We start from the raw sequence: 144,179 nt of genomic DNA on the forward strand, positions 1-144,179 counted from the left end.
ATCGATCAATCTTCGAATTAATCAATTATTGTACTTTCCGACACGACGAAGTCCAACACTATCTGTCGACGCAATAAGTATTGTAGGCTGGTTAAATAAATAGATACAGATTATATAACTGTAGATTGCAGTTATATTAAAAACCAATCGCCCCTATTGTTACGCCACGAGGCTCAGTAGAGATCGTATTTCTAACCATCGCTCGCGGACCTACAGCGTCGCAGACATATCCTCTTATCTGCCTAACGAAAAACATACATTGTATCGACGAGCGTATACTTGTCACCAGGCAGCGAGTTCTGGAACCGTCGATTTCGGACCGTTATTTCCAACAAAGAAGTCGGCCTGCGTGATCATCGGCGCGAGCGGTGGCGTGATCCGAACATATGGAGGGTCGTCTTCCCGAAAGACAAAGAATCGGTTTAAGGAAGTCAGTCTCAATCGAACACTTTAACCGATCAGTCGCATTCAAAATCTGTAACCGATGAGTCTCATTCGACAACTCTAACCGAACAGTCGCATCTGAACAGTCTCATTAAAAAATTCACACCGCATACATCAAAAATCGAATCGAATCTCTGTAAATCATTAACCGTATCTATCACGAACCAATTTGTGACGCTTCTATTATTATTTAATTTATTGTTAAAAGTACATGCTATTTTAACCTGTTAACATAGTGTTAAATTCATCCAACCACCCCTGTTCTCTTAAGTGAAACAAGGGGAACGACTATTTCGCGGCGTCGATTACACGAATCGTAGCGAGAGTTTACGCCTCTCGCTGACGCGTTTTCCTCGCGATCGCGTCTCTCCGCGAACGGTAGTAACACCTATTATCCCAAAAGAAATAAGGGGATCGCCCTGCTAGTGGTGTCGATTCGTGCAATCGTAACGGGAATTTACGACTCCTGTTGACGCGCTACAACGCGACCGCGTCTACCCGCGACTGGACGAAAATACATAGTCCTTCGAGCCGGATTCACGTGCGAGTGAAAAGTGTACCTAACAGTGACCACACAGTGCCACGTGAAAACACCGCCATTCAATAACACGCGTGGACGTCGGAAAGCAGCAAAAGTAAGTAACTTCAGCATCGTCATTATAAAATAGATAGAACTCGTTGGTCGAGGAACGCAACCAGACAGCGTCCCGACATAACTAGAGAATCAATCAATTGAAAGTTTAAATAACTTGAATATCGACTACGTCGCTAATCATGCCGACTACGGCAAAGAGCGATCTCATAAGAAAAAAACGCGATTTTATTCGTCAGGGTTTAAGATGTATGCGATATGATTTCTGAAGAAAAACTAACTGCCCTAGCATAAATTTCTTGTCCTCTCGGGGAGACGACCCCCACCGCGCTCGGATCACGCCACCGCTCGCGCCGATGATCACGTATGCCGACTTCTTTGTGAAATTAAAGAACGGATCGAATCGACGTTTCTGAAACTCGCGGCCGGGCGGCAACCATGCGCTCGTCGATACATTGTATGCCCCGTCGGGAAGATGAGACGATTCGTGTATGACGCTGGAGGACCGCGAGAGACGGTTAGAAACACGATCCATATCAAGCTTCGCGACGTAACAATTGCTTTAATTCAAAAATCTGCCTGTCGCGAAGTGTCTTCTTGCACGTGAAATATCACACATTCTTGTACAGAAAAAATGAATTTTAACTCATATTTTAAATTCTAGCCAATTAACTTCCGCAGTTTATATTTTTATTTTACCTTCATAAGTTTTTTTTTTTTTTTTTGTCTGCGATTTATAAGTCTCGAGCTTAGATTTAAGTTTTAGCGGGTATTGCGTCCGAAGAAAGAAGAGACTTTAAGCCGAAGAGGCCCGGCAAACTGCCAGTCAAGAAGCTAACTACTAATGGCTCCCCATCCTCTGGGTCATCCAGAGCATGGGAAGTCATTATTGTTCCTACTTTGTCACTATGCTCGCTTTTAGTATTTTTAGTAGTAGTAGTAGTAGTTTTTGTTGTTTTAGCCGGCCGATTTTATCGGTCCATTGGGCAAATCGTGATTTTTCTTATTAGCATCACGGGAGAATGATTACGGTTTGAATTAGAGTTGCGATAAAATAATAATCGCGGTTGCTTTAGAGTTGCGAGTTACGATATCGCTATTGTCTTTTCCAATTTTTATTATGATTTTTTAGTATTTCTTATAGAACTATACGTATCAGAAGTTATCCTGTTTTCTATTGTTTAAAATTATATTATAAAAGTGTTAGTTTTCAATTAATTTTATAGTATTGCAAGTAGCAATACCAGAATATTTGAAATAGCTATTTCATATAGTAAATAGTAATTTTTATTAAATTCACTTCAAAAGTTAGCGTTGCGATATTGTACCATCGCGAGTTCTACTAATTTTCCCTTTAGCGTTGCGACAACGAATGATCGCGTTTTGTTAAGTAGAGTTGCGTTTACAGAATGCCCAAACCTTTCGACTGTATTTGTCGGCCACTGTTCCTGGATCACACGTACAGCTGCAAGAGCTGTGCAAGTGTGATCGTTCATCAGTAACCTCCTAAATGGTTGCACTACGATCTCTAGCTATTAGTGTTGCGTATTGCTTAAATACGAGTGCGTAGATTTATATTTATTAGCGTATCTGTTGAGGTTATTAGATGTGTGAATAAAGGAACGCGTGGATAAATTGTAAGGTAGAAAATATATTTTAATATAGAAGTGTAAATACAAGAAGGAATATAATTTGAGCTGGTCCAGATCCGCACGCTAGCAGTGTTACCCTATGACTGAAAGCCCTGAGGCCATCGTCGCCTGTCTACTATTTATGGTCTGTCTTGGTCCCAGTCTTTTGTCTATACGCTGTCGATGGCTTCAATGCTTGAGAAAACTAAAAAAAATCAGATGTAGAATTTTCTTAGAAGTGGTGACCACTTAAACAGTATCAAATTTCGGGAATTTTCAGACTTCTTTTTTTTTTACATTATTAAATATACATATAAATCACACAGGTGGTTCTATTTTAATTCTGTTTCTGATATAAGATTATTGTTCAGTTCTACTGCTGCTCGACGTTATTCGCCACAGTTTACTCCTCCAGCTGTGTTCGACTGTTCGCGGTGGGACGCGATCGTGAAAGAGTCGTAAATTCCCGTTACGATTTGTTAATCGACGGCACGAGTTGGTCGATTCCCTATTTCGGTTAGGATAATGGAGATGGTTGAACTGATGATAACGCATGCTTGATAAATTAAAAAAGAAAAAAAAATGCACTTTATTCCAACAACTTTGTAGATATAAATAGTTACGCGTAATGCGTATAGATGTATTATTAGCGATGTGTAAATGGTAAGTTAAACTGATGACCGATCAATGAACGGAAAACCAGTCAAGAGATGGTGACTAATCTAAGTATGAAAAATCAGTCAAGATATTGACTGATCTAAGGATGATAAACCAGTGAAATTCGGTGACGGTGTTGTCGGGGAGAGAAGCTATTGATGGGTGTGTCTAGCGCACGGGACCATCGGATTCGTAGGAAAGTGATAGCAACAGTCATTGCGTCTAATTGGATAAGGGAAAAAAAAAAGAAAAAAAAGTGGGTAAGGATAGGTGCTAGTTGCCCCAATCAAAGGTTGCTCGTGGGTGGCATTGTACATAGGAAAAATTTCCGCTTTCCCGTGTTTTCTTGGAATGAATAATGAATGTAAGGAATACTTCATCTAAAAAGAGGAAAGAAATAGTATTTGTTTGGTCTGAAGGACCTTAAATATGGAAATGCTAAGATCTATGGTGGATCCTTACGATTATTGAGGGTACGTAATAAGAGAGTGTTTAGACATCTGGCAGCCATCTTGGCCGCGATTTTGTAGGGCCTGGTTTGTGTACAGAGTCATCAGATGTAACAAGCTGCATCGTCCATCCATGCTCGCCAGCAATTTATACTAAGGGAAATAAACCGGTATAATCTATAACCAATATGACAATTAGAATTACCCTTTTACCTCAATGTGCAATCGACGTACTTTCGCGTTAACCTTCCAGGTAAAAGATATCTTACACAGTTTCAACCATCGGAAAAAAAAAAGGGAAAAGAGGGGGAAACTGTGTGATCATGGAACGTGTGTTTGTCAGATGGTCGCGTCACCGCGGACGAAATGTCGGTCATGCACTACGTAGCGTTTAGATCAACCATTCCGTCCTATAAACTATTCTAATGCTTTCGAATAAATTTAACCCGTATAAAAGATCCGATCAAAGTATTTATTATTATTTAAATTAATATTATATATATTATACATCGACATATGAAATAGGAGAAAGACACGCCATAAGCTGAGATATTTTTTAACCAACCAACAAAGCCAGAAGTCCACGCAACAACACGTTGTGTATTATATAATGTAGAGATACTATATAATTATATTTTTTATTGAAATACAACGAGGAATGCAAAAAGTAAGAACATATATATATATATATATATTGAAAATAATTCTTTATTGAAATATCTTTTTACAAACACCAAAATGTACGTTCGATCCAATCATAATAGAAGGAAAATTGTACGATGTGGATTATTTGATATTCGAGCGCAGGTTATTGCTGTCGATGATCGAACTGAATATAATAATTCCGATGTTCGCCGTAGCAATTCGAGGGAGGTGTAAAAAGCACTTTGATTTTTTCGTTATTGCTATTTCAAGCTATGAGACACGAACTCTACGTGGAAAACAGCCTGGACAAGAAGCTACTATACAAATTATACGCAAATTGTTGTGAAAAATAACAAGCGCAAGGCAGTGCAAAGTATGAACAAAGAAGTAATTGAACAACTGAATTGAACTTTGCTGAAGAGGTGGTCATGTATAAACATGAATAAATAATTACAAAACAATTCATGTATTTTGGTCATATTCCACTTTTACAATACACTTTTACGTTTTTTTTTTTATAATACATATCTATCATCATACCAGCAATGCTACATCAAATTCATATATTGATTGGAACTAAAATTTACTAATACTATGTATATTAAATGGTACGTACGGTAACTCGGTTCAGAATACAGGCGACCTCACCAATTTCCATGACCTTGAAATACATTGTCAAAGCGAACATTCCTATACACACATACATATATGTGTGTATAACCGCCGGTATGCTTTAGTTGCCAAGATATTTGCAAAAATCTTCGATTACGTTTACTTTACGATTATGCTTTATTCTGGATAGTCGCATTTTTATACAATCCAGCCTAAACTTAGCTCATTGATGAGATAATCATATTTTTTAACATTGGACAAATAAAAAAGAAAAACTGATGGATTAGAATAGATCGGCGTAGAATAGCATCAAGCAGCCTAATGGCGGCAAGATAAGCGTGAAATAATTTTCGATGCATCGATTGATATGTATGGAATGTCGCTCTTTGTTTTGATTTTCAACTAGTGAAAGATTATAATATACAAATATACCTATCGTCGTTGTAACATTGTTTACAGAATAAATATTTATGAAATGATTTATCGAATAACGCCATTTGGTATTAAATATAAATTGCTTTATAGCTTTTGAACCGGAGCCGAGCGGCGGTTTACATGCATAAGAAAAAATTGTTCGGAATATTGACCTTGATAACACATTTCAAGATCATCGGTGAAATTGTCCCTATTCCAAATAATTATCAACCGTGCACATACGCGTGGGCATTAAAAATAATGCTTGGTCGAATTGACATGTTTAAATATTAAATCATTGTGTGATCCTAGTTTCAATTGATCAGCTTTATTTGATTTTTCAATTCTGATAAAAATTCATTAAAACCTATTGAACTCTGAAATAATCCAAGTATGTATCAACTCATAAATACTTTTCTAAAATTTATAGCGTATTATATCGGTATAATAAGTTAAATAAGATATGCGAAGATATATACATAGTAATCTCCAACTCATGAACACAACTTTTTGTTATTAATAATGGGAATTAGATGATGATGTAGGTTGCATTTGATTCGAGGCTCTTACGTTGACATTTCCTTAAATTTTGTTGTTCACATTAATCGACAAGGAAACGATGATCTCCTTTGACTCACACACTACATCATAGTTTAACTTGGCAGCATACAGCATAGCTTACTTAACTAAGCATCTCGCTTATGGTTAACATACACAAGAAGCGAGCTTTCTGTAACGAGCGATATGCGCGAAGACAAAAGTACTGTGAGTCACAAGACGACGAACTACGACTAACTCGTACGAATACACTCTTTCGATATTGCTCTCTCCGATATTCTCTACTCGTTTACTCTTGATCCGCTCCGGATTAAAACCTGTACAGTCCACTTTGAATGTCTTCGTTCAGCCTAATAGGACTTACACGACGACGACTTGAATCCAGTACACCCAACTTCTCTTTTAGCAGTAAGTTGAGAACGAGGCCGTTCTTGAATCGTTCGTTGACTAGCAGTGTCTGTCTGTCTGTCTCTGTTTGTCTCTGTTTCTATTTCCCTCCCTCACCCCCCCCCTCTCTCTCTTTCTCTCTCCATCTCTATCTCTCTGTCTATCTCTGTTTCTCTCTCTCTCTCTCTCTCTCTCTCTCTCTCTCTCTCTCTCTCTCTCTCTATCTTTCTGTCTATCTCTGTTTTCTCTCTCTCTCTCTCTCTCTCTCTTTTTCTCTCTATCTCTCTGTCTATTTCTGTTTCTCTCTCTCTCTCTTTCTTGTTCCGATAGATATAGTAGTTGGAAGACACCATCTAGCATTCTGACACAGCTATGCCGACTGAACGCGGTAACGCGAATATCTCAACGTTTCATCAGCTCCCACTTCCTATCCCGTTTCTGGCATCTCCGCTCTAGCCACGGATCTATAAATGCTCCGAATTTTTAAACTAACTAGAGAAACAATGACAAATGTCAAGCGAGATTGTTTGTATGTGTTTGTTGTTCTTTATTCCTTTCCGACTGACAGCAATATTTTTCCTGATGCGAATATCACTTGTTACAAGAAATTCGCTAATCCTACAAGAGTAATCCTGACACAATCTTGTGTAGCTTAACCTCCGTTATATGTATATTAACTATAAGGAGCAAACCGCGAGACTTTATGAATCAATGGAGATTTACATTTTCTCTGCACCGTCGTATTTCATCCGGCCGATACGATTAAGAAAAGAGAACGAAACAAAATACGCGAAACATTCGGTAATTGCACAAAAATCGAGTGTTGCAATTCTGCAAAGGCAGAAACGATTCTCGATTCTCGAAACTGAGATTTCAGATGTGCCGGACGTAGAAAAAGGACAACGCGAGTGAAAGGGGAAGAGGGACGTTCGGCAAACGATAAAGGCTGAAGACAAGCTGATACGTTTAACTTAGAAATCAAGTTTTCTTATTTTTGATATGTGATAAATGAAACATGTTTACCAACAACATGTTTCTTACATTTTTATGATTAAAACGACACCAAATACAATATACCCAACCTCCCACCCCGTAACCAGGATGACGACTGTGTAATTACCACGAGGATATTCTTATGCAATTATCGAATGTTTCCTGTATATTTATTGATGACAAAAAATATATTTCTTACATTGTCAGAATTGACAATTCGCACACTGTTATTCGTATCATTTTGTGTAACACCATGAGTTTTTGTCATCATACGATGGTGAAAGGTAAATCAGCATTTTATGGATAAAAATCAGTCATAGAAATTTTCATATCACCCGAATGGATATCATTAACAGTTATACGAAATATTATAGTTTAATACGCTAAACACAATGCTAAGTATTTACATATCGTAAGTAATTCGAAAAATATGGAGGTTGGGTGAAGAAATGGTAATTAATATCTTAATGCGTGAAATGCGTAATGATGTAATGTATATTGAACATTAACGAAAAATTGAGAACCGATATAACCACTGATCATCCGTATTTCGATCAATTGGTACGAGTTATAACAGGAGTAACGGAAAGCTTATAGCTTTGTGAACTTGAAATGTCCATCTAGTATTAAAAACAGATCTTTAAATCATGCAACCGTGAATATTTTTGCATTTCAAGTAACGGGCGAAACAATTTAGTTGCTTACAATAAACGGGGCACCCTGTACATGAAAGATTACATAATATTTAAATCAGTCTTACTGACCAAATTTAAACTTAACTTATCAGTGTCTTTGAACAATTCGTAGATTAACATTAATATCACCCTTTATTTTTATTTTTATTTTTATTTTTAATATACCAAGAGGACACGTTGTTCCTTTGTATTCTTTCGCTACCGCACTAATATTTGACAATTAATGATTGATTAGTCCACCTGACGTTAATTCTGTTAACTACTTTACACACTTGTCGCATATCAAATATCATATATGTATGTATGTACGTTTCGTTATAGGACAAATGGTTGTAGAACCAGATTTGAGAAATAGACGCGCACAACAGATCAAACATAGTATTCGTTGATATTCAGCGCGTCAGAATCGCATCCCTATACACAACTTTCCTGGGTTGATATTAACGGTGTACGTACAGTAACAATTTCTCTTGTGGGGTGTTTGTTATTCATTGTTGAGACATTACAGTCCCGAAATGTATTTCTTGTCGACAGAGATGCCAATGTGAACGGTGAAGTAGATGATGGATCAATTTTTAATGGTCTTGCGTTGTGATCTATGCAAGCATAAATCGTAGCTTCTCTTGTACACGGTTTACCACCTACGATCACCCCACTACCGTAACCGTCGAGTGTACTTAAACTGCCAATTCCACTTGCACCAGTCAACGTTGTATCGCTTACTAACGTTGATAATGCCGATGGACGTGTCAAACATAATTCGGCGTACGTTACCTCGTCTGATAACTGAAAAGGATTAAAAAAAACATTACATTATTACTTGTAGAATAAGTCGCATTATGCAATAAAACTATACAGTAAATAAATTTACATATTTGCGCAATAAATGAAAATTTGCATATGTACATACATAAACGTGAGAATGGACATTACTTATATGATGGGCGTAACACGACGAGTTTATGTATTTTTTATTGTTATTGAGTCAGTCCTGATCTCTTAATATTTATACTTACTAAGAATTACATCTATATATTTATCGTAACGCTTATCTACGTACTATGCAGAGTTGGAAAGAAAACCAGCGAAACACAAAGTATCAGTACGCGAGGAGATACTATGCTCGCTCCGCTCATCAAGCGACTAATAAATGTAACTATTTCGGCCAATGCACCGTACATGAAAGCTGTAGCCGAAAATACGTATGAGATTGGACTGGGTTTGATTCCATTGCGATCAGTCGCGCTCGCATTCGTTCCGCTCGCGTTCTTTCCAACTTTGATTAGGCGCAATGCTCTGAAAATATGTACTATTTTCTCAAACTTGTTAACATCATTTCCAGTTTTTTACACTAAAAATCAGCAGAAATATGTGAATTTTTATTAAATCTTTTTATTGAATTAATTTTTTCCCGGAGTTGTTCACATAGCTGAATTCTGCTGTTTAAGAACAAACTGGCTGTTACTTTAAACTGTTTTTCTAAAAGTAATGGCTTCAAAAATATTCTGTAAAATATGTTTCCAAGCCCCGAGCTTTGGGGCTTTGTCTTCACCTCTTCGATATAAATTTCGGCCCGTAAAACAAATACATGTCAAATATTTTTTCGAGAACAACATCGTTCGTAAGTTTCATTAAAATCGGTGATTTACATTTGGAGATGATTCCTTGTTGGTCGACCTGGCGCTACAAGATGGAATAGTTTGTATGATTCTCTGAAACAAATTTCAAGTATCAGGACAATATGTCCTCGGTTATTCAAAGCTTTGAACATTAATAATATGCTCGACGAAAATGTTTATAAATAGTTAGAGTAGCAGAGCATTTGACTCGTGCAGAACCTATTTTAAAAGACAAAATTTACGCTTACTTCAAGAGAAAGGTATCTGTTATAAAATAATTAATAGAAAATATCAATTATGGTATTATTTTACAATGTCCTATCGTTTTACGATATGGTTTCGTGAAAAAAGATTTGATGATCTTTCTTTCATTCGACTACTATTGAAGCGAAAAAGCTATAGCTTTTGTGTATCATTATATTTTGTGTGTTAACGTTCCAGAAATTTCCGTTTACCTTTTGTAGGTACGTTTCATTACAAATAGCATTTCAATGCAATAAAAAATAATAATTTAGTCTGGACAATTACTTAATAAGCGACTGATATCCAACTTCTTCGATCGATTAAATCAATCGCAATTTTGAAAAATTAATTTCTTCTAATCATAAGCATTAATCAAATTAAAAACTTTAACCGACCAATATCTAACATTCGCTCGTTCTGTGCGAACGTCAGTTTTTTGTTTTTTATTTATGTATGTAAATATAAGTCAGACATTGTCTTGACATACAGCGATAGTAATTCCTTTCAATAAATAACTTTAAAACTGAAAAAAAAAACAACAATAAATAATTGTTAAATAACTTTTTACAGCAAAGAAACAGTTATAATTTAAAACTTTCACGTTCTTTTTAGTTTACGTGTCTCTTCCTCTCTCCACTTCACCGCATATCTAGGATTAGAATTAACCCAGTACTGGTCAGGCCATATTTAAAGCAAACATTATATCTCTTGAAATAAATGTTATCAATTATCATGATAATATGTACGTATAGTTATTATTATTAGATAATTATTAGAATATGTTAAATAATAATTATCATTATCTAATTTATTTCGCCACAAAGCAAATCTCTAAAATTCTAACAAAAATAATTAAAAGTTAGTTATGTCAAATATTACATAATAAGAGCTATTTTTTCTATGGTTTGAACAGCTTTATATTGACACTGTTGTTATTCGCAAATTTATTTTATTTTTACTTTCAGTTATACAAAATTAGTACTATGTACATATGTATTTCCTTCTCATATTATTCTTCTGATATAAATACAATAAGTATCTGTGTGCAAATATTGGTATTAGAAACAGAAGTTTTCATTTAAAACTGCTCTTTATGCAATAATGTTTGTATACGCCTTTTGATTTGTCTTTTCATAGAGAACAACGTTTTCTTCAGTTACTGTAAATACAATTATCTGTCAAAACAAAACAAAAAGAAAAAAAAAAAAAGAAAAATAAAAGAAAGACCGAAAGAAAGGACAATTTACTTTCTATTGAAGAAAGCAAACCAAATTGAAGTACTAGAACCAACGTAACTCACCGATAATGCCGGATAATTATTATACTCGTGTGGATACGGTGACAATCCTTGTAGGTGAGTCACTTGTTGTATAGAAAGCGAGGTCGCCGTAAGTCCATCCGGTGTACTTTGCGTGGCTAACGGAGTGCCAGATATTGATCCCGTCAATTGGTAATCAGAACCTTCAAATTTATTATTATTGTTGTTATTATTATTACTTGCTTGTCTATGAGAACTTTTAAAACTTGAGGGTCCCTATTGGCACTATTGATCAGTCGCCGGCAACCAAAAACCAAGCGACAAAACGCACAGATCAAGCTCGGAGACTCGAAAGTTCTGAATATCGTAGAGAACGTCAACGGAAAGGATGTTGAAGAAACTGTTCTAATTATAAAGTTACTTCCATTTGTTAAAAGGCACTAGTCTCTACTGATTACAGACCAGCGAGCCGCGTTTGCGTTGCTCGTGTTTCCGTGCTCGCTGGGGACTCACTGATTGCCGCGACCAAATGCGTGTGGTTATATATTGCATATGCTCATATACTCCAATGAATCCAGTGGAGTCGCTGGTGACTGACACTGGTCGACAGTGCGTATTGATCCTTCATAAGTAAAAAAAAAAAAAAGAAAAAAAAAAAAGAAACACTTGCAATAACAGAGATGTGCATACCACATTCTATCCCCCATAAGCTGATAAGTTTTACATAATATAATATAGATTCTAGTATACATACCTTTATTTATTGGTACAACATCTGGATTTCTATCTTCTGTATCATACAAATCTTCGGAACTGGGTGCGGTGCTTTTCTTTAGCGGTAGATCACTTGGTCTTTGAGTTCTTCGTTCATTTCTAATTTTCATAGCTATTAGAATAGTAATAGTAACAAAAAGCAATGCAGTTACTACTCCAATCAACCCTCCTAATAATGGGGAAATTTCGAATGGTACTGGTATTCCTGCGAACAAAATATATGCATGAATGTAATTGTGTCAAAACGACAATTTGTACGTCATTTGAAAATTGCAATATACCATACTTGCAATGCATAATAACAGGAAATTTAAAATAATGCGAAAACTGCAATTCAAGTATGATGATTTGCATACTAACAAGTTACGATATACAGGAAAAGATAAAAGAAAATATTGCTAGCTTTTATATATACATTCAGTATGGTAGATTGAAATAGATATAAAGATGAGAACTAATGAAAGGGAACGCACAAATGAAAATGTTATCTTTCATGTCGAACATGTTCAAACATTAACAATTTTCGATTTAATATCGACGAACCACGAAAGGTTTAAACTATTGTCACGCATACAAATAACAGTAACTTGTTATACATAATGCTAATCGAAGATCATTTACTTATCTGAAGCGAACAAATATCGAAATTGCACTTCAAACAGAAGCAGTAGAAGACTAGTTCGATGCAATATATTTTCGAAATAAATGTAACGCGATCTAAAAGTCAATTATGTATCTATCGGAGAAATCGAATAGTAAAGGATCAGGATAATACCAGTATAGACAATATGTAACATTACTTACCAGTTTGTTTCTCAGCAATCTTTAATGTAAATCCTTCCAACAAAGTGGGTTCGCTCCTTCCTTTCGCATTTACGGCATATAAAACCATGTTAAGGATTTTGCCAGATTGTAATCCGTGAACAGTAAAAACAGCGTTTTCTTCGGATGTAATATTTGCTTGCAGTACTCCTGTATGCTGATCAAAGACTTCAAGAAGAAAGTGCTGCGGTTGACCACCGTCGAAACCAACGCAACACTCCACCGAGAGTGAATCGGTTGTTTGATTAGACAGCGTGCAATTGTACAGAGATTCAGGTTTTCCTGTAGAAACATAAACATAAACAAAAACGATAGATTGTGTAATGATTTAAAAATGAGGAGGAATGCATCGATATAATATATCCGCAAGGGCTTGAACACACATAAACCTGGGCAGGGAGGAGGAGTATAGGACATGTTCATTACAGAGTTACCATATTGTTGATAGCTCCATCTTTAAATTTATTAAATATAGGAACAAGCTTTTTTATAGCTTATTTACTGTTGTTGTTCTCTGTTGATGTTCTCGAAAATTATCAATACGACATTATTATTGATTACTTAGAATGGTAAGAAAAGAGGTTCTCTTCAGATATTTTCATGATTGAGACGTTGAGGCGATTTAGACAGGAACGCAAAACATATCGACCACTCTTGAAGCTATTAAGTCGAGGCTATCGTCGTACTCGTCAACAAACTCAGGATTCCGACACTCGAGATGATACCGCATACCCTTAGTTTTAGACGTTTATTATGGGATGATTATTTGCTTGCGCGTTCTCGCACTTCGTATACCTTATCTGTGGAATATGTAGAAACTAATCTTTTTCCAGTTTCATGAGAGTTTAAAGACTATATTTGGCATTTATTAAAGCTTTAGCGAACCTTTGAAAACTTTCAAGAATCAACGCAAGAATCTTCGCGTATCAGTTCATTCAACTTTTAGTTGTTAACCGAATAATTTACAAGTATCCCGTAAGAAATTGTGCAAAGAGACGAAAGAGAAGAAGAAGAAGAAGAAAAAGACGAAGGAGAAGGAGAAGGAGAGGAAGAAATGACCTATAAAAAAGGAGAAGTATAGGAGGGACCATAAGTAGTACCTAACCAACATCAGCAACAGAAGTGATCGCGATTGTTGCGATGACAGTGATGAAAACGAAAAGGAAAATTAGAAGAACGGGAAAACAGTCAGCGATGTTGAGATCCTGCGTAAGATGTGCATTGTGCATACACAGGTATTATAGTGCAAGTTTGATATTGAAGAGTAGAAGAGATGGGATCAGTATGGGAACAAGATGGCGAAAAATGAACAAATAGTATAGCAATCGACGTGATTTAAAATACAATCATCGTCGAAAGGTTCATATCAGAACATTGTTCATCATATTAATCCTTGCTTAAATATCCGATGCTTACAAATATAATATCTGATCTGATACATTGCTCCTGGGCCGAAAAATATGGCTGTACTACCAGGGAAAAAGCAGCACGGATAAGCTATCATTAAATTTATAGTGATATATTTATAATTCTCTAGATTTAACGGATGGCGTATAAATATTACCTTGTAATAGTGTGGGGCCGAGGCCTCCATACCCGTCAAAAGGAGCAATAACAACGAGGAATTAGCGAGGGCGCTTTGGCAAAGTTTATTAAGGTGCGGCTGGCCAATCACAGGATACAAGTGTTGCGGATTTGATTCCCGTTGCCGGAGCCCTCATTTTTCCTCGGCTCCTACAATAGTACAATATAGTGTCGCAAAATCGGCTTTGACAGTATATCACTTCTAAATTATCAAATTAATTAGTGAAATGGGAACGATGAAATAACAACACAATGATAAAACAGAAATATTCCGAAAATAGACCACACACCAAAAACTAATCCAAAATAGATACAAAATTGTACTTTTTCATAATATGCATGTTTCATCCTATTTCCAATTATTTCAATTATTAAATCTCGGCAAGGAATTATGGTAGTCTTGGATATAATCTTGCGGTAGATTCTCTGTCTCTGCCTCTTTGTCTGTTTCTTTCTCTTTTTCTCTCTCTCTCTCTCTCTCTCTCTCTCTTCCTAAAGCTTTCTTGGTTTATTACATATTTGTCTTCGTAAACGGCTTGCACAACAAAAGTTCAAAATCATATACCACAATGTATATATATGTATATATTGATGATACTGATATCGGTATTATGGGAACATCAGGTGGTGTAAATACATAATTATTTTCTAAGTGTAGTAGTGGAGGAGATATTAAAGTCAATTTAATTCTTTTTAATTGCATCCTGTATTTTTTTTACCGATAATTTTTTTATCTTGTATCGCTGGTTGAAGCTAATACAACGATTTGCCACATGATATCGTTTCATATAGCAGAGTGTGTCAAACTAGATCCGAAGATTAACGTAAATCAATAGCTGAACCCTACTTGTCTGCATCGTGTAATACCATTGAATGACGTCACGTATGGTTTAGCTACCGATTTATGATACACCACACACACGCACACACACACAAAGGCAACTAACAGTTCCAGAGTTGATTGCATCCCAACTTTATGATCTATCACATTTTACAGAATTATAATACTTCATATGTAAGAATGTTGCAAACGTAGTAACATACAGCATACGCATGAAAATTTTCTATTTCGTCTGAGGATACTTCTTACGAGAGTATTCCAGGTTTATTACGCTTACATCTTATACAATGTATCTCGTAACTGACGATACAACCGAAGAGAAGATGATATTATATGAGAAGATAAATTGAAAACATGCAATAAGGTTTTTCCACGCAGAGGTATGTTTTTAAGAAAATTAATTTCAAATATTTGATTGATAGGTGTATATCAATGTGGACTTTATCTCGTATCTTTCCCTAACCTTCGCTCTCACTTCGAAATTGTATGTTTTATTCACAAAGGTGAAGGTATGGTTTAACATTTTACAAGAGTAAGAACTTCCGAAATTGCTTTAACCACGCAGAGAAACTAACTCTCTCTTGTGATAAATTCAAGACATAGCGATATGTAAGTATGTACATGTATCTGCATTTTACAGATATACTATCATTTCACCGTTCCCATTTCGCGCATTATTCTGATAAACGAAACGAATTTTTGCGCCTATATATTATACAATTACAAGAAATATTTATATGCCATTCGTTAAATTGGGACAATCAACACATAACTGAATGATACGCAATGATGAAAATATATATAGGATAGATGGATATCGGTCTTTAATGACGGCTCAGCTTAATCTGTATGCGGGTAATGTAATTAGATTTTAATACAACGTTAAATTACGTATAAGATTCAAATATAAACCTTAACCGATAATTTTATATCTAAACGTTTTTCACTTCTTTGATGTCTAAAAACAATTCTATAAATATCAGCATCCATTTCTTTTTTCCAGATATACAGCATACGATACGATTGGGTAAAAATAGGAGTAAGAACATGATTCTGTTTTGCATGCAATTGATTTGTCAAACGTCAATGAAGCTTTATTGAGTATAGAATCCATGAAAAAGAAAAATGTAGGTATCTCCACTTCTAATATATGCATGTATATGTTTTATATACATTTTAAGATCTCGTTCGGATAGAATATTCAAACTAGTAATATATTGTTCCGAAAAGTTACAATAGGGTATTCTATAGTTTCCATTTACTTGAGGAATGAAACAACAATTGCTCTCAATAATTATCTTACAATAATTTATATATATATATATATACACATATATAACATACCTGCAGGAATGATATGAAATATGCAAGCGTTCTTTTGTTGGCCAGCGGTATTACTTGCCCAACAGAACACTGTACCGTAATCCATTTCTGTAATTGGTCGATAAATAAGAATACTTTGACTATGACGTGTAGAATTCTTGTACCGTGCCTGTGGTACATCTACCATTTCTTCCGTATTGTTAAATGTCCAACGGAAACTATCTGGAGATGGGTATGCTTCTACGCTGCACGTTACTCGGGCATCTTCGTGACGAGCTACGCCATAAATTCGTTTCTGGTCAGGTAAACAAATAGGTTTGTCTAAAAAATATAAATAAAATGTTGAATTTTCTAGTATCAAGAATATATTTTACAATATTGATCATACAAATGACATTAATTGTTTTATATGTAACAAATACGTATATTTGATACAGGGATATATATATTTAATATAATTATATATTATATCTTGTGTAAATAACGTATTCTATATTCTAAAGTGATGAAAGATGTTTAGAAGCATCAGAAACTTACACATGATTTTAAGTTCGACAGTATTACTGTAACCATCTCCCTCGACGTTGCTAGCAATACAAGTATAATTGCCTGCTTGAGAACGATTAACTTCCCTCAAAGCCAAGCCATATTGTTGCACTATTACACCATTTTTTGCATTGTTCTGAATAATATTTCCCTGTAACGGTATGGACATTGATGGATTAAATGAAACATTAGCCCTATTTACAGCCTTATTATTAGATTTATTATTATTAGCCTATAACCGAAATAGTTTAGAATAGACCATATTGTTCTAATTTAAACATTGTTATATATATATATATAAACATGTTATATAACATAATATGTTTACATGTATATTCAACTAAAATTTACATTATGCCTCCATATAACTTTGTAAGCGCCAGGATTAGCATGTACTTTGCATTCAAAGTATACGTCATCACCTTCCTCGATATCGTCTGGATTCATATTCGATCCTAACTCTAGATGTAAAATTGGTACAACTGAAAAATAAAGAAAGAAGGAGAAGGAATATTATAAAAGTGAATATCCATAGAAGTATTGAAATTGCAATAGTTTGTATTCCTGAAAAATATTTTATATAAAAGAATTTTATACTTACAGAATACATTTAATTTCCATGTGTCTTCGACTATACCTCGTTGAATTTCGAAATTTTCTGCACGGCAAGTGATTACTTTATCGTGATCGAGCAACGTTGGTTTCAATATCAACGTCGAACTTGTCATGTTACCATCTTGAGATACCTTCAACATGAGAAAATAAATACAAATTCATGGAATTATCCCATGGACGCTATTATGCAGTACTATTCTAAGATATATATATATATATATATATATATATATATGTAGGGAGATCGCACGTGTGTGTACAGATGTATGTTTGCGACAGTTGGGACGGCAGGGCAGCGAGGCAAGAGCGAAAACCGTTGCCAAACCGTAGCCGAACCGTTACCGTTGCAGGGAAGCGAAGGAAGAAAGGATAAGAAGTCAGAGCCGGTTCATCGGCAACGACACGGACAGTTTAATTTCGACAAGAGATTTGAACGTATAAGCGCGCGTCTCGTCGTGCGGATCAGTACAACACATACAATTTTGACTCGAAATAAGCAACTCACAATTCCCTCTTTTTTTCTTTTTTTTTTTTTTTTTTTTTTTTTTGAAGTCGCCGACAGAGTAAGAGATCCGGGGACGAGTACGAAATCCGTGAAAGAAAGAAATTGTAATTTCTTCGTAAATTTGTATGGTCAAATGAACAGCGAACGCCGGTTGACAAAAGACGAATAGAATACTTATGGTGATTTCTCATAACAGTATTAGCGATGATCGCGTGTTATATGCCAATCGCTTTGTGATCGGCCGCTGTCTCGAGCCTCTTGCTCCTTCTCCGTGTGTCCTCTCGTGTTTCGTTCGAGAAAAAAGTCAAGCCGAATAACATACCTGACTTGTAATAAGCAATTGTCCGGTCCCGGTCGTGCTGCTTATTTCGAGGCGACACTGTCTACGTATAAAGTACAAACGGCGGCGGTGAACGGGCAGACCAACGGAATAGAGAATCGAGGTTCAAGAGAGTCGGATTGCTTTCGGAGAAAGCTGTACGTCGAGATTTGTATGCGGAAAATTTAACGGCCGTCCGGCGAGAGAAGAATAAGTGAGTCGCGATACTGATCGTAAGATCTGCAATTGATTGTGTTAATATATGTACTTTCAATTTTAATTTCGTTATAGTTTCGATTTCAAACGCAGTCCATGACTTATGTTTGTGCCGTGATTATTGCTCCTGACCCTACATGTGTATAATTACATGAGTTTAATTCTTCCGAATATATTCCGAGGATCAACCAAGATTTTATAAAGACTACACCGATACGTACAATATATGGAAATGTAGAAAAGCGAGCAGCTTTTATCCTCCAAACTTGCAATGTGAACATAATGTGATTACATACCTTAGAAGCATGTATTGTGTACAAAAAAGGTCTTTTTATAGAGGTGTTTAAGAGAATTCGTGTTATAGACATGTTTCGATGAAAACATATTTAAAGGTTATAACGTTAGAACAGATTACGAAGCTAGACTCTGTAATGCAAATTATTGTATTATTATAACCTGTTTGCTATTATCTATCACTATTTAACAAAGTATGAAATCATATATTAGTGAAAAATCTTTATAAATTTAACGATACAAAGCAAAATACCTTCTCCGTGTAATTAGTAAGTTTCTTTCCATCCATGTACCACGATAACTTTGCTGGTGGCCTGGATCCAACAGTCATACAGTTTATGTCATATTTTCGTCCAGCGCTAAGGGGTGCGTGCTCATTACTTAATATTGCTACAGACAATGGTTTCACTGAAAAGAATAAAAGATTTAATGAAATAGTATATATAGATTTAGTGTATTATATATAGGTCGATAATAATCTATTTGATATACAAGGAACATCACCTAAGTCGGAAACGCCAATTTTCATGAAACTTTGTAGATTCACAGCCTAGCCCATACGTATTCTTTTTAATTTTTTCTTTCTTTCTTTAATCGGCAATCGTCCACACTTAGTATCAGAAATATATTTTCTGCAATATCTCGGAAATGATTAGAGATAGAGAAATTATGAACGAATGAAAGAATTTTGTGCTTTTGAGTGACGAATATTACTGTGATGACTAAATAGGCTTTTAAACAGTTCATTTGTACAAATAATGTTATTATGCGATCGGTGTTTCTCTTGCATAGTTACATATTTACAACTATTCTTTACAGTAATTTTCTTCAAGTATGTACAGTTCACGATACACGGGTATAAGTAACTATGTAATCCATGTACCGGATATCGATGCCAAATATTTTCTTAATTTCCTGCAGCAATACCAGCTTCACACGCCGTAGCTGTTAAATACTCGCAACGTTATGTTACGAATTACAGTGTTTTTGTTAACTTTTCTTGACTTTCACTTAAATACATTTGAATACACCACACACATACACACACACGCTCGCGCGCGCCCAAATTTAAAGCACAAAGGAGTCAGAATTTCCTATTTCTTCTTCTTCGTTTTACATCCTTTTCGATGAAATTGGCAATTGAAGCAAATAAATCTTCTGTCGCGTGAGTTTCAACAAACTTGGTATTCTGTTTATACGTACGAAATAAATAAATAAATAATTTCAAAAAGGAATTCGAGATACATGAACTTGTAATGTATATTGTAATTGTTAAAGATATGGTAAATAAAGTCAATTCTATATACTATAAAACCGGTACGACTAAAAGGTACAAAACAAATTTAGTAATTGTTGTAATAAACTGAAATTCTTTCACGAAACAAAGGATATAAATATAAGAGTTTAATTGAATGGGATTTAAATGTGTGTGTGTGTGTGTGTGTGTGTGTGTGTACGCGCGCGCATATGGACTCTTTCATAGAATGAATGATATCGTGTCGACAATATCGTATGTAATTGAATCGCTATGTTAATTTCTTTTTTACCAATCATTTTCCATTCGAGAAAAATGTAACGCTGCTATAAGTTAGTTTGAGATTGTGTTATCGAAGATATAATAAGTCCATAGTGAATAAAATAGTACAAAAATAAACACTACAATTACGATATTAATTATGATGAATATGTACCACAATTAGAGAAAAAAAAAAATATATATATATATATATGTATAGCTAGTTAAAAATAAGAAATACGTGGCACTAAAACGGTTCGGTACTATAATTTTGACACAAAACCAAAAACAAATTCTATTACAGGACAATGTCCTACGAACTGTCCCGTCCCGCTTCTGGCGATTGAACAAACAAACTCGGATCGTACTTAAATGGTATTTAAATAAATCATATACTATAAAATATATCATATACTATAACGAAACTTACAATGCATTTCAATTGCAACCGATGCAGAGACAGGTTGACTGATATTGTTGTTGGATGCTTGACAAGTAAATACCGCATGAAGATCAGCTCTTGAAAGTTCCCTTACTATTAAAGCATTTCTACGAAGAGATGGAAACTCTCCTGGCTCATCTTTCGAATCAAGGAGCATTTCTCCCCGCCACCATCTCACTTTTGGCTCTGGTCGACCTAGTAAACAACATATAAATATAAGTAGGTCAAATATCTGTTGACTACTATTTATAATCCAATTATTCAATAGATCATTCGTCGAACTGATAAAATAAATATGTATTTACTTATTAGAAATAAAAAGAAAGAATAACTCTATTACACAGTTCTTCTTAAAGCGGGCCCTAAATGAAGAGATTTTCCTCGAGGTATGCCTCGAGACGAAAGCTCATGCGAAGCGAGCTGGGTCTCATGAAGTCTAGTGTGGCCCTCATGAAACCTACTCACAGTCAGTATCCGTTTTGACTTCGAAGCGAAATGATGTTAGAAAATGTGTCTCTGAAAAAAAGAGATTGCGATTGGTGTAGCGGTAGCTATGTGAATCGAAGGGGGAGAGGTACCATGTAAAAGAGAGAAAAAGAGGAAATGATGAAGATGTTGGCTGATTGCAGGAGATGCATTTTCGCGTATAGTATTATTAGAAGAATTGCGGCAAAATGAGCGAAAAGATTTTTTATACTGTACTGTACGAATGGATAAAGAAAAATTTAATATTATTTTAATTTTAATTCAACTGTACATTTGGGGGGAAAAGTACTGTAACGCGAGAGGCCGTATCTGCCGACGAACGCTTGATAGCTTTACTCGGATATCTAGCTGGCAAAAAAGTTACGGAGACAATTTTGAAATTTTGTTGCGCTGTATTGGCTATAATTTCCGAGTATAACGTTTCTTTCCTTGATTTTGTATTTTAGACGGCAATTTTCGTGCTTCGTTCTCAGTCACTTAATAACACGTTATAAACCAGAAATTCGAAGGGTCATGTCTCAACGTGATTCGAATGGTATTGGATATTACCGGTATGAGAAAGATGTAATATTTTTATACTGGGTATTGCAGGCTTTTTCGACAAACTGCGAGGATTTAATTGAAAACCTCTTTCAGTCACGGCGAACTTTGTATAAAAATTCTGAAATTTATTCAAAATAAATATCGACATTAATTTTAAAAAATATATACGTTAAACTTGTAGTACCGTTTTGTCATCACCGATTTCGATGACTTTTGAATATGTTATAGAAATCAACGTTCTGAGCAGCTTTTTCGTATATACGTATAACCGTCGGATACGCTTAATTTCCCGGATATTCGCAAGAAGCTGTAGGTATAAACAGTTGTGTGTGACACATCTACGACAGCGTATGCATCCAGTATTGGTTGCCGATCGCCCCATCCGTCTTCTGTCTATAATTGTATTGGGGGTTTGGATTAGCATTTTTAATATCTCGGTTACACGTATAGAGAGAAGTTGTTCAAACTGTTGAGCTTTGCAATATATTCGAGAATCGTCGAAGTGAAAATGGACGAAACGGTTCTACAAGTTCATCGAAAACAGCCGACGACGTCTCGTGCGTGATGAAGAACTGGTCCGCCGCCTGTTTGCGATAGGCAGAAATTAGACAGAGCCCTTCATTCGTAAAGTAAAAGTCGTAAACTTTAATTTTAAGCCCTATTACGACATTGTACTCGATGACGTGAGTAGCTGGCCGTGGAAGGTTAGTGTTTGTTTATGGTCTACCGGATGGTCGCGGCGGGATGAGGTCCGGTAGATGAAGATATTTTGTTAATACCAATGGAACTCGATAATAGGTCATGATTAAATTTCTTGTACTGCGTGACGTAGGTACGAAGCCACCAAAAACGGATCGAGAGTTTCTATATTCTAGCATATAGCGGTAGGTTGTGTTCCGGCAGATCAGGTGCCTTTTGTTCATTTGTCGGTCAGATATTACTTGGCCTCGTGATTACTTTTGATCTCATGTATGCGCAGAATACGATCGGACTGCATTGTTTGTATCATCGATCTTCGCCATCGTTGTGTCATCTCTATTCCCGCGACGTTATCTCGTGCACTTTAGATGGTCGCACACCGGAGCCATACATTTCGCCCTCGTACCAGTGAGATAAGACGCTAATGCAACCACGGAATTTTCTTTTATTTCTAAAAATTTCATTAACGCATTGGTGAAATTTTCCTGATTAAGATGAGACCAAATACGATAGTATTATATTGGCACTCAGCCAATTCTTCGAGACCGTTTTCTCCCTTTTCTCGTGGTATTTCTTGCTCTTCGTTACACGCATATCTATTATCGTATCAATACACACGTCTACTACTACTACAACTAACCAATTGCAACTTTTTTTCGCACAGAAATGATATTTAATTTCATGGAAGATGGCCATGTCCAAACTACTCTTGCAAGTAAGTCCCAAGAGGTGCAGCTTGCCTCGTATGAAAGCTGATCTGGTGGCATGCCTTGAGACAAATCATATCATGTACGGCAGGTCGTAGGGGGCATACTCGACGCAACGCTACATACACGCTTGTAAGAGACGGTAAAGACCGCTTAAAATGTTAAACGAAAGCGGCAGATTCAAATGCTGAATACCAATAATATCCAAAATATCCATAGAGTATTTAAAATATTGTAAATCTTTAATTGATTTATAACTTTCTGAATATCGGAAATACATTATTTTGGAAGTAATGTTTAATATCGTGTCTAACTATACGTGTAATTAAATCTAAGTTGATTTATAATAACAAAATTGTAAAAAAATAACGATATAATAGTATTATAAAATATCACTATAATGAGATCTTTCATCAAACATAATCGGATCATGCCTATACTTGCATCTAATTGTTATTCAGCTACTCCGCATTGAACTGTCTATATCGTTTGGACGAAAAATAAACGGTTACCAGCATATTTTCCTTTTTCGAACGTAAAAACCTTTCAAGAACGACCGAAAAATATTGTTCATACCTACATGACATTGACAGTAAGATCTCGTGAAATAGCGAATATTTGTCAGTTCCTTCCAAGCTGTCGTGTATCGTACAGGGACGTTCGTCTTTTGTTGAGAAAAGTAATTGTAAGATAATTTATATTACATGTCGGACGATATCCTCGGTTCCACGTTAATTGTTCGATTGTCAATGTTATTACTTGAAAATAATTTGATATGCTTATGCAGAAAACTTGAATACGAACGTAATAATTTTTCACTCTTGGTAGAAATATAAATCGAAAACAATAAGAAAAACTCACCTCCAGAAACAAGACATTGTAATTTCATATCACCACCTTCTTCGTACGGACCTGCTACCGCTGGCACAGTTCCACGTTCATCGATAATATTTGGTTTATGCGGTGGTACTGTAATATACGAAAATAAAACATTCTTATTGAATATATTATTAATTGTACGTATCTTTGCTATTTGTATTATTATAAGGCACGAACCGATGGTACAATATCCTAATGACACGACCAATTAACCGATTTATAAACCAACCGTTCTAAAAAGAAGGGGGATTATTAATTAATTATCCATGTGGCGACATATTAGTTCATCGTTTGTGACAGTTTGTTTAGTATTCGGAGTTGAGCACTACTGGGTTAAAAGATTTATTTCGATGATTTAGTATAAAATAATATCGTATAAAATTACTCTAACTGTTATTGGTTATTCAACGAACGATATTCAGCGAGTGTAACGTTGAATAAAAGTTTCGATTATGTATGACTATAATTTTATTCGAATAATTTTTCGGAAAAGCGATAAGGACAGACACTTTTAGAGAGTCTGCATGAATTTTTCAACTCAAGACGATCTCCGAAATCGACATTTTCTAACACCCTCCTTGCTAGTTCTTGAAACGATTATTCTTTCGCAAATCAATAATATCGCGGTATGTGTATAGAAACGATATTAATGTTGCATAAATATCGTTAAAATCAGCTACATACACGTTGCAAAAGACCTATGAACTTTCCCCTTCTTTAACAATAGATAATACTTTTTACCGAGTCAGATCATCAGGTATTTGTGAGTTATGAGAGATATGAGTTTTGATCAGCAAATGTATGTTTTCTAATATAAAAAATTACAAATACATAAAATTTACGAGATACACGATAAATTGATATGTAACGAATTCAATGTTACTAAATATAAAAGTCCTAATAATACAAACCTATGACCATCAGGTGAATTCTTGAATTTCTGGAAGGACTCTTCGCGAAATCTACTCGACATCTGTATTCACCTTCGTCTCTTTCTTCAATGTGATTGATGTTTAATGTTGCTGGTTCAGTTACAGTTCTAAAGAATGCACGGTCGTTTAGGTGATCCTTATTATTCCAATGAGAAGCTTTTTCAGAATGTTTGCCTCTCATATCGTAACTGAAACAATATATTCTTAATTTAATATTTTGAGGACAATTATATTTAACATTTTGATTCTTAAAACTCTGAGATTCGTTGTAATTTTTTCCAACTTTGCGCGAGACTTGTTCGTTTGTAAATGATCCCGATAAAAGTTTTCAGCAATTTTGTTTTCACTACTCTTTATTTTTCCGAATCGATACATTATTCCTCAATTTCCTCGTACAAACTTGACAATTATATTTGAAAACTATTATACATTATGAATTTTCTGCGATAAACGAACTGTAAAACGAAACGTATTGTATAAAATAACCGAACTTTACTTCTAATATTAACATATACATCTAATAATGTATACAAAATACAATAAGAAAAGAACGGATTGAACATAATATAAGGTTCGAACACTCGGATTAATATTCAAGACGCAGTAATTTTCTACATGAAAGTTTGCTTATTTACCTGTAAATAGGTGTAGTATCGCTTTTGTACCAAACAACTAGAATTACGGAATCATTTTGTTGCGGTGGACGGATATCACATGACAACTCTGCCGTACCTTGAAGAACTGCTCTTGTTGTTACTGTTGATCCTGTAATATAAAATATTTATTGTCGTTCGCAATTTTCATTTTTCTAATAAAAATATTTGTTATTAATGTACTAGAAATCTTTTTGCAGACAAAAACTTGCTTCAAAATTTGTTGTAATGTTCGCACAACAATTGTAAATTGTAATAAAAATTATAACGATTACGATATTAACATCTTCAGAAACGAGAATAGGGCAGATAGGGCCAGCATTTATAAAATTTGGAAACCTGAACGTTCCGTCTTAGCAAACATGTTGTCGTATTTTGCTTATTTTCTTATTTAAAATCTTATTTAAAATGTAAACGTTCTATGTAAGTGTTTGAGATTCGGAGACATCTGTGGCGGACGGGTGACAAATCGACAAACCGCAGAACTAGTGTTTCTGTGACTTTTGTCTCGCGGCTCGCCACCATAGTATAGTCAGCGACGATGTCAAAATGTTTGTAAGGGCGACCATCGCTTCGATACTCGAATCGCTTGAATACTTTTTGTATTGACTGCCAGAAACGGGAATATCGAGCTCGGTAAAGTAACGGTTGCCGAAAACGGATGATAACGGCCGATAAGCGGCGTGAACGATCCGAAACGGGCGCGAAAACTCGTTATAAGTAACGGTAGGTTAAATAAGTGACAATAATATACGATTCTTAGTCATATATTTTTTTTCATATTTAACGAAGTAATGCAAATCGTATGACAATAGTTCCGAGCTACATACATGTAAAGTTGTGTGGTCGACATGACCATTAAGTATCAATAATTAACCTTTTGCACCAATTAATGGATTAATTAACGATTCGAGGTATTTTGTCAACATGAACGACAATTTTATAATACAAACGAGTATATGCATGCCAACCGTGTCAAGAATAACTTTTTTACCTGAAAACTAAAAAGGTGATCTATGCTTGATATGTCTCAATATCGAATTAAAATTTATTATAGGTAATATACGTGTACATCGATGATCAAACTATCGATAGAAGTTCCTTAATAAAATCGCAAGCGAAATTAAAGTCTCATAATCGAAGAAATATTTGAACGAAAATATAAGCTAACCGATATGCATCGCTGGTTTCAAAGGATCACCTCGTGTTTTATGATGTAATGATATTTTTGCGTGCTTGCATGCGCTGGCTACTCGAAGCTTTCATATCTAAGGTGACCTCGCGTGGGGTAGAAGGAAAGATAAATTGCTATAGTGGCAATCAATATGAAAGAAAAAGAAAAAAAGAAAAAAGAAAAAATAGCCACGTCAATGGGATGCTCGATAAAATTCCTTGATTTTGCTGTTAAGGCAATACATATCAATTAGATTCTAATTTCTATCTTTTATTTATTTCCCATTTCTTACGGTCGACTAATAATTTTATATTTATATCGACAGAAAGTTATGTACGCGTAATTTCGAAAACATGCATATCTGTTAAAGCGTAACAGTTAATTTCATTCACGAGTTAATTTCATTCAATAGGAAATTAATATCTATCTATTAGTTACATGCTGACGAAATGTACTTGATGTACTTAAGTGCCTATCTAAAGGTGAAACTGGTCGATTATACGCAAACTTTTATTGATAATTTTTTCCTTATATGTATGTATACTACTAATTTTTGAAATTAATACAAGTCATATAGGTATTGGTACGCATGAATAATATGCAAAAAAAAAAAAAAAAAAAAAAAAAAAAAAAAAAAAAAAAAAATGGCAGGGTTAACAATTTCAATTTCATTGAATCATTTTCAATAAAAAAATATGCGGTATTATTTAATCTCAATTTGAACCAAGCATGATATACTCAATTTTACATAAATAGATCGTGAGAATATTATCGCAAACACGTTGTAAACAGCATTTATGCTTTCACGCATAACACGAAAAAAGACGACGAATGTTACAATTCAAACACGGAAAAATAAAAAGATAAACGATGGAAAGTATTTGCTGTTCTTTCCTTATATTCTATACATGAGTATATAATTGTAATCGTATATCAAATTTGAAGAATTTCTTATTATATACACATATTTTTACCTTATTTTCCTTATTTTAGAAAGTAACCTACAGTAAAATTATTTTCGACAGTAGTCATGCCCAACTGTGGAACAAGGCTTGAAAACTAATCCGAATATGTATAGCCAACTTCGTGAATCAACCGACGACCAGGGATTCTGCCTAAAGGAACCGTAGTCTTGTCTGGTTACTATCACCTATACATATATGTATGTAGGTGGGTAGGTAACGGGCACGGTGCAACGAGTGACATACAAGAGAGATTATAGCACTCTCGGGAGTCTAGTTAATATGTCTTACGCGAGATGTTTGGCTGTTTGTCACTGCCTCCCTATATATCCAATTTCCCTCGTTATTTATTTGGCTTGATATTCCACATAGTCGAATTATTACTATCTTAGTTGCAGAATCATGCTCGGAAAACCTATGTACGTACTGCTGATTTCATAACTGAGACGCGTGACCGACCGAAGGAATGTGCTCAAGAAGTCGTAGATCGACCCAAATGTCGTGACGAATGCCATATCGGCCAAATGGATTTCGGATGTAAATTGGAGTCAGAATGTATGACCGGCGGTGTTCGCTCGGGCCACGTGATAAATCGGCTTGAATGATTGCCTCTGCTATTGCCTGCGTAGATGGTCGTTTGCGAATCAGGCAAAATTCGTTAGATATTGAACGACGATATTACGAGATCGTGACTAAATTGCCAATAGTTGATGATATCGTTGTTCCAGATTCTTTTCTTATACACTTTGTTCCGGTCAAACATGAAATATTCGAAATTATTCCTCCAATTGATGAAACAGCTGGTATTGTTTTAAAAAATGTTCACCCGGCTTACAACTTTCATGCAACTTCAAGTAGAAACTGAATGTATCGCAGATCATAATAATAGATGAGGTAATTATAGAATTGAATTAACATTACCATTAAGATTTAATATCCTTTATTATTACTATATGTCTGTGACATTCGTTACCAATCGTTACTTTATTTTGCAAACCTCTGCTTTACCGTAACCGTCAATAATGTCTGATTATAAATTAGAAATAACGTAAAAATCGATTATATTAAAGACATTATTCAATTATTTAATGATCATGCAAATGTAAATAAATGAAGCATTTAACCTTTTAAAAGTTAGCCACATGTATTAATCAGGAATTGCAACAATATTCTCTAAATCACAGATACCCAAAGTTTTGACAATAATTGAGCTATGTACAGACAGTGCGAAGCAAAGCCGCGAGCTGCCTGGCGAGATGTATACTTACCTGTCTCACCTTGCTTCGGTTTGACGTTGAATACAGCAGGACTTAGGACGAGCTAATGATTGGCGGTTTTCCGGCGAGATTGAAGATGCTTCGCAGTTGCTTATTCGCTTTCTTTCGATGCGCATTTGGACCCTGCCTTTATAAGTTTAAAAGACAACACGAGACGACGCGAAGGCAACTCGAGGCTTCCTCGCACAGCTTGTACGTATCTTTATACTTTACTTTATACATGGACTACTATTAATCAAGCATCGAGCAAAAGAATCTTTTCGCGTTTTATATATCTGTATCTTTTATTATTTATATTCATTATCATCGTCATTGAATTCCTCAGAATGAGAATTATATTTATATACGTTGTATACCCCATAACGTAGTAAAATTAAATTTGGTTTTCCTACAATGGTAGACAAAGGACACTGTAAACTACGTTTCTCTTGGTTATTTCGAGTAACAAACCTCAAAGTTATTGACAATTAAATTTTGCGGTATTACTTTCTAATCAGGTTCAGAAAATATTATATTTCAATATGAGCGATAATAGTGATCATAAAAATGTCCACTGTTACATTAATCAACGTGCTGAGATTTGGCTATAACTATGAATGAACTATGAATAAACTATGAATATAGCTATGAATGAACTACGAATATAATTATAAATGAATTATGCGTAATAATAAAAAATGATAACCAGAAGAATGATGTTATAATTTTTTATATGGGAACAAATCATATATCTCTGTGCGTCCTATATTGCCTCTATCGTAATGGCACTCGATATATACGTGACTAATCTTTTAATCAAGTTATATTCAATCACGTTATTATATCACGTTGAATTATACCAAAAATACATATACATGTGAAATTGAGAAATGTCAGAAGGCTAAAGAAAAATTTGGTATATATATATGTACCCATTGGCACATACATACAAATTTGAGTGAAACATAAAAATTGAAATTTCTTCGATAAATAAGAGCATTAATGCACGGATGAATTATTGTTGTTAAAAACTTGCAAGTTAAGTATCTATGGATTCAAATCTAGACAAGAGAGGCTACGAGAGAAAACGGGATCAGGAAGAGAGAGAGAGAGAGAGAGAGAGAGAGAGAGAGAGAGGAAGAGAGAGAGAGGAAGAGAGAGAGGAAGAGATTATGCTATTCCGCAAGTGTGTGTTTACGTTTGCATGTATTTATACAGTAGAGACGATTCGGGTGCATTCCGACAGCTGCCGTTGTCTCTCGAGAATGCCAAATGGAATCTGAATTCTGTCGGTTAGGCTCGAGCCACGAGAAATACCGGTATCAATGCAAACTGCTGCTCCCTTCTAATATGTACATTATTGTACATCCAACCGAATACGTTCATCCGACACCATCGTTTAACGTACCTATCGTATTATACGTATATATGCTTATATGATATAGAACATCTTGACCACATCGTTACACTTTCAATATCTCGTAATTATTTCTAATAATTTAGTTCATCGTTTAATTTAAATCAATAAGTCGAGTCTACCGATAAATATTGGTTGTAACAGGCAAATGGAAATATTGGAAGTCATTCTTCTTTAGCCGGAAGGTAGCGGCTAAACTAGAGGTATAAATGAATAATATCTATAATTATATTATTATAATTATTGCTACACCTATTTGTAATTTAATAAATGTACTTACTTAAAATATCGTCCGGAAGGATATCTCGAGTAGAACCGTGGTTCCGCAATAACTCGTCATCAGACAAAATATATGTATAACTGATAAAAGTAGAAATGGCGTAGTGCATGAATTATCTATTACGAAATCTTGTGTAAAATTTTTGAATGTACATATTTGTACGCAGAGAAACGTGACAAGAACGTACGTAATTAAATGTGGAATGTATAATACTGTATACACAGTCATTCGTATTAATATTCATATTATCTCTACGAATAGTAGTCTAGTAGCATCAGATCTTGAACATGAAATGTATCTCTATATTATTATAGAATATGTTTCGTCTTTCGAAATTGGTTTACCATTCTCGAGTTTTAGTACTTCGTTTATTTTGCTTCTACACGCTATATTTATTATTACATCGCTTTTTATTCAAACGAAACAATAAGAGTCTAAAGTATTCGAGGATACTTATCTCTTATTAATGTAATCTTACTAAATTATGCGCATACTCCCTAAAGCTCTTTTCAATATTCCTGTTATCCATATTCTTAATTAATTTTGAACGATTCCTGCGTCCTTTTCGCTTTTCTTACATTCCCAACGCCTCATCTATTATCACTACCTGACGTTCTTGCAACGACTTCTAGATCCTCTCCATAAGCAACGAAACGTCAGAGTACTCGTCCGCTTCTCCGTTATATCTGTCCAGGCCAGGCATACTTCCCGATTCCTCTTTTACGATCTTACGATCGATCTAATTCTGATGGCCGATATGGCACCGATATAGTAAATCATGTTTTGTGTTTAATCGAATTTACAAACGATCGAAGACTCGACAAAAATTCTCCATCATGATCTGATGCTAATATATTTGCTTTTACACGACAAAAATAATCTTTACTTATTTTCTAATAACCCATCTTATAACCTAATAATATTCCAACAAGAGAATATTCCCAAAATTGGCCGTGTTAAAAAGTAAGTCGCCAATTTTAAGGAAACTTGTGTACGATGTAGTTGTCGAAGAAATATCTGACGCGTAGATATTTTCTTTCGCTTGTCCACAATCGTATCGATGGTGTGAGAGAAAATAGTAGCCAAAGTTGAAGGTTAGTGACATATTTCATGAAGTTTCTTTTCTTCGAAACTATCAGGTCTAGAAAGATGATTGAAATGTAAAAATAGTTTATTTGTAAACAAGGAATTTGGCTACGTAAAGGAAATGTTAGAAGATTAACCTATTTTTATTCATTTTCGTTCCAAAGTGTTGATCCGTTCTCATGAAAATCTCTTCAAACGTATCTATAATCTCTTTAAACGTATATATAAATTTCGAAAAATTCTACGAAATACGGTTAATAACAGTAAATAACATGGTTATTGTCTTCGTCATTTTCGTCTATTCTACTAGGGTGGGTATATAAATGAAATTGATAAGTATTCAATTGTAAAAGTTGTGAGATACAAGTGTGTAAAAACTTAAATGCTTTATTATTGTATTAGCTGATTCGGATATTCTAACTGCACGTTGTCAGTCGTGGTAGTGCATAAGTACAGTCTATATGTAGATATGTATACCTTTAAGTATATGCGCCATGTTACAAAGCCACATGTATGGCCTTTCACGTGCTCATGCAGGTGCAACTAATAAGCCCAGCTGGACAACACGTTTCGCAATCTCCTCTACGATCTCTTATCACGAACATAAATTGTCATACGATATTAGAGAATTTAAATCGGTTCCAATAAGAGAAAATTCGTTCGACTTTCGTTTCGAATATTCCAAGATTCAACTTAAAATTAAATATTAGCGTATTACAGATTTTGCGGTCTTCGATATACGTACACATATAGATTGTAGCAATGCTTTTTGCACAAAAATTTAGAAATGTGATGTCTATCAATCTCGTTTGAAGAATCGACACAGCAAGATTTAAGAAATTGATTTAGTTTAAAATATTGAAGTATTTGGCTTATGTCGATGGAGTTAATCGCTTCTTTGGTCGCTTTATATTTACATGTTCACATGTCAGAAAGAAAGATTGTGTGTGAAATAACGCTCGCAACGTTTAATTTTCATTTGAAATCAATTTCCAGATATCAACTTCAAAATGCGAAGTCAGTTATTAAAAACACAGACGTACATTTAGAAGGACGATGATGCACCGGATGATGTATCTAATCGATACTATCGATACTATATCGATATAAAGATAAACATATCGGTAACGATACAATATTAACTGTTACTAAATTAAAGCGTACGGATTTCATGTATCGAAACAATTTTGAAAAATTAACCTTCTATTGCTTTTATGCGAGTAATAACGTGGCAATACGAGATTATATACATAACTAAAAGTCGTTGTTAACTCGACGTTAGTTCGACGAAAAAGCAAGTCATACAGTTTGAATAGAAGACGAAAGAACGATTCTTTGTCACAATAAAATCGCCATTATTCACGGGTGACTGCCAGGGAAAGAACTGCTCACAGAAGTACAATGAAGACAGCACAAGAACATTCTTGCTAGACCAATGTACTGAAAGCATAACGATCCGAAGGAGAGTGTAAGGTGTAAAGGAAAGAAAGAACACGAAGCTCGATTTACATCGGGCACATTAATGCTCAACTGACTAAACCAGCTCCCAAGCAATGGCGTACTGGCAATAAAGTCTTGCAATGTCGACAGTTTTATTTGCCTACACCCTTGCACGATTCCTCGTTTCACACCTGGATGCATTTGAACTTTTACTACCTCCGTGAATACTTCGTTTGATAAAAACGCAAACGATTCAACGATCGAGGCCGTTCTTCTAGAAAAATCCATATTAGAGTTTCAAGAAAACACGAACCCGAGATACGCGGCTTTCTCTAGTACAAAAAAAAAAAAATGTCTGTTTAACATATTTTACATTTCGAGACACTCTGGATGATGCGATTTATAGCCTTTCCTTTATACAAGTAAAACATTGGAAAATAATTGTGTCGTATATTCTGTGTTATATAGATTTAATATATCAATTAGATTTAATATATCAATATATCATATAGATTTAATATATCAATCAGAACGCCTAGCTCCTAGATACAATTTCCTTACGAAGCCAATCCATTAAAACGAGACGAAATGTCACTTTTATTGTAATTAGACGAGAAATTCTATGAGAGAAAAAAAAAAAAAAAAAAAGGAAAAAGAAACAGATGTAAAAATCAAAAAGATTTCGTTAAATGAATTATTCCTTTGAATAATGAGAATAATGTTTCTCGTACAATACGATTGTACGATACGATACGATACGATACGATTGTACTTTTCATTCCAAGTAAGTAAGTAAGACATTCGTATGACTAGCGTGAAACTAACAATTTATGTTCTTCGTGTGCTTGTTATCGATGTATTTACGTAAGCAAAAACGTAAATGAAATCTTACAAATAAACTTGAAAATGGTTTTCTTTTGGGCTTTAAAACGAGCTCAAACATGTACATAGTTTTTGGACAAGGATGGTAATAACGATACTAATAGAAATATTTTGCGATTAAAACGACAGCGCGATGATCTGTTTCGTTCAATTTTCTCTCCCAAATTTTATCCTCGAAATTTATCATGAACAAGAAACTGAAATTTCACGTAGCTGAATTTTTGAAAATTATTAACAACTCTTGTCGAATAATGTTCCACAAAAATTAGCGATTAAAATGATCAAACCACTAAATTATTTTTACATCAGTCTTACATATTATGTAACATTTGAAACATATTATTTACAACAATTAAATCGTTAATTGAATTCTCTACTATTCCTGAACGTTATACCGATGATTCTCTAAGACCGTTTTTATGGGGAAAATTGTGCATTAAAAAGTTGTGCGGGAAAATACAAAATTGTCGAGAGAGCTTTAAACGATGAAAATATGAGTCGTTTCTACGGCGTAAAATCATTTATGCATTCTTTCTCTTCCCAGTGATTCCGTTTTAACCGTGTCTTTCCTTTTTTCTTTTATTCTCGACCCGCAATCTCTTACCTCAGTCCCTTTAAATTCCAGTTAATATTAGATGAAAGCTACCAGATTAAAAATGGGTATTCTTCGTAGCAACCCTCAGCCAACTTTCCAACCAAGCGGTAACTGATATTCTTCCCGCTCTCTCCTCCTCCTCCTCCTCCGCCACCTCCTTCCCACCCCCTATTCTCATCCACCCACCGCACCCCCTCCATTTTCATTTCAACCAACGAATTTTCAAACTTTGTTTTCGCTACGCAAATGCCCCAGTTTCATTTTATTCGAATACCAATTTTGCAAAAGTACTGTTAAATTTTTATCAAACATTCCTGAATTTCATCATTTTCTTCCATTCTTTCTTTTATTCTTTCTTTTATTCTATCATATTATGTAATTTGTAAATATTCGACTAATTTACATTTTAATCATTGAAATGATCAACAGCATATGATGTACATAATATTATACAATATGCTGAAATAAAGTATGTATACAGGATTGTTAAATATTCGAAATACTCGAAGAAGAACATTCTATCCTAGGTAAGATATTGATAAGCTTTGTTATTACGAACCTTTATCGATCAAATCAGGTTCTAGTTTACAAATTTATCGGAAAAGGTAAAGTGAAAAGTTTGAAGTAGGTGTAGAAACATGTTTCCGAGGTGAATCTTATTCTTGATAACAAAGTGATCAGGGTGACACGCGATAAATAAGAGTCGATTGGATTTCTACTGGCAAAGGTAAAAGTTTGATTCCAACAGTAGGACGGTAGAGGTGACTAATTCTCTTGCTTCTATCGTCGATTATCCTTAACTGTTCGTGTCTCATTCTCTTCGGCTGATTCGACTAGTAACTTCTGGACTAACCGGATTAACCAACCCTCTGACGACGGAAACGGTTCTGTTCTCTCTCTGCTGTCGTAATTCGTCGTTCATCTAGAGTTTATCCTCCGAGACGGTGTTATGATAAAAATTGTCTATTTTGCTAGAAACTCATTGTCAGTTGACGTAAGCTGTTGTATTATACATGAACTTTCACGAAAAGAAGTATCGAAAAAGCACTGTAATTTCAAGTGATATTTTCCTTGGGATATTATATATATATATATATATATATATATATATATATATATATATATATATATATATATATATATATATATATATATAATATTATATTGGGATATTGTATTGCATATATTATATATTTCAAGTAAGACATACGTTTAGTGTTGTCGTCAGAAAGAGAAATTATCCATTTTTAAGTCACAATCGAAATATCTTAATAATAAAATTGTGAAAGTACGGACAAGAAGGAAGTGACTGAAGCGAATATAACAGATTGTACAAGTAGAGTGTACAGTATGTACATATATCAAAGAAGATAAATGTCAAATATCAACTCCACGATCTTTCATGACAATATTCGTAATACGATACTTGGTGTTTTGTGATTTTAAAAAGTGCAGCGCAAGTTGTAAAATAGTAAATCTTGTAGACATAGCTAAAAGCATATTATCGAATATTGATTTATTTGAATCCATTCCACAAATTGATCGTCTACAAAGACAATTTTGTGCCTGTAATAAATATTTTAACATAAGCTCAAAATTATCAGCAATATTAAAAATTTAGTCCTTCGTATTGTATCCAGAGATGGAAAGTATGATGGATTAGAAACACTGTTATATAGGTACATACATACATGTATATTATCTGCACAAGCTTTTAGAATATTTTAACCAGGTTGTAGAACATTGTTTTCGTTTATAATTCTTCTAGAGTTACATTCCACAAGTATCCACGAGTATCCGCGAGTATCCACGAGTGTCCACGAGTATCCACGAGTTCACATAATTTTAGACGAAAGTAACAAACTTTGAAACACTTTTTATGAATATGACGAAACGAACACAATGCAGTGTAGCTATGTGACATTTCATCGAATTTAAGAGGGGGGCGGAAAATGGTCCCAATGCTCTGAGTTTCCATTTATCTCGGGGATCCGTTCCCCAAGGAGCCGTCAACGTCGTCAGGAAGATCTTTCTCGAATTATTGCCAGAGACCTAGCTTCGTAGATGTACTCTCGCAAGGATTGACCGCGTTGGGATCTGGCATCGAGTTCGATCAAATATAAATCGCGAATCCTAGCTTAGCGGCCGTCCCATTCTTCGATATCGAAGTCAATCCTAGTTTACAGTCTGCGTACATCTTGCAATAGATCGAGAAACTATCGAATCCGCGATCCGATACATACATATTTCAAAAGGAAATCAATGGAAAAGGAAAACTCTTTCTTTTATCGATTTTCGCGATGCGACGATCGCCTCGGTCGCTTTACTTTTAACGAAAGCGAGAAGCATTCTGGAAAAATTAATTTTGAAACAATTCTTCAAATTACAAAACTATGTGCTTTATGTAATTGCGATTGTGACTCCTTTGTAATCAACTCCGTAAACCAATCTGTAGTGGCTATTCTATTATATATATACATATATATGTATATGTAACTACGTGTAAAATCATGTCCATCGTCTTATTAGACATTTACATTTCTAATAATGTTTTACGTTGACACAAATACGCACGCACACGCAAAGAACATAGATATTATTATCAAATTATCAGTTTTAATTTTTCTGGTTTAATTTTCTCTAAAATTTACAATACGTTGGAATTGTTATATATCGTATTACGAAGTATATTAATCTGCCTGCTTGCTTTATTTAAAAAGGAAGAATCGACTTGGGTCTTGATAAGAGACAACACAGCTTATTTACTTAGTCGTTGCTATTCAACTTACTAAACGATAGTGGCAAGATGTTGGATTCAACTATTCCTGTTTTTTAATATTTGTTATGAGAATGAAATAAAGTTATAATAAATTTCATAGCAATTCATATTATTTTAGCATAAAATATACATTCTTCTGTGCACGCGCACACATGTAATATTAAGATTTAAATATGAAAACTAAATTATATTATTCTCTATATCAACTAATAGGCAACTTTTTACTTAAAACTTTATCAAATCCCAACGGATATGATTGTACTAATGCGTGGCTCGTTGCTCGTCACCAATCACGCATAAGATTTTCGTTTTAAAGTTCTGATGATAAAAGATAAAACAAGATTGGACAAATGTTTACCAGATAAGGAAATATTTCCTTCACAATCTCGTATTACACGCTCCTTAATTGGTCCATTTGTAATTCTGAAACAGCTTTGTAGTAGATCAGCGAAGAGCTTGTCCATATATTTTTAAGAATAGAATTGATGCGTTCGTGTTCAAAATTTGATCCATCACGTTTCAAATATTTATAAAGCAAATTCTTTTATCACGTAGGCTTCTCTTCCCTGTATGGGAGAAATTTATAATTGTTAATTAGATTTAAGTCCACCAAAAGATATTACAAAAGAAATAATCGAGTAACCTTAATCGTCGCTTAATCGTTTCATTCCGTGGAATTAACATCGTTAGTCTAAAAATTCATTCATCTTAAGTGGATTTAAGTTTCAAGTACTTATTTCCATATCCTGTTTATCCTTAATAGATAACACAACGTTTCAGGATATTGAAAAGTACCGCTTAAAAGTGATACACATATTTGTGTAATCGAAATTACTGCGATTTTCGCGAATTTTACATTGCTTTAACAGAGTATCTTTACACCATATCAACTATTTTACACATTTTAGATAGGCACGTGTATATGCGTCAACAGTTGACCACAGAGATGGTATTAAAAAATTTAATTTCAAAGGTTACCATTGCGGAGGTTTAATTTAATTTCCGTAAATCGGATTTTTCACTCCAGAAATGAGTTCACTTGCTCGCCCAGCATCCAATTTAAAAACAGAAAAATACTAAACAGTATTTTCCCTTTTGTATATTAATTGTGAAGCTTCGTTTCAGTATGTACATTAGAATTGTCATGATACAATATCGCTTTATTTACAATTGTACGCATACCATTGAAATATCCGTTGAAAGCATTAATCGAGAAACATGTTGTGAATCACTTTTGTCATTAGCAAATATTAATTTGTTTGGGCATTCGTTTAATAAACAATACATATATATATATATTATAATATATTAATGATAAAATATATTAATTAGCAGACAATTGAAAATAATGGATAATAATAAAACTTGAGAAGCAAGTGATTGATATTATGTAGATTTCGTTTAAAATGACAAAACAAAGAAAATAAATATGTATTTATAATTTCTAAACCATTTTTTAATTTAGTTTCGTGATTAGAATTGTAAATTGGATCCTATAATTTATTTATTAAATATATTATCTTAATTCGTGCGTTTTTAAATAAACTTTATAAGATCTAATGTCTAAATGAAATAATAAAATATAATAAAATGAAAGGAGACGTTTTGGAAAATTCTAAAAGAGAAAACGCGATTAGAATCAATGGATTTGTGAAAAGCTCGAAAATATAAAGTATTTATTTTGAAACTGAATAACTTTCGTAGCAATTCGCGATAAATATGACAAACATATGTATGTGTAATAGCTAAGGAAAATCGTTTCGGCGAACTGTACATAAGTAAGTGAGTTGTGTACATGATTTGTTGTATCGTATGATATACGAACGATGCCAGTGACGGTAAATTGTTCATGGTTTCGATCGATTGCGGTAAGAAATAAAAAGAAAAAAAAAAAGAAAAGAAAAAGTTGTGTTAATAAAATGGAATGTAAAGCGGAGTACTTGTAATTTCAGAATACATTTCTGATATTGTGAAAAGCAAACTGAAAATATCTGTAAATTACGTATATACGTACATACATATATGCATGTAGGAATTCAGACACGCGCATCTAACGCAAGTACTTTTCGGACTCGAACAAGTCGATTAGCATAGAGATTGAGTCGTGGCTGTTTATGCAAATGCAATACGGTAGTAAAGGTAGTAGCAGTAATTGACGTCTAGGTCGTCAACGACGATGACGTAATTTCGGCTTAAGAATTGAATCGATCTTAGGGGCTGTCTTTTTCCTTCCAAAAAAATGTCTGTAGCGTGTAAGGAGAGAAATGAAATTTTTAAACTAAATTTCGAAAGCAAATTAAAAATCCTATTTTCATACGAAAAACTGTGACAAGATTAGTACATCACTTGATATATATGAAATCAAGAATCTAAACAGGCATTCCATTTAATAGAAATTAACCAATCGTAATTCTCCGCTTATCATTCTCAATATTCGCTACACTCGGTCCCAGAAATCGAAATTGAGCGTTTCTCCAGTCGTTAAAAGTTTTATGCTAGATAGTCGTTAAACATTACACAACTGGACAGAGCTCTATCCAGTGAACATTGATGATCTTGCGTGCGATACAAGAACTACGTTACACGATTATTTCAGTTCAATCTTACGAACTCATTGCCCATTCAGTATCGACTCAAATCATTTTTATAATTCAATTGATTTTTTACAACTGAAATTTACAATTTGCTTAAAATCAGTTAACTCTTTGGTAACTGTATTTTATATAAATGACTGTTCGAACTGAGTTACTAGCACTCAACGCAGCAGTTCTTGATTCAAAATACTATGTTAATCTTTATCGTAACTAATTGTTATTCCCTTGTAATTAATTTGTAATAGGTATAGTATTAGTATTAAGCATAGATGTAATTTGAATTAGTCGCTAAAAATGCTCATCGACACAGTTTTTCTCTTAACAAATTGATTTCGTATTGCGATTCAGTTGTAATTTCTATCGATACGTTCGCGTGGAATGTGATTAATACGATGCAAAATTTATTTTCACGTGTTAAGAAGGACCCGTAATGGTAAGTACAAAATGTTAATTGAGAAGTGATCGATAAAAACGATCGATCGTTTGGACTGGATCGAACTATCTGCCAGAATGATATAAATCGATGATAATCAATTGGGTGACTGGAGGTAGTATGTGTCTGTTGGTGGGTCTATTCGCTAGTACAGATCGGCAAAGGACGCCGTCAACGCCATTAACATCGACATTAGCATCGGCATTAGCATTAGCATTAACGTCAGCACTGTACGGATAGGAGCGTCGCGTCTGTGCCCTCTGTCCACCCGTTGCCACCTACATGCGTCCACGCAAAACGGCTGGTTCGTCGTTTAGGCGGACCTGCCATGATTTACTTTACACCGAACATGTCTAATATCATGTTCGGATTCGTACAGTCAAATCAATTGATACGACAGACAGTTTTACGATACCAAACCTATTTGAAACCAATTTACAATATCTCTCGACTACATCGAGTTTTTTTCATTATCAGGCAATCGGAGAAATTCCATTGACCATTAGTCGTAGATCAATACTTGTAGATTCCATGTATAAGTTATTTTACTATTTCTCGTGAAAATGTCTCTTACGTTTGAATATTATTCGCCTAAGATTTCAAAATATCAATGCGGTATTATTGCTGTTTCGGTTATATATTACTGTTATATATGTACAGTATAAATACAGATACATACATATATATCCACATAATTATTATTTATTAGTTATTAGCGTACTTAATCTTCTCGCAGTTAGATTTCCGTTGAAACCTTGCCAGCATATGTGTATGTTGGTAAATGTAACGAAGCTATTAATGTAAGGCTTATAAAAATTGTCTATTAAAATGTTATAAACCACGAAATAGGGATTAAAGTGGTTAACGAGTTTTTTTTTTTTAAATAAATAGACGATTGAGTTAATTGCGCGAATCATCGAGATGCATAAACGTAAATGCGAAATGAAAGTGAAAGCCGGTATTGGCGTCGACCGCGGGAGACACCGATGTATCCGCGTTCTCATGGTGTAGAGGTGTAGAGACGCACCTAGAGCGCCGAGCGTAGTATATCGGCGTTGGAAGCTGAAAGATGAACTATGCCTGGCGAGGATCAAACGAGGGGAAGCCCCCAAATGGAGGTCCGTAGCGATTCTCACGTGCAAAGATATTAGGTTTGTCGAACAAGTCTAAATCAGGTAATACGATTGTAATAAATGATTGAAAATAAGAAAAGAGAGGTGTCTAACAGGTTTTTCCAAATTTCACGTTCGTCGGTGGTCGATGACTGTGACGTGGCTTTCTCGAAATTTCTGCAATGTATCCCAAGGGCGGGCAGTTTATAACAGCATTGTTCCATCAGCCGGTGGCAATTAACAGTACACACGATTACGTGGCGCGCATCAGTCGACTACGAAACAACCTGGAATTTCCTTTAATTTTCAGACAGTGTAATTATATTGTTCCCGTGTATACGTGTCGGAACAGTTAAACTTCTCACATCTCCAATAATTAGTCGTCTATGTACATAGTACAGCAACGTATCTATAGCAAATAGATCTTCTTTCTCTTATCGGAACGTAACTCGATTGATTTCTTAACTCGTCGTTAAATGTTACTCAGTAAAACTGTAGAAGGATTTATTTATTAAATCCAAATTGTTAAAAAATTCGAGCGTTTAAGAAGACAAATATAGTGATTTGACAATAATCGACGCTGTTTTGACCCCAATCGGTATAGAAAATGTAATTTTTTTTTATCATTTGCGATTATGTGAGAAAAAGCGGGCCTATTTGTTATGCCAGTCGGATCTTTGCATTCTTTCGCTTGGCCATCTTCTCATAAACGCACAGTTTGGAAGAATTATTGGAAATGTCCAACTAAACAAGGGAATTAAAAAGAAAGTATAGCAAATTCTTAGGAATAAACGTGTTACAAAAGTATACAACAGCTACATTCGTGGCTTTAAAGGCAGTTGTGCCAGTGTATGATGAGTTGTCGCTTCGTGAATTCGCTGAACTTTATAAAGCCTATCGAAAGATTTTCGAAAGCTTATTTAATTATCGGTCTCTGCTGACGGCAAGTATCGAATAACGAATCATCAGATAAGGCAGATGACCATCGACGACCGTTGATTGCATTTATGTACCGGTAGTGCATATATAGTGCATATATATATATATATATGTCGGAAATGAAAGGACAACGGGGTCACCCGTTGGAATTATTTGGAAAAACCTCAATAGCATTCGCGAAATAACCCAGACACAGTCATTCGAAACTTGAGACAATGAGCTTGGGCTCGAGGCGACGACCGGTCGCCGAGTGTAGCCACGGTCACGGGATGAACGTTCCACCTAACAGAGATACGAAGTTACATAGCTTTCCTTTAAAGAATTGGCCGTACCGACACTTGACAATGAAACATTCCAGCGGCCACACACAGACCTCATTCTTTGGGTAAGATAATCGCCAGATGCTGACGCATCATTCGCAGTTTATGTTCAGATAGCCTGAGGAACCGTTACAAATCTTAGGATCTGGTTATAACTAAAGTCGTTCAGATTGGCAAACAGTCTTTATTATATCAGCCCGTATATCTGTCACCTATTGCGGCAAGATACGGAAGATCTGCTTTCCTCACGTACGACGCTTCCCGCTAGGAACTCTCTCTCGAGAGCGGCTAGCATCCTTTTCTAACCGCCAACATGGAGATTAACCAATTAACAGCAACGTCTATTTCCCTCACCCTCCGAGCGGAGGCTTTCTTCGACGAATCCGATGACCTCGTGCCCTTAGGCACACCCCACCATAGTTTTCCTCTGCAGCGTTGTTGCGACGGAAAGTCATTCCTTTTCTTACAGTCTCGTTAGTTAGATACCTAGTGTGTTTGTACGATCGGTGAATAATCTACGTCTTAGCAAAGAGTCAATCAAGCGATCCTTGTATCACGAGGAGTAAGTCGAGTCCGACTTAGACTTTGAAGTAAAGTAGATCAGTTATCCCGTGGGCCGTGGATTCGCTATACCGACTCCACGATCATTGTCATCATCGTTCGGGTATCGAGGCCAGTGGTTCTCCTTGTATTTGCGACAATAAACGATATCATTGATCGTACGACGACGATGAGCGATCCAGGCGCAGATATTCCTTACACGCCCCAAACCCAAGTGCTAACGCCAACCCGACATATATATATATGCTATTTCGGAAGTAGGTCCGAATACTTTTAGGTCCAGATATCGCTTACCCTTTCCCCTCCGATACCATAGAAACATATCGATTCAAATTTCCTTGCGCTCTTTGAAAATCATATATTATCGGATACCACTTTCGAAAGGCGTTTGAGAAACAACACAAGTTCAAGCGGAACTCGCGATGGAATTGCTTCAACGTTCGGCAGAATCATACACAACATTCGCTGGAACCACACCGTGCGCTTAATCGAGTTGTGGCCTCCGTACGTCTAACGTTATTATTCTTTCCGTAGTTTCTTTAGTTATATACATACATACATATAAATATATAAGTACATAACTATCTTTTAAAGTCTTAGATACCTTAAAAAATCTTGGCCTTATCTCACACAAAAACACGCGTTTGTAAATGCGTATTTGCAAACCGTATTTCGCTGGGATGATCGGCGTAGATGATCCGAATTCTCAGGCTGGATTAAATAAAAAATATCAAGAGAATTCTTCTTCTCAGTATGTTTATCGTTATCGTCCGTACCAAAATAAGTAGTATATGTTTGAAAATTGCCAAAATGGGGAATGCTTAAATTGCAAATTCCGAAATTATCGTTCTTCTTTCGGTAACAGTGAAGTAAAAAAGAGTACGACAAACTCGGCACAAAAATAAAATGAATGATTTATTTTGGTACGGACGATAATGGTAAACCTATTGATTTAATAAGAATCCTCTTGATTTGTTTGTTTTAGTCCATGTTGAAAGTTCCAATCACCTACGGCCGTTTATGGCGACGAGATGAACATTTTTAAACGTACGTTCATTGTGGGCAAGATAAAATCAAGAAACATTTAATTTAAACCGTATAAAAAATTGGAAAACGATGGAAAAGTAACTGAGTAAAAAAATATCATGAAAATTGTTAAATTTTGTAACGCTAACAAACTTCAGAATTAACCTAATAAACGGAAAGGAGTAGTTCTAAATTGCAAAATTTATCTTTATTTCACCTATTCCAGGAAACGTAGGCGGAAATAATACCTCAGCATCGTGTAGAAAGAATTATTGGTATAATTGCATGTTACAACAATTTTGTATAATTGCAATACTGTGCCAGAGCGCTAAAATCGAAGTGACTCTGGTGAAAATGGACAATAAATTTCATACGAATGTCGTATGGTACGGCATGGTAGAGTTGTAAAATGGTGATTTATTTACAATGCGAACTAATTGATTTACAATCGCGGCGATGACCGTGCAACCAATAGCGTACCACCAGCCGCAACTTGCCCAACCCTCGCATTCTCTGCCCTCTTCTTTTTTCAAGCTTGATCTACTGCTTTCTTTCTCTATTTCACTACTCTGTTTTGGCAATCGCATTGACAGAATTTTACGCAACGAATGCTGATATTTTTCAAACATACGCGCACCTTGTTATAAAAGTTTGATACTCCCGTTAATAATTGAATTATTTCAATTCCCGCGAATATACATATGTGTGACAAGGTGAGTCGATTAAATTATTCAATATTTTATTGCTTCCGGCTAGGACAATAACGCATCCTATTCAAGATGGATTACAAGCTACGAGGCGCGGTGAAAAGAATTGATCCCATAAAACAATAATTACGATATCGTTATTATTAATGGTTGCGTACGAATACCTTCGTTCCGATGAAAGACTAGCATTCTACGAATTTTCAATCGTTAGAAAAGAACTTTTAATAATCGAAGGTGAATGTAAATGTTAACTTTTAGGCGTTGAAAACAAAGCGAATAAACGTTATTAAATCTTTATCTGCAAAAATAATACATTTTTAACATTTCGGCTGCCGTGTGACAGGTCGGCTTGTCACATCCTGTCAAGCCCATTGTGCCGCGTGACATGTCGCGCGTCGTGCCGCGGCGCCGCGCCGTATCGCACTGGGGTAGACTGGAATCGAAAGTAACAATTCGACTTTGAAATACAAATTCGCAGAAAAACTACGAACAGTTACGAAAAAAACTATACTCGATGCGTTTGAACCATGGGTGTTCTATATTTCACATTGTAGTATAAATATGTGGAACTGATTGTGACGTACATATGTACATAATCTGTGATAATCTTTCGAATAATCAACGTTTCTGTTAAACAATAATATTTCGGATACTTAATAATCAATATCACAACTATATCACAAGCAGTATGACTTTTCGCTATTAGTACGATTTGTTACAGTTTGGTAGTTTTGTTTTGCGATCCTTTATACATGCGTATCGCAATATCGAAACCAACTAGTGATATAATTCTGCTGAAAAACATAAAAATAATGAAAAGTTTCTTGAATAAAAAAGATATCTGCCGAAATCTTAATTATTATATATGTATTTGTTGGCATATTTCAAAAAGGCTGTTTAATTCCACATTATACAAGCTTATTATTATACACGTATACTGTGTATGTATAGCTAAATATGTACACGATACGATCAATATAACCCTGTTTCTCAATTCCCTTTTTTTATAATTAACCACATAGGTAGTACTTTAATAGTGTACTTAAAAGCGACAAGATCATAATGTGCACAGTACGTGTGTATAAAGTATAGTTGGAAAATGTGTTTCACTTATATACGTTTATGGGCTATCAATGCATGTAACATGAAGCATATGTATGTATTAGGTTGTCCGAAATGTTTCTTTCGTTTTATGAGGAAATAATAGACGCACAACGTTTTTTGTTCTATATTATATTATTATATTTGTCGAATTACGTACGATCCATTTTGTTCTGTTGAGATAAACACTGTGACATTTCGCAGACTTGATTTCACGTTTGTACGAACGTGCACGTTTTTGTAAAAAAACACGTTTGCGAAAGAGAGACACTTTCCGGACAACCTAATATGTATGTATGTATGTATGTATAATGTATATTATTAAACGCAACGATTAAATCGTTTTACAAAGTGGAGCGTTTTTCGTGAAATTCGAAATTTACTTGCTGACGAGCAAGCAACGATGAATGGTCGCTGAGCAACGTATGTCTGAGCAGAGTCTGGTTAACGCGAACGAGAGTATTGTCAGAAGCTATGTAGCTGGCGATTTAGAACAAGGATCGCCGCCTTACCGGACAATCGTACCGAGGTTTCTCCTTAATACCCACATATATCTCGATTACTTTGCTGCTGTTTCACGCTATAAGCATAAAACAGCATAACCTTCTCGGCTAACGATAAGTCTACGCTGTTGTTAACTAAATCTGAAACCCAAGTCTAAAGAGACGAGTCCTTGGAGCCGAAAGGTACGGTACGTTATTTGTACAAGATTTCCCTAAGACCTAAGATACACGTATACACGTAGTAGGATATATTCGTGACAGTAAGATCTAGTAAGTTAACCACGAATCAGCCGCGGCTACTCAGCACGTTCTACCGTGCTGCAGCACGTTAAAATAAGTTTTGTTTTGCGCTGTTATTCCTTCGTGGTTCACTGTCGCAGCGAGCACGTTGTTTCGTTGCATAAAAGAAGCGAGTGTCAAGCCGACTCGCAGCTTTCCTCTTGTTCGTTAGACGCGGGCACAACATTTGAAAATCGCTTCTAGACTAAACAAAAGTCCATCGCTGTCTACCGTGTCCTACACAGCCGTTGACATCTTCCTGCGCTACGGTCAGCGTCACGAGTGTCCTATTCGTTTCTGTGGTTCCTGCGAATGTCTAAAAATCCTTTACTTCGCTGTCTTCATATAATTCGAACGTTGATTTCCTAAGTTAGCACGTTATACGAAATGTTATTTAAAACTTTAACTACACGTAGCCTCGAAAAATCTGCAGAAAATCTTCAGATTTTTATATATATATATATATATATATATACACACACATGGCACGTTTTATCTGTCATTAGCGATAATAATAGGTCTTTGAAGCGGTTCTATTTACTTTCCATAATGGCTGTCTATCCCTATATTACTTATATATATATATATATATATATATATATATATATATATATATTACTCCCTTATATTACAAGTTGCAGCGAAACTCATTTTCTTTGACAGTTTCTTTGCTTCGCTACCGTGTTTGCTTAATTCCATTCGAAATGCTATTATTCCACTTGCTAATCTTCGATCTTGTTGACTTCACGTTCAGATATGAAAAGTAGAATGATCAGCGTAAAACGATCGAGTATAGATTTCTAGCGACGAAATTGCGACGGGTTGGCAGTAAATCAAAGATATCAATTCTGGAAACGAAAGCGTACACGTTCAACTGCTCGATATACGATCAGCTATAAAACCTTGCTGTAACTACCACCTCGTGGCCGGGACAAAGGAATGAGACGTGCAGGTTGGCCAACGCCGTTCGAGAAAGGGGTGACTCGAGGATCGTGGAAAAGAGGTTTGGTAGAGACATAGGAAAACAAGACGAAACGCTGCAAATAGAGGAACGTGCCAGCAAAATGTGGACGAGAAGAATAAGAAGGATTATGGAGAAGAAAGGGAGAAGAAAGAGGGGAGGAAGGCCGGAGACGCAATGAAAAGGCATACGAAGGAGATCGCGATTCGGCGTGGCATGCGAAGAAATTTGGCCGCTCCAAACTTGAAAATCAAAGGTTGACTACGAAGTGCCGTACAACAGACACCCGGCAGAGGTTGAAGGGGGAAGGTGGGAGAGGTTAAAAGGAGGAGGACTCGACCGGTTGGACGTTCGTGGGTTGGCCGGTCGATTGGTTGGTCTCTTTTACTCTTTAGCGAAGCACAATGACCGCCTATTTGGCGATTCTTGGACCGTGCCGTCGTCGCCGCCGCTGCCGCCGCCGCCGCCGCCGCCGCCGCCGCCGCAGCCGCCGCCACCCTCGGTTTAACCTCCCCCTGACCTCTCTGTACCGGATGACTCAACCATCCAACCATCGCTACGACGTATATAACTTGACAAAGTGGAAGGAGTAGAAGGCATGTTTACAGCGGAAGACCTGCAAGTTTAGAATCCAAGTTTACAATCACAAACACGTTGCTGTACCTTCTCTTTCCTTGGTGTGAAAGAAAGAAAAGAGATTGCGCGTGTACTTTTGTTTCTCATACGATCGATTCTTTTGCTTATTTTATTCCGTATGTTCGTAGATTTTACCAATAATTAAAATATTAGCGGAGATATTCTCGCACGGCAATCGTCCATTCCAAATGGAACACTCGTCGAACTGTTGCCTGCTTTCTAGGCTAAATTCCCGTCTGCTCAAATTATTTGATTTAGGGTGAAACATGAATCTCGAGGTGGCACATGAATCCCGGAAGTGGGTTTCATGCGGTTCCTCCGTACTAAATGCCTAGTTGATCCGGTTTTGCGTGCTTTATGGAGTGCAGGACCGTGCATCACTGGACGAAGGGACGAACGTGAGGCGCCATATTTCCAACGGATGTAGAACGATCGTGACTTCGTATCGCAAATGAAATCACGTACTCCGGCCGTTTAACACGGAAACGTATTCTACGTAAACGATTCCGTCTGCCTACGAATAAGCGACGAGATACGATCTAACCCCTACACCGAAGAGTATTTCTATGAATGTATGCATGTAAATTCGATAACGTGTTGCGTACGCGTAGTCGAACCATAGACAGAGGCATGATCGCAAACTTGTACGGCACATACTCGCTGCATATGAATTTTCAATTAAATTTATTAACGAAACGTGCGATGACGCGTACATACGCGAACAAAATGAAAGACTATAGGAAATACGCCTAACGACAAACTATGCGCCGAAAGGCAAGACGAATCGCCGTTTGCCGTTTATCAATTCTACCACGAGTTGTCGTAAAAACGAATAGAACCGATGTTGTTTCGATGTAGGGAACACCGTTTCGAGACGCCAGAAGCTACTACAGACTTCGCCGTGATTTCTAACGATACTCTATTTTATTTCAAATGCAACTATTGTCGCGATCCTTACCACGTCCACACTCTGTTGCTGTCGATTTCAACTATCGTTATGCCGGTTGCTTATTGGCAAATAACTTAACTGTTACTCGTTTTTCTTGCTTTGGGTGTTGTTGTCTGCTATCTACAGAGTGCTTAAGGGTCCCTGGCATACAAAACGGTGAGTGAATAAGTGGATCGTTAGTACTACTGATTGTTACTGCTACTGATTGTTAGTAAAAGAGGCCCGAAGATAAAATTCCTTGTTGTCACTCGGGTGGTTGTTAGATCTCGTAGATGAACGATACGCTAAAAAGTTGACACCAAAGTTTATCTTAAATCGCCGCCCCATCGTCCCTTAGGGGTGGTGCAGCGAGGGGTTAGCGGTATAACCGAATTTACTAACTGAATTTAGCGCTACAGACGAAAGCTTGGATACGTTTGGCAGCTACAACACGAACCGGCGCTAGTCGCAATAATTCTGTTGTAACTGATATAGAGCGATCGTGTTGTTCAGTTACGTAATACGTTGGAATAGTATCTGATGTTGTAACAGTTCGTAATATTTAATTTTATATACGTGTACATATTTATCTCGAGTTACATATAGTATAGTAAGATATTGATTTATTGTAATTCAGTTGTAATGTAATTAACTCGTTCAAATTCCTGTAATTTTGAATATACGGATAGCCAAGCATTTATTTCAGTCTGTTTATCCAAGTAATTTTCATAATAAAAATATGACGATGAATTTCCAAGTTACAAGTAATAATAACAAACTCCGGTGAAATTTCTGTCAATCAAATTTCACCAATTAATCCTTCCGTTTCTCTCTCGACGTATCATAAGAACTGATGGTTGTATTGCACGCGGTTATCACGCACGATTACACGAACGCATTAAAAATCACACCAATTGAAATAAGTGTACGTCGATACGTGCTCAGCTATATATACGTATGTATTACATCTAACGATCGCATACATATACGTAAGATTATAGAGACTGGCTTCCATCGGACGAATAAATTGAAAAAAATAAGTCGTATATCGTTGATTCGATCGTACATTCGACAAAATAATTGTTTTCAATTTTTATACAGAAGCACTGCCATCGCGGTTTAAAATTTCAATATTCCTCGGCTGTGTTTCTTTCGCATGGCAGATTGATTTATACGGTACAAATACGGTGGAGAATGTTACAACGTACTCCGTCGTCGGACAGACAGATATCGTCAGACTAAAATCAATTGTAATCAGGACCAACGTATAAATCAAATCGTTCACGAAGGGGTAGAAAGCACTGTATAGCAGGTCGCTTCCTCTTGAATGATTTGTTACCAGTACACGCTTTAGGAAGCTCGGCATAGTGTCTTCCTCGCTTTTGTCCCCACCTCCTTCCGCAACTGTCACCGCTCTCCAAAGCCCATTACCTCACGAGGAGAGCCAGAAGGAAGGCTGGCTGCCGTATCTAGATACGACGCGAGGGAAACTTCTTTCGTATCCTTTCAACTTTCGGCCACGAGGAAACAATATCCATTGCGTACGTACACCGTGATATGAAACGATACCGTTGCGACGGATATTGGTTGCTACCGCTTGAAAGCATCCAGCAACCTACCTTTTTATAGCACCTGTCAATCGTTATTCTCGGATTTTATTTTCATTACTCTAAAACACTAAACAGTCTAAAGAGTCTTAGGAAAACTGTACCGTGTCTTGATACTGCTCGCCGATGTACGATATGTATAACAAACATGTACTTTTCTCTATTACGATAATACACGTCAAATTTCTAGGAATACGAGTACAATCATACGATATAAGTATATTAAACGCGTTACGTAGCGAGTCAATACGTTTTTACTCGATTTCTTAATTTGTGCTCGGGTAATTTCCTATTTATTACATTTATAAATCTGCCAGTACGTAGGAAAACTTGGATAAGGCACGTTTCCGTAATTCGCTGATTCAGTAGTTTCCATCGAAAAAGTTCGAACGATACGATACGATACGATACGATACGATACGATACGATACGATACGATACGATACAACAGCAAGAAATTTTGTTAGTTCCGTATATCAGCACAGGCACATCGCAGATAGGGTTTCCTAGTGTTTCGTGCGAACCCAGACCCAAACTCGGGACACAGGTGTTGTCTCGTTGAAATTTCATCTCTCTCTCTTAGAAACGAATAAATCTAGCTAGATCTGCCTGCACTCTCGCTATCCCTATTCAAACACTCTTAACATTTGCAAAAGTAACCCCTTTTTTACATATATAAATCGTAGAAATTACATTGGTCTACAGGTTCGGTCAAAACTCGGTTTCTTTCCTTATTCGCTCCGAATACTCGAATCGTCTTCAATCGTTGATTCTCTTTTACGATAGAAACGTACTTTGCTTTACGACTCGTGGCTCATATTTTCATAATCGCTTGTAGGAAAATTCTCTCCTTCTTGCAGAAGGAAATTCTTGATCGATAATTTCGCTCTAGAAAAATTAGAATATACCTTGGTTGGTATTCAAAATTCAGTCAATTCGAAGAGCAGCTAAAGGATAGTTGTGGCTGAAATTAGCCGTGCAGAAGCTAATAAACCCGAATAGTCGTGAAACCACGATTACCGACTGCATCTCTTGCATTTTGCACGAAATTCAATGAACTTGGATATACGTAATATAGATAATTATGTATCGCGGTCCGATGCCTTCGCTACACGGGGCGAGAAGAGGAGAGAGAGTGAGAGAGAGTGAGAGAGAGTGACGAGGGGGAGAGGACAGCGAGATCTAATACATATATTCACAGTGAATACATACTGTTCCTTCGAGAGTTACTCTGTTCGAACGTTTTCTTGAAACGATATCTCGTTTGCTTTCTAGTCGCGGAGAAATTTTACGCCCGAGCGGTCATCTTGGAAGAACAGCGCGGCGATCACGCGACGAGTGCACATCGTCGGACGTCGCGTCGCGTCGCGTCGACGATACTGACAATGGTTGTCGAGAATATCGCGAATGTTTGCCGTCCCGCAACAAGCAACGAGATTTGATACTCGAGGCGTCAGTCGAGCGACAATCTTGTCGTCGTCATCGTTGCTGCCGTTCTTCTCCAGAATCGCTTCGTGAAGCAATTTTTTACGAATATCCCTTTCAAGAATATGCGTATATACGTATATTTATTTATTTAATTTTCCCCGTCGCCTTGTCACCTCGTCGCCTAGAAAATAATAAATAAACTTGGTTTACGATTTACATAGCCTCCTACGCAACACGCATACAATCATTCGTTGTCCGTCTCTTTTATCCTTCCGTGTCGTTGTCAAGAAATGTCGGTAATTATTTAAATGTTCCTTATTTAAATGTTATTTATTTAAATGTTATCCTCCACGCCGATTTCAATGATTTTTTAGTGCGTTATAAAACTCGACATCGTTCGTTTGGAACAACGTTTCTCCTCTCGCGTAAACGTCGGACCGCTACGGTGAACTCTGCCTATATCGTCGACATAATCCTGCGTCCGTAACAGCGTATGCGTTAGTATTGGTTGTCGGCCGCTATACGGCCAATACTGACGCACGATTATAGGCAAAATTTACTAAGAGAGCAGAATATTTTCTTGAGAGGAAGATATAGTTCCAAATGTTGAAGTTTTACGACATATTCAAAAAACATCGAAATCGGTCTTGAGGGTAAACTTCTAAATAATTAGCGAAATATTATATGACAGTAGATACGACATTGAAATATAATTGTGAAACCTAGTTTCTGATTTTTAGTAACAGTAAAGTAGAGAAAAGATTCATATAAATACATGTCAGATACGATGTTGGTTTCAAACTACAGTTTGCTTCGTGTTGCAATAAATAGATCGTACAGGTTATAGTTCCTTGCATTTAAGGCTGGGATCCACTCGATTACGAACAAAATTGCTTAAAAGTTGGTGCATAACCCAGCTTATTCGATAACTTATTCGAGCCGGGACAAATTCTACGATCCATGATAAGTTGTGTGGTGAAACGATAAGACGTATAGTTTCTCACCTACCTTCGGAAAAATTTCTCGCTATCGTGCTCATCATCGATTTAATGTATAAATAAAACTAATAATGTAAATTGATAGGATAAGAAGCGTTTCGTGTGATTAAAGTAATCGATTTCTGCAAATATATCATACGCTATAATTAAACGATATAAGGATCGTTCGTAATGGTTAATTTGGCTGAACGCGTGTACAAACATTTTCACGAAATGTACGTGTATAACGTACAAAAACATCCTGCTAAAAGAAGATGTGATAATTTGTAATATTTTGATGCGGTGAAACATTCAACGTATAGAAGAAAAATGGGAAATGTTATACATAATTTTTAGATGTCGTCAATTTTCGAATTGCAGTTCGTACTTTGTATTAATACGTCTACGTTGAGTATAAAGTAATAGAATTGTTGTAACATGTATGTAAAATAAGAAAATTTCATACGAGAATTTTCTGTTACACATCCGTCGATTATTCCCATCGATTTTACACGGATCATTTCGTGAGAACATTTCGTATGTTAACAACATGGCATTAATCTAATCGCATACATAGATACGGAAAAGAAGTTAGCATGGTTAAATGATGATCGAAACGCTAAAGGGAGAGAAGACAAGAGATAAACGGGAAAGAGATAGCCGATACATAGACAGAAAAATACACACAAAGCAGGAAATGAAAATGTACGATCGTTATACGCATATACATATGCTATATGTTTAGATATTCCGATACGTAAGGATATAAATATAGCTATAGTTATGGATAATATGAATGGAAACATAGAAATGTGGTTGAAATTACGGCAGACTTGGAAGAAAAAATCTACAGACTATGTATGTAATTGTAATTGCAAAGCAAACAAACCAACCAACCTCCACGGTAAGGCCTAGCAGAAAATGTTCGCGGGCCTCCTGTAACAAAAATATATATAAATCATAAGAAATTATCTGAGCACGGAAGGAAATAACGTATTTGTCTCTGATAATTGATATTTACTATAGTCTATTAGGATCTAATATTCGTATTACTAATAGAGGATGTATTACTAACAACACGACACGATAGACATTTATAAAGAGAGGGGAAAGGAGATCAAGGTAAATCGATTTACTGGTTGAACGCTAAACTTGCAGAATGACGAGCAAGCAATGAACTATGTACTTTGTCTATTAAATTACAATCACTTGGAAATATAATATAACGAAAGCGGAAAATAGTATTAAAATTATTTTGTATCGAATCAAATAAAGTGTTGGAAGGAAGGAGAAACAAAATACCAAAAAGAGACAACTCCCAGATTCGTTAACTCGGAGTGAAAAATTCAACGAGAACGAAAAGGTAGTCACACTGTCGTTTGACATCACCATAGGCACCACGCGCAATATGTCAGCGATCATGCTTGGGAATTGGGTACGGTTGAATCTGGTAATGGGTACCGGGCGTGAAATAAAGTTTGCATCGCAAACTCGACGTTCGCAGTGATTAACCGACGCCGGAAACGGAAAACGGCTGAATTTAAAAAAACCAAGTCGTTCAATTTTCCTGCTAACGAAAGTGAAACAAGATCGATATTTAGTTTAGCGTGTAATAACATGGTTATCGACGTGGTTCCGAGTGCTTCCGTTTCAAATTTTTAAATACTCTCATACTCGGAAGGAAACACAAAGGCGTTTTAACATTTGTTTTCAATTTAAAGTTTATTTCAGTATTTCCCCTCGTATTATCTCTCCTGCGTCTCGCTTCTTTCGTCAGAAGCAAATTTACGAACAGTGTAAATTTTTCGATCCAAGTAAATTAAAGGTTAACCGATTTCTACGTATTTCCATTTTATTGCGAGTTGAGTATGAGATAATCACGATGAAAATAGAAAGAAAGAGAATCACCAAAATAAAAAGAAAGTGTGTGATGACATGACAAAGATCCTTTATCTTATACAGTATATACGTGTGTATGTACATATATACATATACACGTACAGATTATTAGTACGCGGATGTCGCAGTTTTAAATGATCAAACTGTAGCGGTATGTTGCACGAGTGGAAAGTGCGGTAGGAAAAAAGTGTTATTATATAAACACAGGTCTGTGTCACCGTACACTTTCCGTCGTTGTCTCGTAAAACAAAATAAGCATGAAATTCGCAGAGTGATAAACTCAATCTGCCTACAATGTCAAGCTAGTATATTTCAAAGGGAGGAAATTTTGAAATGGAAACGTAAAGACGTAAACGGCGAATGCATACTAATTCGCCCGCTCATCGAAAATCTCGTCGTAACGGCATATTCCATATAAACATCCACGACATTGTTACATTATTTTGCGTATCAACGACGAATTCCGCTCTATCGTCCTTAATTTTCATATTTCTTCTGCAACTTTTTTGCAAAACATTTTCAGACCTACGTTTATATTCGTTGTACCTCGTTTCTACCCGTAGAACATGCTGCTGTGGTTTGATCATTTAAAACCGCGACTCCCTGCATAATATACAACGCGTATTATCGTGGAAATTCTTAAGAAAATTGAAACTTTGAAATTATTAGTAACAAAGTCAGTGGCGATGCAGTGAATAAAATTTTACATGCGAATCTTACGAGCGATAAGCCGATTAATTGTTTTACGCGATGCCTGGAGGTTTGCGCGTAAGCGTATATTGCTAATTAATTACTCGATAACATTCATTCACTTTCTCCGTATTTGTAAGCATTAATCGATTCAAATCGTCGATCCGTTTCGTTATTTCTTTATTATTCCGCTCTTATTATTACTTATCGATGAATTCTTCATTTTATTATCGTTTCGAGCTATCGCCTCGTGTTTGATCGACTCGTAAGATGCGTAAACGGGAGAATGGACAAGAAAGAAGGTATAGTTGTGTGTGTTGTATCGAAGAATCTCACAAGTACGAAAAGATGATGAATGGGAAAAGTGTCTGATTAAGAGTCGTTTGCAATATGTGGCGATTTGCGATATAACGTCAATGTCAATGTCAACGTTAACGAAACTGCAGTGTGGGGAACACACTCTTTCTCTCTCTCTCTCTCTCTCTCTCTCTCTCTCTGTAGGGTGCAATGTGCACCTACGTGGCAAGTTGCCGTTATCTAAGACAAAGACGATGATGCTGGTCGGAGGTTCCATAACACTTGAAAACAGGTGGCGTTCTCTCCTATTATTGTCGCAACTGATACAGGCAACGGTCGATTGCCATATACGAGAAGAAGGAACGAAGGTGGCAAACCGACCTGAATTTACACGGTCGAGTTATTAATTTTCGCGCTAGAATACGTACATATTGGATACGTATACATATACATACGCGTGCACATGTATGTATTATAGTATCGGGAATACTACTTAATAATTAAATGATGGTTTATTTAAGAATATATGGATTGATACAAATGTTGATTAGACGCGAAACGATGGTTATTTAACATGAACTAATCGCAATAACGTACTATACTTTAAATAACTCAATAATTAATTTGCAACTCTCGTCACAACGGATCCAACGCTCTCGCTCTCTCTCTCTCTCTGTCGCGCGCGCGCGGACCACACTCTTTAGACAACAATAGCAACACTATCTCGACAACTAGCTTCTCGATTCACACTCTTTGACTTCTCCACTGACACTGACTGTGAATTTGTCTCTCTGCCTTAGCATCCCTTTTGTCCCTTTGTCTTAGTCTCACCACGCACGTGTTACGCAACCGCTCGTGGCCAGAGTCAATCTTTTTTCCACGAAACTCTTTAGTTAGAGGTCCGACGACACGTTGATGGGCCTGTCGGCATCTCGGCTCGCGACAATGTTTATGGTTTACCCGATATTTTTAGGCCTTTTTGTCCACGATACTACAGTATATTTATCGGTCAAATCTTAAAGTGCGTAACATTGCGTTGAGAGTGACGCAGTGTTCACTCGCGAGGTATACACGAGTGGACGCGTATCTTTCAAACTATTAAAATCTCTTTCAACAACAAATATATATTTCTTTATTCTTAATATCGTGTGTATCCCTATTTTCTGGACAAATTTTATCACGAAAAGTATAATTTTTAGCAATATAAAATGATAAAATGATAAGTAGGCAACACGTATCAAATCCGCGAAACATAGTAAAATCGATGATTCTACTCTGTTACTGGTACGTAAACATGGTAGTAATGTTATACCAATAACACGTTTGATCAGTATCTGTCGTATTGTATGTCTTGTACACGATATTTATTCTAAAAAAGAAGTTGGTTAATAAAAATGTATGTGTATTAAATAAGTGGTACACGTAATTAACAACAGGCGTTGGCATATGGCGTAATATTTAATAATAATATAATAAATAATATATTCGTAAGATTAGTTCCTAGAAAAACAAGTTACAAGCACCGAACCTTCAAAGTACGAACAACAACGGAATATTTGAATCGCGAAACAAATTCCAGAATCGAATATGGAAAATCATTCGTTAGAGTTAGTTGCCACGGTTGTGTGAACGTCAGAAAACTTGTGGATAAACGAGATTACAAAGACGTCTGAAGATAATATCGCTTAAAAATAGCGAAGCAATTATACACGTAATATGGTAGGAAGAAATCTCGAACGTAATCGTACGTGTCAATGCTTAAATAACCGAGCTGAGCTCCCTTCCCATGCGCTTACCTTCCGCGGCATTTCTAACGAAATGCTAAAATAGTACCGCTAAAGCGTTATATTTACCAGACATACATACGTGTATATAAAAAATAATAGAAAATTTGTTCTCTTCTCTTTTCTTCTTTCTATGCCGTTACGACTTCGTTCGAAGTATTTATTTCTTCAGAATTGCACGATCAATCAATAATGTCAATACCATAACGGGGTACTCCACTTTCCTAGAAAGTTCGATAATTTAAACCGTTTACTGGTACCCTATACTTGCTTTGAGCTTTGATTAATGATACGTCAATGAGCGCCTCACTTTATACATACGTCACATATTTCTGCTATGACATAATTCCATTCTAACTGACGTTTATCGAGTTTTCTTCGATACATACGCGATAACAGAGAATTAGAATCAGCAATATAAGCGATAGACTCCAAGTAATTATTCCATACATTCTCCCTTTTCCCTTTTTTGTCCCTTGTTCTTCTTTTCTTTTTTTTTTCTGCTTCTTCTTCTTCTTTGGGGTCGCCATTTTCTTTAATTTCTACGAAACTACTTTGACCTGGCTTTTAGAAATTTTACGTACAATTGTTATTATATCGATATTACAAATACACTATAACTATATATATATGTAATTTATAATAGCAGTGGATACCAATATAATAAAACAAATAATTATTTGTCTCGTTATGTGACATCTAATACGTTGCAGGTTCTATCATGTATGAATAGAAATATTTGTCGAACGAGCTTTCGAGTCCTTTCGTACTACAATAGTTCGGTGGTGCACGTCGAGTGTATTCTCAAGCTAGGAAATAGTGGGATGGGAAAAAGTTAGTAATCTCGAGGAACACCACTGTATGTCGTCGCATTTCATTCCAACGTTTATGAAGAGCAGGCCTTTTTCTTCCATTCTCGTGCGAACGTACTCCCTCCGTCGTTATCATTCCGAAGCACCGCAACCAGTTGGCCCTAATCCCAACTCGTACCATCGACTATCATTTTATTTCGATTCGTTCTACTCTTGACTCGAGCGTCGAGTGGTAAAGTTTTTCGATTTAGCGAGAGCGCAGAAACACAGAGGGGTTGCTTCGTGTACACGCAACCAAGGTTTCAGGCACACGGAGAAAGAGATATAAGTAAAAGTGGCACGAACATACTGCAGTATGTATATACCGTGTATATGTATGTATACCGTTGCAGATTTTAGGCGCCTGGTGTGAGAGACACGGGACGCTTAAGTAGCTAGAATTTCAGTCTTGTATCCTCAGACGTACTATTCGCGAGTATAAATACCTACCTTATCAATTTTAAAAGTTTCGTTTAATCGTAATGTTTCATATCCGAGCGTCATTTGCCTATAAACCATTAATCAGACATACCTCTGCAAAACACACAATATATATTGTATATTATATTCGGCTAAAATAATTTTCACTCTAATCGATGCATTTTTCTCACAATCGATTGATCAATTTCATTATCGCAGACTTATATTTGATACGATGAGATCCGTAATGCGGATTTCCATAAATAACAAGGATGATCTATTATTTGAAGCGTTTGTATGCATTTTACGTTTGTTTGTTATATTTTATATTTCCGACGCACAACGTCTTACATTGTCGCGCAACAGGTTTCGTTTGCATTTGCCCACCATCGTAGGCTATTTCTTTGTTAATTCCACTCTGATCGACTCGATTACAGGTGGTAATATCCTTTTCTCGTGATCGTAACTCCAAATTACATAATATCATAAGACAAATTTAAACCATCGATTATCATACAACATGCACTTTTCCAGTGTTCTTATACATCCCTTCGAAACAATGCGAGACGACAATCTCTGTTGCTTTATGATTTCGTAAGTCGCTCAGAGTCTGTTCACTTTCTTTACCTTGTTTGTTTGAAAGAAACACCGATTAGTGGTGGAACGAATTAGTTTCGTTCGAAGGCGTTTTTCAAGTCAGAACATTGGGCGTATTGCTGACGATTTGTCTTTCGAACGTGTGTATTCATCGTCCTCGACAATAAGGCAAATAAGGTTGTAAACGCATTTGCAAAGAGTTGGTTAACTCTTGCGTAACGGTTCACTCGCTCCAGTACCGGAGCCTATTATCGTTCGAAGCCTCGCATCCGTATTGCCCACCCCTTTCCCCTCTAAAACGCATTAAAAGCGCATGCAACGGTGTACAACAGCGTACAGGGTACCGCAGAAGCATACCGAGTCAAATTTTCCTATCTTGGATCAAATTTATCGGTCATGATGTCAAACAGACTAGCACTCGGGTCTGTCGCATTAGAATGTCGCATATGATATTTGATAAAGGAATCGTATCAAATGCAATCAGAATCTGTGTGTGTGTGTGTGTGTTTATGCGTACGCGCGTGTGTAAGAACGTACACAGGCTTGAAACGATTGCTGTGACCAACCTGGTTCTCGTCACCCTCGGCTCTTGCAAAGAGATAGCAAAAACGCTCGAGGATGCCGTAAATTAAGCCCTCTTGCCTTGCTGCGTGTCGGACCGTGGACTAGCGGGCCCCAACGATTTTGCTTTGCTACTGCGATGCCTAATTTTGTATACTGGATAAAACGTGGCGTTTTGGATGGAATCGAAGTGCGTTTGTATAAATTATAGATTATATTCCGCCGAGTTTCGTTTACGCGTATGTCAAGATAATCGTTTGTTACTTCTCAGGACATTACACAGAATCATTCGTTCGTTGGAAGCGTTCCGTAAGCGGCAATAAAATGTTATTGATTCAAAAATCCTTCGGCACTTGATACGACCATTTGTATATTGCGATTACAACGGCGTAATAATGATATTACTATGTTCAAATAATCGGTAAAATTTAATAATAACAATCACGATACAACGAGACAAACAATAACCATAAATAATAAAATCGATTATAGAAAAAACTAACTTTAGATATTTAGAATTGTGTCGTTCGTTCTGATTGCTTGCACGAGATGTACCGACTTCTTGGCTTGGAGACAAATGAGAGAATGCCACTGGCTCGATGCGTATGTGCGCAGAGATTGTTACCATAGTTGCGAATTATACATATTTCTTCGAAGAACTTTCATATATCGTATTATACAAGCTTTATTATTCAATGTGAATAAGTAAAATATATTTTGAAAGTAAGAATAGTAAGAACCGTACAATCGAACGAGCCTGTACTCTATGCAATTAATAGGAATATTTCCTTTTATTTCAAATTTTTCTCATAAATTTGGGAACATGTTTTCTATTATACTAAAACGTTATCCTTATTTCGCAAATATTTCTATATATCGTATATCTGACATATTTCTCACATCATGGCTCTTTATCTTTAGCTCGCATACACATTAAAACTTCTGGCATAGCTCAGACAGTTTCTTTCGTAGTAGCGATATACTCTTATTCCACCTATATACATACACATATACATACATGTATGTATACATATACACACACACACATACATACATACATACATACATACATATATCTAGGATAGCCGGGGGGTGCTAAGATCTTGGTCGTTGTCCTCGACCTCGTTTCCCGGATGTCATGAGTCTCGACGGAGTGCGACGTTGTCGACGTCGTTGCCCACAGTATCACCCCCTTTGGTAATCTTTTCCTTTTCCTCGCTGTTCATTTATATTTTCCTTTTTCACTCTACGCATTCCTTTACCCGTATACACACAGACTTTTTTTTCTTCTTCATTTATTCCCCTTCTTTTCTCAAATTTTAGCTTTTCCTCTTTTGTGTATATATGTATGTACATATATGTATGTTTTCGTAGGTTGTTCTATCCTCTCGCAATTCTTTTACGATTCTTGGATTCTCCTCTATTCTAGTTCTTTCGTTCCTTTATTTTGTAACCTAGTTGTATTTTTTTACGTTTCCACTCATACTTCTGCTTTTTCTATATGTATATGTACTACATATTCTTCCCTCGACATCGTACCAATCCCCGCTTGCTCCCTGTCGCACATTCTCTCCACTCCGCTCTCTGTCTTTCTCTCTCTCTCTCTCTCTCTCTCTCTCTCTCTCTCTGTCTCTCTCTCCTTCCATCTGTCTCCATCGAATAATTAAGGCCATTGGCCGCGAGGTCGACGAGCAAACCGCTTCGACGTCATCACCCTCCTCCTTTTCTACCCCTTTTATTCTTCTCTTCCGTAGCTGGGGGTGAGATTAATCTTAATTTTCGTCGAGCCATAATCTTTAATTAAATCGCCATTGATCCGCAACTGCCAGACCCCACCTATCGGGCAGCCGATACCGAAACAGAGTGAAAAAAATGAAATAAACGATAAAAAGAGAAAAAGGAGTAAAGGTGGAAGCATGTGGCTGAGTACAAAGAGATATCAATTTCACGATTAAAAGCACAAGGTCTAATTATCAATTTGCGATCTAAATAATTAACGGTGTTGAAAGAATCCTCGTGAAATCTTGCTCGTTCGAAAATCGTTGCTCCGGATACACGTATACCTGTAAATCGTCCCTGCCTTGATCGTTTCTTCATCGTCTCGAATGAAATTGACCCACGAAAAAAAAAAAGAGCAGCTCCGCGTTTATGGATAAACGCGCGAACCCTTGTAAATAGACTTCGATAACTGGTTTAGCGCTTTTGATGAAAACCCGAGAAAACAATCCTTCTTTAACGAACTACAGCGTTTATCAGCATTCTAAGGGACAGCAAAAGGAGAGAATATTTTAAATTAGATAATTTAAATAATTTATGGATAATTTGCTACAACAATTATAATTATGATTATTTTATAATTATTATGCGATGATTTTAGAAGCGGAAACTTGTCGGCCTCGCTCGCGTACTATATTACTTGCTAAAAATAAAAACTAAAAAATAAACTGAATGACATTGTACCTTGTGTTAATATGTTAGTTATATTTTAATATTTTGGTTTTGAAACAGATACGAATAGTGAAATAAACAGGATAGTTACTAATATCTGGCATTCTACCCCGTATAGGGCAGTGCTAGTTATATACATACCTATGATATGCGAGCGGAAACATATATACGTATATAGCGAAACAAGTACCGTTTGAAAATTACAAGCGATCGTGCTAATATGTACCTCAGTGCTTGTTCCTTTCACATTTTTATACCATGGAAGTAAAGTTAAGAAGTAAATTTAGATATTCGTCGATTAAATAATAAAAACGTTTATCGCGCTAATGAAGAACGGAGAAGCGGTATTTTATAGTAAAAATTAGCTATTGATAAGCGTAACAATAAAAATATCTATTTAATAATTGATCAGTCGAAAAAAAAGTAACAGTTTGCAGAGAACTCGATATAGGAAGAATTTAAAAGATTATGTTTATAATAGAGATAGAACATATTTTGACAAACTGTAAATTTCGTTACAAAGAAATTAGTTGTGGAAGGAAATTTCTTAAGGTACCTCTTTACTCCATTTTCATCGGATTCTCTTATCGTAAAATGTCACAGTTACTTTGATACAGATTAGGACATGTGCAATATCCGCCGTCAAAGTAAAAAGTGAACGGCGCGTAACAACTTATGTGTGTGTGTGCGCGCGCGTGCGTGTGCGTGTGTGTATGTGTGTATAAATGTATAAATTAGTAAGTAGCATGAATATCCATTATGAAATAAGATATGTAACAAGGGCTGACAAGCTCGGTAATTTTCAACGTTGTAAAGTTCATTCGCACAGTCTCAAAGGGGGAGTAGGTATTATCGAGAGAGGTAAAATCTCGCTCCACGGCTGGGCAGGTACGAATACCAGATCTCTGTACTGAAACAATATCCTGATGCAAAGACGAGATCGCGTTTCGTGTTTCTATCAACGGCTTTACATTTTAGGGGGAAGAAACGGAAACACGAGGCATAGTAGACCTTAAGCACGGCAGGAAACTAACACCTAATCTAACATTCCAATCCAAAAGCTATGGTCGTCTTTACCGGTAGATACCACCGGAAGGAATTGTAATTAAGGCTGATTCGAACGTGCTCGCGGCACGATGAAAATCTCGCTGCCTGGTACCTTGACTAACTCGATTAAGTAGTTACCTACTCTTGTTGTTAGTACAGAGATAAATCTTGAAAATTCATCGTCCCTGATGGTAGTCACGTTTCTAAGTCTCTATACCTGACGGTTTATACACCCATGGGGCCCTATCTTATTTAAATACAGTTCCGTTTCCTACAATTTTCTACGATTTCGCAAATTCTATCGTAAACCTCCTTAACTCGCGCTAATTAACCGTAATTTCGGTATTTTTTAGATAAACATGAGAGAAGTGCGCGACAATTTCTACGATACCATGTATGTATATAAAAAAAATTTGTTTAATTTGCTACTATTAACGTAAATACGGACTACTAGTGCAAGCGTAAAAGAACGCTACACATTGTACAGAAGATATTAAGCGTTTGTTGCTTTACGATTTCACAGACTAGGCTGAAATTCTAAACCTTGTAACATTATACGCTCGTTCGGCTATTCTTCCTGGTCAGAAGTTGTAAAACAACTTTCCTTTTATCATTTTATTTAATACTTTGATGGAATAAAATATTAAAACTGAATAAATTTTTTCCACGTTGAGTCTTACGCATAACCAGAAGAGAGAAGAGACGAGAAGCTCGAGGGTTGATTTCATCCATTCAAAATGAATCTCCATCGGAAAAGATTGTTTCTCGTACGCTTGACTACTATAACCTACTTGCCTACACGGCCACCTAAGGTTTCATTAAAATCAGAATTTTCTTAATTAGGTTGTTCCCCCTATATTATACGTATATTTTAGGTATAATGTTATATGTGTAATATAAATATGTCCCGAAGATGGAACGATAACGCGTAGCGAATTCTTTTATATATACATATAAGTCCGTTTGGCCTTAGTTTTCGAGATATTCGCAAGAAACTGCCGGTATAGTTACAGTGAATTCTGTTTATAATTGTGCGTCCGTGACAGCGTATGCGCCAGTATTGGTTGTTGCCGGCACTCGATTGATCGCACGATTCTAGACAGAATTCACTGTAACGTTAGCGACAGCTTTCTGCGACCGTTGGTTATACGTATAGATTTAAAAACGCTGATTTCTAGAACGCGTTCGAAGACGATCGAAACCTAGGTAAGCTGGATGAGATATCGGCAATTACCGATCGACTCTGAAATCTGTTACTAACAATATTCCAGACTGGGGGGCCGTCCATATCGATCATACTGATCGAATACATTGCTCTTCCATGCCTCTTCGATATCACGAAATCTCATATTTAATTGTAGTATCTAAATTTTACGCACCGATTAATATCGTGATCAAAAGCCACTGATCAAAGTAAATCAATTTCTTGTGGACGTAGCATGTTCTGATGGCAACAAACGAGGTATTACCGAGGGCATTATCTCCGGCTCAACGAACGAAATAACGATTGTAGAAGAGAAGCGGGGGGGGGGGGGGAGAGGGAGGGAAGAAAAGGATGGATAAGCAGAAAACAACTTGATACCGATAAAAATAGAAAAATACGTTTCAGAGATCAGTTTCAAAATGATACGCTATTTCATCGAATGTTCGCCGTATACATATAGATGGCGTACGGTAATGAAAAGAGGATACCTATTACATGTAGAAAGATGGATCAGAAAACGATACTACGTCTTATAGCCCTGTATTACATAGAAATAGCTTAATTATACGGTGATATAGACGGCCGCGAACCGTATCGAAACATTTATAATTTCTCGCCGTAGGAAATAGGAAACCAGTTTGTAACTCAACATTATGCGAAGCGGTCTAGCCTGCGGCTTCAATTCCTATGAATGAATATGCGAGGAGTCGTAGTTGCTGCATTTATTTGCATTTCGTTGTTTACATACGTTATATCAATATCATCGTTTGTTTAGCTCTCGGTATTCTCATTTAACGAATACAGTACAAACAAGATAATAACCGATCGATAAGATAAAAAATACATCTCGTAACTTTCGAGTTGGATATGAACTCGATAGTCTTTGACCGATTTGCTCAACTTGATTTTTTTATTGATTAAATCTTTCATCGTGCAAAACCATCTGTAACGGACGAAGATGGATACACGCTAATGCGGTATCGATTTATCGAATGTTTTTCAACTTTGTCTTTCGATTCTATAATATTATCATTTAAACTTATAATATACATGATATAAATAATATATACATTTTACATACATGTATGCGTGAATTGACAGCACATACATATACGATGTATAAACATAATAATGTATAAACGTAGCACAGTTTATATTATATTTATAACGACGTTTATGTCATCGTGTTATTACACTAACGATTAGAATGTTAGAATGATTCTCGCTTGAACGTTCAAACGTTTCGCATCCAATTCTTGGAAGTCGTAGAATATATTTTCCATATTTTAGCTTCTCAATTTACTATCTTTGCTTGATCTTCTTTGCGTATGCGTGTTGATGTTTTAATCGGAAAAAAGGTCATGCAAAAGTCTTCGTTCCTCTCATACTCGAGTTGTTTTGCGAAGATTGAAAATTTTGAAAAACTTGTTTAACCACGCTAGTGTTATCCTAATTGCGTCTGTTATTTTTATCGTTTACTTTCAATTATGATTATAAAGTACGAAGAGAAAGCTTGTAAGAATTTATACTCGTCGAGCCGATGTTCGTTCAACCGATGTTCGAGTTCGAATTCGAGTACGCTATTCGTAAGTTCGTCAGTGGTCTGTATCTTGTAACTTGGTAATTTGCACTAAAACGGGAAATATCTGAAATAGCTATTGAAATACATACCGTTTTTCTTTTTACTTTTTTATTTTTACTTTTTTTTTTTTTCACTTTTATAGCAACACGGAGGTATTGTCGCGGTTAACCTATGTAATCCCAGTATAGACTGAACACTAAATATTCTATACGTTATCGGATGAGTTTTCTTCGTATTCGAAAGATACATGCAGTATCGCTTCTTTTTGTTTTTACCGATAAGGATTCGCTTTTATCCATACCGAATAAGGGCTTAAATTTTCCTTTACGTAACTATATTTTCATATCGATTAAACCGTTCAGATGAAATATTCATGTAATATGTCGTAACTGTAAAGTTTCGTCGCACATATACAAGCTGCAATATATACAGCGTATAATATATACACTTCTGTTTGCCATTTTAAAAAGCAAAGAACAAGTTGCCTTCATGCAGATTAAAACAGTTACTATAAATGTGCTTTTATACGGGGTGTCCCAGCCTTTTCCGACCACACTTTATTGGTATATTGTATGGGTACGAACAAGGAAGAAAAACGCATACCACCTACACACGGAGGCTATGTATATGTATATACGTATAACGCTCTGTTTATAAAATTTCTGTTAGAAATGCAAATTTTGCGTGCCTTTTTGCAAGTGAAAATGTTCAAAACGCAAAGAATAAATAAATTGAATAAATGTGTGCAAGTGCGTGGGCGGTATTTTGAACGTTTGGTAAAATGAATTTTAAGCGTACATTAAGCGCGTATATGTTAGCATGTTACGTTGCGATGTTACTTGCAAGTTGCTCGAAAATTTTTCGTCGTAAGCGTTAAACTATGAAGGGTAAAAAGAAAGCTTTTGAGTACATATTGCTAGGATCGATAACGACTATCTACTTAACAAAACGTTAATACGCTGTTCTACTTAATAAAAAAAAAAAAGAAAAAGAAAAAAAAAGAAAGATCGATGTCCGTGCTGCAACTGTTTTATCGATGAAAGACGCCTGGTTTATAGTATCGTTTCCATAAATTCTAGTCAGGTATCCACAATTCTCCGTGTTCAGGACTCGCTTTATTTTTCTTTTTTCTTTTTTGCAATATTTATGCAAAATCATAATCGAACGAAAATCAATCGATTCGTATTATCACTGACAATTTCAAGATATAATTTGGAAGGCGGTCTTTCAAACATTCTATATTCAACTTGTTACGTATTCGATGGAAGTACTTTTCATTTTTTATCGAACGTATCGGTTAAACTGCGACTTGAATTCGTGCCAGACCACAAATTCGGAGGATTTCTGGTTACTCACTTTTATATCGAACAGTAACGTGTAACTTTTTACTGTAAAATTCTGCGTTTCATAACTGAGACTTTTGTCGAAGAAACGCACAATATTTCATCGTTTTTTACATAGCAAAAGTTCAATAGCAAATAGCAATCGTTCTTCGGTTTATATTAAAGCGCGTTTCTTTCGTTGTAATATTTATATGGACTACTTATCTCGGATGTCAATGAAAAAATATTATATATCAATAGCAAGGGGGTGTTGGCGAGTGAACGAATAAGACGCAAGTAACTGGTAGTAAACGGCAGAAAGTTATCGATTTACATACGTATTATGAAACGAAAGTAGATGTTGCTGGCGTAACGGTCGCGACGAGACTGACACGACGACCTGAAACAACGATTTCCTCAACCTCGAGACATATTACGAAATTTCCTTCGTTCTTGTATGGCCGCGTAACAGCAGGTTTATACGAACAGATATAAATATAAATATTCGATCATCGATCTATCTATCTTTGAAACGAAGAGATATATGCGGCGACAAAGTCGACGAATTACAATCGATTTTAATTCAAGAACGGCTAGATAACAAAAGATACGTTAGAAACGACACACTGTCTTTATCCGTGGAAAGTATTCGGTTTTACGTGCATCATCCAAGTATCTGCCTACGTACCTGTATAGACTGCATCTCTCATTGCGATCAAATTGCTCGTCAAGTCGAGATTGAAACTAATCTTATTGTTAGAAACGGTATATATAGTCAGGCCATAACATGGGAGGTTATTAAACGATCGGAACTGAAACGAAAACCTGCGTTGGCGGTAGCGAATTACGTTATTAGGTAGGAGCAATTACATGCACGTATTCTCTGTAAATCCTCTGTACGCTTCTGGCCACTTTATTCGCGTTTATACATTTATGTTGCGCGATGTAAGAAAAATGGTAATGTTTTATTCAATGCGCTTGTTCAACGCGTTCGAGTGGTTCTGCAACTTAGAAAATTTCAATGCTAATCGTGTTTTGGATACTACTTGTGCAATGTAGCGTTAATCTAAACTGTGTAATCGTGACATTGTTAAAATTTCGTTTGAAATTCAATGCTGCTAAAAGCTGAAGTTATAAGAGTGTTTACGGTTTCAACTTTGTACAAATACGATTTTGATGCGTGCTGTTGAGACACGCGAATTCTTTAGTTATTGGATTATCTATATGTCGTTATTACATATATGTCGCATATATCATTACATATCGCTACATATGTCGAACAACGGTAGACACGAATCTTGATACTTAACAGTTAAAAATTGTAATACTTAAAACATACTTAAAAGCACGTGTGATTATAAATGCAGGCATAATGATAATATAATTAGCGGATAGAGTGCACATCGAAGCACATCAAAACACGATATAGGGCTAATTGGCCTGGAACTTTCGTATATAACGATCAATTCGAATATTAATAACACACTAAGAAGTAAATAAAATAAAATCTTTTACCTCAATGTGTTTATTAATGTGTTGTCATTATCGGGATATAGATGCATGTGTACACATTTCAACGAGCATTATTATTTTACGAGCGATGCACTAACTAGAGCCCGATATTTATCAAATAGAATAGAAATTGTAGAATAATTTGATAATAGATTCATCGTATATTATAATTTATCATTTAGTACGTGTGCGCGTGTGTATACGCTAGTTAGCTTGCGTCCACTACTTACAAAGTAATGTAATGTTTATTCAGGCGTGTAAAATTTCAAAGTTTCTATAAACGAATAATGGTAAAGACCAAACAAAGAAAACATTTCAGTTTCCTCGTCGCATGCTGATATATTTCATTGAAATAATTTCATTTAAATACGAGGGTAATACATATGTATACGCTGTGTGTAGCACCTGTGGCTCCGTCCACAATGAGATAAAACTTTTTTAAAAAAGGGAAGAGAAATATCTGTTGTTTTTCAAGTTTCATCCAATCTCTGCACACTATCCGTTTAATACGTATGTTTGCCGAGCCGTAGAAATTTTCATTATAATCCGTAGAAAATACGATAGTACTCTACTAGTAAAGTATAGAAAACTATAGTTGCCGATAAGGTCGATGGTCGAATAATAAAGTTAAGAATAATATCAATAAATTAAAATAAGCATAAATTTAATAAATATTTATGATCGAACGATGCGAATAAATAAACGCAAAGATTGCCTATATTATGGGAAAAATATGATTTCGTAGGTTGAGAAGCGATGAAAAGTATTTGAAATATTGCTTCGCGAACAAGTTACCTAAGACTAATTGATCGGATAACAAAGTGCGGTGTTATCCGTTCAAACGCCGTATATACGCGTACGGACACAAACATAGTGAAGGGAACAGTTTGAATATTGAATAAGATGTGTGAATAACGTGTGCTAAATTCTCCATAGACTCTGTGCAATTCCAATAAGTAGATAGCAGATATTACAAAGTTTTAGAAACAGTGGGTTCACGGTGTAACGATGATAACGTTTTTAATCTTACGCGATTCAAGTATATGGAACGATGACAGGTCATGAAATGAAGTTTCATAGGTTTTTTCTCTGCACTTGTGCGTTCTTTTTTTCTTTTTCTTCTTTCTTTTTCTTTTTTCTTTTTTCTTTTTCCGTTAAAACAATGGCAAAGATGTAATTTAGGCGGTGAATATGTGTACAAAGAGTTAAACAGACTCAAAAGAACAAAAATGAAAGAATGCCAGAGCTAGCGGTATAGAACGGGCAAGTATCCTTTATTTATTCGCAAGACAAATGTAATTACGCGAAGCGAATTAATAACAAATGGCGCGACGACGCAACGCTCGTTATTTTCAACGAAGACGTTATTTAACTTTTAATTTCTTCTTTATTATATCCGACACAGAAATTCATTCGTATAACATTTCGGACATTCGAAGGAAACGAATACGTTTCTTTTATTTTGACACGGTAAATATATATACACACAGATATATGACGTTTCGTTTCTCTTGTACAAATATTTACGCGTCACAAATTCGAACGTATAAATTAATCCGTTATTTATATAGTACAATATTTAATTAAGAGAAAGAAAGATATCCATATAATCGATTAACTTTTAATTTATTAAACTTTTTAGGAAAAATCCATGTTAAATTAAACGTTAAACTAGAATAAAAAAATATTAAATTCGCCTATGTTTAAATTGATCTAACGCTTAGCCGGTTTCTCGTTTTGTTATTCATTATTCCGTATTAATTTTCAGACTTTTCGGTGTTCAATATTTCTAAAATAATGTAATGTAATTTAAATCTGAATTATATTACGTTTCAGAGGCGTGTCGCACAAATAGAAATTAATTTCGCAACGATCATCGATTATCTAAATATGTAAACTGAAAACTGAAAGATGAAGCTGTCGAGGAAACTAAAAAACGAAGCAGGGGACAAACATCCGTACATACCTAGGTATGTATTGCGTTCAAGGAAAGTTTACTAATTGTAAGCAAAACATCTAATTAACCAAGATTAGAAGGTTCCTCCACTGGAAATTAGGTATCTGTTAGAGTTTGTGGTTCTGACTGTCAAGCTGAGTTGTAGAAGTAGAGGATCAAGGGTGTGTGTCTGCTGTACCTGCTTCCCTTTTATTACTTTCATATACCGCTATATCCTATATCATCCCGCTTGTGTAAAATTTACCAGAGAACACAATCCGCCGACTAAGAGTTAGTCAAAATGTAATCTAAATCTATTTATTATTACGTGTTGCGCCTTAGGTTTATACTTGCCAAATACTAATCAAAATTTCGAGATTTCTATTACGCCTCTCTGTATTATGCCTCTGTGTATTAACGTTATTGTTTTTAAAAGACAATTAATAATAGGTGGAAAAGATATGGACACAGTTAATCGATAAATAATCGTTGCTATAGAAAATACAATAACTGGATATGTCGCGATATAGAGGTAGCGAAGCGTGGTGTATTATTATATAATGTTGCAAACCGAAGGAGCAATAAACTGTAAGTGTAATAGGATAATATAATTAATAATTAGAAAGCGTTTCCAATAGGGAATTTCATAAATAGAGCCGATAGGTATCGCATACTACTATGTTAATTGTAATTAAGACCGATAATTAGTTGGAATACCTATGGAGTAATTAACTTAAACCTTAAGATCGACTATTAACATTTCTAGATTCTGAATTTAGAATGAAACAGCAATCATAGTTGTTAAATATTTGCTAAAGTTTTCGTAATTGTTAAATAGCGACCACAAAGCGAACGCAGACTTCAAACGATGACTCGAGTGTTCGAGGGCGAACTACATAGTTGCGATCCTCCGCGTGCGGAATAAGAGACGCTAAGCATCGAACTCGCTTCCCAGGTCGAAGCATCCTCGTTTCACTATGTGAATAATGCACGTGCCTATTGACACACCGAGTCTCCTACTCTCTGACTCGCTTATTCGCTTGCTCGCTTGCACGCTTGCACGTTTGCACGCTTACTCGCTCACTCGTTTTGGATAAAGCGTTCAAACCTTGTCAACGAACAAGAAGCGTTCCTAGTCTTCGTTAATCGAAATCTGATATTGCTGTCACTTAAATAAAACTATCGATTAGCTTTCGGTATTTCCTTACTTTTGCTACGCTACATATGGTTTAGAACAAATTATCGATAACGAATTTGATATCATACAAATGCAGTTTAAATAATTACATGAAAACGATACGGTAAAACAATGATCCAACTTTAAAATGTATTTGTACTTTCGAAACTAAATAACCTGGATAGCTTTGAAAACAATTGGCGTATAATTCATCTTTATGCGTAAATCATATTTTATAACGAACAAGAAAATATGTATCGTGTTTTATCGATACACGCGCATCATCTTCTCTCCACTCCCTACCCTCTACTCTCTGGTTTCTATTTGGTTGCAACATCGTTAATGTGGCTCAACATTCCGAACTGTTGCTGAAATTTTATGAATCAAATACCTTGCTTTAAGACGTATAAGGTTGTTAGACATTAATCGATAGAATAAACTGTCCCGTTTCATGTTACTAATTGCGACTAACGAGTACAGTTGCTAACAAAAGTAACCATTATATATATATATATATATATATATATATATATATATATGTATTAAGGATGTTTCACGTGTGTGGAAATAGCTGTGTAGCAAATAGTTTCGTATTCAGCGAGAACGATAAGAAAGGATATTGGAAGATAAATTTATACGAAGCTGATTAATAACGGCGAACAAAGTTTTCTCGTGCAACACAACTAGAAACTCGAAGCAGATAAGTTGCGAAGAAAGGATTCGCAACATTTACGATTCTCCATGTTAAAATATTTCTGCTCTTTCGAAAAGCTGAAGAATCCCGATGCTTTTGTTGCGCTCCCTATCTCTATGAATCGTCTCGTACATTAGAAAGGAGGAGGGAAACGCTGGAGAAAGAGAAGACCTTGGTCTTTGACGACAAACATCGCGTTCCACTCCGAAAGCTTTCACCCGTTTTCGTGGCTTTCCGCACGAATCTCTGTACACTGAGCTGCATTCTTGGTATGCATGCATCTTCCTCTGTGCATTGCGGTTTCACAATTCCCCGCCTATCGAAGGAAGATCATATACACAAGCAGGAAGTTATCCTTGATGCAGGGAAGCGAACGGAAAATCGGTGGGCCGCCAGTAACCGAGGGTGTCGATTCGTATCGATAGAAAAGGGAGAGGAGGGTACGTTGACATTTATATAATATATCGTTGACACGTATTATATAAAATATAATATAATATAATCATTTCCATGAAATAGAAACGAGAAAATTATGTTTTCCATTTTGTTCGTGCACGACGATTTGTTACGTTTCCTCGCGTTTCCGATTCATCGTAGATTACAAAGGAAGAACTACAGCGAGGACGATAAACCGAGACGACTTTTAAACACCGAATCGATCTCGGTAGAAAAACGTAATGCGAGCTGCCGCGATGATCACAGCCAAAAGGAACATTCGACCTCCTTTTCACATTTTATATATACGATCGTACTGTGACCAAACTGCCACCGTCGATAACCAGTTCGCCATTACGAACAGATTTCCTTTTCTTTCGCCCTCTCTTAGCATCCTGGCTACCTCTCTTTCTCTGTCTCTCTATCTGTCTCTCTATCTGTCTGTCCATTTCTTGCTACCACCCTCTTCCATTGAATTTACAGCTGACGCCGATATGCGTTCCGTACGCGAAGGCCACCGTTTACACCCTGTGGTTCCTCAACCACCGGGAAACTTCGAGTACCACCGCCGTTCCATTCGGTTCAACAATTTTCCAGGTATGCAAAAGATCAGACACGATCGAAGAAACGAGGAACGAATAATAATCAAATATACGAAGATACGACAGTCATGAAATATACGTTTACTATTTATCATCGATGAAACTTTAACCGAGGTAATAAGATCGTTTACGTACAGATTATAATGCTTATTCTACGATACTGCTTTCCTACCTGACATCTTTCGACCGATCAAAGCGGCAAAACTTTTCTTACGTTATTCTACTATCTACGTGTAATTCTATTATTTTTATTATTATCCGTGTTACGCATCGGAAACCGAAAGTCGAATTCGACGATCGACATGTTCGTAAATATATTACATCGATGGTTGAAAGGAATATTAAGTTTATGTTAGCTCGGAAGGCTTATTGTTTTAGTAATATACAAAATTAAGGAAATAGGTAATATTCACGGGCAAAATGTGCCTCACGTACAAACGAATAAAGTTATTTATGATTTTCTCTTTCAACGATCTTGACACAATTTTTCCGGATACATTCCTCTTGCGTACGTTTAGTTGGTGAATTTCTAAAAAGAAAAAGCCTGGTCCACGCTTTAATATTTAATATTTAAGATGTCCGATTTAATGTGGCATTTTATCTTAGCTAGTAGGTTGAGAATTCCATCGGAAGAGGAAACTTGAGCAAAAGTAGTCATATTTCGAAGCTTGTTTCGCTCGATCGTTCTCGAAAAATGAGTACCCATGGAACGAAAGGACTGTGCAATTTTCGGAGTTGGAGAAAGAGACGAAAAGGGAACGGTGAAAAGAGCGGAAGCTCGAGGAAAAAGCACGGAAGGGCCGAGGATATGAAATAAGGCAAAAGAGATGGCGGGGGTTAAGCGAATGGGACAGGAAAAGATTGGAGAAGCAAACGAGCGAATACGAGAAAAATGGAGAAAGAAAGAGCTGCTGCTGCTGCTGCTGCTGCTGCTGCTGCTGCTGCAACGGAAATGGCTGTACAGAAAGGAAACGTACGACTTCTGCGTACGACATTCGAATTACTGCGCACCAATAACGATATTTATGAAACGCGTTTTCGTACTGCTTCGAGTGATGAAGTATCTATCGTCTATCGGTCTTTAGGGATTCTGGAAAATCGCACCAAGGTACACTTGAAAGCATTCCGATCGGACCTCTCGCAGGCGTCCACGTTTTCTTCTTGGGATTATAAATCACACTGCTCGTGCTGCTCGTCGTTAAGCAGCCTGATACGCGAACTTTTGCGACCAGTTGTTCTTTAATTTAATACTTAATATGATAAGTTTGGATAGCGAGAGATAACGAACGAATGGATATATATGATGCTACCGAGTGCTTCTTAATTTCAACTCGCTCTTATGTACAGCAAATAATTTATCAACGGATAATTTTGAACGATGGTTCGAGAGGTTAATTTCATCCAACTATGTATTATTGGAGGATTGTTTTAATAGATCCTAGATTAATCTGGATGATCTTGAAACTCTTGGAAATTCGAAACTCGAAAGAACGCTAAATCAAGATTTAAGTATGTTACTTCAAATGTTTCGTAGATAATTTGCAATCGACCTGCTCCTCCAGGATATCGTAAATATCCTTTCGCGCTTCTTCGCTGAATAATTATGCTTCGGAGAAAGTGGCCAATAACAATAACCATCTACGACTATCGAGAACGACGAAAATTCGATACAAGTTCTAAATGTACTATCATAAAGGATTAATTTTATACGGCAAATTGCTGATTAAAATATAACTCGTCAAGAACGCGTTGTAAGAAACGTTAAAAGAATTCAAGTCGATCGAAGTAAAACATTTACGGTACTGGTTTGCATTCTGACCGTGAGTCGGATCTGGCACCGAATGTGCTCGGAATACGTCGTGAAATTAATAAGCGGATAAAAAGATACAATGGACAGTGACGTCTACGCTTAGAGTTGCACCGCGCGGAGGTAGTTTCGAGAAATATGTAATGGAGATAACGACAAGTCGGCCCAACTGTCGAACAAAATCTCGGTGCAACGCATCCCTGTACCGCGTACATCGATGTTACTAAATTTTCCGCGGTTTATATCTATCCTCTAGGTACTTATATATACTTATATATTAATACTTTTCAGTATTTATCGTTATTCCTGGATAATTATACACGCCCGTGCTTTGAAAAGTGGCTACTAATTCAGTTCCGCTAGAAAGTATTACGGTCCGTCCAATCGGCATACTTGTTACACAACGTTTCTCTGTACGTGCTTAATGATTAAGCGTGTTTTTCTAAAAACACTGGTGCGACGGTTTAACCGTTTACTTGTTCACACGATTTAGCTAATTCGACGGATATTCATCATATACAATGATACACATGTATATATATATATATTATCGTATAGGTACGCGCACGAATAAACGAAAGGAAAATAGAATAAAACGAAAAGATTTTTTTCACGATAAGACGTATTGTACGCGAAGTAAATGGCATTACACGGATCTCGGAAACGATGCGACCGATGCATGCGCGTGCAGGTATAATTGACTTTTGAATCGATCGAGAACTTTGAGAAGCAAAACAACATACGTTTCTGGTTGATCTTGAACGCGTTTTCTGCATATGTAAACATAGAGGAAATTGTGTCAGCAAAGACGGTAGAGGGAAAAGAGAAAGAGAGGAAGAGAGGAAGAGAGGAAGAGAGGGTGGCTCAGTGGTATGAGAAACGACGAAGCTAGTTACCGTGCAAACGAATGACTCGCGACCGCTGTTCCGAACAAGTTCTCGTCGAGTGTGCAGTGCATGCAGCTACCGCGCCGGTACACGTTTTACCTAAGTACGACACACGACATACGTACATACGGAATTTAATTAGTTGCATACTTGAGGTCGCTGTACCTGTACATGATAGATTCTGCCTGACGCGAACTGCCGCGAAACTTCAGGCCTCCGTCATGCTCTCGTTTTCCTTCCATAAAAGCCACTTGACCGTTTACATCGTTCTTTAATTAGCAAGAAAAGTCTTCGATTTTTGTTCAACTGTTCTCCGCGCATTGGTGAACGCTGCGGACTGTGAGAAAACAAACCGACCGAGCAGGGAAACGAACCAAGCAAAGCGAGAATTCGACTCGAAAGAAGCTGCTTGTTCTTCTACTTGCAAAAATACCAGCTTGCCTAAATTTGTAGAGAGGGTTGCGTCTCTAAAATCAATTTTATCGGCTCCGATCGACTAGGAAACGATCGGTAAATATTAAAATAGCCCGCTCCCCGTTCCAGCTTTCTATTCACTTTGAAGCTAATGTTATACAAAGAATTGCTTTGAATCGGAAGAGAAAGACGGCTAAATAGCAAGTCGAGAACAGTATTGATTCAACGGATATATCTGTAACGGATATATGTAAGTACGTGATCGCTCTTGGCTTTCTCGCGTCACAGATCTCCGAGCATTTCATTGTTTTTTCATTAGCATCGTTAGTCAGTTTTTTCATGCATAGTATATTCACGTATTAAGATTGCTATAAAGTGATAACGTATGACATATCCGACTTCGTCGCGCGTTTCAATTTCAATTTTCTAAAACTTCCCTTTATCAAAATTATCATCTTATATATCGTTCCTAGACCTAAGAATTTTCTGCCTGCTGTGCAATTTTCGTTACTTTATAATTTTCTTTCTTTACGCCTCTTCTTTGGCATTCGGTGAAATAAGATTTGTTCGAAATCGAACGTTTTACAAGCCAATACGCGCATCAAGTAGGTACGTACATGTTTGAAAGGTATCGCTGAAAAGTGACAATTTTCATTTCGTCCATAAATTCTACGATTGATTAATACCGAATATCTATGTAGAACTTTCCAGCGTTCGTTACATCGTAAATATAAATACGTTGTCTATTGGCACAAGCTCTGATAACAACTCGTAAACGTTTACAATATTCCCAGCTGTATATTATGAGAATGTTGTAAGTATAAGAATATATATGTAATCAATTGCGTCGAACACATTCCAATTATAATTTAACGAAAAGTGCGATAATGTATAGTATGAAGCACTGTAATAACGATAAATGTACAGGCTGACCTGCATAGCAGCTTATGGGTGTGCTACGTGAATGCCACGGGCAGGTTAATTGCGCTGATATTCAGAGATGGTTCCATGGGTGGTCTGACCGAATCGCTCCATTCTTTACCTCGCAATATCATGTAGAACAAGTATATTATGTTTTATCGGTAGAACTAGCATCAGAGGTACTGCTTAAACACAAAACACGTAACAGCGATTCAAAAGTTCAAATACGATACGTTATTATGTTCCGTCTTATTAGGATGTTAAACTTTTAATAAAAAATAAGTTCTTTATACACTACTAACTTATATGTGTATTAAATAGATAACGCGCGCGCGCGTATCGATTTATTACTTGTTTATTTATACAAAAGGTATATACATGTGAATATGAGATTTAATTGTTACACTTTGAAGCGTTTTATTTCCACGACTTTTATTGCGGTACTAAATGATATTAATTTCTTTTTAATACACAAGACATTCCAGGTATATTCTGTGCTAATTAAATCGTCAAATAATCGAAATTCAATTCCACAAGACTATTAAGGAAAAAATTGTTCAATCGTATTTTCTAATTCAAAATGATTTCGCAGTTGGCTGAACGAGATTCGTTTTCATCGCGTTCTGATTACAATAAAATTCCTTTGCGCGAATTAATTGGATCGAACGTGAAAGCAAAGTTCATCGATTAAAATTGTTTGCAGTTCGGAAAACCATGTAGTTGTCGTCGGAAAGTTGCTAGAGAAATGGCTGATTAATAGTGAAACTCTGGCCACGCGTACTACAAGACCCAATAACTATCGGTTCTTGTTCGCGCGTCGATCATTCCTCTCTCCAGAAGCATCCACGCAACTACTTGCCCCTCTTAATTAAGGATTGTTTAATACGATATCTGTAAATAGTTTTATATTTTCATTCAAATGCATTCTAATATATTTACTAGTAGTGAACAATTTTGCGTTAAGTAATCTCTATGGATCGTGGAAAAGAAGAAACGGGTCTCTGCGGTATATCTACGATTTATAATAAGATAACGATTGTTAAGAGACATTAACGAGACACGGGATGATCGTGCTCTGTTTAATCGAGTGTTTGTACGTAAATCGAATAATTTCCATCTATACCCTATGCGAACAACGTTTTAACCGACAAAGCCAAAGATATCCGACGAGTGGAAAAGAACATGTGCAAGACATTTAACGAACACTGACAACGAATCGACACGGACGCTCTATCTGATTCGTAAATGAGACGACGTTATCGTAGATTTGAATGTTCGATAACGTCGAGATACCGGAAATTAGTAGATTGGATCAATTACTATAAAATAAGTGTTGATAAAATAAGACGGGGTTAGCTGCGGTATATACGTTCGCGCGAGGTCGATCGTTACCGATTGTATCGCTCGGGATCGAAACCTTTAATTTCTTTAACAAATACAACCACAAAAGAGTTACCGTCACGACATCTTGGAAAAACGAACGAGTGAAACTTTTGTCGATGAAAGCGGGTGCGATTGTGTCGAGAAGAAAGGAATAAATTGAAACACGATAGTCCAATGCTGAAGTAACCGCGTCTAGGATAGGGTAAGGGTATAGAGAGGGAGAGAGAGAGAACTCAGTAAGTAGCCTCCGACAGAACTCGTGCCAAACAATTTGCAATGCTGAAGCGAAAAGTTGTCGAGCTTTACTGCAAGGAGGGTTTCTCACGAGGCCAACGAATAGAACGAGTTTGTCTTCGCCGTTGCGAGAAAGACGAAAGAGAACTGCCATCAAGCAGACGAACCAACTGGAAACTGAGGAACGAAAGAAGGAAAAGATTAACGAAACGAGGGTCTATCGAGTAATTGAACTGTGCTTTACATAAAATCGAGAGAGGCGGAATATATTTTTTGTTCCTTTTACTCGATCGGTTTACCTTTTTTTCCATACTTTAACCTTTTCCATTAGACTTATTTATATTACCGGAAACGCAAGTTGCTTTGCGTATTACAAATTCTAAACCGGCTACTACTTCCTTCCGTTTCTAATTGTAAGCTAGAAAAATAATAGCGAGCAACTAAAAGTTTTTTAAATCGATTAAATCGATTTCATCGAAATATTTGATATCGAATATTGAAAGCAACGCTATTCGATTATCGTTAGAATCGTATCGTATGGATAAACGATCGTATCGTGACACTTGATCCGATCAAAATATCAGGATATTTGCTCGATCGATATTACGATCGATTCTGCTAATAACAAAGATTAAAACGTTTTTTTCGGTTTGTTGGCATAAAAAGTTAGAAATGGATCAAATTGTTTGAAAATTATAAGATATCTATCGTCGATTAAGGATTATTCCGACTCTCGATTGGATTATACTACTGTATTATATACTATCCTATCATACCGTTAAAGCATATCTTTCTTCGGGTTCTTCGTGTGATTGCCAATCTCTTCTATGTTCTATCCAATTCGTTCTTGTATTCTCATTCGGATTATCTTCTTGCGCTTTTTCATAACAATTTTTGTCTTACTCCAAAGTTTTCTATCTTCCGTTCGCGTATCGTGTTGTGACAATTTGGCAAACATACGTGAAAAACTTATCTCCTCCTTTTATTTATTAGATATATTTATACGTATTTAGCGAATAAAATACATAGGCTGTGTGCACAAGAAAAGAGATCATTTTAATATCGATATACGTACTTTACTGGTAATTGCGATAGAAATGGTTCTTATAGTTCGAAGATACAGATATGGTTGTCTGTAAATTGGGTTTCTTCGATGCGTGGTATATGTCACGTAACGTTTTCATGGGGGCAAACATGTGCATGTGCGAACGATCTGTAACAGCCAAGTCACTCGTAAAGCGTAAAGGACACAGTGATGTAGTTGCGTAGAAAAATAGTTTAGCGGCTGGAATTGCTACGCTTGTGTAATAAAACGGTTGCCACTTTCCTGTGTAATTTTTCCGGGCGCAATGAGTGCCGACAACGCGGAAATTCGTCGGTTAACGTCCTGCACTGCGGCAGTTTGTAACGCGAAATTATTGCAACAATATGTCTAGATCTCGGAAGTGACTTCAGAAAAATACGTAAAGACAAAGGAAACGTTGATTAGTTCGTCGAATAATATTTGCATTAATTCGCAGCGAAACAAGGGAAGCTAGTTACGAGGAAAGTAGAGGCAGATGAGTAACGTTTACGGGTATAAACTTGAATTTCAAGAGCATCGTTGATGCCACCGCGCAACGCTTAAGAAACATTAATAGAAAATTAAACGTGTAATCTTGCAGTCGAGTTTCAACAGCGTTTCGATCATCCGAAATAATTCGAATTAAATGGTGTGCGCTCAAAGCGATCGAATATTTTTTATTAAACGCCGCTCCAATTAAAAAATCCGATTAAAAAATCTTAACTCTTTTACAACATCGCGTAATTACTAAATACACGAATCGCTACGATACGAAGAATATATTTTTAACACTTTCAAATACTTTACAATAATAATCGATAGGTAGAACTAGCAAAGCGGGAAGAATACCATTTTGACCATTTTTAATCGTGTTTCTATATTATATAACCTTTATTTACATCGATTGAACGTTAAAAACTGTTTCTACTATACAGGTTGACCTATTTCCACCCATCGTTGCAAATATTTCAAAAGATAAACCGTGTAGAAAGAATGCTTTTACAGGTATGTACATTCGTACGTATGTAAAGAGCGAAGGAAGCATTATGAGATTAAAGATTGGATGTATTAAAGTCAGCTAAAGATTATATATACAGAGTCGTATTATTTTTAATACATTACTCGAAACAGTTTGTTATTTTGCTACAAATAAGTATTGAACAGTTTGTACGGGTCAATCATTGATTAGTTTAGGACAGCAGGATTATCTCGATCTTAGTACGATACAGTGTTTTTTGAAATAACGATGATTGACTGGATATACGGATAGAATAATGCGAATTGAATTAATTCGTTTAAGTAATTCGACATAATGCCAAAAAATTGTATTGTAAAAATATAAAAGATTCGAGAAGAATTTAGTCAGAATCGAGTACCTAGCGTATACAACGTTGAATTTAATAATATCTTTCGCTGTTTGTCGAATATCTTGTCTTTTAATCTAACTCGTCACGTGTTACGTTAAAACTTGTGTTGCAACATTGCGTTCAAATCGTAACGTATTTTACACCGCTCGTCAAATCCTTATTTACATCGTACGAATAAAGCATTTGAAAAGCGCGGAGAAGTAAATGCATACCGCCGTTTATACACTCGGATATATTGTAAAAACAATTTACTGGTACATTTGAATTTCTCCTAGAAGAGTAGGAAATGGTTCTGTCGCAAAACGTCGCAAAACTCGCGGCAATGCGTTGTATCTTGTGGAGATCGATAGAAATCGCTTTTAAGTAATCATCGTTCAAGAATTATCGATAATTGTACAAATAATAATAAGAAGGATAGCGAAGATAACGATACCAAAGATAACAAATTTAAGCGGATTTGTTTAAAGAACGAACAGACTTTTCAAATCATCTTGTAGTATGTACATGTGTATATCGTATATGTATACGGATACATGTAAATATATGCGAGGGAAATTAGAGAAATTGGAATTAGAAAGAAAGATTTATAAATCACCTGTTTACTAAGAAACGTTCACAACTTTTTCTATATCATACGTACTCTTACTTGCGCGTAAGAAATATTCAATACGATATAAATTCTTTTGAAAACTAAGAGGTCACAATCGTTATCGGTTAATCTCCGGCTTAAATTCTTGCTGTTATCAGCAGAAAGCTGACCTGCTCATATTTTTCATCCACTTCGGTTTAACTTTTATACCGTTTCTCATTTTCTGGAATTATCATATATGAATTCATTCTCGTCTCATTTCCACTTGATTCGCACTCCATACCTTTAAGCTTCTTTTTTTCAATCTATTCTGCATTATCGCGCTTTAATCTAGTACATTGTTCTCTGTTCTCGTAATCAATGCTTTCCGCGTTTCGATAGATTCTCCCTTCTGCGCCTGACCTTTCGAACCTTTACATTTTTTAAAACTTTTAAAATATTTTACTTTCCGCGTTTCTAACATATTCTGACACGGAATATCAATCTTCCTTTTCTTTCACAACGCGCGTAAGAGGGAATCTCCTATGATGGATCAGAAATGTCGTCGTTTTACGTAAATGCAAAGTAACGTTTAACGAGATAAAATTATTACAAGGATATTATAAGGACGAACGAAAAAAGGCACACATGGCATAGCTCTCGCGTAATGCCATCTTCGCTTCCTCTTTTGCCCCGCGTTTCTTCTTCGTTCTCTCATCGACTCATAATTTTACGCATCTTCGTGTTCTGTACGCGCGTATCGTCCATCCTTACACGCATTCGCACGCCCCGACCATTTCCATCGTTCCCTCGTCGCTTCAGCTTTCCTGCAACGCTGTTTTCGATCTCCGAAGATGACCGAAGACGAGTATATATATATACATCGATAGAACCATCGTTATATCCGAATAATTTCATTAGTACGTACATACATAGTACTTGCATACATTTTGACGTACTCGCCATCAAACATACGTTTATCAATATTATTTCATACCGATCACTTTGTTTAACTTTTAACGGTACTTTGTATTTTATATGATCGGAAATATGGTACTTTTGCTCAATTTGAGGTGTCGTGTCGGTTTGGATCGAGTTTTTTTCATGAATACTAAGACCGCCTATTTTTCTCTTATATTTTCGAGAGATAGTTGCTCCTTAGTTGCTCTTTTTTGCAAAATTGAAACATTTTATTCGATTTTTTATCCATCGAAACGCATAATCGATCATTGTAAAAGAAAAAAGAACAAACGTTAAACTTTCGGTTATCAAATTCCAGTTAACGCTAATCTTTAAGAGATAGATCAGTTTTGCTTTTTTTTTCGAAAAGCAAGACGCCCGATTCTTCAAAGTGACAGTGATTTATTTTAAGTTTGTAAACGTAAATCTAGATGCGAATTAAACGTAGATATACATGTATATGAATTCTGGTTTGCCAGATTAAGTGCGTATATGTGTATCTACCGGTGGTGGTTACAAATTGTTAGTAATCGATTTGAATCCCTGGTAATCGAGATAACACTAAGTAACGTATGGCAGTGGAAATTCATAGATCGAAGCTACATCATACATACCATATACATACATACAGACTGACTGTATACGTACATACATACATACACATATCGAATCGACAGAATTAACTCCAGTAACCGTAACAGGACCACGTGCGTGTTTCGAGTAGTAGTCTGTCCTAATTCTAAGTATCGTAGAAGGAACGTAACTAGCATACATCAGAGCAAATCGATTTTTCGGGAGAACATGTTTGTCGAAGACACGAAATACGTTCTTATTCGTATTATTAGACGTTTTAATAGCCGACACGTCGACTATAGTCGTATTTCGCAGAAAAATCGTCATAGTTTTGTTCGCTTGGACGAATCCTATCGTATAAAAGACATTGGGCACATTTATCGTTTCATACTCCGAATGGATTTCGACGAGACTGATTTGCTTTCATATCGATATCGATATCAAATACCATTAACGCATCGATAATGCGTGCGAAGGTTTGTAACTTTGTGGTGTGTTTAGATATAGTAGATAAAGTAATAGTTGGTCGTGCAGATAGTTGTGTATCCGATGAATAGAAGAGGCGAATGTCTATTTTTAAGGACGAGGCGAATTTTATGAGACTTAATGACCGAAGAAGTAACGAAAAAAGTGGTGACAGCCAGAGCTATACCATGCTACAAGGTATAACCCGTAAGGTTTTAGGTTGGTGAAAGAAATATAGCGAGATAGCGAAATCCAGCATCGAAGTTTACGTGTTTGAACATCTTGACGAGGGAATTGACAGAAACCTGAGAAAATAAGGGCTGCAAACCTCGGTCAGAGACGCACCAAGTGTACAGTATCTTAAGTTTGATTCGGTCTGTCGAGAGGCAGGATATTGCGTAAAATAAAATCCTTGATGGTACCGCATCGATCGATGTCGATACTCGATTACTTGTAACTTTAACCAAGTCCAGAATATCTTTCTATGCCATAGATCTCGCGAATTAGTAATATCAATTGCCTAAATTACTTTCTATTACAAGTTCTTATTCGCAACGTAGAGACGAAGTTCGATGGGCATTGCGTAGCAGAAAAGGTCAACCGTATCGACAAGTTTTAAGTAACCGTATCGTTGCAGTTACGATTTTACGTGTATGCACCGTTTATAGCTTTACGATGACCATTCATCGTCGAAGGTAGAGCTGTTGGGACATCGTTGGTTTGGAATTGGAGGAAAAGTCTAGCCGAGTCTTGTCGCGTCTGTTCCTCGGCAATAAGGCCCGTGACGAGCAGCGCGGTTGTCACATAGAGGACACAGGAAATCACGAAATTAACAAATCACCGGTGATCTCCTCGTGTCGTAGTTGGAACGTTTCGCAAGTGAAGTAAAAGATTCGGACTTTAGATATGATGGTAAAATTTATTGTACGAATCCGACGGAGTAACGGTTCAGAGTGTTATATCAAAAAGGTATTGAGTGCTGATTTGGGAAGGTTTTTTGTACTAAGGTTTGATCCCTCTTGGGGGGATCGTCGTCGGGTGCCTATCAGACGTGGTTACTACCGCCGTTACTATCTGGTTATTGTTTCGATGGATGTTTCGTCTATTCTATTGCTGTTTCCGTGCCTGTAACACGTTATCAGGTAAAGAAACACCAAGAGGTGTACGATAGCAGAGACTTTTTCGAAGAGAGCACGGAACGAGAGAAAAACTTTGTCGGAGAGACACCATTGCCAAGTACAACGATTAAAATAGAAGCGAAAGAAATCGTTATAATTTAATAGAATTTAACTTGCTTACATTACTTCGATCACCTTGTATGACGCAAGAATCGTCCTTTTATTCCGTCATTTAGCCTCGCGTGATATCGTGTTGTAGAGCTATAGGTCACTGAAATCCTCTGATCATGCGCTATTCTATCGCGAATAAAGAACATAGAGATAATTAGTTAGAAAGCTACCACCATCCTAAGTTTCGATGATTTTTTAGGATGTTGTCGGGAATATGATTCTGAACAACTTTTTTCTATACATGTAACCACCGCTTGGGTCATAGATATCAAGGTATTCGCAAAACTCTGTCTATGCAAAAAGCCACTACAGCGAATTAGTATTGGCCGGATAAAATGACCTTACCTGAACCTAACTCTTGTCTTTTCTTTATAGTATATATAAATATAAACGTGAGTTGGGTGAGCTTGGTTATATCGCGGATCCTTCGGAAGAAAGTTCGAAACTGTAACGCGTAACTGCATACGCGAGGCTCTGAGAAACGTCTGTTACAACTGAATTAAAAGTAAATATCATCCATGTATTGGGCTCGTTGGTTTATAGAGATAGCAAGAAAGATCTATAGCGAAGTAACATTATCAAAGAAATTTCTTACAGTCACGTATACGCGATTTGCGAACGAGATTTTCCCACGAGCTGTTCGTTTGGACGCGTAAAGTATGATACAAAGATAAAAAGATCGATGGCTGATGGATGTAAACAGATCGCCAAGCGGCGAACGAAGCGGCAAAACGTGTCGCTTATACCTGTGACTGTGTCATATGGGTAGGATTCGATGTGCCGTAAAGACAGTAGTATTTCGCGAATATCCCGGTAACTAGGGCCGAGCAACGGTCACGTGTATGGAAAAAAAGTTGTTGTCGTTCGGAATTATGTTCCCGCTAACGAAATCATCGGAATCATAGGAATTGTCGGAATCGTCGATGAATGAAAAATCATCGAAATCAGTGACGAGAGGAGACTACCAAATAATTACCGTAATCTAACTCTGTGCATGCGTGTAAAAAGATTACCGTTCGATTTCAACGGTAAGCGTTTTCGCATCCATTAAATTAACCCGTTTCGAATTTTATACGTTTATCGTGGTCGGTGATGCCGATAAATAAAGAAAGAAAGAAAAAAAAAGAAAATCGTTTATAATAATAGTTTATATAGTAGCTTTAAGCGATAACCTAGGACTAATATCTTTATGGTAATAAACGTTGCACGCTACCATTTGTGATTCGATAATATAAATCTGAGGAGCAACCAAGTACTATTGTACACTGTATACGAAGACAAAGGCATAGTCGCGACTCGAACGTTATTGATAGCTGTTGTAATAAATAATATACACAAACCCTTTTATAAATCTTGAAATCATACTGTAATTTCAATATGGCGCGATAAGATGTACAATTTCGTTAGAAAAGAGCGCAAAATTATCAACGGTGTAATAAAATTATATTATACATACGTTATATACATCAGTTTATATACATACGTCAACTAGTTTATATACATACTTTCAAAAGCCTTTAAGAAAGAGATATCTGTAAAATACGATCTTATATTAATCTCTGTTGCATAGTAATATACTATTGAAAGAAATTTAGCAAAGAATAAATTTACAAGAAACGCGGAAAGACTAATAAATTACAAGTTACTGTAGTAATAAGATCATTGTTCGAAGCAACGGCAGAGATGGCGTAGTGTCACGCGACATTCGAAGATAACGGTCGCTGTCCAAATATGCATAAGGTTAACGAATACGTAGTTCCCGCCGGGCATTAAATATCCAGCATGGTGATTACGATTAAGTTATCAATTAGATTATTAGATCGAGTTTTAGAATATTTTGTAAGATCGATACAAGCGACGAACAATCACATTTTCTTGCAGGTTGAAGGGAAAGATGACTACTGCCGCGTAATACAATACTGCACAGTATTGGATACACCGATCTACGGAACAAGTAGAGTCAGAACTCGGTATTCTTGTTGGTAACAGCTTCCAGATACCTGGATTAATGCAATAGAGGGTAGTTGGGATTAGAGGCAATCGGACGGCTGCTTCGCGTAGTTACCTTCTGGCAACCAGGCCTGCTAATTCCTAAGATAACTCTTTGGCAAGTGATAGCGAATTAAATACTATGTGCCAAACTTGAAATATTAAAGATCGTCGATTTAGAAAGTACTTTTCCGATTTTGCAAATGAAACGTTTTCCGTTCGTCTTTACACCGTGAAAGGCGTATGACAAACGTAATTGAGCAAAAATTATGCTTTAATTTTTATTATCGCTTAAGAATAAAATAAATTCGATTCGATTTGATGAAATTTGATTAAATATGATATAGGTTAAAATGTTACGATGTAACGATATCTATATTCGTTAAATGAAAAGTCATGTTTGATTAATGCTTAAAAATCGATTTCGGCATTAGAAGGCATTTAGAATTCTGTGTACGTTAGAAGGAAATGAACATTCGGCCCAACTAAACAGCCCGATTCAAGAAAACGCTTGCGAAACGTCTGATTTCTAATTCGTTGGAACTTGCAACGCTTAACGTACGATGCTAGTTTTGAAAAGCCGCCACACATTGCTATACGATGTGCGTTACTATAATGCGCGTGTTGAAAATGGATTGAATCCAGGATGATTGTTGTTGCGAGCTTGAGCTTTTAGTTTTTGCGCTACTTTAGTTTTTCTACAATGATAAGTGACTTGGAGAAGAAGCTCTGGTGGTAATTAGTCAGAATCTTTCCCGTCTCGTTAAACCTATCGGAGTATCGTTTCTTTCTCCAAGACGGACCAGTCGATTCCTTCGCAAAAACAATTGTTCGTACAGAACCACTATTTCGACCACCGATGCAAGATTGCTAAAACGACTAGCGCAAAATTTCTTCCTGCAATTCGATATTCACTCCTCCCTCCCTCTCTTTCTTTATTATTCTCGCTGCTTTACGGCCATCCGTACGTAATAAATAAATATATATGTATATACACATAATAGGATAAAAAGAAAGAAAAAGAGAACTAAAGTTACAATTTCAGTAACATTTTCAACGATGAGCAAATGTACAGTAAATTACTTTGTTTATTAAAATAACTATGTACAGTAATACTATGCGTACATGTAGTGGCAACGTGTCCACGGTACGAATTCATTTCTTGATGCTTTTGTTGATAAGTACATATGTATTTCCATATGCGTGTGTATAAACTGTATGTATGAAAATTCCGGTCACATACTTTCCATTGTATTGCTTTAAATTTTACATTTTATATTCGAAATATATTACACCGTAGCTAGTTTCGACACAGATCATCGATAATACTGTGATTTGATTCTGCGTTTAATCGCTATCGAAAGCCATATTATAAAGCCACGAAAGTGGCACAAGACTGTTTACTTGTAGTAATTAAATATTATGGCAAATGTATGTATACGTATGTGCAAGTAACGCTATCGATTGAATTACTTATTTTTATAACGAAGGTATTAGAATTTGTATTAAATATTTGGTCAGATTTTATTATCACGTTGTTTATGCCAATCCGAACATAAAGGAATTAAATCTGTTTTATTTATTTATTTTATACAATTAAGATAAATAATTGATTGTACGTAAGATATTAAATTGACGATTTAAGTAGAAAGAGGGCATTATCAACGTATTCGTTAAGATAACCGACTGATTATCTAGCGACGGAAACGCATGAATTCAACGTCGGCTGACAGTAAGAACATATGGCGATCGATTAAGATCGCTATGCGTCACCCGAATTAATTAAATTCGTTATATCGATCGGCAGATGTGTATCATGATGAGTGAAGTCACCAAATAGAATTATATTGTATTATAGTATATAGTGGATAGCGTAATGGCTGAAAATTTATGAATTACCATAGCAAATATATTCTATCGGGGAATATGCAAATATCAAATGCTTCGAAATCAACGCGATTCTAGTTTCGTCTCGTACAAATTTACGTTTAAACGGAAAAAGACACAAAGATACAACGATACTATTATAACGGTATCGTGCTAAATGTCAATTTTGGTAAACAATGCTTGCGTACATTGAGCGCAATGCATTTCACTTCGAAGCGTGAATGCGATGCGCGCAACTTGTTCTCAAAGTAAAATGACACAAACGTTAAAAGCATCGAAACAAAAATGTTCTAACGCTGCTAGCAATCTCGTACGTCCCACTGACTCGTACACTTCGTGCACACTAGCGAACGTGTGCGTGTCTACTTTTTCAAAAACATGACCATTGCCCGTCATACCTAGTCAATATTATAAAAAAGCAGCTACAATAAAACACGCCAAAACCGTTTCCAAAACTAAACTTTCGACATTTTAACGTACACTACGTTCGTTATCTCGATGTTTCATTTATAATTGCAACGACCTAATGGCTTCTTAATAAAATCAGCAGCAATTACGACACCGACAATACCAAAATGTGACGAATCGCTACCGTCATGTTGTATATCGTTTTATTTTGCTAAACGCTATTAATACTAATTGCAGAGACTTTTAAATATTACAGAGCAATATTAAACTTAGTCAAAGTTGGAAATTCGTCTATTTTCACCAACGTATTTGCCGTTTCATCGCATACACCATACGCGTGTGATACAAAATTTCGAAAATTATCAAACGCAAGGTGAAATTTTACTCCTTTTGGGCATATTATACGAGTAAAAGGAAAGGGAAGGTAAAAAACAGAATGCAACCTCGAACGTTGCAGTATTGTTCAAAGCCTCGTCATCAGCCCGAGGAAGCATCGCGAAGCTCTCGACAGTTTCAGCAAAAGCTGTTTTCACGTATGTACGTAGCGTACGAAGCTACGGGTGAATCTATCCACGGCCGTATGGGAACCGTAAACTGCACGATCCACTGGGGTGGACGAAAGAAACAGAGGGTGCACGAGTAAAGGTCGGTGACGCGGTAACGCCACAACTCCCTACGTACGTGTCCCTACACGTAGCACATAATTCGCCGACCACGCCTCGATGCTTGTCACTACAGTGTGAGCGAGTGAGTGCGTGCGTACGTACAAATTCGCATGCACTCGTCGACGCAAACACGCGTGCGACCTCGATTCGATTGCACGTAAGGGTCTCGCGACGCGCAACAGCAACAGCCTAGGGTTGCGTCTCCGCTTGCGTTAAAACAAGTCGACGAATAGGCGTGACAAAATCCTTGACATTACGATACGATCTACGAATATCGTATGTATCGATAAGTACGTATAATAAGCGCGTACTTGTCGCGAAATGTGAATAGCGCTTGGCAATAGTTTTTGCCAGTGCAAACAAAATGACGAAACTGAATATCTATCGATGAAATGAGAAAAATAATATCTATTTGCATACACGTACGTACGTATATAAAATATATCTTATACCCGCTAGGGCTGTTACACCCGTGCCCATATTTTATTCTATCTATCGATTTATTACCGCCTAAAAGATTGCATCGTGCGTTGATTTGTTTTAATCAAAATGGCGATATTTGTATTATAACGAAGCAAATATTGTAAACGTTTCGTCTTTCGTCGATTCAAATGGCGTCTCGTCGATTCTCACTCCCACCTTATAAGATATTACAAATAGCTTATACTGTTGCGTGATTCGATAGCGATTTCGATCGTAAGAATTGGTTTGAGATTTTATGACCCTTTGAATTGCATTTTCCGAGGCATTATCGATTTAGTATACCCATTCGAGTAGTGTATAAGAAACCTTGCTAATAAAAAAAAAAAAAATTAGAAAAGGAGGACGGCCAATCGAAAAATATAGTATTGTAGTTAATGGAAGTTTATTATTGCTCGATATGTCTCGGATAATATCCATATTCTTTTCTATTTTACCTCATTTAAGCGAGTATCACTATTACGCACCTACATTCGCGTATAAAATATAAGCAGTTGAATCATCGTTATTTATTGTTTTATTTATTCTTTCTTTTTTCTTTTTTTTTTTTTTTATAAATTCAATTCCGCTTTTCGTAATAAACATTATTAATATTTATTTATGGAGATTCAGTCCTTTTGTTTTTCCGGTCGGAAAAGTAGCATTAAAATGCACGAGAAACGTGAAAATTACTTTTCGGAACAAATAGCATCGTTTGGATTTTCATAAATCCCAATGAATTACACTCTTTCTTTATTACGTGCAACAGTTTGTAACTACATGTATCTACTACGACAACGTATATATCTAAAAACATAAGTGAAAGTAAATTATAAAACAACGGAACGACGATCTGTGCGCGCGCGTGTGTGTGTGTGTGTGTTTTAGATCGACACGATGCGACGGAGCGAGAAGCTTTTTAAAAAGAAATATTTTTATGAAACATATCTGTATACATTTTGTATCGTGTGGTTGGCAGATACAACGAAAGATCTGTATCACGGCTTCTTGCTCTAACTTGAAAGTAGATAAGGTTTTCATCAACTCGTTTAATTCTTCGTTATTGCGCTCTACCGTGTTCGTTTGGTCCTATTTTATTACAAAGCAAATTTCAGAGAGACATTCAAAATTTCTATTCATGTTTCATGTTCTACATTATATTTATATAATCTTTTATATACATATAATTAACTCAAAATATATTCATATTTATCTAGAACTAGAAAGTTTTTCTGTCATTGGTAATTTATTTTGTAACTTATATTTTAACTTTTATTTTGTAATTTATAACTTGTACATGGTTATCGAGAGTTTCAAAGTTCTTAACAATTCGTATACATCTAATCTATGTTTAGAAACGTGGTAAAATAGGATAGTAAAACATGTATGATACGATATGATACATAAAACAATATGCCTAGGTGCGCTAATACACAGCCTAGTAAAACCAACATGAAGTTGGCATTATTTTCGAGCTACTGATTCATCATATAAATGAATTAATGATATATGTGTAAAGACAAGATATAGAGATAATGACCAGATCTTTGGATGAAAGGAGGCGAAAGAAATCTGTATATACAGAAATATGATTTAGGCAAAAAAGCTCGTTTCGTTTATATTTGCCAGATTATGCGTATAAGTTATACGTTGATGAATTTTTTACGAAAAGTCGAAATTCGTTGACCGTAGTTAACATAATAACGCGACATTTTAACACTTTTGCAAGCTCGAGTTCAACGTATGAATATATGTAGATTCAGAGTTCAGAGGTAACTTTCTCAAAGGATCTCGAAGCGTATCGATCGGACTTGGAAATTCTTTTCTGACTTCTAACCATAGGTGCTTTTACCTTTTCGTCGTGAATACGCACGCGATACGTACTCGCGATATGTAGTTTCATCGAATACAGGCTTACGTGGAGCGAAGATATATACGTGTACGCTAGACTGAACGTACTTTGAAATTTTGATCGATAATTCGCAGAAACGTGATGCGATCTTGGATGAAAATGAGGGTACTTGATTCGTACGAACTAATCACGCGGGTAATATGGTCGCATGGGTCGCAGATATTATCATAGAACGGGTTCTGTCACATCGTCTGTTCAAGAGTTCACCCGTTACACAAGATACAGCTGCAAGATTCCGTTAAATAGGGAAATCACGTGTCCTTGACCATTTGTCCGTTACGTATTCATAAAAATAAATGTGCGAGTGTGTTCTATATATATTTTGACAACGAACGTCCAATTGTTACACGTTGACCGTAGAAGGCAATGGCAGATTCGAAATTAGAATGAAAATATGTATAAAAATATGAATAAAAATCGGACTAACCTTGAGCGTAGACAACGCACAAAAAAGCGACGACGGTGGCGAGGACGTGACACCACATTATTTTTCCTTTTTCGCTTCTCTTCTCGAACGCACCCCGTTTTCTTCCGTTCCCTGTATCCAACGTTGTTTCACTTTCCACGCGAGCTCACGAATCTGTCGGTTTCTTTGCGCAAAAGAGAAGGACGCACTGCGTTTTAATCGTGTTTCCGACGTATCGCGTGCCGGTTAATCGACAGGGTTTGTTTCGACCGGGCCGTAACTCGATCATTTAACGTCACGAAAGATCCTATATTCACTCATATCACCCGCCGTTCACGTTTCGTAAGATTTCCGCTACACTGTTTTCGTCTCTTCTTTTACTTTGCTATTTCTAGAAATACACCCCACTAATAAACAATCGGCATTTTTAAGTAGTCAACCGTCGCGATTCTCACTTTCACGCGATTCTTCGGGAAACTCTCCTCCACATACTCTCTTTCTGCATTCTGGAATGTAAGTAACGTCACATATCAGACTTGGATAAACAAAATTATAATTAGATTTTTATCAAAACGATATTTAACATTTACTAAGATTACAACGATCTTGCTAAATATTAAAGCAGTATACAAATACGATGCAACGATTTATTCGTAAAGCGTACATGGTCACTGTATCTTAATTCAAAAGAATACACTACGGGACGAAATATGCTTTGTATAAATTCGACGATCGAAAAAGACTACTTGATGTGAAAATCACGCACCGTGTAACATTCCGAATTTACTTATATATTACATAATAACTAAGATAATTATCTATAATATCGTTTAAAAGGACTACATACATGGCACGTATAACGTATGTACAACGTAAAAACGTATGAACCCCAAGATTAAAAGGAAAAGCTCTTTCGAATGATCTCTATTGCGACACTTTAACGACAGTTTGTGCAAGTTGTACGAGTTATAAAACGAATATGTTTAATTTATAGATACGTATATTCGTACGGCCGGTAACTCGTAAACAGCATAATTTTCTTGTACGATTAATGCGCAAAAGACACGACGTGACTCGATGAACGAAAGTCTTGGGATTAAATTGGGATTAAATTGGGATTAAATGCGGACAGATGACGAAATTATTACGTCGTTATGACTGATTGAACGAGGACATCGATTATTTCAAAACGCTCTGATTTTTTTCCACGAATGCGATCGCAGCAGTTTATCCCGCATTGAGAAAAGGTATTGAATGCTTTCGAATTTTAAAGATCACGGTATTCTCCGAGATATAATATTACGCTAGAACTATACACACCACAATTACGTCGATAAGACAACGAAACAAAGATATTTCCAATCGTCTTCTATCAAGACATGATTCTTATTCAAACGCTTTGTGTTTGTCCAAGTTGTCCAATTACAAGTATTCGAAAATATTTAATAACGTGAAAAACATTTTGACGAAAAGTTGTTTGTGTAAAGTTGTTACGTACAGATATCGATGTTTATCAGTCATGATTCCATATAGAAAATTTGTTGGATCAGAGGAAGGAAAAACCGTATCGATAGGAAATAAGAAATAGGAACGAAAGAACTATCGTGAAAGAAAGTTGGCAAACCAAGCGAGCAAACTCGGTAGAATCAAAATACTCGAGTATGCCGTAATACGGAGTAATATGGGTAGAGCCGAAGAATCTTTTGGCCAGAATCTCCTCTGTTCGAAAGACTGTTCGAAATTGAGAAAATTGTTGTTTAATAAAATATATATGGAACGTAAGGAAAAAGTATGGAAAGATATTTGCGCGTCGTAAATATGTGACTTTTAAAGAGACAAAGGTATACTCGGTATATACTACGAAGTAAGAGCCATTTATCCAGTTGTAACATAATAGTAATAATCATACGGAGAATTTCTAATCGTACGGATGTGAGTTGCGATAAAAACTTTCCTCTTCCTGTGTTTCATGCTACTGCTTTTCGCTTTCTGTCTGTTTCGTTATCGACCCTCCTCTTTCTCGATACCACGGAATACGACGCGAATATGCTAACGGCATATTGAAAAGGCAACTCGACTTTTCGATGGATTTTATCGTCGATGATTGATGAACATGGAACACGTATCTCTCTGTGCAACCTTATAGCGTAACTCTAACGGCGTGTTATGCTTTCGCTTACAAATCAAATACCACTAGCAAGGCTTCCGTTGCTTCTTCCTTTTCTACCAACTTTCCTTTCAACCTACGCCATTGTCGCTAGCCACCCTAAATCCTCCTACTCGCGTTCTGGCACTCTGGGCCGCAGCAAGACATAATTGAATAAAACTGCTAAGTGATTAATTGTATGAACCTTCGCGGTGCTCTTCCTTGCCAACTAACTTCGTACTCGACTTTAAAGGACATTTACCGCGTCATTTCACTTTTTCCGCCGTTTCCAATACACACGCGTACCTTCGTTCGACGGAATTTCAACCTTATTTATCCTCTATTCACAATGTACATATGTATTAGCATCCACTCGTATTCATTTATCAATTACGACGAAATATTAACGTTATTAAGTTTATAATATAATATAACACGTATCTCTGGCATTTATTGAGAAGTGTCAATCGTACGAGCACCAAATGATATATTACAAATAAAACCACGTCCAAATATAATTGTACAATAAATAACACGAGAAAATTATATTTCAGCAATGTGATCGAACGTAACGTATAATTGAAGAATATCATTTTTTTCTTCATCTATCATGTATAGATCGGTACTATGAGATTCCATTAAATTCGAATGTGATAAATGTTCGATTCTAAAAAAAAAAAAAAAAAATGTTGATTATTTCGATAAATTTTGTTGTTTTCATGTATACGTATATATTTTTCCATTAGTTTTTAAGTTAATGTAGAAAGATTTTTCGATGTGGACGATAATGCTTGTCCTTGTTCATTGGAAATCGTTACACGGAAGAAGTTTGAATTGAACATATACGGCTGTGCTATATTTTGTTTGTGTCGCAAAATCATTCCCCTATTATCGTTCTTCTGTTACTATACTTTTTATAATCGTTTTTCCTACGATGTACATTTTATAATATTCGGATGATTTTCGCAGAACGAGTAAATTTTACTATAAAGTACACGTAAGGACACGATCGTAATCGAAGTTTCCGAGTGATTAATTTGCGGTAAAACGATGCACAGGCAGCTGTTGTTAAGAATAAGGTAAAAGCCAATAGGATTGACAAAAGCGTGTGAAATAACCCCGAAGACGACGTATTCAACTATATAGGTATGTATATAGTAATAATAATGAAATAAACGGAGGACAGTTTCCATGCGTTACGGTAGGAAACGATAACTTTCGACGCGTAACAAACTGAAAATACAGAATATTTTAACTTTTCACTGACATTTATGAAACATTTTCTCTTCATCTTAAATATCTATGATATTATACATAAATATATACTTTTTGAAAATGTGCTGTTATTCGTTAAGTTATTGTAAATAAAAGATTTACACGTGTAACGATATTCGCGTGAAAATCGTTTAATTCGACGAGATATGTTAACTTTGATACGAAGTAAATGTAAATTATTCTCTTCTTTCTTAAAAGTGGATATTTTCGCGCAACGAAAATTGTACTGGCCTCCTTTCATACCTACGCACATCGATACCCGTGTATCAATCGTATACGTAGAATTACAGATTCGATGTACAATTTAATATAAAACTAAATTCTATTTTGCCAACTCTAAAAATTAATTTCGTACTTATTAATTATAATTGGAATCTCAAATTTTTCCTTTTACCCGAGTTATATTCATTCGCAATTTGCATTTCTTTTACAAATAATTTCAAGGAAAAAGCTGTATGATTTATAGTTTGGATTACGCTATCAAATCGAATTTACTTGTTCGCCTTCTCACGTCTAGATCCGGTCGAGTTTTACTAGTTTAAAACTTGGCACAAGAATAGAAGAGGTTTTGATTCGCTGGAAAGGAGGAATCAATGAATTTACTGGATTTCAAGAAAGTTTCGCATCTCTGAAACTAAAAAGCAACTAGTTTCATTCGAGAAACACAAGTTCCTCTCAGTCGGTTTTCCGTCGAAAAGATTTGTCACCAAGTGCCAAAGATTCACACTTTTCAGTTTATATTTCATTGTCAGTTGTACGACGCAACGAATGCAAAATCGAAATCACAGTGATTTTTACTAACAGCATCTAACTTATCTCGTAAGAAACGGACATTTTATCGAATTTCTTTGAATTTATAGAAAAAGTTTTAGTAGGATTGTATTGCATCTTTAGGTGAACTTGCAAGCATTGAACACGTTAAGCGAACGATACGTATAAGCGTGTAAAATAGAAAGGCAGAAATAACGAAAACGCTTTTTGTCGGTTCCTGTGGTGTTTATCTATAAAATTCGGTGGAACTCGGAACCCCGAGTGCGAAAAACTTTATTAAACGTCGACGTCATCGTGCTTCGTTCGCATTATCCCTTCCATCCGTGTTACACCGGTGGAACGATGGAACGGTGGAAGTTACCGCACCGAATCGAATTTGCTAATACGCCCAGCAGCCCAGAGGGACTTTACTCGTCGCGCGGTAGGAAACGTTGTCCAGGTTATTTAACAGGGAGAGAAACATCACTTCTAACAACTTATTTACTGAAAACGTTTATAAGCGATGTTCGCGTCAAGAAGGATTTAGATTCGAACGCGATTCTCCGTTCGTCGCGTCGGTTCAACAATTTTCACTTCCTACGTTAAATCCATATTATTCGTTTTCCTGAATTCGCCAGATTATTCGTTATTGTTTAAATCTCTATTTTGATAAATATATATACGACGAAATAATTAACAATTTTTAGAATACAAATGTACTTTATATATCTACATATTGGCAGCTATTTATCATCATACGAGCACGTAATTTAAAAGAATAATCGAACTCTTGTTACTTTCTCAATTTTTCTAACAAGTAGTGGATATTCGCGTACGTTTTCGTGCAACGTTCTAACGCAAACCCTAAGTTTCAGTATATCCTTCGATTAACGCAATCTATATATACCGCACATTAAAGAAGATTAAAGGAGATTAAAGAATTTCAACTTCTAATGGGTACTTTGCGTAATGCGATAGTCGTTTTCAATGAGTATATTTTAACATATTCCGGCTGATAATTCGTTAATCCGCAACGAATCGAACGAAAGAAATGCAACAGAAAATACTAACTTGTACCGTGCTGTTTAAAAGGAAATAACGTTTCAACGTACCGAAAGTGGCTATTATTATAGACGATTTTCCAATTATGTATCTGTTTTATTCGGAAAAGTTTGAGAGTATATATGGAAGCGGGAAACATTTGGCCAGTTTCATCTTTTTCTATCTACAAATAAATACGTATATATATATAAATATTTCAACAGAGTCTTTGTATTAGAATTGAAAGAGATTTTGACAGAAATTGATAGAATGACAGGAAAGTTGTTAAGGTTATTTGGTTAAACGATACGTATCTATCCTTAAAGTATGTGATCGATGAAATTCATGGCGTTAGTATAAGGACGAAATCACTATAAATTCTCGCGAACGACAACGAATTGTTCATTCGATCGAAGATAGGAATCGCATACGTTTATGCTTCGTTAAAATCTAGGTGCTCTCGATGCATTTGGAAACACTTGTCGGTATCACCCAAGTCAGTATCGAATGGCTGAAAAACGTTCTCTTCTTTGTTTTTCTTTTTTCTTTTTTTTTTTTTTTTTTTTTTTTTCGTTCCACCACAGCAAATCAATACGAATTAATTCGTCGATAAAAGTATCGTATCGGTGGAAATTTTGTGTGCCACCAGATCCTCAATTACCGAACGGTCGACCGAGAAAAACTCGTTGAACTCGTTAAGCCGCAGCGGCGGTCCTGTTACCAATCCCAACGCAACGATTCAACGTCGAATAAGATTCGTACGAGGATGAAATCACGGCGAGGGTGTATCTGGCGGTAACGTATCCGAAGTCACGTATGCTCTAGGTTGTTCGATATCGATAAATGAAATGAAAATAAAAATTGATGCGAGAGTGGAGGCTACGAAACGAACGACTGTAAATTGTAAGACAGAGGTCTTTTCTTTGTACAATTTGCTGTCATCTTACATACTGTCGTGCGACATATAGACAGAATAGAACGATAAGGTATCGACAAGGAAATAAATTGAGTCGGTTCTCTTTTTACCTTCTCTTTATCGTCCAGTAAAATATAATTACAGAAATTACAGGTATCGCAAACGTGCGTTACAATTGCACGCATTTCGATCGCGAATCAAATTCGATAACACTTATAGTCTATCGAGAATGCTCGGACAAAACAATGTATGTATTTGATTAAATGTCAAACATATTTGAGACTGCAAAAACGAAAAAACGGAAAACCTGGAATATATATCGTAGAAAGTTTTCGTTAAATCGTTAGCGTAAAAGTGGGAAACGATAGGGATCGAAGAATTCTCTGTTAGATTACGATATTGGTGAATGATCGCACGGTATTCGATTAATGTTAATACATGGTCGGTAGAAAGGGTAAAAAGTGTGCTCCAATGGCAAGATGAAATCGGGACCAAAATTTCTGTTACTTTTTCCGCGGTTAATAAGAGAAACAGCGAAGAAAGAAAAGGAAAAGAACGAGAAAAGGATAATAATGACGTAAAACGCGATTCCTTTCGGCCAAGTTCATTTTATGGGCATTAGATAGAGAAATGTGGCTGTTGCCTATGGGAACAAAAAGGATACGAAGAACAGAGGAGGAAATGAAACTCGGCAAAGCAACTGCCTTCGGTAAGTTCGAACTTTGGAACATTTTACATAAATTTGTTCACCCATCACAAGTTAAAAGTTTCTTCAATTCCGTCTCCTCACCGATATGCGTGGTCGAAAAGAATCTTGAGAAAAATTCACTTGCCCCGGTTAGGAGATTTATCCTTACGAACTCGGATATATGTTTGTGTATATACTAATATACTATATACGTGCACAGAACAAACCCAAATAAATACATATGTACTAGCAAAGCTGAAAGTACGCGAACGCTCGCGACCGTCGCGGGCTGAATACTGGCGCGTCGTGCCGCCCGGACTTTTAGTTCCCGGCGCTACCGAGAAGCGTCGCGACGCTTCTCGCGCCCCACTCCGTGTTTCAGCCCTTGGTTCGCGTCAGCCGGCCGGCCCTCTCAAATCGTCCGGCACGTTTCACGGTATCCCTCGGTTCGCCTCTCCTCGTTTCGCCTCTCCTCGTTTCGCGACGCCTCGCCGCGCCTCGCCTCGCCGCGCCTCGCCTCGCCTCACCTCGTCCCGCCTCGCCTCGCCTCACTTCAACCCACTCCATCTCACCTCCCACCGCTTCGCCTCACCTCGCCCAGACTAGCCAAGCCAAGCCTAGCCTCGCCTCGCCTCGCCTCGCTTCGGCCCTTCTCACCCTTCTCGCCCTCTGATGCCTCACCCCGTTGAGACTCGACGGATCTCGTATTTCCATTCTCGATCGCCCCGTGACGCCTCGTATCATCACCTGTGTATGTACAGTGTACAATGTACAATGTACAGTCTTTTGATGCGGTGCTACCTGCTAAATGACAACTCTCTACTGGATACTGCTTCGGACACTTAACTTCGGATACGTTCGCCGATCTTCTTCGGATCGTCTCGTAGGAACGACGATACAGTGACAAAATGTGAACTCGTGACAGTAAGCGATTAATAATAAAACGATATGATGGCACAAACTATCGATACTGCTACAATTATTGTATGAATCCTAATCTGCTAATGCTTTTAGTCTCTTTGTTTCGCTTTCTATCGCACCTTGTCGATTATTCATCGTTCGATATTATACCACGTATATTCGTGCTCTTAAACGAGCTCTATCTAACGATGTAGTCATTATAGAGTTGTCAATGGTGGAATTTCAGTTTTGTCAACTCTGTTCTTATAATCGAGCGGCTTAAAAGAGACAACGAAACAAGTAAAAATTCGATAAGCGTTTACTAAAACTTAAACTGCTGAAACTTAATTTATGGCATAAAATCTAAAATATATAATTGTTCTTTTCTTTATACGCGATATATCATTTTGAATAAAAGCCAACAACGTTTACGAGAAACAGTACATTTGCGGCAGTACATTTACGGGAAAATTCCAACTCGTATTTGTCCCTTGTATCACGCGCTATGAAAAATGATACAGAAAATGAAACAGTCGCGATCCGAACATTGCTCGATAGAGAAGAGAAACACCGATAAACCAAATACGTATGTATATAATAGTTTATCCGAAAGACCGATTATAATATACTTAGTGGACCAGAAAGTAAGCCACGCATCTATCGCTCGCGAGTGTTCTGTAACAGCGTATGAGGTATTTGTATCCGTTTTTAATTTTACAGGCTGGTCGAAATTTTTTACGAATGTATTTACATAGTTACTCGGACATGCATGTTCGTGCGAGATACGAAGCGAGCAGCGTATTGAAGCTGTTCGAGCCGATCGAGATATAACTTAACCACGATTGCCTTTTAGACGAAATCAAGTTTATAACGCGTGCTCCCTGGGCAGCTTCGTCAATTTCTTTGTAAAAAATAATTTTGAACATCGAAGATTGCAAACGGTCCCTTGAATTGCGTCGCTTGAAAGGAAAAGCGTATCTATGGCGGTGACGCGGGGGAACGTCGATGTCGTAGTTATCCACATACTGTTGCGAACAAGCGCATGCATTTATATTTGCATTTGTGGTAAACTAGGGCAGAGAATATCATTTATCGAAACGAAATTTTAGCTAGTGCCCGATTAAGTGAACACGAACGCCAATTATTCGAACGAGAAATCATAGGTAGCAGAGAGAGAGATTTGGTGAATTCCTATTGTATAACCTCTAGTTACATGAACTGTTTGTCCCCCAACGGGTTCGGATAAATGGAGTTCTATCGTACAGATAATAATACGAATGAGTTGATATCGATCTTCTGCCGATCTTACGATGCGCTGTTAAATTATGAAAAAAATCTTAAATTAAAGCATCCACTCGGGAAATTATTACTTATTGCTATTACGAATTACCTATTATTAGCTCGCGGATGTTTATGAAAATTTACATTTTCATGGATATCGTGAAAAAGGAACAATAGAATAGAACAACTAAATACAAATTTCTTTCATACTCTAAAATTTTACAACGAATACTTTACCTTGATACGTATTTCGTATATTCTTGTACACATTCTGTAAATTTGTGAACATTTCAGTTTTCCATAACGTTTAACATGACGTTTAACATTCATGATCGATCAACCGAGTCCGGTTCTCATACCGTTCCAACATCTTGTAGAATTTATCGTAAAATGAACCTGTATATCGCGGTACATCATCGGTTCGTTAAATCGTTTCTTACGTGAAATTACGTATTACGTAAAATCAAGACACATCGATGGGCAATGTCGTGCAAGAAATGAACGTTGCTAGTAAGTAAACTAGCAGTTTTTATATATTCTTTATCGTTTGACGATGTTTTGGAAATTTGCCACGATATCGTGGAAAATATCATAACGCTGTGCCGTAAATTCGTGCGATCAACCAACTCTTACAGTTTGTTGAATTCGTTAGTTCCCTCTTGGCCCATTAACCTTGGAGAAATGCAGATCCTCGATTTTCATTAGTACCTATCCTCTTCCCATGCAAATTTCATTCAATCGAAGATTTCAGAATGGCGTTTCCCGTTATTTTAAAGATATTAATTTTATATACGTTCGTGCGACACGTTATCCCATTTCAACTTCTCTCGGGCAAATATTTGGACAGATACATATATGCGTTACGTATGTACGTATATGTACGTAGAAGGTATAAATAAATGTTACCTTTTTTATCACTTGTGCTCACCCCTTAACTACTGTTTTTCGCAGCTACGTCCTTATTTCACAGGCTATTTCCTATTAGAAGGTGTTGCAGCGAACGAAACGAATAGTAATCGAAAATCAGATGATTATCTCGAAAAACGGAAACGTATTAAGCTTTCTATTGCGACGTTAACAAGCGTTAACAAGCGTTAACTAGCGATAGCGCCTCGTTATTGTACATCTATTTTACGTTTAATTTCACATTTAACGGTTTAGTCTTTAACGAAAAACCAACGACTATCGTTGATATTCGGATTATTCTTCCATTATTTTTGGACGATTAACGTCAAGTTAATAGTTAAGCTGAAAATAATTAATTAACGACGAAACTCATTAAAAACGGCGAAAACGAATAAAACGGAAGTAGAATTGCAGACGCAGCATGTATTTTTAGAGTTAATAAGTATCAAGTATCAAGATGTTGATGTAAATAGGAGAGGCGGTTTGTCGTTGATATGGTAATGGTAGCTAAGGTCTCTCTCGCCGTATAGTGGTAGTTTAATTAGGAAACACGCGAAAGCAACTGCCGGACGTTTACACGGTTTTGAGATCGGCAAAGCCGAAAACAATCGTTGCCAATGTCCTTGGAGCCCGCAGGCTTTGCCCGAGAAATTAATCGGACGCCGCTGCACGCCGTGGCGGAGCAAACAGCAAGCTTCGCATTTACTCGCGTCTGCCTGCTTGCCTGCCTGCCTGCCTGCCTGCCTGCCTGCCTGCCCGCCCGCCTGCCAGCCTGCCTGCCCGCCCGCCTGCCAGCCTGCCCCTCCGCCTGGCCGGTCGGGTCCAGTTGCTTGTTTCCTCTATTGCTCCGTCGACGACCACGACAACAATGCACCCTCGACAGCTACCTCTATCAGCACTCTAATTTGCTTCCGAGATACCAATTATCGATTCGTTCGATCAATGAAAACGGCTCGACACTGAATTATCCTGCTACATTACCAGGCTACTATACATTTTTTCAAATACAGCTACCGTGATCCGATCTACAAACTCGTATCCAATACAATAATATCTATTACATCCAGTTATTTGCGTATATTTCATTGGATATTTGTATTCTGAATGTCGCGTGTTTCAACATATTTTCTATTTAGAAGTTTTGATATTATAGCAGGCTTTGATATTATCGATTACCTATCTACTATATATTACATATTGCGTATCTCGTTGAAATTGGAACGTAAAAAATTGAATAATACAAGGCCAACAGACAGTTAAGACAGAAAGTTATGTATACTTTGTAAAATTGATAATATTATTAAAGCATTCGAATAACTTGGATTTCGATGAAAATGTACGTGTTATTCGTACGACGATTAATTTCAATTTTATGAATAGATAGGTTTACAAACTAGAGTAAACGTTGAGTTAATACAACACGCGATTATTCCAAATATTATGTGTATATTTTGTGCATAGTAGGCTTTGCTATTTTTATCAAAAAATTATTATTCTACCATGGATGTTTCTTATTTCATTTTCCCGTGTTCCTTCGTATCGGATTCTTTGTATGTCGCAGGCATGTCGTGCTACAGGCTACGATACGCAAGAAAATATTATTTTTATTTTTACTTTTGTCGTAGCTTTTGCAATTTATTTGTTTCTTTTAACTTTGCATTCTATTCGTACAAACGAAACTACAAACTTTGCTATCTATATATTTCTATATGTTTACCGTAATATATGCTACGTATACGTACATAACATGATTCTGTCGCGACTAAGCGAGAACGCGAACATGACCTTTCAACATGACCTGTTTCGTTGTACAAAGATTAAACGTTATCTAATTAATTTCATTGAAATTTTGAAAGCTGTTTTCACTCCTGGCTATCCTCTGTATCACACCTTTAAATACTTCCTCGATTCGTGTTTCGACACCAACTCTAGAAACAATGCGCTCCAATAACCGAATGTATCGGTATTCCAATCGGGTTTCGAGATACCAATTCGTTTAACTATTCACTTCGGTAAATTGTCGCCCGTCAACCTACGAATTAAAAAGAACACAAAACAATACTTTCAGAGAAGATTCGTGCCACATTGATTATTTATTCACTTTTGTGCTGGAAATTGAGTTTACTATAGTAACGTATAAGTGTAGTAACGTATTGTCGCATAGCTTGATATTGTATTAGTTTGTAGACTTGAACCGTGCTCCGTGACAATCGTACAATTGGAAAAATTGTACCTCGCGTCGTATTAAAATATTTCGATTTTCTATGTTAATAATTTTTCGTTCGTTTACGGCTTACGGTCTAACGCTCTACGATCTATCGTATCGAATTTAAAAGATAAACTTCATAAAAGAGAAATTTGGAAAGATCAAGTTGTTATCGTATAGGAAACACGAGGTTGTCAGTGTTCGACAGTATCGACAGTGACGAAGTACGCCGAGAGAAGTCATTAGGAAAACCTGTACGATGTATCTCGCGTATAGGTTGGTTGAAATCGAATCTCCAAGAATACGAATGGTAATTATTTATAATGTCACAAGTATTCGAATAGTATAAAGGTATTAATTAAGTAGTAATTAAGAATTTGATGGAATTTGAATTTGAAAAACTGATTTAATACCGAATCCTACGCCACGTAGTAACTTGTGTGAGATTATCCGAAGGGTTGCAGATAGAGGTGAGAACGTGAGAACGCTATGAGGGTGGTTTCCTGAATTTTGCATACACTCCACACAAGCAGCTGTATAGGGTATGCAGGCATGCAATGCGGGAATGTTGCATACGACCTTAATTTGGCAAACCGGTCCGCAATCTCACAGTTCCTGTTTCAAATCTACTATTGTCGAAGGTTTACGGTGGTACATCGATCATTATTTAGCGATACGGAGGAACATGGTGTTACCAAAATCATAACCCTCGCTCGGATAACATCGACTTTTTCTTACATACATATTTACTTGTTTCTCAGGTATCCGTTTATCTAATTGTAGCAAATTCAAGTTCCGTTTTTCGAATATAATCTTATTTTGAATTGATCTGAGATTTGTAGCGATTCGAAGCGATTCGAAGCGATTCGAAGCGAAACAAAGATACAGATACGTACATATATGATAAGTTAATTTTATAGAATCTTTACGAACCCCTTCGAATATATTTGTATTTTATATAGAAATTTTTAACGATACGTATCATCGTTGTTAATTATCCAGATAACTTTCCTAATATAAAAACATGTATACATATTCGTTGTCGTTGTAACGGAGGATAACGGAAATAACGATAATTATCTTTGATCGAGTCATCTCCTGCGTCTTGATCTTTTATTAACCGCTTAACTGTCTTCAATCTGTATCCAGATGCAGTCGATGCAAAACTCTATTTCGGTGCGATTGACCTGTATAGTCGTCGTGTGAAATAAAAAATTACCACTTGCTGTAAAAAGTCAAAATTTTAGTAAAAAGGCATCGAGGCTATTCCCCGAATTGTTCTGCGCACCCCTTACTCTATTATTTTTTTGTCAATTTTCAAGTTTTTAAAAAAAAATGTAATCCTTCCTGGTTTTGCTTGGTTTTAGCTACGCACCCCGTAAGGGATTTTTCAAAGCAAACTGCGCAGTTAACAGGTTAAAAACGGCAAGATGAAAATAGGAAAAAGTGATTTGGGAATACATACGTAACATTATTCGATTACAATAATATCCATATATATACATATGTGTGTGTGTGTGTGTGTAGAACGTAGACGGAGCATATAAGAGCAAGAGCAAAGCGTATGTGGAGCGTTTGATCTTGCCGAATGCGTTCTCGGCGGATGACGCCTGCTGGAAGAAAGATGCACTCGGTCTACGGACGTCCGATGGATGCATTGTCGCGAGATCGAATGACAGTCGGCGGTGAATTCGGAGGAACTCGGCTATACAGTTCGCTGGCGATCGGTTCGGTAGATCGTAGACCGTAGATCGTAGTAGATAGACTGTAGAGTCGTAGACGAGCGGATAAAAGAAAGAGATTCTCCTACCTACGTAAAAGTAAACAAATTTTGAATGCATAACTTTGTCGTATCAGCTAGTTTTTAACGACTGCTTGAAAGTTGAAAATCACAAATCGTTGACAGATACTGCGATTTATCGGTTTGTCGGCATTCGAGCGAAGGAGGCAGCGGTAGAAGCAACGGAGGAGACAAAGAACGAAGAACGGATCGGTCGAAGAGAGTTAATTAGTTTTCGCCATAATCTCGATGGCTTTAGACCATACGCGCTGGCTTAACGCACGTTTATTGCATGCAGCTGGAGCTTGCGTGTATTCTCGCGTTCTATCCCTTTTCGCTTCCTGCGGATCTGCACGGACAAGCCCTTTCGCCCGTATCCCCTCTTTCCTGTTTCGCGCAACCAACGAGCTAACTAGAGAATGTCCAGATCTCTCTTTGTTCTCCAATTTCATGATCAACGATCGATACATAATCCGTCTGTCTTGAATAATTCGTGAAATTTATTTTTTAATATTCGTTTGTCGTTATTGCTCTCTGTCTTTGATCGATTACGAATAAAAGGAATATTCAAATTATCGTTCTAAACATTTGTTATACGCTACCGCGTTTTATAGCAGTAACGTCCCAGCTAAAATAATCCCGTACTCGTTTCCACATATAGTATAGGAAATGTTCATTTTAATCGAATATACTTGATCTACCATTCGTTGAAATTTTAAATCTGCGAGAAAATGAGAAAGTGTTGGGTCACGAACTAGACACGATCGAACTACGCGTACCGTGCGATTTCCTCGTCGTTTACCAAGTCGTATGCGATCGAAAAGCGAATAAAGGAAGAAATAGAAACACTCGCGCGTTTATGCACAGTACCGTATACAAAACATAGAAGCGTAAACGAACGTATGGATACAAGCGGAAGAATTTATTAAAAAGTTTTCGTTTTCAAGAAAAAGGGAACTGGATTACTAGGAGAATATTTAAAAAAGTCGGTAATTTAAAACACTACACGAATTTAAATACATCTTCGGAATCGATGAAATAATTCAAGCAAGGATATTACTCGAGAAATATCTGTTATATAATAGCGTTCATGTACAATGTACATAGTGACTGTTGTTCTAAATTAAGAAATTAATTGTAAGAAATTAATCGAACGCCTAGTAGAGTAAACCGCGGATTTTACCACGCATGACAAATAATAATATTTTATTACGAAGAATCAAATTCAATAGAGAAAATGGTACACGATTATTTAGGAAGCTGCCGCCATCTTGGGTTTCAACGATTCCTCAATATGATTTTAATTGTCGGGAAAACACGATTCTGTACAACTTTTCCCCATACACGTAACTGCCGTTTCAACTTTTTCGACAGTACAGACGGTTGTCGGACTGTCTGCCAAACCTGACTCTTATCCTTTCTTTATATAAACTGGTACGTATAGAAGAAGATTGGACGAGGTTGAGCGTATTTCGTGGGTCCTTCGGATTACGCAACCGTGTACAACTCCGTATTGAAAACATGATTACCATTGATCATGTGGGTTAGTCTTTTAAATCCGGCCGCCGCGACGTTATATAAAAATATAATTACAATTCGTATTGATTTTATTACTATCGTTTGAAATTGAACAAATTTCAGCCACGATATCGAAGGATATAATTATTCGATCGTGAAAATTGTACCGTCGTTGAAACAGATTTTCCAAGATATCTTCTGCAGCCTCGCATACACGGTTGAATATAAGCGAATGTCACGGAAAGATAACCTATAGTTTATATACACGCGCTCTGATTTACCCATAGTACTGCGTTTTACTCGGGATGCTGGAATACGCGTACCATCGTTTTTTCTACCGCCGGATCCGTGGTTCCGCGTTGACGATTCTATATAGAGAAGTAGCGAGGTATACGCGGCGTTGCAGTCGCGAGACCATTGGGGACCGTTGGGGGGACCGTTGGGCTCCGTTGGCTCGTGACGCGGCATAATTTACGCCGTACCTCGATCTTTTTCGCTATCTCGCTTTCTACAATCAGAGACGATGAAATGCAGGGAGCCTTGCGTTTTCGTACGAAACAGGCGTATACGATAATCCATTGGTCGGTACAGGATTAAACAAACGCTTTCGAGCGATGATCGTTGGTTAGCGAGAGCAGGCGAAAAATGGCCCTTCGCGAGGCTGCAGTCCGTGCAAAAATGGCTACACAAAGTAGATTAGACCAAAGTGCTGCCGTTTCAGGAGTAGGCTAAATTTCTCTTACAGGCTGCCGTACAAGACATTGGTAAAAAAGAGGTGGTTTTTCGAAGTTACAGATGTTCTACTAGTTTATTACGATGATAAATTTTAGATCTATAAATTAAAATGAGATAGATTTTAGATTTTTAGCTATTTTCGTTCAAACTAAAGTTAATATATGTACGTGGTAAACGTACGGTTTTTTTCCGGTGTTTGAATTGGACGGAACAGTACCGAACCTAATCCCCGTTACAGTTCGTCCTGTTGTTAATTGTCACGAAACACGGTAAAAAAGGTAAAGGGGTTGCAATAAACCTATATCGAACGCCAACTAATAAGATATATTATTGGAATATTGGCAATTTTCATTGCTACGAATAATTGAGGTATTCGCGTGATTGTCTTCTATGAGCTTACATTTGGTAAAAATATCTGATCTACTTGTAAAATTTGTAAAACTGTCGGAAATATAGATTTAGCATTTGCCGAATATTAGAAATTTATAGCAGAAATTATTTAAAAAATACAAATGAACTGCCTGTCAAATTAATAAAGAAACGGCGTATATCGATGGAGAAATGCCTGGAAAAGAAATAAAATTTCAATTTCTTCGATTCCAATTTCTCCGATATTTGAATATAGGAATGTTCCTTTCTCATCGTTTATATCGTTTGGATAGCTTTTTAATAAATAAATTGTTTCAAATTTATAAATTGAAAAATCTTGCGAGCGCAGCAATTCTAAAATTGATGATATTTATAAATCTGGAATAATAAAATAACAATAAGACCGGTCAATCGTTGGATTAATACGCTGGATAAAGTTATTCCAAAAGATATTTCATCGCTCTATTTAAGGAAATCACGTACGCGCGCTTCCGATAATATGTAGCTTTTTATTTTTAGTAGGACATCGTAACGTTTATGTAACGCGTGTTTGTTATTCGTATTTTCTCAAACTGTAGAAGGTAGAAATTATATTTATACGAGTAACTAAGCGATTCTTCTGTCGCTTCTTTTTACGTCAAACAAACCAAAGTCCTGCGTCATCGATATTCAGGATTGCCGTTTCGATCTTCTCTTCAGGTCTCGTAAATCACAACCGAAATTTTCCTGCGATCCAAGTTTACAACGCGACGCAACAACGACACGACAACTAATATGAATTGAGATACATTGTTTCGAACTCTAGTTTTAGTTGCACGGCACAGTTCTCAACAAACAGACGGCGACAGTAAAATATTCCATAATTGATTATGTCGTTGGTCGTTGAAATTCTTGATTTCGTGAAAGTAAAATGCGCAGGGGAGTAACTAGTAGTTGATCTCTGTATTGTCGTATTAACGCAACGGAAGAATAAACGATAATTATTTCAATGAATATTCGATACCGTAGTTACGCGTCACGTTTCGTTTGCTATTTCTACATCTGAAAAAATAAATTATCCATCGATCGAAAACAATGCACGCATTTCTGCTTCGTAGATTGCGCGATAGATCGGCATATCTGATAAAAGGTGGTTTATTATAAGCGATGAAAAGCTTTTGATCAATTTATTAAGAACAAACTAGAGGTAGTCGTGTTACGCGGTTCATAATTTATCTCTGTACCTTCTCAGCGGGTTGCTTTACAACGCCAGTAAGGTAATAGTAACGACGCGCGACATGATTGATACTTGGAGATTTATAAAAAATGGTTCACGCATATACCTGTATATTTATTAAAACTCTGACGGTATTCAAATCTAGCGTCCAAGTCTAGTATCCGAATACTTTTTTAATAACTACCTTTTTTAAATGCATATTCCATTAACTTTAAAGAAAACTATCGCGAAATACACGAGTATTTTGCAAAGCAAAAATTTAGTTTATAAAAGTTTAGTTTATACGTTATATGAATTTTACTCGGATACGATACGTCGTAAAGTCGAGATAATTGTGTCGTGCAAGTACTTGACCGAGTTACTCTTTACGTTGACCGATGACCGATCGAGATATAGCAAACGATGTTTCTCGTTATCAACATCACAGCTTAATCGACGTTGAATATTTTTGAAGGTTTTGCCGGTCGTTAAGCCGTCGAACGAAATATTCGCCCGACAGAGTATGGTTGTTAGCGGACGTTACGAGCAACGATAGGTTGCGTCGGAGGAGTTATCCACCTGTATGGGAACACTGTCAGCATGGTTGTCATCGAGAATCCAATCAAGTAGGTGAGCATAGCGTGCCTCGATGATCTCAATAATAACCGACCGTTTAATTTCGATCAATGATAGATTGCTCGAATCACTGATCTTGAATCACTTGCGCCCACGAGATTCGATTTTGAATGTGTTATCGCGTCCTGTTATCCACAGCTCCGGCATTTAGAAACGATTTTCTGTCGTATTTATCAAAGAGTAAGTTCAATTACGTTAACCTGTAGTAACGAAAACTTTGTTCAAATTTCGGCTGTCCGAATATACTCGTATTTCATACGATATATGGACTAGTTTTAACCGATTGCGATAGTCGTCGTCGTTTTAAGTCGTTTAAGTACGTAGCTTGAAAAATCTAAGTACGAAATTGATTTCTTCGAGCAAATTTCATATCTTCTATCGATTACGACTTACGACGCTCGAATAAAAAGTCCGATTCGGATTCTTCGTAACGAACGGATGTAACTTATCGTATGTATTATATTAATGAGTTGTTGTATTAACACGTGTATATATGTGATAATAACGACAGATTATTTGAAAGATGTGTCTACTTTTCGTCAAATTATTTACATCGCGAGGTACGTACATTTAAAACGCTACGTTCAAAATAAATGAAATGGAAAGCAAATTAAAATTTCACAAAATAGAATACAAAGGTAAAACGCAGGGAAAAGCAAAAGCAAAAAAGTGATATCGGTAAACGGGAGATATTCGGTCAGTCGATCACTCGTGACAGGGCGAGTTTTCAATGTATCATAGGGAAATACAGTGATTCTGAAATCTCGTACACGAGAAGCTTGTACAGGGATCACAGGATTTATCGCTCGTTTAGCGCGTGTTCAAATCGCGCATCTGAGAGATGTGATATCTTTGCTGATGGACCAATCTTCGACCGAATGATGCAACAGCGCAGCAAATGTCTACCATTTGCAGCGCGCGCGTGTGTGCGTGTGATTTCAAAGATAATATCGATGAAAGATAGCGATGCGGGAGGGTAAACACGAGGGCCGGCACGAGAAAGCGAAAAAGGGAAACAGACAGAGAGGAGGAGGAGGAGAGGAAGGTAAGTAGAGGAAGAGAGGTCTAGGTAAGTAGCGCACATTCATCGTCAGTATGGGAGCTTGGCATCGCCTGGCTGAGTAAGTACAGCGGGACTGAAGTGCTTGGCGATGGTCAATCACGAATGACAAGGATAATAAGTCGTACGTTGTCCATCGTTATCCTGATCTGTAAAGCATTTAGGCGTTGAGGATATATCGCGTCAGATCGTCGTCACGCTGTTGCAACAGTTTCTGATTTTCACGTTTTTTATTCCCCCGATATTTTTCCGCATTTTGCAGAATCATGCGTACATCTTTTCGTAAAATCTGCGCTTCGGGTGTACATATCGAGTACGTTTGTATGGACGTATAAGTGTCCATATTACGAGCATCTACATTTGTCACTGCTTAGAAATAATCGTATTTCGAACTGAAAGTGTTCAAAGTTAAGCCACACACGCGTCACATTCTTACGAAATACATAGAATGTCGAGCAAATCGCTGTAAACTGTCCATAAGAAGACAGCCTGTATAAAATCGAAGGAAATTTGCGTTTCTTGCTCTATTTTGTATTATTACTTTATTTTTGATCGTATGGTTGTAAGGTGGTGATCAATCATCGATATGGTACAAATCCGAATCAAGTAGTTTGTCGTAAACTTCTTCAAAGGTATCAAACTCGTCCGATGAGTTCGGCAACTGCTATTACAACTTTTAATATAATTTTGTCACAGTATAGACAAAGTTTTATAACAGCTCTTGGAATTATTTGTTTTGTTCGTGTAATGTCTTGAATTAAAGTAAGAAATGTCGTATGTGCTATTGCGACAAGATCACAAATGACGGAACCAATATGTTTTCACGTAACGTTATTTATTATTACGCATCTGATTTTCCATGATCTGTTGCTACGACAACCGTACATACATATACACCTACTTACGTACTTGTCATCGAGCATTACTTTTATTATTTATTATCCTTTGAAACTATCGATGCACGAAGATTCGAATAAAGTATCCTCTGTTTTACGAGCGTCGTAATCGAGTTTTTATTCACAGAGATGCTTTCGATCGAAGCAAATTCGAACAAGCAAAGTGATATGTATTTAGTATACGTATAACGCTGTTATATGCACGATAAAACTATAATATATATGAACGTAAGAACTATCCGAAACTATTTGAAAATAGCTGCGTAATACTTTACGGCACACAGAATAACACAGTATAATTAAGTCGATAATGCTTCGTCGAATCGAAAGTTGTATCTTTTATCGGCGATATAAAGCGTCTTTTATTGTACACGGCAGTACTATGTCGGGGATAGTAACGTTTCGATTCTGTATATCGACGACTGATGCACGACTTTACACGGTACTTACTTATTTACTTGCCACGTGTATTATCAAACATCGAAACAAGGGGCAAATAAATCGTAGCTTTTGGCGAAATACATGCGTTTAACATCGTGAAAATGAAAAATCAGAGGCCCAAGGGGGATTTCATTGTACCCTGTTGGCAAACTTTCGCAGACTATGAGTACCAAGGAACAGAAAGAAGACCGCCATTAAGTTCAGGAGCGAGAGAATACCCACGGAGGAAAATACCGGCACGACCCTTCTTAGGCATTTTCAATTACGTAAAATTACCTTGGGTTATTAATAATGCTGGCTGATATTTACGTTACCTGGCGCCTCGCCGCCACCACGAACCACGCTATTCTCTCTTAAATATAGTGCCTATGCCGACGGAAGCAAATAAAGCTTATTAGGCAGTCGCGTGCGCTGAAAATATGCACACTATCGTACCAATTTAAATCGACACAGTAGCTCGTGCTTACGCTCGCTTTTTCCAACTTCCAATTCCTACCATTCCACTGAAACAACAACCACGTGTAAACAAAGTATAGGAAGAAGAGTAAATGTAAAATGGTCGTTCAAACAATTTTAGTTAATTTTCCTGTAACTGTACCCAAATACTTGGCTTTTATCCCTCTTTGCATTACTTTGCATTACCAGATGTAGACCGATAAAGATGTCCATTAAATTTACGATTAACTTAGTAATAGAACGTGTCGCGATGTAAATCGTGTCGATCGAAGTATTACTTTGAGGTCTGTTTAAATTGGTACGTAGAAACTTTCCATACGTGTATAGGTTGTGAGGAGATTTCAATCCCCCATTGTTCAACTATGACGCGGTATTCGTCAATTTCACATGTTCGAAAAAAAAAAAAAAAAAAAAAAGAAAGAAAGAAAAAAGAAAAGAACAGAATAGAAATGGGAATTATAGATGTCTTTCGTATGATAACCTATTGAAATTAAGATAACGCATCGTGTGTTGCAACAATAAATAAGAAAGACATTTTCTTTTTCCTACGATACAATGTTTCTCTTATTCGCCATACCTACGTGCTTTACCTTTCATTTATATCGTCTTATTAATATATACATAATTTACACTAGCCTGGATCTTTTAATATCGATAATTGAACGCTCGCGTCCTCGTATTTGCTCCTTAAAATATATCGATACGAATTGATTTTCATTCAACCAGACACGTTTTGATAACTGAATTTGGTCGTGAGTGGTATATGACAAATATGGCGTACAATACAGCAGGAAGGTTTTTCCATCATAAACCGGTCAGCGTGTATTCATTGTCGATACATGTATGTTCTCACCGAGGGGTTAATCGTGTATCGTTCGTGTGTATTATAATGTAATTATTTATAACTCGATAAATATTAATAACTTCGCGTTTAAAATTATAATATTACACACACACGCACACATGTATATATATGTGTGCTCGAAATATTATACGGCGCTAGTATAAAGGCTTTGCGAATGGATTATCTTTGTAGCAGTTTTATCTAGGTAGAGAAATCGTTAAAATTCTTTTTACGAGATCTTTAAAAACTTTACGTATTAATCGATATTTTGTCATCGATTAGAGCGTAGTATTTTGTATTTTTAGTGCCTTCCTCTTGATCATGTAAATAAAATGCTTCGGTATTAATCCTTCTGATACTAGTTAACTCGTAGTCTAACACAGGTATACATCTTTTCCGTTATTACCAAACTTATTACCAAAATGGAGAAATGGAAAAGACCAACGTTAGTTTAAAATATCGCACGATCGACCGATCTTTTGACCGTTGTATTATATTGTATTACCCCTTGTAGAATGGCAAGAAGTAATGAACGTAATGAAACTGTGTAGCATGTTCGTAAGTTCGTATTTTCATAAAGAGTGCAGCCATATCTCGTCGTGTATTGTTCGCGGATCAGGTTTCAGTAATACCAGTTAGGATTGAAAATCGGATACTGCTGTCCTTGACCGCGCTACTAATTTCGTTATAATTAGCGTTTTTAAGCGTGTTTCTATAAATATTATATATTAAATTACCGATTCGATTATCCATTTTAATATCACTGTTGTTGAGGTTATTGTATGAACAGAGGAACGCAAACGGTCGCACGTTAGTAGCAGCGTTACCCTCTGACTCAAAGCCCTAAAGCCATCGTCGCCTGTCTACAGTTTATGGTCTGCCTTCGTCCCAGTCTATCGTCTATACGCTGTCGATGGCTTCGGTGCTTGAGAACATTAAAAAGACCAAACGTAGAGTTTTCTTAGAACAACTGTTCACCACTTCAACGACTGTCTTTGATACACGTGTATCGTCGTAAGTTGCTTGAGCAAACTACGTAATTATAATATATGTGCAATACGAATAGTATCAACGATATCGACGAATCGAACATATAAAAAAAGGATGATATTATTTATGCCATAACGTAAAGAGCGAAATGTATTTTAAGAAAATTTATTACGATGAGACACGATGAGACACGATATGATCGATAATCGTATTTATGAGAGAGGTTTGGAACAGGATGGGTATACTCGCATACATATATACGTAGGCTGAACATATATATGGCTGAAATGATGTCTGAAAGAGTTTGGCAGTGAAGCCAGCTTGGCCACGTTCTCCCGATATTTCTACAACGTAAAACGGAGAATGCAGATTACGCTGCTAGAATGGAATAACATGGTAGAAAATGCCGAGGATGATGCATGCGCCAACTGGTGCTGCTATACAGATGAGAAACAGTGTCTTACGAGCAACTTATGGCGTTCTTTTCGTCCTCGTACATTTACGACACCTCGACGAATGCATTTGCTCTTCTTTTTGCTTTCTCTCGGAACTTTGTACCTGTACGTACGATCAATTGTTGCGTTAAACGAATTCATAAACTTTGCACGAGTTACGTGAATTTGATGTTGTTACTTTGTTGATTTCAGTCCAGTACATATTATATCGTGTTATAAGGGTGAATTGACAAGTTGTAACGTCGTACAGGTACCTAAGTACGTTTAATATGACTCTGTAATATCATTCTATCGTAATTCGGATCGCGATTTATCGAGTTTTTAGAGTGATGCTAGAACGATGCTTAACGCGAATGATCAACACCGGAAATCAGATACAGTTACGCACACACGCACGCCAGATTTCTACGGGCCTCTTTGTTCAGCTTCCCAAAGTCCATTCGCGAAGCATCCATTCTTTTAGACTTTATAAGCCGGAATTTAGAACGTACGGTGTTCAATTTTAATCGCTTTGACTTACCGTTATTTCAATATTCCGCGGGTTTTCTCTCGTACTCGAACGCGGTGAATTTTTCGTTCGGTCTGCATATAATATAGATTGCTTTTCATAAATATAATCAAAAGTATTTCGTTCTATTCTCTTTATTCTCGTTTAGCCAGCCTAAATCAGCATTATGGATTTCCGTCTCCACCGGGGTGTTCCATCAATTTCAAGACGCGTTCCCTGTTCTACCGTAAAAGTCGTTTCTTCCACGCTCCTTGTAATTAAATAAAACAAAACATTAATTTTTAAGCGGTCGACGTCCGTTTACGACTAGGATAAAGATCCAGCGACGCGGAGTTTTTTTAACAATTAAAGTACATTTTCTTCCGTTCCTTAAACTCAGTGTGCTTTGTCATTTTATTGCTTGCGGATCGTTAGACTGATTTTAACGTTAAAACAACTGGCGACATTCGCACGGTACGCAGCTCCCTGTACCGGCTATCTGCGTATGAAACCGGCCTCAGTTGGATACTCGAATGTCGTACGCGCGATCAGCTCAGCATCTGTCGTTACCTACTAAATATATGTTGACGTGACCGGTACGCAAAAGTTGAATTTTTTCCTTTCTTGAAACTTGCCTTCGCCGATCGTTTGTTCCCTCCAGCCCTTTCATCTCGAGAGAATAGGAGTAACACATCGATGGTAGTAGCATTCGTGCAGTTGTGTTCTGAATACGATACGGACATACGTATAATTGTGAAAATCCTCGTCATATTTTAGCTTAAAAACGGTATAATCTTTTGCAACACGATCCGAAGAATTAGCTTGCAATAATCTTTCAATTTGATTTCCAAAAAAGCAAAGTTATGAATTTTTTCATAATTCTTACGAATAGAATTAATCGATGGCGTTAATGCGGGTTAACGCGGTAAGTGGTGCAGACGAATAAAATGGCAAGAGCTAACTCGACGTTTGCTGTTACGCGAGGAATATTAGCGCCGTCGCGTCGGGGAGATCGGTGTAAGAAGCACTCGAGAATAGACCCGCGGTTATGGGATTCCATAACGACGAGGCAGGTATATACATAGATATAAGTAACAGCCGTAGCTTCGTTGTACGTTTCACCACCTCTTTCGCCTCTTTTTTCTTTTCTCATAGGGCGTTTACTCCCGGCAAAAATGAAAGTAATAATTACCGAGCGCTCTGCTTGACGCGCAATTTTCACCCCTGTCGTTCTCGGTATACCCGTAGGTATACGCTGCACGTTTTACGAGGAGAGAAAATCTAAAATATCTGTGAAATTACAGCTACCGACTTCTTTAAACGACTTCCTCGGATTTTTATTAAAGACGATTCATAACTAACGTAACGTAACAAGTTCTTCGTAAATAATACGTCGAACTTGGCGTTTCTTATCGTTTATTTCTGTATTATCAAGCGCATGATCGTATTTTCCGGATCGATGCTACCTTACGTTTACTATTTCTGGTTTTAATCGCTGTATAGTTTAATCGGTGTATCGTCCAATGCGTTATAAATCTCGTCAAGTATATTAACATTTATCGCGATACACGCAATAACCGTTTATCGTCTGGCACGATTTATGGCATGGCCGAGCAGATTGCTATTTTCTTAAGATAAACTTTCAGTTTAGAAACAATTGGGAACTCGTGCGAGGTTTACTCTGGCTACTTGACAATCATCGGGGACGGAAGAAATTGGCATTATTCTGCGTCTTCGACGAGAAAACTGCCATAAATCAGGCATTTCCAAAAGGTAGGAAAATACATCTAGCTACAAGGATACAATGACTCTAGGGACGAACCTAGAGGAAACTCCTTGCTGCCGTTAAATTTATAACCAGATGTAAATGTATGCTGGCGTCGACGTGACATAGTCATCGCATTCATCCTCGTTAATTGTAAGTCAAGGAGCGCTGAAAATGCATTGGGAAGGCGTTGACGATATTCGTTATATATATATACATACATACATACATACATATATATATATATACACACGGTAATTGATAATACGGGAGTTTTGTAATTAATTTCAGCTACTATTGTCGCTGTACTAATTGTAACTCGATTTAGACTCTTGTTTTCTGGTAATATCTAAGGGTGATCTATCGAGGAGAAGCCGATACAATACGATTTTCGCAAATTTTTACAAGCACGAGAGACGAAAGAAACGTAGCGAATAATCCTTAAGATAAGGTCTTAAGATAAGGTAAGGCGGCAAATAATTAGTAACAGTTTCATAATAGTTGCAGGATGTGACTATATTATTTCGAATAAATTTTCTCTTGGTGTACGAAAAGTTCTGACAGGTATACAAATTGCGATGTACGCAACTAACGATGAGAATTTCCGAGAAATTATCGCCGGAATGTTTCGTAGCAACATGATCGAGCATTCTTCTCTTACCACGACTAATTACGGTTTATCACCTTGTATATTCGCAACAGATAGAAGAGACGCGAAACGGGACGAGTCCTGCAAGTGTAACCCTTCGCATCGAATGCTTTTGGAATTCGCTGCGGAATGTACCGAGTATCGATTCGCCTGCAGCCGAACTTTAATAGTTGTGAAATACGTGTGCCAGACAAGTATAACGGGTAAATCGGTTTCCTGCTATTCACCGACTTTTTCGCCTATACACATGTACATTTGCCTACAACTAGATTCAACAAGTCAGTTGCCGCTAACTTAAATTCGAATAATCGAGTCTTTTTACCGTTCGGTTTATCCGTTTACTCGTTTACTCGTCAACGTTTGAAACTGGCATGCGAAGGAAAAAAGTTTGCAAAATTTATCGACATTAATAAATATTCGGTCGAAGCAGTTAGATTAGTACCATAGGGAGTCTTATATTGCGCCTGACGTATCCAATAGGTATCATCAGTGTCCTAGCGGTGGCCAAGATGCGATTAGTCCAAGGGAAGATACAATTTCGGAACAAGTAACAGCACCGTTCAAAGACATTGTAGGCGAACGATGGGTCAAACATAAGATGGCGACGTTTAAGAGACATAGCTTAAAACGAGATAGCACGGTTGTATAGTCGTGGTCACAGATCGACGTAGAACAGCCTATATTCCTATGCGTAGGAATTTACGTCGAACGCTCTTTACATCGATGCATAGGTATCGATGACAAAACGACCAAACAGCCGAGCGGTACTGGAAACGTGCCGCAACTAAAAAACGATACCGATATTCTTAAAGTGCTTATGTTCTCAAAATATTTAGATGCTCTGTTAACGAAACATAAGATTCCGTAAGCGACACCGGAGATATTCGTAATACGTTTAGCAAACGATACATTGAACGATACATTGAAAGAAGATATAAAGGATCGGACATATCGGAAATTGGAAGAAGAAGATATAAAGCCGTCGGATATATCGTTATAATATAATCGTCGATAAAAGGATTAAAAAATAAAAAGATCAAAAGGTCCGGGGCGAGAAACACGTGGAACACCCGAAGTAATCTTTATAATGTACGAGAATGTTAAATTGTTAAACGTAACCGGATCACAGTATAAAGCTGCTTATCCAAGCCAAAAAAATACCAGATATGCCATACGCTGTTAGTTTGGATAGAGGAATGGAGCGATCGATAGCGATGGTACAACGATAAATTAGCGGTAGTAGATGTTTCTGATAAGAAGCCATGCTGTTCGTCGATAACCATGTTCTCACAGAGCGGAGAGAGTTTGATTTCACTTACTTCGTGACTTTTTCGACAAATTTTAGGGAAATCATTCCGAAAACTATAGTTTTAGCTGTTCCAAGGGTCGCCACGTTTAAAGACGTATCCGACGAGGCACGATTTCCACGATGCGGACAACACTGCGATAAAATTATCTGTCCGTTATAAATGAGAATCTCCCTGTCAACGTTAATCGATTAGTTCTGTAGACGAAGACAAACCGTTGCGTCTCTTGTGTTTCTAATCTATCCAAATTTCTCACTTTCTAAATTATATTACCAAACAACAAGTTATTTCGATAAACGATCCGCGAGTTTAGGATGTTAATCGCGATGACGAATGTTCGAACGTTCGATTCGACAGATACGCGTGTACGTGTACAAACCAAGTAATCAATTCTCACCCGTAGTACGTAAGATTTCGTATTAATAGAAACAACTATGCTTTGTTCGACCTATTGTTATTGCGTGTATGAACACAATTCACAATTACGTAGTATCTTTCACCCTTTTATCAATTGTGTCGTGTAAGAAAAGTTTAATACTTTCGATGTTGTATGATTTGTAATCCTTAAGCTACATCTTAACGAGTATCGCGCACTTGTTTGTTCGAAACGATTTACTCTGAATAGATTTACACGATCGGAAGGGAACATTTTTTAAACGGATTGCTCGTTCGAAAATCCGTAAAAAGTTCCATCGCGAGTTCTTCGTGCTTGCGTCTTTTAAATAAATTATCGAAAATATTAACTCGATGCTCTTGTAGATCGTCGGCGAAATTGAACAATTTGGTTGGAATTGATTTACGAATTTGCCAATTGGTCGCTAAACGAATACGCATCGTAACAAGAGCGATATTATTTAGTCTGGACTGAACAAAGGGCAATCGATAGAAGAAGAATTCGCGTTGATTCTACGTCTAATGAAAGGGAAGGTGTGGAAGATAGTAATACGAAGCTTCCCACCATTCGCGTATCAACTTATTCGCGTGTGTTCTTTAAACGGATGGTGGGTAACGATGGATCAAGTAAAAATGCTATTTACGGTTTGAAATAAATGGAAATAAAAATAGAAGGAAATTATTTGAAATATGATTTTTAAGTTATTATATTTATAAATATCCCTGGTAACCCGACCTATTTACGCTGCGAAGTGAAATTTATTAATACGGTAATTAGTACGTGGTAATTGCAACTTGAATACGGATGGCTTTGTAACGCCGATACCTTAGTTGTTATAGAGTTTACGAGTTTTAGCCGCTTATTTGACGAGCGCAGAGCACCGAGCATCGAGCGAGCAGCGATCGAGAGGAAATCGACCCCTACCTTTGAGTCTCATGGTTGCAGGAGCGCTTACTGCGTACAGTTGCGCGACTACCGAGGAGTATAAGGATGTAAGGTGTATACTTGCACCTCTCGACTCGATACACGAAGTTGAGAAAGGAAGCGCTAAGACGGTTAAGCGACATAGAAAATGGTTACACCTGAGCGTCATTGTTTGGTCAAAACTCGTTATACTTTTAAGGTATGTATTTTGGGTAATCCCTCCACAGCTTAAGCGTCGAACTATGAAAGGAACTCGTTTGTAGCGAGAGATTCGCTCGGGGTTATATTCTCAGATTTAATGAAACTTTGTTCTCGCGTAGATCTCCAGCTGTGAATGAACGATCGCGTATGTTAAAACAAGCGAAGATGTAATCGAAAATTATTTTCTTATACCGTTAGTATTAGAATCGTCGGAACGTTTATAACAAACTTAATTTTTCATTTCTTTTACCTGATCTCTTTCTTTCCTCCCCCCAATTCCTTTAATCCAATATAGTTAGTTGTACTTTCGTCGATTAGAAATCAAGGTTAACCTTGTAATTTTATCTTTTTAAAAAGATAGTTTGTAAAGATTTAAAGCGTTACATTCGTCGAAGCTCCCTCTGTAATATATCGTACCGATTCTTCGCGTACGAATCACTTAAAAATTAACCAACGCCAAGAAGCCATTTGAACGTCGTCTTGCCGACTTTGCCGACAATGAGAATCGGATACAAGTCCGACCCGTCTGGTCTCTTACGTCCGATCGATCGTATCGATCGCGCTTAAGCTATTTATTACCCCCTATACTTATTACCGTTGCACCTTTCAAATTCTACACGAGTACATCGCGAATCGAGTGCACCCAGCGATTATAATTTTGAGGGAATATTTCCCCGTTGAATTCGGTTTATGTGACTTTGTAACAACCAGCTGGAAAAACAATTTTTTATCCGGTTAACTAACTTTCAATTTACTATCCCCCTTCGGATAGCTCGTTATTATTATTATTAACATTTACAAGCTATTAGGTCGGTTAAATATACATTTAATCCACACGTACACAGTTTGTTTCAAACATTGTAACATCCCCACACGATCCTATGTATCTGCTCGATAAATTAACTATTTTCATTATCGCACGTGTAAAACTGCAAACGTTTTAAATTATTTATACTACGTACATATAAATTCGCCAATTTGTTCGCCATCTCGTTGCATCTAATAATTCCACGTGCGTTCCCTCTGTTTCTTTGCAATGTGCTCTTTTTCTAATCGATCGATGTACATATTCGACTAAACATTTACTGACGTAAATTTCCGATTATAGGAAACCGAAATGAATAAATCTTGCAAATGGCCATCAAAAAGTTATCGCTATTTTTTGATCTCGTACGAGAAAATAATAATTTTTTATCAATATGAAATTAAATGTACGTTCGTATATACATCGTACTTTATCGAACCAATATTCCGAATGTTATGCAAAATTTACCATTCGTGACAAGCGATGCCGTGCTTTTCGACTGCCTCGTGTTTCCTCCACCCCGCCCACCTTTTAACTATCTTAACGTATCTCATTTGCTCATTTTCTTTTCTTTTTTTTTTTCCTCTTTTCTTTTCTTTTCTTTTTTCCGCTCTTTCCTTGTTGCAGGCAAATGACAAACAATTAGCTTATAGTCAATTTCGTACATTCGAAAGGCTATCTTTCAAAACCTTGTATTCCATGGTCGTTTTATCCTTCGTCCTGGTTTATTTTCCAATTGAAAATCACTCGTCCTGTATTTCACGAACCAACGTTGGATCATTTCAACGTTTCCAACAACCTTCTTCGAATCTTGAATCGATGTTTTCAGCAATTTTTACGACATTTCTACAGAGTTTAAAATTGTCCAAAGAAAATAAATGTATATAGGTAGATTTCACGGTTATTGATATTGCGATGAAGGTTGATATCGTTGTTACGAATCTTGCGTGTATTCGATCCACGCGTATCAGAATACGAAAGTGAAAGATTAGAGAAACATTTCTACATACGCACTGTAATAACTCGTCTGATGGGTTTTATCGTATCGTGGGTCCTTAGAGTCGGTTCGTCGTTTGAAAATCGGTTCGAAAATTGAAACATGCATATAAACATGCGTTATTTAATTGCAGATAATAGGAAATGACTGAAAACTTTGCCAGGGGGTCTTCAATGCGGAAACTCTCCATCTATATGTTGTTCGTACGCTTAAACGCGACGCGGACGTTTGTATCGGTTTGCGAACACGAGCCAGACGTTCTTGGGTCTTTAATCATGAATTACAGTGCAACTCCATTTATTCGAACGAGTTTCGTTACCAGTAGCTGGTTTATTGAACATGTTGCCGAGATGGTATTATCCAAATTCGAGCCAGGTGGCATAAATACACGATAAATACAGTAGGACTGCGTATAACGCGGTGCTCGTCATCTCTCTGATGTATACATGTATGTCGATGAGAACGTACGACGATGTACCCGATAGGGATGAAAATATCATTCATTGTCTTAAACGTACAAGCTAAACGAATCAAGAGCAGCATCTGTTTATAATCGCTTTGCCGCGTTCGTCTCTTATTCCAGTATCTGCGTTTCTGAATCGACCCGAAAATCACAATTGCGCGTTAACTTTTGTACGATAAGGAGGATTTTACGTACATCGTGACGTTTCTTCTATTTCTATATAGAATTAGTTGTTACTCGGAATTAAGAAAGAAAATTTATTTTAGTTTTTGCGCCGTGTAGAATCCGTGTAGCAACGTGTTACTTCTTGCGTAATGGGAGATCGCCTATGCCTACTCCGTACGAATTTCTTTCACATTGCGTCGAATCTACGACGAGCGTGCGATCTATACGTACCATCGTATAGGCTATCGATCGATGAACGGACGTACGAATGTTAATTCTTGGCGTCGAAACGAACAAGCAACGGTGCGAGCGAAAATTAGGAAATTCCTATTACGATCTGGAAAACCGAAACATCTTGTTATCCAAGCGGATTTGTCTGCCGACGCGACCTGTTATTATAAGCGGAATCCTGTTGTATACTACGTTTATCTACTATTGTCCGTGAATAGGATCCGTATTACGATTTTCTCCCTCTCTGTATTAATATCCCGTAGCAGTATAGCAGCTTACGCATTTTCCCTCCTCTCTGCGTTACACAGTGACACAACGCGTCTCTATTCTACTATTAGACATTACTCTACCCTCGAATAACAGTGTATTTACATTTAAAATAATATACAAGTTAATAACATTCGTCTAGTTCTCTCTAGTCGCTCGTCTCTCTCGGTTGAAACCCGTTGATATCTTTATTTTAATCGTCGACGACAAAGCTTACCTTTCTATATATAATATTTTATCGAATTAAGCTTAAATTAGCCTTTTGTTGGAAATTGTTCAACCAACGGTCTGCGTTTGCCGATCTAGAAAATTCTATGACTCGTACAAGAACCTTTTTCGTTGCATATCGCACGATATTTCGTAGCATCGTTGCTTTATAGTTGCATACGAGTATGCGACGTTCGCGCTTCCAAACGATTAACACTGATTTCTGTCACAGTACGTACCTAGTTACGAGAGATAGAGCGTAAGCCAAAGAGAAGAGCCTTTTGACAGACTACGCTTGCCATATAAACATATTGTAGTCTCATTGTGTCAGCAGAGTAGGTTCATTGCATCGACTAATTATTTATTACCTCGTGAAAGTAACGCTCTTTCGGCCATGTGAATAAGTAACCGCCATTAAACTTGAGCATGTAGGCGATATATCTGTCAAGAGTAGGAGAGTGCTTCCGGCCTCGGTACGACTTTTACGAGCACGTTGTAAGACTATCGTCCTTAGTCCTTCGTCCCATTTCCTCTTTGTTTTCTCGTGAAAATGGAGCTGTGAACTGAGTGCTTTCTTCGATAAAAAACAAATTTTTACTGGTTACTTCTTAGTCATTTTTTAAACCTGTGCCGATGCTATATGCCACATGCAACGATAAGCAGAGATACAAACATACGTTTACGTATATGCGTATACACGCGTCGATCGATATTATACCTTGTAGAAGCAGAGAATCGTTGTTTCTTAGACCTTTTGCTCTACAACTCTGATAACGCGTATAGTTGCAGTGACGCAAAAACTATCGGTGTACGTTACACGGTTAGGATGGAATTTATTCTTAATCTTCTAATTTATTCCTTGCGCGTGCTTCTTCTCGAGGTACCCGTCACCGTCACCACCACCACCACCACCACCAACACCAACACCAACACCAACACCAACACCAACACCAACACCAACACCAACACCAACACCAACACCAACACCAACACCAACACCAACACCATCGTAAGAAAGACTCACGATCGAAATTATGTCGAATTAATTGCGTTACTTCGCCTCGATTCGTTTAAAATAAAACCATTTGTAGTAAATAGTTTATCGTTAATTGCAACGAAAACAGATGTCGTTATACCTACATATAATATATATATTTTATCCTGCAAGTTATTGGGTTATAACGAATCCTATAAAATCGTATAGAATTTATCGACGAAGATGATGCGATGGTTCGCTATTATCAATAGCTAATAAACAAAAGGTAATAAACGAGCTTCTAAACGCAGGCACGCAGAAGTAAATGCAGAAATACTTTGTACGCACGTTACACGCGACAAATGGAGCGAAGTGAAAGGTATTCGGAGGAAAATCTATTTTCACTGGAACGAGTAACAGTTTGATTATACAGGTGACTAAAACCAAAATTATTGGAAAGTTGGACAATCGAAGAGAGAAAAACGAAGAAACAAGATAAAAGGTAGAAAGAGGAAAAAATGGTTGTTCGCGACGTTCTTCTATATCGTTATTTTTGATGGTTCGAAGGATAGTTTTGAAATGGTACGCGATTGAGCTGGCGAAAGCGTTTGTAAGATGTACGTATGTATATGTATATGATTATATAGAGTAAACGCAAGTGTATGCGAAGACGTGTGAAAGAGGTTAAATCGGAAGGACGGATTATTGCTAGAGTATTTCGGATATCGCTGGAAGCACGTAAGCCCTCGAGGGTAGTCCCATAGGAACGTTGTTCGGTACTGGTGCACAGTACACCGCAGCTATGTGTAATCGAGGTACTAGCTTGCGAAGATAGTGAAATAGAGAGCCGCGGAATAAGGACGGCCAGGGGAGACGGAAGCGCATGAGTGGAAGAGAGAAAGGAGGGGGAAAAGTGATTTCGACCATAACAACTGCTTCTCCTAGAAGCGACAGCCAGCCTTGAATGCGGTCGAGAGTTTCAACCAGACTCGCGAGACTTGCCCAGAGTGATCCAAGACGACTAACAATAAGATGGTAGGGTTAAGTAAACGTGTGCTGTTCGGCTGGAGGAGATCTAAGATTACGGTGAAAAGCTCGAGAGCCTATAAATCGGTGGGCGTTAGGTGTCACTGTTATCAAGAAACTTGGACACAGTTTCCCACTATACTGCGATTATATTATATTGATCGCTCTGTTGGTCCAACGAAATCTAATTAAAAAGACCGGAGCGAGTGTATCCCGGTGTCTCGAGTCGCCGTTATTAGTTATAACCGCTTTAATTTTATTTCAGAAACAAATTGGTCAAAGTCGTGGAAACAAGATTGGCCAAAGATACGTTAATTAGTTGGCTATCTGTTGAAAAGAAAGATAAAATGTAAAATAAAAAGTGAATCATTGGCAACGGTACATCGATATATAAAGGAAAGGTTTAATTGGTAAGGTAAAATTAGTAAGAAATCCCTTCTAGATATTTACTGTCGGTTTTGTCGGTGAATTCGACTTGGAAAGTGGCGGTGGAAAGATAATTTGGAAACTCGTCGGTATCGGTTCGTCGCATTTTCGTCGCACTCCTCTTTCGTATACGCTCGATACTATATATACTGGTCCTTCCTTCCATCAAGCAAACTAAACTCGGATACTAATCGTAGGCAAGTTTCGTTTCTCTTAGACCGTGTGTTAAACAGATACTGTGCTCGTGATCTTATTTAGGTCAAACCTGGTCACAGTTGGCATACGTTGATAATTGTACACAGCTGTGTTCAAATTGTATCCATTCGCGCAAACTCAAATACGCGTTTTAACTTTTCTTAATAAGAGATTTCAACGTGTCAAAATTCAAATTTAAATATTAAATTATATTCGGTGGACGAAATGTTTCAAAACGTTGCTTTTCCAAATTAAAAATAGCCCATCTATGTGAAATGCCTATCTTACATATTTGTCCGTTGAAAAAAGCTACGTTCCCGATCCAACCGTCGATTAAGGAAGAAATGTCAAGTATCGTATGGTACCTTGAGGCTGGTATCATGAAACTCCATGTACATAAGCACCTGTTACGTATAAATATACGTACGATATAATACGATGTACGTGCGCTTACCTTTTCCTCTTTTTAATTATGCGGGTAAATCGACCCTGTCCAGTTGGAAATTTCGTAGGGCAGATTACGATACCTGATTCTGGTTCCCTATGAGCAAGTAGGCAGGTTGGATGTTTAATCCGCGATGTTTCTTACAAAGTGCGACGTGTTTCACGGCGCCGAACGTCGTAGTCTTTTTCTCTATGGTTTGTACGAGGCAATACGCCGGACACGTTTCACCGGGTTTCAGGATCATTGTGTGTCTTCTGTCGCTTGGGTCTTAGGTCGACCTATATTCGTTCGTATCGTAATATAAGGAAGCCTGTTTCATTTTTCTGCAAACATCCTGTATAGGATTTGTGTAATGGTATGGCTTAGCGGCGAAAGTTATTTCGTTGTTCAAACGTACCGTAAACATCGTCGGTTTCTAGTGGATCGAAATAAGAAAATACGCCGTGATCGATGTAAAAGGTCGGTCGTTACTGGTCCGTGATAGCGAAAAGTAAAAACGATTGGAAGGATTATCGGTAAAGAGGAAGTAGTTTAGTAGCGGTAGGCTCTGAAATATGGCGAACGAAGTTGAAAGGTTATTCGTCTCGTTGTCGGAATCAGAGTGTAAACTAATAACAACGTTTAAAAGTAATTATTCGGTAACATTTCCCGCCGCGTCTCTATTCGTTATGGATGCTTGTGTATATTGGATGGCGGGAGTTGCCGGCTGGCTGAGGTAAAGGGTAAAAGGATAGGTAAGAAGAAGATGTAAGAAGAGAACGAAGAAGAGAGGGCGGGACGAAGAGAGAAAGAATAGGAGGAGAAGAAAAGGAAAAGGAAGAAGGGTCTTAGCACGCGGAAACTTTAGATCTTATAAGAAAAGTTAGTAGTTCGGCCTCGCACAGTTCTTCTATTTCCCGTTTCGGTCGCTCCTGGCTTCGCTTCCTTTTGCTCCTTCTATGCTACGACCTCCGTCTAGCAGGCCTTCTTTTTCCTACGCTACCACCACCACCACCACCACCACCACCGCTTCGAACGCCTGTACGTACCTTTCGTCTTTCGTCAGGAGCATACCCACCCACCATCCGAGGTCCTCCTCCTCCTTCTCCTCCTCCTCCTCCTCCTCCTCCTCCGGATATAATACACCTTTAATTTCCGGATTATAAAGTCCCGCTTGACGCGCCACGGTTAATTTACCGTTCTCACGCGCGTTTCTATCCGCAAATGTATGCGCGCACGTACCTGTAAATTCAGCGTTAGAAAATTAGTAGGCTTTCGAGTGTAAATAGCACGTCGCATGAAAATTCCAGCCAATACCACTTTACGGATTTCCACTTTGTGCTAACCTTTTCCCCGTTTCCCGTATTATTACTCTTATAGTAGTGAATAGTTTCCTATTCCTAAACTCTAATCTCTCTGATACGTACCTAACCTACCTACGAGTTAATGATCCTTCTATGTTTTTCTACCTATATACTTATCCGCGAGTATTCTTCGTCACGCACGCGTTAAAACAGACATTCACGCGTACTTCAACGACATCGATCGACCATTCGTATCCTTGTCGCAACCATCTAATAACAAGGTATGTTAATTTGTCACAGCACTGCCTGTCATATTATTTTCTTGTCGTAATGTTAATACCGTTGCGTATAAACGCAAAGCGTGAAAGTCGTTTTCGCGATCGAGGATCAATTTCTTAATAGGAAAGTCGCGCGAACCTTTGGAAATCTCGTTGAATGCTTCGATAGAATTATTCGTTGTTGGGAAATTGCAATGGTCGATGATCGTTTTCGTTGCGATACAGCGTAAAGTCTCGGCTGCAGTTTGTTCTTCCTAGGCGCGTTTAAAACTCTCTACTAATTTTTAAATTCTCCTTCGGCAGCACGATGGAGGCAGGAAGAAGTTTGTCACGAGAAATAATGACTAGCTAACCCGATAAGATAAAACGATCGAAAGTTGGTAGGTTCTTGTCGTTAATAGCGGACTTGGCCCAATTTTTCGGCCAACCGACGATTGCGAATTCATGGAGATATTCTGTTTCACGTTCGAAGGAGAACGTTCGAATGAAAAAGTAACAAAGCTCGATAACAGCCAGGATAAATCAGGTTATTCGCTCGTAAGACTGAATTATTAATATTCAGCGACCACTTCCAGACGATACGATTTCGTTGCTATCGGTGGTCCTGTAGGTGTCTCGGAATCACAAAAACGAGTGGAGAAAAGCGTGACCGCCTGGTCAAGAAGCTAAAAGTTTCAACCATGGCTTCTCGGTATAAACTACCAAGGAAAAGAGAAACACTTTTATCGAGCGCCAACACTCGCCGAACTTGCTCACGAGATAGAAGAACTCTCGGGAACTCGACGCTTGAACTTCAACCATTTAATGTACTTGCTGTGTGCGTGTATCTATAGGTACATGCGTTTATCTATAAGAATGTGTATACAGCGGCGAGGAGAGTATGGCGAAACGAGGATAATAATATATTCGATAGACGCTAAGAGACGTAGTTTAGAAAACTTTGTAGACTACACGCATACGCTATATGCATATTCAGGAAGTAACTCTCGCTACGTGATGATAAACGTTCGAGTCGATCGATTACGACAATTTAACGTACGTGTAATGTAATATAACGAGTTATATTACGAATGTTTGGAAAGTCGATGGTCGACGAGCTACGAGGTGTCGATGACACGATTGCTTAAAGTTTAGAGAATGCGTTACTAATAGAGTTACCGATGTCAAAGAACGGACGCTTTGTCTTAAAGGACTTGACCACGATCTGTGACCGTGGGCAGGGACCGCACCGTATTTTCCCCGGTACCTCGACAAACAATATAGTTTCTCCCTATACAAAATTTTCCATATCCGTGTTCGCCATCGTTTCTATTTCGATGTTCCATTGAAACGCGATCCTAAAGCGGATCAATCAGATACATAATCGTAATATTATAGTTTACGTAATAAACTTGTTGGTTTATTAAAGCGACGAGAGATCGTTGCACAGATAACAATATCGGCGATCGATACGAATTAGAATCGTTTTAGGACAACAAATCTCTAGAATAACGTACACGTTATCCGCTGAAACATCGACGCGATCTACACCTAACGCTTAACGTAGCAGTTTAAGTTTTAATAAATTCAACGACTAGCTTTCGAAACATAGAAATACTACGCGCAAATCCTCGTAGAAAAATCCTCTGGAACGTCTGAAGGAACAAGCGCAAACACAATTTACCTTTCAACTGCAAAGAATCGCGTAAATTGATCTTCGTTGATTAAAAAGAAAAGATTTACCAAATTCTCTTATTAACGTGGATAATATTTATTTATGAAGCAAAAATGTTTCTCAATGAATCGAGTCATACGTTTTCCGTACGTATGTACAAGCGCGAGTGTACGTACGGTAATACGTAAATCGTAAGAGAGCTATGTTGTCGTATTTTAAGATAGATTCGTAAGGGATCGATTTTCTGTAAATACGGAGAATTCCGTGTACGGATACTATCGCGGAGTAGCGATCAAATTATTGTTTATATCCGATATACGTTTGATCGTGTATGCTTACCGCTAGAAGATGGGAAGATGTAGAAGCAACCAAGCTACGGAGAAACCGTCGTTAATTAATTAGTTCCTAAATCGACCGATCATCGGTCTTCTCCTCGATCAATGAACCAAATCGAATCGGACGATGATTGCCGATTACGGAGTTGACCCAGTCGAGATACTGCGTGCAATCGCCGATACGCCGAAAGCTAATAGATTTCGCATTGGTTTAATTGGTTTAAGAACGATAACATTGTTCGAGTTGAAGAGCGCGTAACCAATTCCAAATAGTAAAATGTTAAAATGTTAATTAGGAAAGAGGAGGAAACTAGCTAACTAATTCTTTCGTCTTCTCTCGTTATACCTGTTATACGTAATTGCTATAAAGATATGTATATACGTAACAGGTGATCGAGGTATATTCGTGGTTTATGTCTTTCCCTTTCCCCCCTTTTCTTCTTCTCTTGTTCTTCTTCTTCTTCTTTTCCTCTTCTTCTCCTCTTCTTTTCTTTATCTCAGGCATAATAGCTATCGGTATTTACTTTCGAAGTTATAAAAAAAAAAGTGTCGAGTGGTCGTAGCTGTAGCTGGATAACTCGTCCTTAGTATGTCGAAGCAAGCCGATTTTATTATTCCAAACATCTCGTGAAAGGCGAATGAACAAAAAGGAGAAATTGGTCGCCGGAATGTGACAGCAGTAAGGTGAAGTGGAACGTTGGGAAAAAGATCAGGATGCTCTAACGGGTGACACTGCTACGCTTATTTGACACTTGGAACGACAAACGGCCACCTTATTACCTTCCCATCGTCCTCCTTGTTCTCGGTCGCATCGTCCTCTTGATAGCCTCGAAGAAATCGATTTCTGAAGGACCACTCTGACATCTCCTTGGTCCAGGAATTCATTTTGAAAGGAATTTTGATAAGGGTTTCAGCGGGCAACTTGTATCCTTCCGCCATGCAATATTCAGACGGAAAACTTGCTATTCCCGTCAACTAGTTTTCCGTTCTTTTTTTTTTTCTATTATACGTATATATTATAAAATCAAAGGGATTTTTGTTCTTCCTGGAAACAGAAGAAACTTGTTCAAGTATATCGATATAACTATATAACCAATAATATATCTAATATAACCAGTGCTATATAAAATATTAGAAATGCGTGGGTATTACATGGGTACAAGATTAACGTTTTAATTACCTAACTTGTCACCTGGAAAGGCTTGAAAGGTTTGAAAGGTTTGGACGATGGTCGAAACACGATCGTGTCATTTAATCGAGTCGGTGTATATTTTTCAGCAAAGAAGAATGCAACTTCTTTATAGGAAATTAATTCACCGAGGAAACGGTTTCTGAAGCAAAATTGTTTTACGAAATAATGAATTCAAGTAAGAGTTATTTCGTTGCAAACTTGGAAGAGGAGGTAGAAAAAATGTAAAGGAAATTACATCTAAAGTTAACGGAAGATGCATTACGAAGATTAATTCGTATTCTTTGTTTCTTCAGGCTGGGCTCTGTGATACAGCGAACGTATAGTAAACGAAGGTCAAACTACGCGCATTACTCGCTAATGCCTAATCACATGCCAGATAGATATTGCGTTAATCGTGTATGCACGAGCGGCCGCGTATACGTACGGTAATATACAGCTGCGATCTCGCCTCTCACGATCAAGAAAGGCCTATCGTCTATCATCGACCGGCTTATCGTAATTGCCGATATGGCTCATCGGTGAATACGAAATTATTTAATACGCGATAATCGTGATTTTCCTTTTTTACTTTTTCACATATCTGTATAACGAGCTTGCACGTCCTTGCGAACCTTGTTTTGTTGGTGCGGCTGGCCTTCGAACATTCTCATAGTCGAGTTTTGATTATTTATTACTTTGACAGTTGAGTATCGAGTTGATCGAAATCGATGGATCGCATCGTACGAACGTTTAACTTGCGTCGATTATCGTCGAAGGACATATGCCGAAGAATCAAGCGATTCCGTCGTATCTGACAAAAATTGAAACGAGTACGAAACAAATTCGTAAAGTTACTCGTGCGAGGAAACGATTGTCGTATGGAAGAAGAAGTTTGGTTTACGCGGGTATTCTTTTAAAAGTATTTTTGATTTGTTCGAAGCGCGGGATGATAGCGGGTACCTCGAAATTGTCATGGGGTTCTCTTTTTATAATAGCACGGTACGAATGGAACACAGAGGGACAAGACGCGATAAATAATCGATGAATAACGTTGGATGAAAAAAGGCGTGAAAAAAGGTCTTAACCGACGTGAACCGATCAGTTACCGGAAAAATCGTTGATAGCACTTTCGTTGTTGGTGACAACGCTTTGCGGTCAGAGGCGTTGGATTCGCGGTAGAAGCGCTGAAAGCAGCGGTTGAAACCGAATAAAAAGGACGTATTGAAAAATGGGGAAAAAACGCGGGACGAAATACATGGATGCCGCTGCATTGGCTTTCGAAGCGATTGCCACTGGCGATAAGGACTTCATTGTCTCGGTACCGAATCGAAAAACGAGCGGAACGCCGCGCCGCCGTGCTAGATAGATGGAAAAAGTAGAAGGGAAGAGTCGGAGGTTGTTGGCGCGCGACTAAACGATCGCCATTTTTCCCATTTCTCTCTTGTCTCTTGCTAAACGCCAACTCGATATGCACATGTCCACCGCTGCAGAATGTGTCGTTATTCTCAGAAAATGAGCCAGATGGTGTAGCGTCACGCAGTTTCCCATAGCCTGAATCGTATCCCATCGTATTCCATCGTGTTCGATCGTATTCGCTTAATTCCTTCCTACTTGGTAATACCGCGAGACGTTTTACATTTTCCCATGAATTCTCGATTTTCTAAGTTTACTACTATTTACGTTGATTTACGACTCCTTCGATTTTCATTTCAAATTTCATTTCTAATAATAATTATCACTTTTTCTAATCGTACGTAACATACTTTCCATACTTTCCAAAGTTACTTGTATGAAACAATGCGCGCCTTGTCCATGTTTATGGGATAACAGACACAGATGTATGTACATATTTGTAGATGTTGCACGCAACATGCTTACTCGTTACATCTATTAATTACTTTTCTTCGTTTGCCTACTACGTATTTGCTGTTGTACCGTATATCTGCATATTATACTTAATAAAAACACGTATCGTTATAGCTTAACTCTTACGGGGTTAGTAGTTGCTATCGTTCGAATATCGTGAGATCGCCAGAGTTGTAGACTTTCGATTATGTATTTCAAGATTGTGACAACTTTCGAAACTGCGCTGATTCTTCCAACTTGTAAAGACTTTCTGTCTGTTCAACGTTTTCAAATGTAAATGTCAAGTACTTTCCGCATGTATCTTCCCATCGTTATGCCGAAGACAACATAGGATAATGGAAATGTAAGAGCTGCAGAAACGTTTACTTATACAGCGACTGTTCCTAGATAAATCTTACGCTTTTCTTATTTTTCCTATCGATTTTTCCCCTGGCTTTCCCTATTCGCGTCATTCTGTCACCGTGTCTGCGATCTATCAATCAGAAATAGTCCCCATACTAATTACTCGTACGCTATACGCATTAGTAGAAAGTACGTTTTACATGTTTAAATAATTACCAGTAGATAATAGTAGTAAATCATAAAGTTATATCGCGTAATCATAAATTTCCAATGTCAATTCGATTCGATACCGAGGTAGATAAATGAAAATTTAGCTAAAGCATTGAAACAACGTTTGTTATATTAGACGAAACGAATTGTACGAGTTTTTCTTCGAATATCGGGTTATGCATCGTTTGAAAGGAATAAAAGGACTATACCAGCGACTTGCGCTACCAGTGCATTCGACTTGACGAATGTCAAACGTCGTAATACCGAGCTACAGAACTCTTCTAGCCGAGTATGTAACGACGCGCGTCGCGTCGTTTAGACTGTCAAGAGAGATGCTACGGCATAAAGATTTTAATATCGAATCGAACCGATAATTTATCATCTCGATTATTTATCTCCTTGATAACAGTGATATATAAAAGCGAAGGTATTTATTCCAAGATATTCGATTCGATGGTCGTTTTGTTGTCAATGAAATATCCAAGGTGTATGTAATATCGAAATTAGTTCTATTTAACGATTAACGTTAAAATTGTTACGCGTCTTTATGAAATTGCAATCCGTTGTTCAACATTCGCCTCCCTCTGACGTTCGATATAACGAGACGAAATAAAATTCGATATTGCAACGGAAAATCAAACTTGCGGATAAAACACATTTTACAGTAATAAAGTAACGACATCGAGACAATCCTAATTATCTTCGAAATACATTCGTTTTTACATGTATGATATCGCATTGTACGTGTAGGTATGTTATATCGAAGAGAGTGGTAACTTTGAAGAAAATCTATCGTACATAATCGCGCGAATTCGTTCATAATCTATATCGAAAATTTTAACACGAGCGTAAATTCTCTCTTGGTTTTAGAACGTGCAATTCGTCCACGGAATGATGCGTCGTTTCGAAGCAGTTTCCTCTATGTAAATTGTATGCATACCTGATAATAGCGTGAATATCGGAGAATTCCATTAGCCGCGCGTCCTATTTCCTTGTACTCTCCTATACTCCGTTCTCGACTGGTTTCCTCGGTCGCGTTCACATTCTGCGTCCATTTTCTTCCTCTTCGTGTAAGAAACTCGCGTCAAGGATGGAAAGAGAAGAGAAGGAACGGTGGAAGATGAAACGAGTCTTAGTAGCTCGAAAGCCATATTAATAGTCAGCACTTAAGAGTTTCATTAAGTCGCAACCGCTCGATCACTGCCTACCACTACCCTTCCAACAACTTTCATCCCTTTTAACTACCACCCCTATTTCCAAGTTAGCTCGGATTCTACACTAGAATTAGTCCGCGCACAATTATAAGATATACAGCCGTATATTTATTTCTAACTGCTGTCATCCACACTCGGAATAACGCCAGCCCCGCTAATTATTTCACACCCGTTTCCATTTCACCAAGTTCAGCATGCCCTCGCAAATTTCAATATTCATTTTACTCACCTTTGATCGAACTCACCTTCTACTATATACTCTACATCCTTCTGCTTTCGTTACTCTTCTTACACCCGCCCCATTTTTAGCCATATAATTTACTCTGCTGCTTTCTTTCGTTACGGATTATTCTGCGAAAAGGACGAAAACTATGACAAAGGATAAATATATAATCGATAGGTAAGAAGCATATCGTGTATCTCTGAGTAGTAATCAAAGATAGGACAATGTTGAAAAGCTTTTTATCGTGAAACGAGCACAGTTCTTACCTACCAATGATAAATTCGTGACTTTCTAGCGATTCGATTACTCTTTGCCAAGATGTTAAAGCCGATAGTAACGTTTCGAGTAGATACGCGATAAAAACAGAAGATACTGAAATTCCAAGGATATTATTCTTATTATAAGCAAGTATGTAGCAGGGGTTTGTTTGCTCGATAAGGAAAGTACCTTTAAGGTAAATGCGTATGGAGATGCCGTGTAATCTTTTCTCTCTATTTTTTCTCTTTTTTCTTTCCTTGTTTTCTTTTTTTTTTTTTCGTTTAAAATTACCGTAACCGTAAAACACTTTCATAAAACAGCAGGACCGGATATGTTGGATCTTTAACGTTATTCTTTCCTCTGTAGACACCGAATAAATACAAGTATTCGTCCCTGTTATTCCGTCGTGTTCGGCGAGCGAACAGGGCCAGAAATTTAGCTGGTTTCCTTCGAAGTTGACGGCGTGGCAACCCTTTGCAGAAACTGAAACAGCAGGACACCGTCACCACGTCGTTAACATCGACTATCGTTCTGTGGAATTTTTCGGTGGATTTTCTTTCATTCTCGGTAATACGCCTAACCCAGGAAACGACGACAGAAGATCCGATGGGACATAGGTCGCCATGGCAAAAGCTGGAACGGGAATGAAATCTGCGCGAGAGGACATTTCATCGGTGTACCGACCCGTTGGGAAAACAAGCACATACGCGCGTACATATCTAACCGGAATTATACGCGGTGTATGTACGCGGGACCAACGTGAAACACGGTTGTCGGGATGACAGGATGGAATTCACGAGTCGGCGTGCGATCTATTAAACGCGTCGAGCTAGACGATGCGCCATAGCTTGCTGTGACTCGGATAGAAAATGGCACACCGGTGGTACGTTTTTAACCCTCCTCTTTCCTTCGCTTCGTTTCGTTTCGTTTCGTTTCGTTTCGTTTCGTTTCGTTTCGTTTCGTTCGTTAGAAAGGATTACGAGCATCCAAGATAACGGATAAATCATTCGTTTCTACTCCATTGTAAAGTACTCTGCCAAGGAACCGTTTAATTCGTGTCCGAGACATTTTCATCGACTTATCTTTATTTTGGTGGTGTTACAGCGTAGACCATCGGAAAGATAGGAAAGAGAAAACTCGGATGACGGACGACTCTTATAATATCCAGCTGTCGAGCAGTCGTGAGCAGTAGGTTTTCTTTTAAATCTGAAAGAAATCGGTAATCCAGCTATCTGGCATCGCCTCGTTTCTAAATATCGATAGAGTCGCGAAATAGCCACGTATACGTATACGTAAATAGTAGAATAAATAGCTTATAACGTTAATGTCGGCAGTGGAAAATAAAGGAAGGCTGAGCGGCGTGAATCGGTGATACGCAACGTAACGTAAACGTTCGATGAATTTTCAGCACGCGTGACTGATCGTGGGCCAGCTCGTTGCGTCTCTATCCGCGACCTTCTCTCTATTACGGTGAGAAAAATTTATGACCAGCCGTGCGTCGGTGATTGAGATGGCTACACCTAATGGCCCGCTGTCTGTGCCGAGAATCTATCATTTATATGTATATCGTTAGGTCCTTCTCGTGTTGCCTGTTTTTGCCAATACCTTCCCGGTTAGAACGTCTAAGAAAAGGCAGAGAAATACGACAGCGAGGAGAACAGCTACGTGCATTCAGCAGCAACGTGATTTAACGTTGTTAGCCACCGAATAGAAGAATATTGTCATGGATGAAAGTGATCCATGTATGTATAACGTAGATTTATATATCCACATCGATCTCGACGGTGATCTGTAAACATTTAAATATTATAACGTTTATCATAACAGTTTAATCGAATGAAAAGATAGTCGTTCGATCGTTCCTAGAGGTCCTTGAGAGTGAACGAACGATCGATTATTTCTAATTTTCAACGTCTGCTTCGCCCTTCGAACATATACCACTCTTCCATCGTACAAAATTTCTAACGTAATTTAATAGCATAATTTAATGACATAAGGAATACCTTTGACGTAGAAATCGATATGTGTAATTGAAATTGTTCGGCTCGCAATTAGTAAATACTAAGTACGCGAGTACATCTCGTTTACTGCATCGAGGACAATGGCGCATCGTGCTCTTAGAAAAATCTTTTTTCAAATTCCCTTCCCAAGATTTCTCTGGACATTTTCAGTTTTCTATTTCTTCGTCTCTCTACTTTCAAGGATATTCGCTTTGCCTTGGAACTACACACGTGGCATCTTAGTAAATGTAGACAGGTTCTCTCTTCTCTCAGATTTTCTTTTCTCGGTGCACTTTTTCCATTTCTGTTTCTATCTGTCCCTATTCTCGTCTTTCTCCTTTAAGCCTTATTTAAACTCGGCAATTTTCTGTCTAAACGCAGTCCCTCCCATTTACCGTTACTGGTAACGTATAAAAGTTGCCAACCAGCTGGCGATATCCGCAAGATTTTTAACTTGTGCTCGTTACAAAATGTTTCGATCGTGCAATTATAAACAATCTGTCGGACAGGAAAATATTAGACAGAGAAATTTATTAGAACACGCGGATCGATAAATGATAAAAGGAAGAATTCGACGCTTCCAAAGTGATTAAACGATAATAATAGTTCGGAGAATATAAAAGTTGAAAATTAGTCAGCCGAAAGTGCGGATTTACGATAAAACCGATCGAGTATTTATGGAAAAGTTGAAACATCGCGTGAACGAGTTGTACCGTTCAGCCGAGGTAAAATTATTGAAATTCGTAAGGGAATAACGGAATAAAAACACTTTTGACTTTATTTTCAGATTAAATCTCTCGGCTGTCAATGGCCTCGTTGCATTTTATCATTGCAAAGATATTGTAACGTTTATCGCATATTAATTTCATTGGTACGAAAGATATCAACGATAACGTACGACGTAAATTGCGTTGATACTATCGCACTGTATATATAGAGCGTAGATTTCTTGGTACTTGGATCGATCGGGCAAAGTTAATTTCGTGCTTAAAATATGAGTCGAAATTCTGGTCAGTACAAGTACTCGACTATGACGATACGACTTTCTCTTACTATTTACCGTTAACGATGATATCTTCGCGTTAGAAATGTTTTAAATTACGCTTGTTACGATATTAATATACTCGTTGACGAAAACTCGTGGCAAAGTCGAGAGATTTGTCTATTTCGATAATAAATACGAAAGTTGTTCACAGGTTTTAAAGTTTGTGGATGTATCATAAAGCAAGTTACTCCCCGGAAAGTAACTTGGAAAATTAAATGCAATTTTCCTACAGTCGATAGGTCTGAACCGAGAGGAAATTCCGGTGCTGTTGCCAAACTTTCGTCCACTTGGAAGTTGGTATACGTCGCAGGTATGTATACATGCATGTACAGCTGCATCCGTCTTCGCTAGAAGATGCGCTACGGTGAGTTCTAATGACCATTAGTCTTATGCACAGCTTTTATATTTAATTAATGCGATAAGCAAGAGATAAACAACTCGCGCGAACCTAAGAGATACGTAATTATTACAAGTTATTTTCACGATAGGACAAAACTTTTTATAGTTAGTAAATTCGGTAACACCACGATGCTACATGTTCGGTTGGATGCAAGGATCGATGCGAGTAAAGAAATTCGATCGATAAACGATTTCCAAATAACACGGAAAGTAATTTTATTATCACGGATCCGGTACATTTCACAGGGTTATTACTTTTAACGATTAATTATAGTTTCGACGAATAGTTACTGCATCGGCCACGATTACGTACCGCGTATTATTTAATTACTGCTATATACACACTCGCAGTTGCGAACGCAAGATGCGTACCTGTGTACGCGAATGTCGCGATGTCGTAACGAACCGGTGATCATTCGCATTACCGCGGAATTTCGTAACGCGATAGAGGCAATGCGCAATTCTCCACGATAACGGCTGTTCGCCATGTACCCTTCGTCATAGCACTGAAATAGAGTGTAGCTTGTACAACAGCGTTGTTGCTGTGTCGTTACTAATGAAATTTCTTATTCGTACCGCGTGTCGCAATGTTGTTTTCTTTCGTTTATAATGTATTTTAATTTATACCTACATATATGTACATATATTCGTTTTAATGTAATCAACAAATTACGTTTTAGTCGTTTTTGCCTTTCAAGATTGTAACATCAAAGCGAGATAATTGAAATTACGATCGTAACGTGCATTTGTCGTGTGACGTCGACGAAGCGAACGGAACGGGCACGAGCGAAAGTCAGGCACGAAGCATACAGATTTTGAAGTTGAAATTTAGACGCGAATTATATTTCGTCGCGATAAGATCGATATCGAATTATCATTCGAAACGGAACGTCGTCGAGCATCGTTGTTCACCGCGGGAATAATTGAGTGGTGAACGTGTGCAACGTCACGTCGGGAATAATGCTCGTCTAATTATACCCGTTTGTGACCACTGAAATTGCATCGTTTTAATTTCGCCCCATTACACGCATTTCGTCGGAGTTGTCCGAATTCTGCGAATTGTTTCACGTCTCTCGATAACCAACGCCTACGGTCTACAATAAGCGTCAAACTCGATAGGCCATGTCAAGTTTAATACGATCGATAGATGTTTGCATTTCGAATGCAAACCTTCGATGAATTTCAACGTTTTACGACATAGGCAATTTATGAAACATTCGCAAAGTATACCGGAACGTGTTTTAACGAATTATTTATTTCGCAAATATATAGGACGCTTACAAACTCGATTTTACGGAACGAATCTAATTAAATGTTTGATCGTGTGATTCTTCGCACTATGTATTAGTTATAAGTTACCGTTTTCCGGCGTATTTTCAACGAAACTGGGGTCTTCAATTTGAACTTTTATATTTACGGCAGAATATTTCACAAAGATTCGCATAGATTTCTCGCGTATACGCGTACTAGACTTAAAAACGGATGGTATTGACGGATCAACCAATCTGCTGTTTCGTCAAAAGCGTATAAAATACGACAAATATAATAGAATAATATAAATTCTACCTAGTAATAAAAGATCTACCCGCGTAATAATAACTTGACGCGATACGGAATGGAAAATAACAGAAAGTTGATTAAGGTAATATGCACGTACACGCGCTATGTAATAGTTTCATCGAAGACATATGTTATTACATCAATCAGTTTCGTCATCCGTTTTTTTCTTTTTTTTTCTTTTTTTATTTTTACGAAAAGTATGTCCTCTGCTATGACCAGGAAAGAAGATAAAGCAAAAGTTTTTCAAAAGCGTTCGTTCGGAAATTGCATCGAGAAATTAAGAAATTAAGAAATTATCGATTTCAAATATCCAATGGTTTGTTTCATCGTCGATTG

The 144,179-nt window shown here is 37.1% G+C and overlaps 1 protein-coding gene across 11 annotated transcripts; it reads right to left on the bottom strand.

The window, feature by feature from the left end:
* Positions 1–8,202: 8,202 nt before the first annotated feature.
* Positions 8,203–118,822, bottom strand: LOC139993925 (nephrin). 11 transcript variants are annotated; one of them, XM_072016097.1, is made up of 18 exons: positions 118,596–118,822; positions 94,613–95,097; positions 54,774–54,812; positions 25,876–26,005; positions 25,220–25,428; positions 24,291–24,398; positions 24,010–24,093; positions 20,983–21,189; positions 19,290–19,444; positions 17,689–17,833; positions 17,439–17,569; positions 17,079–17,238; positions 16,563–16,862; positions 12,776–13,075; positions 11,952–12,176; positions 11,240–11,400; positions 9,727–9,789; positions 8,203–8,863 (listed from the first exon to the last, which is right to left on the bottom strand). In XM_072016097.1, exons 2-18 carry the CDS (start codon positions 94,668–94,670, stop codon positions 8,492–8,494), a joined length of 2,847 nt encoding a protein of 948 aa, XP_071872198.1. In that variant the 5' UTR covers positions 94,671–95,097; positions 118,596–118,822; the 3' UTR covers positions 8,203–8,491. The 11 variants fall into 11 exon arrangements, 10 of the variants coding, with proteins under 10 accessions (XP_071872198.1, XP_071872197.1, XP_071872199.1 ...); XM_072016096.1 differs by lacking the exon at positions 118,596–118,822 and adding an exon at positions 101,510–101,717; XM_072016098.1 differs by lacking the exon at positions 118,596–118,822 and adding an exon at positions 101,470–101,717.
* Positions 118,823–144,179: the final 25,357 nt, after the last annotated feature.

The sequence above is a fragment of the Bombus fervidus genome, chromosome 14, assembly GCF_041682495.2.
Source record: "Bombus fervidus isolate BK054 chromosome 14, iyBomFerv1, whole genome shotgun sequence".
Taxonomy (NCBI): Eukaryota; Metazoa; Arthropoda; class Insecta; order Hymenoptera; family Apidae; genus Bombus; species Bombus fervidus.

Coding starts and splice junctions, on each gene's coding strand:
- LOC139993925 (XM_072016097.1), bottom strand. CDS start 94,670: ATGTGGTGTCACGTCCTCGCCACCGTCGTCGCTTTTTTGTGCGTTGTC. Junction 17,570..17,688: donor ATGGAAATTAAATGTATTCT/GTAAGTATAAAA, acceptor TTTATTTTTCAG/TTGTACCAATTTTACATCTA. Junction 12,177..12,775: donor GATTGCTGAGAAACAAACTG/GTAAGTAATGTT, acceptor TTTTGTTCGCAG/GAATACCAGTACCATTCGAA.